We start from the raw sequence: 144,179 nt of genomic DNA on the forward strand, positions 1-144,179 counted from the left end.
TATCAAGCCGTTCGGAATGTTTCGAATCGATCGAAATACAGATTAGGGGTGTTTATTGTACTTATTAATAATTTCTACTAAATAATATCCTTAGGGCAGTAATGTGCCTGTTGATATATGAAACAAATACACAAATAAACAAATAAACAAATGATGGATTTATGATATTTTTGCGTCAATCGATTTCAGCACTCCATAACAGTTTTCTACATTGAATAAGTACCTCGTTCTGATTGATCGAAATCGAAGACACAAGCTTCCTCTTGTACTTATTGCTCAGTTATTTTCTGATAGATTTACGAGAGTTTTGCGTCAATGAATTTGGGCACTCCATAACAATTCATTACAGTGAAAATGAATAATATAGTATATTTTATGAAACTACAGATTTTCGAACCATGGTGCCTGGGAAGATCGGCATTGCAAATACATGCAAGTTGGGGGCATTTCTGTATTTCAAATAAGGTGAGTGATACGTTTAGTTCTAGTAAATGATTTGGAATTTTGATTTTATATGTGGAACTTTAATGTTGGTTGCTTCGTGAAATTTGATATCAATGACCGGTCATGCATTGTAAAACGTTAAGCACATGTATAAGAGTGTAATTGTATATGGTAGCGGTTGTGTTAAAAATGACTTGAAATATGAAACGATTTATTTCAATTTTCATAATTAAAAAAACAATGTGTTTCCCGTTCGAGAACGGATTGTCCGATTTGAGCTGTTTATTTTGTTGTGTTCATCTTCACCCAAGGAATTGTGGAGGCGATCTAGCGTAGTGGTAACAACCGTACCTCTCTCGACATTCTTCCAAAAATGTGAGTAAAAGTTACGAACCAGCCAGAAGCAGGGCCCGAAATCTTCGAAGGTGAAAAATGAGGACCGACTCTACTCTCAGTAGTTTAGCTTCGACTAGAACCGCTTCGGCAGTCGCCGCCAACAAAAAGTGACTCGACTAGAAAATGAATTGACTAACGTTGACTAGCAAGGATGACTGGTGAACTATAGTCCAGTCAGTGGTTATTTTAACTGACGCGACTAATGAACACAAATCTGCCTGACTGACTGACTTCAATATTATTTTTACGTCTATATAAAACGGAACGAAACATGATTTCTGATGCAAAAAAGAAGTTACCCCATGAATGGACGGTTTATTGTCTACCCATCGTGAGCTCAAACCAACGAGTTTAGACATTTTTCAAGTATGCTATAAAGGTCCTCGCGTTAGTATTAGTAAATAGCGTGCAAAATAGCGCACACACACTGCACGATATTTTATACGTGTGATTAATTTTCGTGTACGATACAAAAGAATCTAGCTCACCTGTAGCGTATGTCAAACCACGTTGAACTCAAACATCGATGCATGCATAATGATACATGGGAGGGAGAGAGAGAGGAACGAATTCGTTTTGAGGGATATCACTTCAAAATGCAATGAGGATAATTTGACTGGGAAGAATGAAATGATATAGTCGAGTCGGTAGAGGGAGAAAGCGAATAAACGCACGACTGACTGTTTAGTCGTTTTTGGGGAACAACTACGTGAAGAAGCCAAAATTCATTACTAACTGAATACGAATATAGTCAGTCAGATATTCAGCTGACTATCCTCAGTTGACTATGACTATGCAGAGCCCTGGCCAGAAGTACTGAAATTCATTATAATTGAGAAAAACAATCACCCAACGAAAGTTAATACAGCGAAAAAAGTCACAAGAGGGTTGTGTCCGAGACACGAACGCATAGTTGACGTAGGTTTCCGTTAGGCTATCTGTTGATTTTGGATATGTTAGAAGAATTACATCGTTAAACTCTTAAAATGATTTGGTGGCCCTGAAAAGGGCCGTTTTATTTGGTTGTTGGATATTGTTTGTTCACTCCACCAGTGTTTACCGAGTGATGATGACAGAAGGATGGTAAACAGTCGTTGGATGCTGCGAACCAGATAAAAGATACCGAAGTGGAACGAGATATAATGAAAACCACCCTCTGTGATCGTAGATGAGATGCCTTCTATATTATGTATGGATGAACTAAAGAAAAAAAACTCCCCAATGTAATATAAGATAATTACCAATACCGAACACAATTATCAATTTTTCTCATCAGTAAAAACATGTTACTGTAATATAGAGAAAACATATTTGAAATGGAAAAGGTAATTTTCTTTTATAAATTTTACTTTCTGAGTGTTTATTCAACCAAATGCGAATTTAAATTGGACCAACAAAACCTAATACTATATGTAGAGCACATGGGAAATCACTTTTTCTAATATTTCTTCACTTTTCTAATTTTTCTCGTCGTATAAACTTTCCTTGGGTGAAAATGAACATCAAAACAGACAGCTTAAACCAAACGACCCATTCTCGAGCGGGAACACACCTTGGTTTTTTTTTTTATTTCTGAAAATTGAAATAAATCGTTTCATATATCAAGTCATTTTTAACACAACTGCTACCATATACAATTTTACACTTACACTTGTGCAAAATTTTTCACAATGTGATCGGTATGAAATTGGTATGAAATTTCGCGAAGTCGATTTCCCCCAGGCAGCTTAGTTTTAATGCCTCCGTTAGGGACCCACCGCATGTGTCGTAAGTTTCGACCAATCAGAAGTGGCTATTTCCGTTAGGATAGGGGTTGAGATTTCTCAATTGTTCGATAGTTAGTGTCATGACATATATTATTTTCTTATTTTATTTTTAAAAAAATTGTAATGGAGTGCCGAAATCGATTGACGCAAAAATTCAATCAAATCATCATGAAATGACTGAGCTTTAAGCGTTTAAAATTGGATAATTTTCACGATGGGATCGATTTTGGATGTTTCAATTTGTACCCCGATATGTTCCCGAAAAACGTAATCCTACGTCAAAATTAGCAAAGTGAAGAAGTATTCGAAAAAGTGATTTGCCATATACTCTACATAATGTATTAGGTAGTGTTAGTCCAATTGAAATTCGCATTGAGGCATATAGTATCGTGTTCCGTTGGGTTTGAAGCGAAAATGGAGATGGATTGAATAAACACTCTCAGAAAGTAAAAAAAAAATATATAAAAGAAAATTAATTTTTCCATTTTTCTCTATAATAAAGTAACATGGCTTTTGTGGTGTGAAAAATTGATAATTGTGTTCGGTCGGTCTTCACCTATCTCATTCCACTTCGTCATCTATCGAGATATGCACCATCCAACGACTAATCACCATCCTTTTGTCATCATCACTCGGTTGTAAACACTGGTGAAGTGAACAAAAAATCCCCAATAACCCTACGAAACGGCCCTTTTCAGAGCAACAAAATCATTTCCAAAGAGTTTAACGATATAATTTTTCACACATATCCAAAATTAGCATGCAACAGATGGTCTAATGGAATCCTACATCTACTATGCGGTCGTATCTCGGACACAATCTTCCTGTGACTTTTTTTTTCTTAAGGCTATCATTTCTTTTTATTCATTAATTTAAGGAGTATTTTCCTTGCAACATTATTTATCTATCATTCGTTCGTTCTCCTTCCACTTGTAAAACGATCGCCGTTCGTTCTGAGCTGTAAAAAAGAACGAACGTTAGTTCCCTCATTTTTGGTGAATAAGTTCTTTTGGATAGTTCATGAACGGTATCTGCCCATATCTACTGTAGACCATCGCGATTGGAGTTCGATACAGAGTAGACCCGATGAATAACGGAATACATCGCCGGTCGGATTGGTTCTAGACCCTCCGGTGTCACGATTGTGGATTTGTATAAAGATTTGACATCTACACCAAAAATTCTTTTTTAGTACATGTTCTGGTATCCCGATTTATTACATTAACCCATTAACCATTTGTGATTCATATATATGTATTATCTTAACAATGTGTTTGAATGTAATATTTTTATATGAAAATTATATTTTATAATTCGTCTTCGTGTGGAATCTTTCGAAACAGTCACCAAGAGTAAATCATATGAAGTATAATCAACACTTAATATTATTTTTATTATCCGTATGAGACACTTTTGCCATCGATGCAATAAATGTGCAATTAATGCCAGCAATGTGTATCCTAAAAGATCAGCACTTTTCACTTTTGATGACATACAACATCTGAATTCTGCTCTCTAAAAACAACAAATTCAACATAATTTGAACCAGTGGTTACTCAAATAATGATTTCTGCGTATCCGAAAAGATCAGAACTTTTCACTTTATTTGAACAAAGATTTTGTCGCTTGAGACACTTATGCGATTATTCAGCCAATATGAGACATTTATGCAAACAGTAGTTATGCAAACTGTTGATTTGTATCCCACATTCCTATGCATTTAACCCACAGTGGAACCCCTTGTGTGGGTGACTACTTTGTTTGATACTGAGTACCGTTATCTATTACTCATAAGAGCACCGTATTGATTCGTGAACATGTTCACTAGGCATCAAGCTTCGTTTAGGAAAAGCATAAACTGGCATTTGGTTGAGTATAATATAAGATTAGCATGGTTTCTTGATGTGGTGGCTGAGAGCAGACAAACGACCAGAACGGTAAAAAAGGTATGGTGGCTGAGAGCAGACAAACGACCACAAAGAGTTAAGTGAGTCTAAAAATAACAGAATATGTGCTTCTCTCCAATACTAGTATAGCATTTGTATAATCTATATGTTATAGCAATGTAAGAGCGATATGAGCGAGCGAAATAAGAGACACATTGCAGTCAAGCACGCATTAAAGCTGTTCGCATACTTTGCACGGTCTTCACGTTCATGCTCTCCTTTTTACTCTTAGAAAACACTCAATTTCATTTTATAATAAGGTTTAATAGTATCACACATTTTTTCAACAACACCAGTGGTTATGTGGATAGCGCGATCGTGTAAAATAGCCTTGCATTCCAACCGGCCTTGCTTCGATCCCCGATGACATCGTTCGGACTTTTTTCGGGTTCAATCCCAAGCTGAGGTTTAGTCTGAGAGAAAGAAATATTTGTTCCAATTCATACAAACATGTTGAATCTTTTGAAAAAGGTGCTTTTATTTGTTCATTTCACCCTTCACGAAAAAGCATTTTTTTTCTACCGAAGATAAAATGTGTTTTGCACACGTTAGTTTGGGTGTAGCATTTTTGCAAGATCGAATGAATACTGCAAACGAATATGATGCTAAGGACAGGAGATATGTATCACGTATCACATATACGTTTCGTTGAACCATTACTTACCATTTTTACCACAATACTCTACCCATTTTGAAGTCAGCGGATGACCTACGATTGTTGCTCTATCCTCTCCATGCCATTGAATATCAACCAACTCTCCGCAAAATTTAAATACATTGCGAAACATCCAAAATCACGTATCGGCACGGATTCATCCGATATACACTATCCCCTACCCTGAATGGCGGAGGAAGGACGAGTGATTTTTTTTTGTTGCTCCCACCCATACGGATCGAGTTCCAGTGTCAATTGTGGCTCTCGCCACTTTGGAAATTAACGCGTTAATCAGACACCGGCGGTAATTATTTTCCTTGCTGTGGGATACAATTTTCTCACATTCCATCATGTGTAGGACGAACGAGTGCGGGAAAAAAAAGATTTTTAATTAAACATTTTTATTCGGCAATTTTCGGTTTGGAATGCCCCCGAGAGAAGCAATTAGTGCGAAAGTGCGATTGCGAGTGTGTGTGTGTGCGTCCGTGTGTGTGTGTCCGTGTGTGTATATGTGTGGGTTTTATTCATCTTTTTTATTTCATAAATAATGATTTCCTGCAGAAAATTAATATAGGAGTGGTTTCGCATTTCTAATAATAAAATAATTATAGCCGGATTTAATTATCGTATGATGAATGATCATTGCCGGATAACGCACGAATGCGGATGGACACTAGAATGAGCATATATATGTAGGTCAGCAACTGGTAATGGCCCATTGAAATTCGAATCCCAGCTCGGGTGAGGTTTTTCCCTTCCACGTGCAAACCGTCCCAATGGTCCAGCAGTAGATGGCGCTTTGATTGTTGCCGTCCTGCTGACATCCGTAGCTAACATCGTACTTCCTTTCCGCCGCATACAGGTACTCTTTCGATTCCTCGTTTCTAATCGTGTAATACCCGTTTCGCAGTTTGTCAATCTTCCACTGCAACGACCGCGGGTTGTAGAACATGGCCGAGGTGAACACCTGACCCCTATCCTTATCAAGCTGCAAGCTTTTCTGTGCATAGAGATACATTGGCGCGAGTTCTATTTCCGTCGAGTGAATTAGGAAAGCTTTCTCGAAGCTTTCCAAACTCCAGTTTTTGCTGCTTTTCGACAGTCGTTCCCAGTTATCGTAGTTGACATTCCGGTTGTAGAGATTGTGATAGTTACCGGGAAACAGGAATCGCCGGTAGGCAACGTTTTCGATGTAGACGCAGCCCGTTGGAGGATCCGTTCGAACCTGAACCACTGCCAAGAACAACACGATGGCTACTGCTGAATGCATGGTTGGACTGTCTCCGTGATGGTAAATGATACTGGCTGTATGAGTTGAATTCATTTTATATCAATCATTCGAGACGCAGGGGGGATTTCTTTTATCACTAATTGTGCCAGAGTGATTGTTATCTTGCGAGAGAGAGCATGTTCGACACTAATAGCTGTGCAGAAATAGTATTCTTGGGAGATATTCTGCTCTCACCGTGTTAGATGATTGTGTTATCAATTCCGATTTCGTGCCATCTCTTAGGATTCCCAGAACATACTCGGGGGTTCTTGACATGGGTGTTTAGCGAGGACTCCGTGACTTATTTTCTTGGTACCCCATATCTGATTTTTCTCGTTATTACAAGAATAGTACGGATATTATTAAAACACAGAATATTCCGTTGGATCCTCGCCAGTTCCTGCGTATCGGTAGTGTACTTTGCGAGTGTCGGAACTGGAAACAACTGTAACAAAGTTAGAAAATCTTGTTTAGAAAAGTCCAAGACTGGTTCCGTGAAATGATCATTGTCGATCCTCAGCTCGATCGGGAGTTAAGGACTTATGATTACCAATCGGTGTTCCGAGAGTCCGAGAACACACCGTACGGATTATAAAAAAATCACTTTTTGTCTGATACGATTGATTAGTTTTCTGATTTGAGACAAATTAAGATTTCAGAAAGAGATCAGATGTCGGTTTTTGGCGTTGGCGTTTGGCGTTTTGATACTTCTCGACTTGGATTGGGCGATATCTATAAAAAGATCGATCTTGACGGATCGATTTTCTAAACGACGTAGGGATCGATTCACTGATTAAATCGGTATCAAAGAATCGATCTTTGCTGAATCGATATTTGAAGAATCGTTTATGTACTGGTTTATTTACTTGTTCTATATAAGTGTTACACACTTAATTCACATTTCGAATTACGTATTAAAGGCATTTTATTTTGATTCTAAGAATGAAGGTCACAGAAAAGAAGAAAATTGTATTTTCCAGGGCATTCATCAATTTTGTCACAATTTTCAGTGTCATCCTAGTGAATGTGATGGTGTTAATATAATTTGTGATCACTTGTTTTGTAATGACACATACGATGAGTCTCGAAGTTTTGGCAGGAGTACCCCCGCTTACTCTTCGGTTCACAGAATTATCCTACAGATTTCTCATCCGTTGCAAGATCATGAATCCATTGGTGATTGATAACTTCGAAAATCTACTCCAACTGACTCCTCAGTCAAGTTTTATGTCTTTATACCATGAGTACCTTACCCACGACGTGCACCCTTCACCAGGCATCTCCAACCAAGTTTACTTCCCATACTTCTGCAATTCCTCTGTCATTTTTTATCTGTCCATGCGACAAAAAATCCATGGAATACCAGATCACCTACGCTCCAATGTTATTCCGTCGATATTTTCGGAAAAATATGGGAAAGTTGGATCTGATAAAATGTTCTTTACTGACGGTTCATACATAAACGGGTCCACTAGCTTCGGCATCTTCAATGAAAATTCCAGTGCCTCTTTCAAACTCAAAGATCCTTGTTCCGTGTATGTCGCAGAAATGGGTGCGATATACTATGCTCTAGGGATCATTGAAACACTGCCCATCGACCATTATTTTATTTTTTCAGACAGTCTCAGCTCAATAGAGGCAATCCGCTCAATGAAGGTTGATAAACGCTCATCTTATTTCCTAACAAGAATAAGACATCTATTGAGTGTTTTGGTCGAAAAATTATTCAAGATTACCTTAGCATGGGTTCCCTCTCATTGCTCGATTCCGGGGAATGAGAAAGCGGACTCGCTAGCTAAGGTGGGCGCTTCAGAAGGCACACTTTTTGAAAGGCAAATTGCCTATAATGAATTTTTTCACATTCCTCGTCAGGACACACTCGTTAGTTGGCAGCGCATGTGGAGTGAAGATGAGTTCGGTCGTTGGTTACACACGATTATCCCTAAGGTCTCGACGAGTGCATGGTTCAAGGGATTGAATGTAGGTCGTGATTTCATTCGCGTGATATCTCGGCTTATGTCCAATCACTACAACCTAAACGCGCATCTCTATCGCATTGGGCTCGCAGCAAACAATCTTTGTGATTGTGGCGATGGCTACCACGACATCGAGCATGTTGTCTGGTCGTGTATCCGGTTCCATGCTGCTCGCTCTCAGCTCTCTAGAGCACTGAGAGCAAAAGGCAGACAATCGGATATCCCCGTCCGGGATATCTTAGGTAGCCGGGATCCTGATCTTCTGCTTCATCTATACCTGTTCCTCAGAAACGCCGATGTCAACGTTTAATGATGTTTCCTTCGTTGTGTCCCCGTTTCATATCCCTCCTAGCGATCGATAAACTTTTACTTAGTCGCGGCAATACATACACACACTCTTTACAGATGCACGGGCCAAAGGTTGTGCAGTCCACTGATCATTCAACAAGAGCCAAAGGTTGTACCGCTCATGACAACTCTACACGAACTGATGATTGCGCCGGCTAGTGACCATTCTATCCTGGATTCCTCGAGTCGAGAAAGACGCACCACGCTAGATATGGGGTACAGACTAGGGAGCGTTGCTGATTAATGGTCAGCTGCATCCCAATAGGAAGTAGCCCGTGTCGGGCACACGTATAGATCATCGAAGACTGCAACATACCAATTATGAGAACACTTGTAATACTAACCTCGAGCCAACCGCGAGTAATCGGTTACATATTACTAACATAGTTGTAAGACAAAAATTGTCAAAATATTGGACTCCCGGCCCCGTCAGGCTAACGCCACATGTGCCTTAATAAAAAATATATTTTGGAAAAAAAAAAAAATTCACCCGAATTCCACTCACCCGAATGAAACAAATACCCGAATGCGACAGCTACTCGAATGTAACATCTCCCCGAATAGACACTTACCCAAATGCGACATTTACCCGAATGCGTCAATTACCCGAATTTAACAGTTACCCAAATGTAAAATTTACCCGAATGCGACACTTACCCGAATGTAACATCTACCCGAATGCGACACATACCCGAAAGAAGGATATATTTGAATAATACGCAAATTTTATTATTAGGTGGTATTTGTATATTTATTCCTGATCAGTGTTATATAGAGATTATATTTGTCTCGTACGTTCATTTCCATTCAAAAAGTATTGTTCGTGCGTAGGGCAATTTGAGAAATAGTGGCGTTGAATAAAATCCCTTTCGAAATGATGAAAAGTGAAAGAATGCAGTTTTATACCGTGTTATGAAGTTTATCCATTCGGGCTTCCGAAAGTATACAGCCCTGCGCTGACAACCGTTTGACATAGCTGTCAACCAAAGCGTCATATCGTTAGTTGAATGTTTGCCATTTTACAATATGGATCGTTTTAGCATCGCACAACGTGTTAGTTTTGTTAAATTATACTATAAAAATGATGAAAAACCCACACATGTTTTTCGAGCATTACGGACGGATTTTGGTCGTCATGGACGGCCTACAGAGCACACAATCGCTAATGTAGTGCGTAAAGTCGAACAAACAGGATCCGTAGCGGATATTGAGAAAACCTGTCATCGTAATGTGCGTTCGGCCGAAAATATTGCTGCTGTTGCTGCCAGTATGGAGGATGACCCGAATGTTTCGATTCCACGGCGTGCTCAGCAATTGGGCTTGGACTTGCACCTACATCCATATGAAGTCCAACTGGTACAAAAATTAGATCGTGGTGACCATGGAATGCGTCGGGCATACGTCGATTGGGTGAACGAGCAACAGCAGCAAAATGCTGAATTTTCGCCTCAAATTTTCTTCAGCGATGAGGCACATTTCGAGCTCGGTGGCTATGTGAACACCCCAAATTTCCGTATATGGGGCTCAGAAAATCCACACGTGATTGTTGAGAGGCCATTGCATCCGCCAAAAGTCACTGTTTGGTGCACATTATGGTCTGGTGGAGTCATCGGGCCGTATTTCTTTGAAATTGAGGACGGCGAGACGGTAACTGTGAATGGTGAGCGCTATGGCCGCATGTTAACCGATTTTTTTTTGCCACAAATTGAAGATATGGATACGGATGACATGTGGTTTCAGCAGGACGGCGCCACGTGCCACACAACACGACCGAACATGGTCATATTGCGAACGAAATTTGAGGGACGCATAATTTCGCATTTTGGTGATGCCAATTGGCCGTCCAGATCATGCGATTTGAACCTGCTAGACTTGCGAAAGACTGTGTCTATGCCAACTCTTCGCAAACTCTTGAACATTTGAAAGACAACATTCGTGAAGTTATGACCGAGATACCGCCCCATATGTACCGAAAAGTCATCGAAAATTACCTGTTCCGGATCAAGATGTGCGAGGAAGCCCTAGGTGGACATTTGAATGATGTTGTATATCACACATAATGACATAAACCAAACTTTAATTTGAAATGAAGGTTTCATCGAAATTCGAATTCTAAGTGTGTTTTATTTCAATTTACTTTCGGAATTTAAAGTTGGAAAACCCTGTATTATGGCACTGAAGTGCAATTTTGATTATGAATTTATTTTTTCGCTGAAATCAGTTCTGAGGTCACTGTAATGGGGGCGAAGTCCCCATCTAACGAGGACAAGGAACTGAGGAGGCCTCTCGCAAGCACATCGATTACCCGGTGATGAATACTATCATGCATTAATTACTAAATCTATTTTAACCTAAATATCTTAATATCTTAAAATGAACTTAAATGTATTTGAACTTATTTCCTATATTACCTAAACCTAAACATATGTTACCTAAACTTATATCTAAAACATGCTGTAAAATTTGAAACTGATCCAAAAGGATCACCCTAGAATTTCGTTATGAGAGATAAGTGTGAGGAGAGAACAATCAAGTTCGACGTTCACTCGTAGTGGTCAATGTAAATAGCTAGGATAGAAACAATTGTTAAGAAATATAGTCAGTACAAAATATATCGTTGAAGAGTGAAGTCAATCCTCTTGCTTACTTCTTGTTCAGTCGTGGTCAAGTGGTCAAAGAAAGAATTTCCATAGTGATTCGATAGCGGAGGGAATTCACCGGAAATCGTTCATGTGCAGTTGACAAGTGCAACAGAACTGCATCAGGCGCAACTTGCAGCGAACAAATGGCCGAGCAACCCATCGTTGGAGTCAACGACTCAACGGATAGTCAGCGTCGGTGTATTCCGCCATTGCAACGCTTCTTCTGGGCCGTCATTCATCGGTGGTGGAAAATCCTTCGAAAAGGAACGGGTAAGCCCCACCACCCGGTTAGTTTGAAACACAGGAGACGACCCTCTAGTAAGGGCCGACAGCATACGTTTATCTGGTGCATCACGTTTGCAACCAGGCAATCAAAATGCATGACATACATAATTAACAGGGCAAACGTAATGCACCAGGTAAACGATACAAAATTGTCGAACTATGATTACCTATATCTATAAAGATAAGATAGTTAATTTTTTTTTCATCGACATTTTTGGTCGCCCTATTTTTGATTACATGGAAATCATATGTATCATATGTATCAACTTCTTGTCTAGCCGAGGGGTCTTCGTAGCCAGTACGCGTTCGCTTACCAAGCGATCGATCGTGAGTTCAAACTCAGGGCCCTCAATTGACCATCTTTGTGTTATTATAGAATAACTACGTCCACACAACCATCATTAGCGATGGAGATCGATCCACGGTGGAACAAAGATCGATTCATCCATACAACTGCTCTGCTCTGCAAGAAACATCGGGCTGCTGTTCTATAAATAACCCAACAATGATCAATATCAACTGTCTCCGCTGTCCGGTCTGCTGAACAATGGAAGAACAGAAAGAATAACCTTACGCTTAAATGGCTACTACTGTGTAATTTACCATAATGCAATGGAACAGAAAACTTAACGCCTAAATGGCTACTACTAACTACTGTGTAATTTACAATTTATAGAAATGTAAACATTTGTACATGTACACGATTACAACCCGGCTCTGTTACAACTAAAATGCTAATGAGCCTAATAAATAAATAAATGGGATAAAAAAAAAAACTTTTTGTCTAGAGAATAACCGTCGAGCTCTAAATGCTAATTTCCACTTAAATGCATCTCCTGGACCATTGTGCACTGTCATAACGAATAATGTATTGACAACTGAGCTGAACAGCTGCTCATAAAAAACAGCTCTTTTAGAAGAGCTGAACTGATCTGAGCTGTTCACCATGATGAGCTGGTTTGCACGTTTCTATTGTTTACTGTTTTAGCCATAACTTCCACAGTTCAACTGATAGCGCTGCCACCATTCGTTTGAAAACTCATGTGTTACTTTGATTAATGGTGCAATAAATATTTCTATGGTAGTTAGACTTTCCAGCCCCCTCTCTAAGGGAGGGCTGCCATACAAATGAAACACAAATTTCTGCATTACTGGGGAATTAATCAAGCAAATGGAACCAAATTTGGCATGTGAAGGTTTTACGGCGCACGAAACGTTTCTATGGTGAATACAATCCTCCCCCCTCTCTAAGGGGGGCTACCATATAAACGAAACACAAACTTCTGCATAACTCGAGAACTAATCAAGCACGATTTGGGATGTGAGGGTTTTTGGGCATGAGAAATGTTTCTATAATGGTATGACACCCCTGAAAATTTTCGGAAAACTATGAAGGAAAAAGGGAAAATTCGGAAAACTAAATTACCATATGTTCTACAATTACATAGTGACAAGTGCTGTTAGTCCATTTGATGTTTACGCTAGCGAAATCCTATATCTTCTTCTATCTATACCAATAAAAAAGTATCGCCGAATGTGTTGATAAGAGCAGAACTCGAGGAAGGAATTGTCCGATTTAGGGCTGTCTTTATTCTATCATATTTTCTGTATAAAACATTTATTCCATGTAACGGAGAAGCATGTTATTTGCAAGTGGTTGAAAAATCTTGAACGAAATTGTGTCTGAAAATAATCTGATATTATAATGATGAGTTTTGTTAGAAATACTAGGAATTTTATAGCAAAAGGTTATAGTATAGTAAAAGGTTCAACGGGGTCGACTAGAAGATCAATCAATGAACAGTTCTGCGATTGGACCCATGAACTTGCTCATAGTAAGAAAACGTGAATGTTTGAGGTATTGATAACAAAAAAACAAATGTTGGGCTGGACGAAGTTTGCCGGGTTAGCTAGTGTATAAATAATGGAATGGAGTATAGTAAATACTAAAGGGTATACACGAAATTATTGCGACACATTCAACAGGGCATAACTTTTTTTACCATTGGGTAAAAAACAACCAAATTTTGCACACTTTCTCATTGATGTGTATTGTCTACATGCTGTCAAACTCGAAGTCGTGTTTTTCGATTCAACGAAAATGGAGGTGAACCAACGCGAGTCGAGAGAACAAATTCTTTCCAAACATCTGGAATTTCCTCACCTGTCGCACCGGCAGTTGGGACAAATGTTGAACATTCAACCGTCTCCAGAGTGTTGAAGCGGTTCCAGGTACGGTTGACGTTGGACCACGGCAAAGGAGCTGGAAGAAAACCGGGACCGGAGAACAAAAAGACGGAGGGAAAGGTGAAGCGGATGATTGAAGCAAATCCCAACGTCTCAAGCCGTGATTTGGCTAAAAAGATCGGCATGTCGCAGAGCTACGTCCAGAATGCAAAGAAGAGAGCTGGACTACATACATACAAGGTACAGAACTTCCCAAACCGCGATGAGCGGCAACAATCGACGGCTAAAACTCGGGCACGGAAGCTCTACGAGAAGATGCGTACAAAATATGGCTGCTGTGTGATGGACGTCGAAACGTATATAAAAGCCGATTTTAAGCAAATTCTGGGGTTGGAGTTTTTCACAGGCAAGAGCAAGTTCGATGTGGACGACAAATTTAAGAAGAAGAAAATGTCGAAGTTCGCCTTCAAATATCTCGTTTGGCAGGCCATCTGCTCTTGCGGACTGAGGAGTGAGCCTTTCGTGACAGAGGGCATAGTAAATGGCGAGATCTACAAATCTGAGTGCCTCGAGAACCGCCTTTTGCCGTTCTTGCAGCAGCACGACGAAGCTCCGCTATTTTGGCCAGATTTGGCATCATGCCACTATTCTAAAAGTGTCCTGGAGTGGTATGAGGCCAATTCTGTCCATTTTGTTCCAAAGGACATGAATCCGCCAAACGGTCCGGAGCTGCGCCCGGTGGAGCAGTACTGGGCAGTCAAAGACGAGAAGGACATGCTGAGAAAATGGAAAAAAAAAACAGAGAAACTGGTACCGGATGACACTGTAAAGACTTTGATGGAGGGCATCAAGCGACCAATTTTACACTCAAGGCTCCTTCGATTAACTTTTCTTTTGATTTTTGAAGTAAATATATGTATAAAACTACCCTGAAATTTTGGTTTCATTCTTAACATTATAAGAAAATTGGCATGACATTTTCGGTGTCAATAATTTCGTGTTCGCCCTTTACAAGCTAAATGAAACCAAAAGATTCACTACTCATGGTGTCCAGCAATTAGCTGTTTTGTTACGATTTTTAGCATAATGAATTTATTTAATGTTAGCTAACCCGGCGAACTTTGTTCCGTCTGAAAATGATGTTCTGGGTTTTGACAAACACAACGATATGAAGACCACTCAAATCTGACCATTCGTTTTCTTCGTTATACGCACGGAAAAAACCCTTTGTTTCACATATAAGATATATAAGGAGAGCATTATTCCATCTAAGAATCCATTACCACTTTCGAACAGAATGTGATGTCATGTACCGATTACGAGAACGTCTGATCATCGACAGGCAACCCGGATATGGTAGAAAACCAAAGTCAAACGCTCTTCCAAACGGAACTCGAAGTTTTCATCGAGAGTCGCGGCAAAAATGGAAGGAACAATACAATAAGCTTAAAATCCAGTAATTTGCAACTCTATATGAAAAACGCAAATCTTTTCTATTTCTACTCTCTTTTATATCCTCATTTTTATTAGGTAAATGTCAAACATTTAAACAACCACTGAAAACAAATTCAAGGAGAAAATACTTACTAAGCTACAGATCAAATAATTCCATGATAAAGAATCAATTATAATTCGAAAATGATTTGAGAGTCTTCCGGGGAACATTTGTATTCTATTCCGCAAAAATTCCAAGCAACCTTCCAGCAAAGAAATGGAAAGGATAGCACACATATGTGTAATCCGTCCCTCAAGCATCTACAGGCGTGGAAATCCGTCCTCTAGGGTGCTTGTTGCACCATAAACACACTCATAATCTTCACCCTCCTGCATGCAATATGCAATAACAGGACCGATGTAGGAAATATGCGTCGAACTTCAGTTTGAATTGCGACACATCTTCACTCTTTGAGTGAGGCTATTTTCTGGTCTTTAGCTTCTATCTCTCTCTGGGTAGGCGGCTTCCCACTACAGATTGGAGTGGTAGGATAGATTAAAACGATTGCACTGGATTGCCGCACAAATGCTTTCCGGTCAGAGACGAGCCGATGGAGGCTGTAGGCCAGAACGCCCCTCCCCCTTCTTCGTTCTGGGACTTGTCAAGAGCTGCTGGAAAATCTGTCGACAAGCAAAATAACTGGACGGAAGATCTCCGGCGCGAGGGCGACTGTAAAAGCGAAAAAGTCACCACCATGTCCTGTAGTTTATTATGAACCACAGACCTGACCGACTGCATTCAACTTGTGTCTCCGGCTCACCGATGCACTTTACACATATCCACAGCTGGACGAGTGAACCCTTCTCATCAACCCTGTCATGTGATGTTATGGAGGAAAAATGAAGTGCTGAGCGGAACAATTTCACATGTCTGGAAAGGTTGGCCGGGGCTTGGATGTGGATTGCGAGTGTACATTGTGCACATGTCCCAGCTTACTGTCTCATCCTTGAATCATGGCAGAAGTCAGTCTCATGAAATCAAGAGGGATGTTTGAAAAATCAAGAGACAATTAATAATTTATGAGGAGAATGCCAGAGCAACAGAATGATGTTAAGAGAGGGGGAAGATGGATTGCACTTACGACATTGTCCTTTGTCTAGAGCTGTGAACAATCTCGTTAGTTCTGAGATAAGGGAGAATAGGGTTAAATGCTTGAGGTCGTATACACGTTTAGAAAAAAGGCAAGCGTTTGATATATTCGACACACATCATCACACAAACGTAGTGTTTTGCGATATTCAGCTCTTCGCAATCTTGCACACAGCCTTCGGCCACACTACAGTCCATTGTCGACAATCTTCATATATCGGTATATCGGCCGAAGAAGTTTTCCATACCAGGTGGGGGAAGACACCATCATGACATCTTGAAGGCTTGACAAAGTTGAAGAAATAGGTCCAGCAAAGTTCAACCCGAGTTCAAGAGGGGAATCTAATTCCGATGAGTCCTGGCGATTGAAACGCGCATCCACAAGTTTCCACTCAACATAATCTTCGAATAGAAGTGCAATGTTATCCAGCAGCAGAAGTAGCAGTGGTGCGAGGAAACCCCCAAAGGAAATGGAACCGTAGTTGGTACTTCTCTCCGGGATGTTATAAATATTTTATTGAATTTATTTATGGCTTTCGAATTGGCTACTTCACCTCGTTGGCATTTTGTTTTACGACCAAAGAAATGCAGCAAATGCGCTCGTATGAGAGGGTTTTCTCCCCATGCACTCGAGGTCCAGATTGGCTGGCAATAAAGTTCAACCGGGGGGAAAACAGCATTTAATTGAACATTTGATTTTCCTATACACATGTTCTTCGATCTTATTGTTGTGTTTTACGATCAACGTCATTTATTTAAAATCTAAGGTTAGCTGTAATAAAATAAAATTGCGGAAGCGGTCTTGAGATTCAATCGCCAGTTAGTCAAAAGTGAGTTCCACATGGAAGGCAAAACACAGACAAACCCGCCAGCAAAGATAGCAATGGCTCCGAGTGGCAATGGCTGCTCACAAGAAGGGACGCGAACAAACACATCGGAGAAATTCCGTAACAGGCATCATTAAAATTTTATTTAATGTCTTTTAATAAACAAGCACATTCATGTTTCCGTTCGTCTAGTTATGTTCATTGTGTGCAGACGGAAGGCGTTTACCTCCTTCCGCTGAATTCACACACGCGGCTTCGCATGGGGTCTCCGGTACGTGAGTGGTAGCCAGAGTTGCCAACTCGTTTGTCGTGGGCATTATTACAATTATTTTAAAATTATTTTATAAGTAAGGAAAAAGGTATAACAATACATTCGGAGAACATCAATCAATTTTTTATTATCGAAATTTTAACAGTCAAAAACTACATTCAGACGTAGTATACATGAAACGCATTTCAGCGCATTTTGTTGGAAAATTGTAAACTGCGCTTCGATTGTCTACCTTCAGACGAAATGATGAAAAAAATGTTTTTATGTTTACACAACATTAGCGCTAAGCAAAATCATATTCACCTGAGGATTCTAAGGGGAGTGTGGAGCCATTGGCCTTCGCATTTTATTGGAAATGTGTTTTTGCTTCTTCCAGCAGATTCTCTGTCAACATAAATCAAAAGTCATTCGGGTTCTTCCGTCGCTATCTGATTTTACTTCGTTCGTGTTTGTTTCATTATTCATAGTCAAATGAACTTCACAGCATATTGAAGTGAGCCCCCTCATTTGTAAATTGTGGATGATTTCACGGTGGGAGCTCATTAATGATGTAACCACTTTGTTGCATCAGAAATCAAGTTTTCGCTTCACTTTATTTGGACGTTAAAAGAAAATTGTGTCCGGGTTTAACGAGATACATGTCGGGGTGGATTAGTAGTGGTGGAATAAAGTCAGGTTGTCGATACGCTTCATTGATGTAAAAAATATAGTGTTGTCTAAAAGAAACAACACCATCCATCCAAAACAACACCGAGATCCATGATGTTGTCACTGCATTGAAGTAACGAGCCATTAATGTAATAACCATAAACTATTGGCTGTTTTTTGCGGGTAAATCAGATAGTAGTGCATTTCTGAATACTGATTGTCATGTGGTCAAAGCCGCACTGATCGTCGAATCTAAGCTTGGTTTCGGCCGCTCGAAGGTGTTGTGCGACCGCAAAAGTACAGTAGAAATGATTTTTGAAACCATCGATTAACTTAAAAAATCACAAGTCAAAAACGAAAAAAACCGCCTCTCTGGTTTCGACATAAGTTATGTAAAAAATCATCAGATTTTCAGAAAAAATATAAAATAAATATAGCGCCTTTGGTCCCGAGACTATGAAAACAATAAAAAAAACACGACATGTGGTCTAGACCACGACCACGACACTACAAATGAAACCGCTGCACTACAAATGAAACACAAATTTCTACGTTACTCGAGAGTTAATCAAGCAAATGCAACCAAATTAGGCATATGGAGGTTTTAGGGTGCAAAAAATGGTTCTATGGTGGTTAGACACACCACTCCCCTCTCTAAGGGAGGGCTGCCATACAAATGAAATATAAATTTCTGCATGACTCGAGAATTAATCAAACAAATGAAACCAAAATAGGCATATGGCGGTTTTAGGGTGCAATAAATGTTTCTATGGTGGTTAGATACCCCTCCACCTTCTCTTAGCGGGGGCTTCCAAACAAATGAAAAACAAATTTCTGCATAGCTCGATAACTAATCAAGCAAATGAAGCCAAATTTGGAAGGTGAAGATTTTTGGGGACACGAAACGTTTCTATGATGAATGAACACTCCTCCCCTTTCTCTAAAAAAACAGGAAGTGGGTTATATCTATGGTATAACCGCAAGGGTGACGTAGGACTATCGTTGATTTAGAGATCATTTGTTTGAAGTTGAATCTCAATCCATTGTGAATGAATGAATAAATGAATATTTGGGGGACTTCGAAAACGAGAGCGTTACGTTGGAGGCACAAGGTTTTATGCATCCAATATAGGATACGAAAAACCTTGTTCTGAAGAATAATCTTCAGAAGCTAACCTGCTAACTGTACTTGATTGACAAATCACAAACCCAAATGTATTATATGGATATTTTATGGATAGAAAACATTAAAATAAACTCTTTCACATGAATGTATTTTTAAATTCCCAGAGGAACTGGCAGATTATTTTCAGTAACGATTAGATATTTCCACATTTTCCTCGATACTGGAAGCCCACCAGTGGTTAATGCTAATTCGATAACCATCTGTTAATAGCACTTGCTTGAAACATATTTGGTCACAGTGTTACATGGATAGAAAACATTCAAATAAACTCTTTCACATGAATGTATTTTGAAAATTCCCAAAGGAACTGGCAGATTATTTTCCAGCAATGATTAGATCTTTCCGGAACTTTCTCGATGCTGAATGGCATCCTAACGGAAAGAGTTCTGCGCGTGTATGTGTCGATCCTTCGCCGTCCACCTCCTCCAGCACGTTAGGCAACGATGTTGTCTTGTCGATGTCCTCACGAAAAATGAATGTGTCTCACCACCAGAATATCGCTTAAGTATGCTTTTTGTGTGTGATTGAATCGAGAGAAGGTGTGGTTTACGATGGCAATTTGGAAGGCAAACTAGAGGGGAATGAACTCTCTGAGCTCGGAACTTTCGGCGACTGAGCAATAATCGATTGCGGGCGCAGTTCTTGCATGAAGCAACAACTTCAACTTATACTTTTTATGTTATAGAACCTTTAAACTTGGAAGTTCATTCGCCTCTGATGTCTGCAAGATTTTACCAGGTTTCTAAGTTTAGAAGACCATGTTAAGGAAACATATTCTAGTCTGCGCAAAGGCAAGCGAGTTCGAAAGTACTCGCAGTTTGAATTTTTTTGCAATGTCGATTTTCCCAGATACCTTGGTTTAGAAGTCTGTATTAGGTAAACATATTTCAGTCGAAACAAAAACACCTCAGACCTGCATGAATTTGCAATTAGAGCCGTCGATTCATCGTTCGATTAATTCAAATAATCGAATGTCTGAAATCATAATCGAGTAATTTTGTATCGAATAATTGAAAATCAAAATATAAATACATCGAATAATTGTCACTGTAATCGCGATTAATGAAAAAAGGAAACTTTCTCAAGGTTATTACATTTCTAGGTTAAGAATTAGGCTATATATTTTTTTTTATCCAACCGTGTAACATCGACAACCGGATAGACCACGCGACCAGAAAAACAACGTGTTACGTGATTATTACGAAAAATAAATATTCGCTCGATTAATCGAATATTGAAAGACAATTATTCGAATGCATCGAATATTGAAAAATGCCCCCAACGATTAAATCGAATAAATGAAAAACTTAGACATCACTATTTACAATGCCAGATCCTCAGACACCTTGGTTCAGAAGTCTGTTTTTTGGGGAAACACATTTCAGTCGGAACAAAAATGACCCCGACTTGTATGAATTTGCAATGCCAATTTTTGAAGTCTGTGTTAGGGAAACACATTTCAGTCGGAACTAAAATACCCCCGACTTTCATGTATTTGCAATGTCGATTTCTCCAACACTGCTTGGTTTTGAAGTCTGTGTTAGGGAACACATTTCGGTGAGAACAAAAATCCCCATACTTTCATGTATTTGCATTGTCGATTACCTAATGCTGCTTGGTTAAGATGGCTGTATTGGGGAAACCGTAAATCGGGCCAATCAAAACGAGGTAGTTAGGGCGTTTAGATAACGCTTAACATTTTACAGTTATTCAATTGTTTATCTAATGAAAAATAATATTTTATTAATTGCGATAGATACGTAGAAATATTCCCTGTCAAATGATACAAACATCTTTCCGATTCAGTAAGAAATGTTCGAGTTATAATCATTCGGAATCTTTCATTTTTTCCTGCATGTTCTGTGTGTTTAGGTTTTCATTTTACCCCCCATATACTCCGGTTAGACGTAGTCCCACGTCAATAATAATAATAATTTGGATTTTTTTAAGTCTCATTGATCCGAATGTTCTTTCCGCAAGGACTCATCATTATCCAAAGGGAATCGACGTAGTTTCCTAACGTCTCGACGGAATACTCCTTTAGATGTTTTCACCGAAGCCACTCTGACAAGTCCATCAGTCCCGGGGAAGATCTCCAGTACGCGCCCCAGAGGCCACTGCTGTGGCTTTTCGTTGTCGTTAACAAGTAACACAAAATTACCTTCTGCTATGTTTGACGAGACATCGCGCCATTTGGTCAATCGTTGAAGAGATATCAAGTACTCGGTTTGCCACCGATATCCGAAATCCTGAGAAACACGTTGGATGTAGTTCCACCTGGATAATGAACCGATTTGCTGCTCTAGGCGGTTAATCTCCGGTAAAGCGTCCAATGCACGCCCGATCAAGAAATGAGCAGGAGTTAGCGGTTGTGGATCACTAGGGTCGTCTGAAATCGGAGAAATCGGACGCGAGTTCATATACGTAGCGATTTGTGCAAGTAGAGTGCTTAGTTCCTCAAACGTGTAGTTATAGTTATTTCCAATTTTTGAAAGAAACGTCTTTGCTACTTTGATGCCAGCTTCCCACAACCCACCGTGATGAGGTGAGTGAGCTGGAATGAAAAGCCATTGGACACGCCGGTCTGCAAGGAAGTCGTTGACCTCGTCGTTGTGCTCGGTAGCGTCGATTTTCTGGTAAAGTTCACGAAGTGTTTTGGCTCTTTGCCAAAAGATTCTTTGCATTGTCGGAATACATCTTACTTGGTATACCGTATCTACAGCAAAATCTGGTGAATGCTGCGAGAAAAGCTGATGCACTCGAGTCGGATACTGCCTCGAGATGCACGGCGCGCGTTCCGAAACAAATAAACAGGGCGATATAATCTTTAGATGGCACTGCACGGCGAGTTCGTCGTCCGATTATATTCACAGGGCCGGCATAGTCGACGCCAGTGATGGAGAAATGAGGGAGAGGCTTTAAACGATCCTCCGGCAACTGTCCCATTTGCTGAGTGATCCGTACTGGGCTGACTCGATTGCACACAATACAGTCGCGACACACTTTACGAGCAGCACTGCTACCGTGCAAGATCCAAAATCTTCAACTAGCAGCGGCCAATAACGACTGTGGTCCGCAGTGGAGATGCCTTTGATGTTCGTTAATGAGAATAAGCGAAATTAAAATAGAGCGAAGTGGCAATGAAATCGTATGAATGTTGTCGTAACTCAAATCCGACTTCTGCAATCTACCGCCCACCCTGACGAGATTATTTTCATCCAGAAATGGATTCAGGTTGTACACAGAACTGTTACGGTCGACAGTGAGATCATTTTGTAGTCGGCGAAGTTCTTCCTCAAAACACTGTCTGTTACGCAATCTGCGTGCGCGCTCTATTCCAAAACAACGGTTCCAGATGCTGCAAGAAAATATCGTTTTCAAGCCAGAGACACACAATAGGGATGAAGATACAAATAGGAGATAATATCATCCTTGAAAAGAAAATTGAACTGAAAGGGTAAAAGAATAATTGAATCGCTCTACGCTATACGCTTATGTAATTGACAAATTAGTTGAAGGTGAGAAGGATGCACAGATTTATGTATTTGAATAGAATTTAAATTTAAATTTATTCTTTGTAACAGGAGGTTTAATATCAGAGGTAGTAGGTGAAGATTAAACTGTGGAGGAGACTCAAAGTAAATATATTTTTTATAAAAATGATATACGAAACTAAATAAAAAATAGAATTTAATAGAAAAAGAATAGAAAAAGTAGAATTTTTTAACCATCACACTAACGGAACAGAGTTGGTTTATTTAAATTTAAAGTGTCCAACATTTAAAAAAATCTTTGACTATGTCCAATGTCGGAAAAACTAAGTCTAGTAAATCTACAGACACATCTCGTCCGAATAACGCGAAGATGCCAGATAACAAGGAAGAACAAAAACCATTGGGAAACGTTGCGTTTCAAGAAATTGTAAACTGCAATTGTCGTTCGTGCAATTCGAACGATAATAGCAGAATGGTTCAATGTGACGTGTGTGATGAATGGTACCATTATACTTGTGTCGGTGTTACACAGGATATAGAACATGAAGACTGGAGTTGTCAAGAATGCAGAAACGCGCAGACAACACAGCAAAATCTAAATCAAGATGAAATACCGTCAACAAGCAGAGAAAAATCAGAGAAAGAATCAAACCTTAAACCACCATCAAAAGCGGAGTCGATCAAGTCGTTAGGATCTAAACATCAAACGAAAGCTCTTCTAGAACTTCAACTGAAAAAATTAGAAGAGGAACATGCGTTGAAAAACAGAAGAAATTAAACTGAAACTAGAAATGCTAGACGAACGATTTCACATTCTAGAACAAATGAATGATGTCAACAATTCAGAAATAGATGAGCAGGATGCCACGTCAAAAGTAAACGAACGGTTGCATGACAAAAGCAATATGTCCCAACGTGAATGCAGACACGAATGCGCTCTTGAAGCTCAAGCAGGTGCTGGCAACTATACTGTAAATCAACAACATGGACAACCGTTTATACCAGAAGAGCGATCAACACCCAAACATCACGAACGTGATTCATCACGAGTTCTGAGATCCGCTGATTATGATAGATTGACGCAAGATCAGTTAGCAGCGCGTCTGGTAGTGCCTAAAGTCTTACCGAAATTTTCTGGCAACCCAGAAGAGTGGCCCATGTTTTTTTCCACTTACGAAAGCACTTCGAATATGTGTGGATACAGAAATGAAGAAAATATGATCATACTCCGGAACTGTTTGAAAGATGATGCTGTTCAAAGTTTTTTGATGCATCCATGTACCCTACCCAAATCAATTTCCGTTCTAAAATTAGGATTTGGTCAACCTCATACAATAATAAATACTTTGCAGAAGAAAATTTCTGCTATGCCATCTGTGAGGCCCGATGCAATGGATAAGCTAATTGATTTTGCTCTAGCGGTACAAAACCTCTGCGCAACCATCGAAGCATGTCAATGCAAAGAGTACATGAATGATGCATCATTTCTTCAAGAACTCATTGGTAAACTTCCACCAACTCTTAGATTGGAATGGGCCAGATCGAACCGAACTGTAGTACAAGGGAGTTTAGAAATGTTCAGCTCCTGGATGTATTCGATTACTGAAGATGCCTGTCTTATAGTTGAACCGAAGCATATGAACGATCGAGTTCATCAAACCGATCCCAAGAAGGGCAAAACATATATAAACACTCACTCGGAGCGCCCATCTTCGACGGATGCATCGACACAGTACACTTCGAATACTAACATAGCGACGGAACGATCGAAGATTGAAACCTGTATCGCTTGTAAAGGAAACTGCGAATCACTAGAAAAATGCACACGTTTTAACACACAAAGCTACGACGCTAAATGGGGTTTAATTCGTGAAGCTAGATTATGCCGGAAATGTCTCCGACAGCACAAAGGCGGTTGTTACTCGAAACCGTGCGGTATTAATGGCTATACATTTAAGCACCATCCGTTATTACATAAGCAATGATCACCTCGATACGATACAAATCATGTGGATAATGAAAACCAATCTGATGCTCTGAAACTGTCACACTCATCAGCTGTCAACCAATTCTACGCTACTACGTTATTTGCCTGTGGTACTCCATGGCGTCGATAAAGATTTACGTTGTTACGCCCTCCTGGATGAGGGTTCTGGTTCGACACTCCTGGATAAAAAAGCAGCGAGTTTCTTAGGACTGCACGGAGAAATCAAGCCCCTATGCCTGCAGTGGACTGGCGGAATGCAACGCTATGAGGCGAATTCACAAAAAGTCAGTTTAGACATTTCAGGTTGCCACAAGAAAAGATACAATTTGAAGGACGTGCGTACCGTCGAGGAGCTCCGGTTGCCGTTTCAGACGCTAAATGTGCCTGAGTTGAAGGATAAGCAACTTTGAGTTTGAAGTTGGGATTATCATTATGATAATGTTAACAAGGATAGGACCATTGTTTTTCTTTTAAAGGTTTTGCCTATTTATGATGTTCGATTAATAGAAATTCATGCCTGCAACAGAGTCAGTTCGCTGTTTTGTTTTATAATACTGATATCTTAATTTGGTTAAATATAAATATTATCTATTAGTTAAATCGGCCAGTTCAAACCTTTGTAGGGGTATGAGGTGGGTCATCATCATCATCATCATCATCATAGTTATTTACGTGATTTACCAGTCGAATCTTATGAGAATATTAGACCAAACATATTGATAGGATTAAAACACGCAAACGTTATGTTGGTGCGTAAAAGTCGTGAAGGAAACAATAATCAGCCTATTGCTATTAAAACTCGCCTTGGATGTCGTCGACCTGCACATGATACATTATTCTTTTCACGTTTCTCCATGCTCATGCAACACCCACGATAACTTACATCAAACGGTGAAACAATATTTTTCTCTAGAAGCCCTGGGGATTACGAAGCCAAGTCAATCATTAATGTCTAACGAAGATAAACGTGCATTGCATCTACTCGAATCTCTTACCCAGTTTAGTGGTGAGCGATACGAGACAGGGTTATTGTGGCGACATGACGAAATTAGGCTTCCGGACAGTAAAGCTTTAGCGCAGAGACGGTTATACTGTCTTGAAAAAAGAATGGAAAAAGATCCGGAACTGAAACGCATCATGCAAGGAAAAATAGCTGAATACATAGAGAAAAAATACATCCGGAAATTAACCGATGAAGAATTAAAAGAAAATCACCAGCAAATCTGGTATCTCCCTATTTTCCCAGTCACTAATCCAAACAAACCTGGAAAGGTGCGATAGTATGGGATGCGGCAGCGGCTATCCATGCAGTTTCTCTAAATTCAACCCTATTGGTAGGACCAGATAATCTTGTTCCATTAAATTCCATTCTATTACAATTCCGAGAGCATCGAGTGGCCGTCGGAGGTGATATACGGGAAATGTTTCACCAGATACGCATGCGAAGGAAGATCAACATAGTCAGCGATTCCTATGGCATGATGGAAAATATCAATCAGAAGCAAGTGTGTACGAAATGTGCGTTATGACATTCGGAGAATGCTGCTCACCCAATACCGCGCAATTCGTGAAAAACCTCAATGCAGAAAGATTTGAGCATAAGTATCCTGAAGCCGTGAAAGTAATAAAAAGGGGACATTACGTCGATGATTTACTAGTAAGCGTAGAAAATGAACATGAAGCTATTAAATTGGCGAATGCAGTGAAATTTATACATGCTCAGGGAGGATTTGAGATTAGAAATTGGATGTCCAATTCCCAGTGCGTTCTATCTACCCTTGATGAGCAACGAGCAATGGATTTCGATCTCGACATAAACTCCAATAGTGCCACCGAAAAGGTCCTCGGCCTATGGTGGAATGCACCGACGGATCGTCTCGCATTCGAGTTTTGTTGGTCTAGATTCGATGCACATCTCTTGGATGGGAAGAAACAACCTACGAAACGGGAAGTGTTGCGCATTTTAATGACTATCTTTGACCCGCTAGGGTTGATTGCGAACTACTTTTTTTTTTATTAATCCGATTATTTTTACAGGCTCAGTTACATAAGTTTAATGGAGCCAAACTCTTAACTATATTTCAACTGGAATATATCAACATGTTGTTTCCTTAATTCTATGGTTAATGAAATAGGAAACCGATTACTCGCGGTCGACTCGAGTTTAGAAGGGTGACACATTTTCATTAGGAAAAGGATGGGATGTAAGGTGTGTGTGTGTTTACATTCGCACTCACATTCACATTCACATTCACATTCTCATTCACACTGACACTTCACACTCAATTCTTAAAACTATCCTTACATTTAATATGTGTTTACAATTTAACTTATTCTAATGTTAGTAGGAAGGGAACCGATAGCTCGCGAAGGACGAAAAGGAGGGGAAAACCCATTTTCTAAGGTGGAATCCACCAGCGGCAAATATTTTAGTAAGTTCCTCTCTTATACCAGGGACAGACATACAGCTGTACTTGCGTTGTACGTGTACAGCGTTGTACAGGTACCATCGTACCATGACAGACATACTTTGGTTGTACATTGTACCGTATGTCAAACTGACAATCAGATATTTTTCCAATTTCCACCACATATTTCAATGAAAAAGGTTTTTATTTAGTGTCTAAACTATCAAACACTACAAAAAAGTTTCCAATCTGAGTTATTAACTTAAAAGAAAGTCAATGAAAAGAACGTTTATCAAGTGATTTGATTCTGCTTGTTCATGCTATCCACCACTAACCGTCTATGGCGCTGCGCACAGTACAACTGTAGCCATGTACAGCGGTAAAACAGGTCGGTACAGGTACAGCGATTGTACCGAGTTGCTTGCATGGTTCTAGCGCTGTACATGGTGACAGACATACAATTTTCGAAGTACAGCGGTAGAACAGCTGTATGTCTGTCATAAGTATTAGTGTCTTGGCTTCTTCTTCGAGAGATGCACCTGTTAAAATGTCATCGACGTATATGCCGTTCTCTGCCTTTGTTACTGTCGCTGGATACACTTCCCTATAGAATTCCAACAGCTGTTGAACACACTTTGTGGCTAAATAAGATGCACATTTTGTTCCAAACGTAACGGTATTGAGACGATATTCCTTCACAGTTTCATCCTTAGACCATCACCATAGAATTTTAAGAAGATCTCGATGAAGCTCGTTCGACCATATCATGCGATACATTTGTTTCGCGTCGCTCGCAAGAACGATTGGTGGGAAGCGGAATCGAATCAAAATGTTGATCAAAGAATCCTGAACTACAGGACCGCACATGAGTACGTCATTTAATGAGAGTCCAGTTGAGGTTTTTACCGAAGCATCGAAAACGACTCTGCATTTTGTTGTGGTACTTGTCGGTTTTACAACGCAGTGGTGTGGTAGATAAATCGAACGAATTTCTGCGCTAGGGTTTCCCACTAAAGACATGTGATTGAGTTCAATGCATTCACGGATCAACGTATGGTACTCATTTCTGAGTTGAGGGTTTCGGTCGAGCTTTCTTTCGATGTGATAGAACCTTTTTTCAGCAATATGTCTAGAATCGCCAAGTTGATTCGGGCTTGACAAAAAAGGTAGCTTTACGACGAATTTTCCCGATTAGTCTCTGGTAGTGTTCTCAGCGAAATGCTGCTCACATCGTTGCTCTTCTTCAATGAGATGCTTATCTGTTGTTGCGTACTCTACTATTTCCCAGAACTTGCGCAGTTGAAAGGAGAGGTCGTCATGAGCCGAAGTTAGCCGGCAGTTTTTCCGGGTAATTTCAAAGGATAGATTACAAATTCAAGCAATGAACAGTTCTGCGATTGGACCCATGAACGTGCGCTTAGTAAGAAAACGAGAATGTGATAACGAAAAATAAATTTTGGGCGGGAGGAAGTATGTCGGGTCAGCTAGTGATTAATACAACTGAATGAATTAAATAAAACATATATTCTAGGTTTTTTTTTCTTTCAATTGAATATTAAATACATATAAACAACGCCTAAAAATACACAATAGCAATATCACAGAGACACACACACAGTCTGTGAGTGTACGAGTTACGATTTTTCGCGCGAGTATAGAAGAGTTAATCATGCGATAACCGGTAGGTAAATCGGAGAAACTACTCAGATAACCATCGAGCATTAAAATCAGCACGTGATCAGCATTATTTGCTACTTGAAAACCGCGTTCGGCCAAATATACAGTTACTTTACTGTGAACTGCAAATTCATGCCCACCAATTGTAATTGTGTAATCATAATACTGATTACTGACAAGAAGTATATGAATAGTATTATGTACTATTTTGTATTATGTAAATAAGCAGATGTAAAGAACAAATGTGCGAAGCATAGCTATGCGTTCGTAATGTTATTTTATAGCTATAAGCAGCTGGAATGCAAATACAAGATTGGTTAACTACGTAAGTTAATACTTAAATGTGTAGTGATGTGATGAAAACATCTTCCAATGACTGCAACTTCAGCTGATCTCATCTGAGTTGAACGAAACTTTTTAAGTCTATAAGGAGTAACCCAGTGTATTAACCATGTTGAACGATGTCTGCATAATTTTGAGAATCTTGGAAGCATAACATCCCAATGTTGTATTTGAAAAAATATATCCACAAAGCTATTGAATCAAAATTTCTAACTCAGCAATTTGATCTGCTTCATCTCATTAAACGTGTTACTGTAAATAAAACTTTAAAATCCTGGAAAACTAGCAGCACCATCCTTCAGCCAAGACCATTGTAGGCCATGAAGAACTTGTTACCAAACATAATGACCAAACGAACATGAGCATGAAATTCTACATCATTTGCTATGCCACCCGAATAAGTGCACGCGCGTGTGTGAGTGTGTGTGTGTATGTTTCCCTCCCATGCAACAACAACATCGGATCCCCCAACAATTCCGACCAAGGAACCGCTCATGTCCGTCTCGGTACCCCTTTTCCATCGGAATGTTCCGCACGGTGTATTGTTAAGCATGCCGTCAAACAACGCACTCGAACTGCTTCACCCCCGGGTCAACTTGGCCGGGCGAAAGGGATATCTGGGAGCGGAAAATTGTAAAAACAGGCAAGCTGGTAATAAACATGTACATGTTTCTAGCTGCTCATTTTCCACTTCTGCTGCCTAGCGAAACATATTTACATGGAACGATGGGAACGGTAGCGAGGGGTTTGGTTCAGTTTTCAGCTCGGCATAAATTCCGCACTAAATTGGGCGTAGAACGTTTTAGTGTCCTTTTGTGTGGAATAATAAGCTCATCTCGGGCATGTCGTATAAGAAACGATTTGAATTGCTCAAGAATGGTAGGGTTCGAAGGAAGCTGAGCACTGCCGTGTTGCGTCGGAACAGATGGTAACAGTCCCATTTAGATCGTTTCTATTTTGTGTTTCAATGTCGGATGTTTGTACAATTCGGAAGCTATTGCTTCCATGATTTAATATAGAGTCTGCAATTTGTGTAAATACAAAGTCTCGGTTAAATTACAAAATATATTTCAATACCAAACTTTGGTTCAGATATATAGTTACTTTAGTTTGTTCTTCAAACTTGCCGTAACCTCAAGTCTATTATCCCAAACATAACTTTGAAGAAAAAAAAGTTTCTCTCCGTTTTACTGACTGTGGAAGAATACTGGCCATGCGATGACTTGCTAGGTTGGATCATCTAGCAACGAATGGATGTTTCAAAGGGAAACCTCACTTACCACTGGCTTGGTTTGACCAACAGTCCATAGTTGCACAGTTTTTCCCCACTGCAGCCTGCAGTCCACACCAGCCCGAATGGAAGCAGCAGCAACAAAGAAGTGAGACATTTGTTTGCTGCCAGTGAAAGTTCCCCAGCTCCTCCTGCCCAAACGACAATGTAGTATTATATTAATGGCCGCCAGCAGTCCTGCAGCGGGGATATGCACTCAAACGTCGCAGAGCAGAGCCGGAGATTGGTATTATATTGAAAACAATTTATTTAGATGGCGCCTAGCCTCGGGAGATGTCAGCAATAATCATATCGAAATTAATGAGCGGGAAAATGGAGTTCCACTGTTCGTTGGCGCTGCAACGTATGACGGACGTTTATGGCAATTAGTTGAGATTTGCTCCCGTTCGTGGGTTGGGCTATATGGGTTTGGAAAATTCCTTGACAAAAATTCGAGCCAGTCGGGTGCCGTCCCCTTTCGGAGTGCGGAAATGCTTTTACGAACGATGTTGAAATGAGCTAGAAAAACACATCTCGAATTTGGCGATGTAATGAGTTTAATTTTGGGCTCATTCTGTTTTTAATTTCATGCTTCAAACCAACTAACGATTCTTTTGCCAGTTGGTTTTATGTCTTATTGCTGATTGTGCCTGTGATCATTGACAGAGCATCTGGTATCGCAGTAAATGGTTGCATTAGGGGGAGAACTGTCGGTTCTTTGGCGTCGTGCACAAATGACGTAACGCGATAAGGGAGGAGGGGGAGAGGGGGGGTCGAGGTTGCGTTACTTTTTGTGCATTAGAGATAGGAAATTGCGTTACGTAGGGGGGAGGGGGTCCAAAATCCGGATTTTTAGCGTTACGTAATTTGTGCACGACGCCTTTCTGGAAATGCTTTGATGTTTGCCGCATTGCTACTAATTCGTAGTTCGGAAGAGACAGTACGCTGGAAGAAGTAAATGAGGAAACTTGGTTTGTAAGAAATTAGATGCGGTGCCAGGTTTTTTTCCGACAAATTTTTAAATTTCGCTCGATTCGTAGCTCCCGGATGCGGTTGTTAATCATGTGAGCTTTTTCCGTGCCTTCGGTTTCGCCCCGCAATCTTTCTTGCGATCTTCCGTGTCGTGAAGTCGCTGATCCCATGTTTCTTCGCCATTTTCCTACTGGATTCGCACTGGATTCGACCAAATTTCCTGCGATAACCCTCGGAACCCGAACTGACCTCGGACAACCTGTGGCCACCTTCGCAGACAGTCGTCCTTTCTTTTTTCGCACTAAAACGCTTTTCAAGGTCCACCGTGATGTTTTTACGGTGATTGAAATGTCTTTTTGCGTATTCGTGATTTGTCCCACGCACAAAATCGTGGGACAAATCACGAATATGCTGCCACTTCGTCATGGTGTTACTGTTAAACTAAAGAAATCGGCTTCTTATACTCGCAGCCTTTTACGATATGAATTATAGCTTACGTGCTTGGAAAAGAAAACCAAAGTATTGTATACACAGGTGAAACGGGAGCCTTATTTGTACGATGGTGTAAACATACATATGGTAGATTTAGTTTATATGGAAGTATTATGCTTAATCATATAGCGAACAATATGTTTTAACGTGAAATTTTACTTACGTTTAACGTTAGATGATAAATAAATGTGTGTGATAAACAAACTTTTTAAAAAAAATCGTATTGAGTGAAAAGCTTTAATCTAGACATTTTTTAGAATAACAATTACAAGGATACTGGATACTGCAACCCGACACGCCTTCGAGGCGTGTGAGCCTTTTCGAACCGAGGCTCTGCGCAGTCAAGCAGTTGGCTTACGCGCCACTCCCGTGAAGGAGGCCAACCGTCGTGTTTTCGGTTGGCCGGCCAGTGAGAACTGACCTCTGAGCTCTAGAGCTCGACAGTTATTCTCTAGACAAAACCTGTGAAAAACTTTGGAAATGAAGTTTTTTCCTATCTCTTGAAATAACCGGTACAGGGAAACTTCGATATAACGTACCCTCGATATAACGTCACTCGATATAACGTACATTTTACCTCGATATAACGTACACCTTTTCAAAGTGTAAAGGAAATTTTTTTCTGATAGAACAATGATTTATCTGTATTGTGATGCTAAAACAAGTTTTGTACCTTCAATCAATCTCGAAATACAGCTGGTTTTGTGATTCCAGATTCTAAATGAAACAAGCTTTAATCAACAGTACGAAGGGAAACATCATGAGAAAGGCTGGCTTCGTCTTCTGATTGAAGTTATTCATTAACTTGACTAAAACAGCAACACAATAATGTATTATAGACTACGTTTGTGAGTACTTTATCATGCTTCGATATAACGTACAATTCGATACAACGTACAATTTTGAAAGTGAAATGTACGTTGTATCGAAGTTTACCTGTATAGCGCCTTTTTTCTAAGTTGGGCTAGGGTCAACATAAAAAAAAACTGGTTTTGACGTGGGACTACGTCTAACCGGAGTATATGGGGGTAAAATGAAAACCTAAACACAGAACATGCAGGAGAAAATGAAAGATTCCGAATGCTTATAACTCGAACATTTCTTACTGGATCGGAAAGATGTTTGCATCAATTGATAGGGAATATTTCTACGTTTATATCGCAATTAATAAAGTGTTATTTTTCATTAGAGAAACAATTGAATAATTGTGAAATGTTGAGTGTTATCTAAACGCCCTAACTGCCTTGTTTTGATTGGCCCGATTTCCAGTTTCCCCAACACAACCATCAAAACCAAGCAGCCCTGGGGAAATCTGCATTGCAAATACATGAAAGTTGGGGGTATTTTTTTCCGACTGAAATCTGTTTCCCTAACACAGACTTCAAATCCATGGAGCGTGGGGAAATTTGCATTGCAAATACATGTAAGTCGGGGGCATTTTTATTCCTACTGGAATGTGTTTACCTAACAAAGTCTTCAAAACCAAGATGCCATCATACCAAACGTAAAAGGATGACAGTCCTAAATTTACTTGTAATGAAGAACATCTATTACAATGCATGAATTGACTTTACATGGCATCATAAAATCTTTTAACTCACAAAGCAAATATATTAGATTCTAATGAATTCGGAAATTGTTTCATTCAATCAAAGATTTAATCAATACAAACATATGATTGCTAAGCTAAGGGTGTCCCACGTCAACCTTGCGGTTATATCTTAGATATAACCCAGCCATTTCTTGCTTTAACTTTTATATTGCAAATTTTACATGCTAACTGTCCTCAGAAGACTTCTAGAGCGTACTAAGACAACCATTTTGCGATGCAGAACTTGTCAATATCGCAACTCTACTCAAAGTTATTGATACTTCTTTTCAAAAAATACGCTCTCTTCATTCGCTTGTCATTCTTTTTGGTGCCAACATAAAAAATGTTCATTGACGGCATCTGAAAGAGCATACTTGACTCTAAATAATGTGGAATTTCCAAAACTATGTTGAAACTATAGTCATCCTAATGAAACATAGAATAAAAAGCGCAATATCGGATATTTCAAGAGATAGAATAAAACTTTGTTCTAGAAAGCTGCTCAAAATAATTGAGGCTACAACATTGTCGTACTATGTTTATCTCTATCTAAAGGGCGAATACGAAATTATTGCGACACCGAAAATGTCATGCCAATTTTCTTATAATGTTTAGAATCAAACCAAAAATTTAGGGTAGTTTTATACATATATTTACATCAAAAATCAATAGAAAAGTTAATCGATGGAGTCTTGAGCGCATTTTCGCTTGATGCCTTCCATCAAAGTTTCTACAGTGTCATCCGGTACCAGTTTCTCAGTTTTTTCCATTTTCTTAACATGTCCTTCTCGTCTTTGACTGTCTTCTTGCTCTCCCGAAGTTTCCGCTTCATAATTGCCCAGTACTGCTCCACCGGGCGCAGCTCCGGACCGTTTGGCGGATTCATGTCCTTTGGAACAAAATGGACAGAATTGGCCTCATACCACTCCAGGACACTTTTAGAATAGTGGCATGATGCCAAATCTGGCCAAAATAGCGGAGTTTCGTCGTGCTGCTGCAAGAACGGCAAAAGGCGCTTCTCGAGGCACTCAGATTTGTAGATCTCGCCATTTACTATGCTCTTTGTCACGAAAGGCTCACTCCTCAGTCCGCAAGAGCAGATGGCCTGCCAAACGAGATATTTGAAGGCGAACTTCGACATTTTTTTCTTCTTAAATTTGTCGTCCACATCGAACTTGCTCTTGCCTGTGAAAAACTCCAACCCCGGAATTTGCTTAAAATCGGCTTTTATATACGTTTCGACGTCCATCACACAGCAGCCATATTTTGTAAGCATCTTCTCGTAGAGCTTCCGTGCCCGAGTTTTATCCGTCGATTGTTGCCGCTCATCGCGGTTTGGGAAGTTCTGTACCTTGTATGTATGTAGTCCAGCTCTCTTCTTTGCATTCTGGACGTAGCTCTGCGACATGCCGATCTTTTTAGCCAAATCACGGCTTGAGACGTTAGGATTTGCTTTAATCATCCCCTTCACCTTTTCCTCTGTCTTTTTGTTCTCCGGTCCCGGTTTTCTTTCAGCTCCTTTGCCGTGGTCCAACGTCAACCGCTCCTGGAACCGCTTCAACACTCTGGAGACGGTTGAATGGTGAATGTTCAACATTTTTCCCAACTGCCAGTGCGACAGGTCAGGAAATTCCAGGTGTTTGGAAAGAATTTGTTCTCTCGACTCGCGTTGGTTCACCTCCATTTTCGTTGAATCGAAAAACACGACTTCGAGTTTGACAGCATGTAGACAATACACATCAATGAGAAAGTGTGCAAAATTTGGTTGATTTTTACCCAATGGTAAAGAGTTATGCCCTGTTGAATGTGTCGCAATAATTTCGTGTTCGCCCTTTATAGAGTTAAGAAAGTTAGATTTTCATCGAATCGAATACTTCATCGAAAATTTTTGTCACCCTATTTTCGAAGATGAGTACCTTATCATATGTAACAACTTTGTCGAAAACAGTTTTTATCTAGAGAATGAAGATCTTCCATAAAAATGTTTTCTATCTATGTTGCGTTAGGGACACCATGAAAAAACGAGTCATTCGCTCCAACTTTTATATTTCAAATCCTACATCAAAATCGTCTTCGAACAACTTTTAGACCTTTATTATTATTATTAAATCGTTTATTTTTACAGGCTCAGTTACATAAGTTTAAAGGAGCCAAACTCCTGACTGTATTGTTACAAGTATATATAAACATTTTTCCTTAATTCTAATGTTAATGGTGTAGAAAACCGATTACTCGCGGTCTACTCGAGTCGCGGTCTACACTCAATTCTTAAGCCTCTCTTATATCTAATATGTATTTACATTTCTCCTTATTCTATTGTTAATAAGAAGGGATTTGATTTCTCGCGAAGGAAAAGGAAAAGGAGAATATAAGAATATAAGGACAATCAGACACGAAGATCGATAACTTTTAGGAAGACATATATTTGGGACATGTAATCAAGGTCTAAACCAGCCAACACATCTCTCACCGGCACATTGGGCTGCCTTCCTCTAGCCCGAAGAGAGTTTTCTAAATTCGATCTGGCAACAAGATACTCCTCGCACGACCAAACAACGTGTTCGATGTCGTGGTAACCTTGGCCACAGGCACAGATATTGCTGTCGGCAAGATCAAAACGAAAGAGTAGCGCGTTTAACGAACAGTGATTGGACATGAGTCGGGAGAAGGTGCGAATAAAGTCCCGACTCAAGTCCAGACTTTTGAACCATGGTTTAAGGCTAACCTTAGGGATAATTGAGTGGAGCCACCGGCCCAATTCATCTTCGTTCCATTTGCGTTGCCAGTTAACGATGGTATTTTTACGAACTAAAGAATAAAATTCATTGAAGGCGATTTGACGCTGATAAATTTCGCCTTAAATTGCACCTACCTTTGCTAATGAGTCAGCCCTCTCATTACCCGGAATTGAGCAATGAGAAGGGACCCACACAAAGGTAATGACATAACAGCGTCTGGATAAAGCACTCAAAAATTTTTCGTATTCTCTCAAGGAAGTACGGCGAGTGCTTTTCCGGCCTCACTGAACGGATAGCTTCGACAGAGCTAAGACTATCCGTTACAATGTAATAGTGTTCAACATGTCGTGAGGCGACGCTGTCCAGCGCCCAATGAATTGCTGCCAATTCAGCAATATATACCGAGCAAGGATTCTGAAGACTGTGTGAGGTGCTAAAAAATTCGTTGAACACTCCAAATCCTGTGGACTCGTTTATAGTGGACCCATCAGTAAAGTACATATTATCACAATTGATACCCCCATACTTTTCATCGAAGATCGTTGGAGCGATCCTCGATCGTTGGTAATCTGAATATCCATGGATATCTTGCATCATGGATAGATCAAAATGCACAGAGGAATTGATGTAGTCAGGGAAACAAACACGGTTGGGAATATACGAAGAAGGATCATCCTGCATGGAGATGAATTCATGATATGAACTCATGAATCCGGAGTGAAAATTTAGCTCGATCAGCTGCTCAAAATTTCCGATCACCAATGGGTTCATAACCTTACACCGGATGAGGAACCGAAGAGATAATAAATTGAAGCGATCTTTTAGTGGGAGTAGGCCTGCCAAAACCTCGAGACTCATGGTATGCGTTGAGGGCATACATCCCAACGCGATACGGAGACAAAGATACTGAATTCGCTCGAGTTTAATGAGGTGTGTTTTGGCAGCTGACATTTTTTACTCAGATACCTAATATGGGCCCCCCAAGTACATTTGGAGTCGAACCAGACCCCAAGATACTTGAATGACATAGCATGAGTGATCGGTTTACCAAAAGTTGAAGCTTTGGTTTTGCTGGTCTATGCTTCCTAGAAAAAACCACCATCTCTGTTTTCTCCGTGGAGAATTCGATCCCTAGCCCAATGGCCCAGGTTGAAAAATTGTTCAAAGTATCTTGTAAGGGTCCTTGCAGGTCGGATTCGTTTGATCCTACGACAGACACCACCCCATCATCTGCAAGTTGTCTTAGGTTGCAATTTTGTGTAAGGCAATTGTCGATGTCGCTTACATAGAAGTTGTACAAAAGGGGGCTTAAACATGAGCCCTGGGGGACTCCCATGTAGGAGATCCGACTTACTGTCGAATCCCCATGAGAAAAATTCAAATGTTTCTCACAAAGCAAGTTATATAACATATTATTCAATAGAGGCGGTAGACCCCGAGAGTGTAATTTGTCTGACAAAACCTCTATTGAAACAGAATCAAAGGGCCCCTTTATGTCCAAGAATACTGAAGCCATTTGTTTTTTTTCGGCGTAAGCCAATTGAATTTCTGAAGAAAGCAACGCAAGACAATCATTCGTCCCCTTGCCCCTGCGGAACCCATATTGTGTATCTGAGAGTAGGCCATTCGTTTCAACCCATCGATCAAGGCGAAACAAGATCATTTTCTCCAACAATTTCCGTATACAAGACAGCATTGCTATTGGGCGGTACGAATTGAAGTCGGACGCGGGTTTTCCGGGTTTTTGAATAGCTATAACTCTTACTTGTCTCCAATTATCTGGAACAATATTATGCTCCAGAAACCGATTGAATAAATTGAAAAAAAACAAGCGATGTTTCGCCACATTAGGGAGGTTTTTCAACAAGTTGAACTTAATTCTATCCGTTCCCGGAGCCGAATTGTTACAAGAAAGGAGAGCAAGAGAGAATTCTACCATCGAAAACTTGGAATCAAGATCGCACCTATCTTGTGGTATATCTCGAACAATTTTTTGCACAGGAGCGGAATCAGGACAAACCTTCCGTGCAAAATTGAAAATCCATCGATGTGAATATTCTTCGCTTTCATTCGTTGAAGAGCGATTTATCATGTTTCGAGCCACTTTCCATAATTTTTTCATTGACGTTTCTCGTGACAAACCTCCCACGAAATTTCGCCAATAGGCACGTTTTTTCCCTTTGATCAAGTTTTTAAATTGATTTTCAAGGTCCAAATACGATTGAAAATTTTCAATGGTTCCACGTTTCCGAAAAGCTTTGAATGCGTTCGATTTATCCTGATAAAGCTTGGAACATTGGCTATCCCACCATGGATTGAGAGGCCTTCGACGAATAGTGGAGCCTGGGATGGGTTTCGTTTGAGCGCGAACCGCGCTGTCATAGATCAAACGAGAAAGGAAGTTATACTCCTCCAATGGAGGCAAACCATCTCTGGAATTGATGGCTAGAGCAATCGCGTCCGAATATTTTTTCCAGTCAATGTGTCTTGTGAGGTCATATGCCATGTTTATAGATTCAGAAGAATTCAACCCATTGGTGATAGAAATTTTGATTGGCAAGTGATCACTACCGTTGGGGTCCTGGATTACATTCCATTTGCAATCTAACGATAGTGAATTCGAGCAAAGCGAGAGGTCAAGAGCACTTGGTTTAGCAGGAGGTTTAGGAACACGTGTTGTTTCCCCAGTATTCAAAACGGTCATATTGAAGCTGTTACAAAGGTCATAGATCAACGATGAACGATTGTCGTCGTACTGTTCCCCCCAGGCAGTTCCGTGAGAGTTGAAGTCTCCCAAGATCAATCGTGGCTCAGGAAGAAGTGAGCACATGTCAACAAGTTGCTTGCGGCTAACCGCAGCTCTCGGAGGCCAATACAAGCTGACAATACAGAGGTCTTTTCCTCTGATGTTTGCATGACAAGCAACAGCTTCAATCCCTCCAATAGGTGGAAGGTCAATTCGAAAAAATGAGTGGCACTTATTGATCCCCAATAGCACCCCTCCGTATCTGTCATCGCGGTCCAAGCGTATAATATTGAAATCATGGAAAGAGAGATCATCTCGCGAAGAAAGCCAAGTTTCGGACAGAGCAAAAACATCACAATTGAACTTATGAATTAAAAATTTGAATGTATCCAATTTAGGGATAAGACTACGACAATTCCACTGTAAAACAGCGATATCTTCGACCTCTCTATTTGAATTAGACATCAAGAGAGATAATCATTGCAAGGAGGGGCCATGTTTGCATCAATTGTTGCAAAATTGTCTTTAATACTGGAAGCATTGAGATGACAATGGTTCTGATGGAGTCGGAAACATTAAAACACTTGAAGATTTGATCCGAAAGGTCAGACAACTTTATAAATCCCGATTGGGAAGTTGAACTGGACGGAAAATAGGGACAGTTGGGGTTTTTGATGTCCCCTCGAGTGCTGGGTCGTTCGAAGGTGAACTTTTGCCACGGAAGCCAGGAGGAACCTGATTTTGCTTGTCCGCTGCACTCGATTTTTTAGGCAAGCTAACAGGGGTTGTCACCGGAGGGACTTGTCCTTGAACTTTGGGAGTGGTCACATTTTTGCGCCGGGGATTCCCTTGGAAAATGAACGGTGTGCCCCCGTTAGCTGTGTCCGCTTCCATTTCGTCAACGGGCAACGTGGCGAAGGCATTTTGTGTGTTGATTGGTTGTTGTTCTTGAGCCGGTGGAGAAGCGCCCTTCAAAATTTCCGCAAAAGTGCGCTTCGAGCGTTACTTCAAAGAGCGCTTCTGTTTATCCCAGCGACTCTTATAAGTTTCACAAGCTGAGAGCTCGTGTGGGGATCCCCCGCAATATGGACATTTATGCTCAGTCGCACTGCAGGATTTCCCCTCATGTTGCTCTCCGCAAGTGGCACAGCGCTCCTTGTTGGCGCAATAGTCTGCTGTATGACCAACTGACTTGCATTTGTTGCAAGTCATGGGCTTTGGCACGAAGAGTCGCACTGGAAGCCTTAATTTATCCACCATAACGTAGTCAGGGAGGGCGGAACCAGCAAAAGTTACTCGAAACGAGTCGGACGGCGTGAACTTTTTTTCTTCCCCATTCTGGGAAACTTTTCCTAGTTGATGGCAGTCCAAAATTTTAATTTGTTTCAAAGGGAGCTGTTTAAATCTGCCATCTCCCTTTTTTATTATTTCGCTCGTCAGACCCGTTTCCGTAATCACCCCCGAAATTTCTACGTTATGGCAGGGCACATAGGCGCGATATTCTATAACAAACCTATTGTCGACAACAATATCGTTAGCGTGCTTCCGATTAGCCACGACAACACGCAGTTTGTTCGGTCTAACCTTGGAAATTTCAACCACGGAAGAGTAATATCTTGCCAGATCTTTCGAAATTTGGATGACATTGAGGGATTTTCCCTTTGGTTTGGGCCGGAAGAAAACAATCCATGGGCCAGATCCAGGTGCATCTTCTGGATAGACTTTGACACGGGGAGAGGAAGCAACTGCGGGGGAGGACGAGGTCGATTGTTGAGCGGGAGCGGGATCAGTAGGGCTGGGAGGCAAGTTCGGGAGTTGAGCGGAAGCGGGAGATTGAGGGGGTGAAGAGGAAAGGTTTGCATTTTTTTTTTGAGGGGGGCTTGTTCAGGTGGATTAACTTTTCCTCTAAAGTGATATCTTCCGAGGGGGGAACGCGTTTAAGCGATTTTCCAGCTCCCGTAGGGGGGTAGACAGTGGATTCAATCTCCATGTCAACGGTTCCTCCTTCATCTGCCATTTAAAGTGGCAGATGTACTTTTTTACTTATCTTTTCAATTTTTTTTTTATTTTTTCTTAACCTAATAACCTTAACCTAATGAAATTAATAATACTTATTTTGCACCCAGTGCGGATCCAATGGTTTCCAACTCGAATTGCGTGTCAATCGTTCAGTACAGCTGAACCGGTGTATCGCAACACAGCACGATGATGGTGTCGATCACGAGAGGCGACAAATTCACCAGCACACAGCGCCCGCGGTGCAGGCCTTCTTCTTCCCGCTTGTTGTGATTGCTTCGATACAATCCACTCGCAATATAGGGAATCCCGTTAGGATGCGATGATCACTTCACCAGCCACGAGAATAACGGTATCACTTCCTTGCTCGATAACGATATATTTATATGCGTCCGGCGGCTTCGAACTTAGGAAGACGAATGACTTTTAGACCTTATCAAGATAAATAATTTGCGATGCAGAGCTTGTCAATATCTTAATCCTACCTAATGTTATTGATGCTTTTTCACCCAAAAACTCATGATATCAATTTTAATTTACTCAAATACAAAAAATAACATAATCCCGCATTATGTAGAGTAAAGTATGTTCTTTCAAATTCCGTCAACAAACACTTTTTATGTTTGCCCCAAAAAGAATGACAGGCGAATGAAGAGAGCGTATTTTTTAGAAAATAAATATCAATAATTTTGAGTATGATTGAGATATTGACAAATTCTGCATGGCAAAATATTTGTCTTAGTAAGCTCTAAAAGTGTTCTGAAGATAGTTTGCATTTCAAATTTAAAATATTTTTTTTAACTTCTATCTATAAAGACAAGAAAGTTGGAATTTGTATTTCATCGTAAATGATGGTCACCCTAGTTTTGACAACATCAAAATAAGCGCTCTATCATATGCAACAACTTAGTTGAAGACAATTTTTTGTCTAGAGAATAACTGTCGAGCTCTAGATGCTAATTTCCACTTAAATGCACCTCCTGGAGCAATGGTGTGTGTTTTCTATCATTTCCATCGGCTTCGTTCATCAGAAAACTTTGAACCTAAAATACCATTTCTACGCAAGACAGCGCAGTAGTAGTAGTGATCGCTTCGTACATATATAGCTGACTGTGTTTACTTTGTCGCAAGAAAAGTGTTTGAATGACGGCTAGTTCGGATCGATAGTTATTACCAGAGCCCGAAATCTTCGAAGATGAAGAATGAAAATCGACTCTCATCTCAGCTTCGCTTCGACTACGATTACTTAGGCATTTGCCGTCAACATAATCGGAATCGACTAGAAAATGAATTGACGACCGTTGAGAGCTAGGATCCTAATTGTAATTGTCATGACTAATGAATACAAATCTGCCTCTTCATTCAACTGACTTTAATCCACTCTGCTATTTCCCTCTGACACTAATCTCTTATCCGCGTACATAATCTTATTTTACGTCCATATAAGGTGAATCGAAAACTTGATTTCTGATGAAAAAAACAAAATAGTTACACCATTAATGGACTGTTCATTGTCTGCCCACCGTAAACTCAAACCAACGAACTTAGACAATTATCTGGTATACTATAAAGGTCCTCATGTTAGTATTAGTAAATAGCGTGCAAAATAGCGTGAAGTTTGGGAGGAATTATAAACAAAACTTTAGTTTACTTTATCTCCGAATTCAATTTTGTGAAAAAAAACATACAGAAGAACGGGTTCACACACAAATTCAATTTTTTTTTGAGTTTCTGAACACAAGACTGCACACTATTTTACGTGTGTGAGTAATTTTAGTATACGATACGATACGATACTACAATTTAGCTCACCTGTAGTATATGTCAAACCACGTCGAACTCAAACATCGATACATGCATACGGGATACATGAGAGAGAGAGAAATTAATTCATTTTGGAGGGAGTCACTTCAATATGCATTGAAGTCCATTTGACGGTGAAGAATGAAATGAGATAGTCGAGTCGTAGAGTGAGGTAGAAACTAAACGTCCGTTCACTGTTAAGTCATGCTGACGGAGAAACTGCTGGAAGAATCCAAAACTCATTTCCGATTGTGTACGAAGGCGAATTTCTTCATTGTCCGCTGACTACCCTCAGTTGAATATGACTTTGCCGAGCCCTGTTTTTTACCCTACATGCGCGTATTTACTAAGAGAAAATTAAACGAGTACTAACTACCATGGATTTACGTGACGACGGAATGAGCGATGAACTTCCGCTGAATTCGCCGAGAGCGCGAAAATTGCTGGGGCCCTTGTATTGACGCAGAGGGTCAATTCCAGCGAAGCCCAGGGGTCAGAAGCGATGCTACCTCCTAGAAACGACACATATGTTGTGTGCGCTACACACAAGCCATTTAAAATGTAGCCATGTTTCGTATTAAAATTCCAATGCTTATTTCCAAATAATTTATATGCTATGAACTGGAGGGATAGTTGAAATTGAGCTAACTGTGCTCACTATATGAATAAAAAGAACAAACAAATGGGTACCACTAGCTATGGCGTAGTGAAGTACCAACTGCCTCTTTTGAAACAATCACAGGAGGGTTGTGTCCGAGACACGACCGCTTAGTTGACGTAGGATTCTCTTAAGCTATCTGTTGATTCTGGATATGTTTGAAGAATTACATCGTTAAACTCTTTGATAATGATTTGGTGGCCATTTTGTTTGGTTGTTGGGTATTGTTTGTTCACTCCACCAGTGTTTACCAAGCGATGATGACAGAAGGATGGTAAACAGTCGTTGGATGGTGCGTATCAGATAAGAGATACCGAAGTGGAACGAGATATCATGAAAACCGCCCTCTGTGATTCTAGACGAGAAGCCTTCTGTGTTATGTATGGATGGAATAAAGAAAAAAACACTCACCAATGTAATGTAAGATAACTACTAATACCGAAAACAATTTTCAATTTTTCTCATCAGTAAAAACATGTACTTTAATATAGAGAAAACATATTTTAAATGGAAAAGGTAATTTTGTTTTATAATTTTTACTTTCTGAGTTTATTGAACCCAATGTGAATTTTAATTGGACTAACCACACCTAATACTATATATAGAGCAATCACTTTTTCTAATATTTTTTCACCTTTACAATTTTTCTCGCCGTATAAACTTTCCTTCGGTGAATATAATATAAAAAATAGTTATGAAGTACCGAAATCGATTGAGCAATAAGCATTTGAAATTGGACAATTTTCAAGATCTGCTCGATTTTCGATTTTCAATTTGTACCCCAATATGTTCCCGAAAGACGTATTCCTACGTCAAAAAAAAAACTTCGCGATTAAAAAGACAGAACTACACACTCCTGCCTCTTCCACGGTGTAGGTTGAAATGGACGATTATTTTTTTGAGTCCTCAGATCAGTGCAATGATCAGAAGGACCGGAACTACGTGATTATTAACGATGTTTATAATACGTAGTCATACCCTGAGCTCCCTTGCCTAAATTTGCCCTCTTTTCAAACATTTTCGGGCGATTATCTATCACTAGTCACTCGCCGGTTTCAGAATTCAAATACAAAGAAAACCCACCGTAGCTCTCCCGGTTAAGGAAACGTGAATTTCTAAGAAAAACTCACACGAGTGTCTAAGCCATATATGAGGCGCGTTTTAACTAATTTGAGCCTCCAAGCTACATCTGGCCAGTTCATCCGAAACATATGGATGCTTCAATTGCCAAATCGATTGCATAAAACAAGATGTTGAGAAAAATGATAAATATGTTTTATTATTATTTATTACTCAATAGCTAAAAAGATTTTATCATTTAGTGGTGTTAGTAGGGGAAGCGAGGGTAAGCCCGCCACTGAGGATAAGACCGGCACCCCCTGAGTTATACTAGAAAACTCTAATTAACTACGTTTTTGAATACTATACATGTTAGTATTTATTATTTTAGACGTTTTCAATCACATCGAACCCAACATGATCCGTCAATTGTAAAAATATAAATCAAAACAAACTCGAATGCCGATGATATGTAGCCGGATGTAATTTTCCGTCAGTGAAGTTTAAGCTTTTATTGTTGAACGCGGTTTCAAATTCTTTTCCGTTGCTCTACAGTTTGTCCCCTGGATTGTTAGCAATCACTGGGATTCGAGTTGAGGTAAGTTAAAGCAATTAGTTAATAGAAATAGTCTTCTTGAAAAAATGTGTGCTGTCGGGGTAAGTCCGTCACCCTTTGGGTGGGGGATCCCGGCATGGTTTGCGGTTTCTAAGACATATTTTCCATCAATTTCAGATGCCTCGCAGCTACCAAAGGAAAACGAATCGAGGGAGTTGGTCCCAGGAGAACCTCACCCTTGCAAAAGAGGCTATTGCTAGTGGAGTTTCTATCAAACGTGCTTTCACGACTTTTGGAATACCCAGGTCTACATTACATGATCACGTTTTTCAGAAGGTGGTAAGCGCGAAATTAGGACCAAGAAAGACCCTATTTACGGTGGAGCAGGAAGCGGAGATCATGCACCTACTTGACCTAGAAAACCGATTTTATGGCATCACGAAGATTGACGTACGGAAGCTAGCTTTCGAGCTTGCTGAAACAAATGGAATCGCTTGTTCGTAAGTTGTTTGTTATGACTGATGCTGATGTATGATGATGCTGATACTGATGTAAATTTAATGTTGGATTTAAGCTGTTCGATAAAATTAAATGAACTTCATCATTGAACGAAAAATAATGGCTATATGGTCATAACGAAAATAATAAACTAATTACAAATAAACATAATTTAATTAGTTTTATTGCCATCATAATCACAAAAACCTGAAATAATTTACCTACAGCCATGAGCTCATACTTCTCTGTGATTTCAAGTCGAATCCTAATGTGATTAAAAGCGTCGTATGACGGATATTGATTCAAGCAAGAAGAAAAACTGACCACCGGTAAGTGTTCAATGTGGTCCTAGATGTGATTAAACTTGTAATTGAATTGTGGTGTGGTTTGGTGATTTCTTCTCCATATTCCATGTTCATCGGAACTTGTTCCAACCATATCTCCGGAATCGGTTGAACGATCCGAATCATACTCGACAGCGACATTTAGAATTAGAATACCTTCTATTTGCCGACTGTCACATTCAAACTGGTTCATCTGTTGCCATGTATATATATTGAGAAATTGAGATGACGGTCTTACCCCGTAGGGTACCGGTGTTACCCCCATGGGGTGCCGGTTTCACCCGCACTGGTTGATGAGCTTCATTTTTATGGCAGTTTTTTAAATTGACTATTACTAGAAAAAATTACCCTTTAAATGTACTGATATTTCTTATATCTCATGGCAAGCGAACTAGACAATGATTCTGTGGAGGAAACATATCAATATATGCCCGCAGATCTCAGAAAACCATACTTTTCCTTAGGGGGTCGGGCATACCCCCCATTCCCCTACTTATTATTAAAGAAATTTGTTTTGAATATATACAATTAGGGGCTAATCAAGTGCTTTGTTACCAAAATTTAATAATTTTCAAAAATGGAGTTAATAGATTTGGCAAGTGCAGCATCCATATATGTGCATATAAAAAGGAAACTCAGATTCCACCATGTGAGTCGTGTGGGAATCTGAAGTTTATGACCCATTCCATGAGGTTATGTACCAGAGAACCATATTTCAAATCTAGTTTTAGGAGAAAATTGAAAACGTTATTTGAATAAGCACTAGTTGCATCATAAATTCTTTAAAACGAATTTGATTTTTATGCACCAACCTTTGAGAGACTACATAATTATACACATAATTATATTTAAAATATTTTAGGTTTTCACTATTTTTATGTTTCTTGAGATAACTCTGCACTTGCTTAACCAAACTTCAATGTCTATATACAACTGAAAGGATGATTAAATACTCGTTTGAAGAGCCGTAAGTAGACCTAGGTTTCATTTTGTAATTTATGAGAAACAAGCATTTGAAACACAGGTATTTTGAAGCGTGTCACGTCACAAAAAAATAGTTTATCAGATGAACCTAAGTTCAAACATTTTTATGCTTGGGTTTCTCTGAGCAAACAATGAGGGTCAACAACCCACAAAATTTGTATAAGATCGGTCCGCAAATAGAGGAGTCTCAAGAAGTTGTTGTCACGTCACCAAAAGTATACGATCCATTCCAGCGTGACGTGACAACATTTTGACTCATTACAAACACTTTTGTTACGTTTTCACACAAAATTAAACGATGTTGTAGTAAAATTTAGAGAATTTTCTACAAGAATCATCAGTTGAAGAATGTTTTATAGTTTGAATGGCTTGTTGTCAGTCAAATACTTTTGTGAAGTGACAACACCTGATTTTTTTTTTGCTGTTTCGGACTGTTGAACATTAATGATTGATTTAATTAATTTCAGTTCGTTTCAAAACATACAAATGAACTTTCTTCTATGTTTTGTCAACAATACGTAGATTCCAGAATATAGAATATAATCTTGTTTCGACTTCTGATGTGCAGATAAAAGTATTGAATAACAAAAAATATGGAGAACCCATACGATATGGATATTGGGTACAGTTGCCTTAATAGCAAAAGTCGAATGTCGTATTCTGATGCCATTTTGGAATCGAGGATGGTGACTTCCGGTTCGGTAAAATCGGATCTAAAAGACCGGAAATAGCATGAAATCCCACAATAGATCGGAAGAATTTCCGAAAAATGAAAAAAGAGAATAAAGTTTTATAGTGAGCAGATAGGATTTAAGGGGGAACCCTTGTCGGAAAAGAATGAATTTTCGTGATTTTTTTAGGATGTTACGAATGAAGTGAAGTATTCGGGTATTTTGGTTATTGTTTAAGGTATATTTGAAAACGTATTTCCCATTTTTTGAGTGCACGATTATTACGCTGTTGACAGCTGGATGCGTAGATGCGGTCTGATAATTAGTACCTTGCTGGTGGTATCGGTTCTGAAGAAAGGGGGTGGCGTAGAACAAATTCCAGTGAATATTTTGAAACTTTAGGACAATACCTAAAGAGTTACAAAGGGGTTTTTGAAAATTCGAAAAACTTGCTAAATGACGACTATTTTTGTTAAAAATGAGTTATTTTTCATGAAAAATCGCTGCTCAGAAGCTCATAAAAAACCGAAAAAATAATATATCAAAAAACGTCTATGTGACGCTTTAGATCAGTGGTGGCTAGGTGTAGACATGGTGCGGGCCGCATTAGAATTTTCATTATAGCCGCGGCCGCAATGATTTTTTTCTCGCCACTTTACATAACGTAATGAAAAATATAGGTATTTAATTGGTACTTTTTTGATTCGCTAATTTGAATAATTCGACCATCTCTTCTACACGAAAAGCCGAAAATGCTAAGGACAATGGTCAATTTCAATTGGTAATTCCAATGAGAACATCCACAAGCACGCTCTTCCAACTTGACCCAAAGTGAATAATCCGATGGACTGGCAAATGGCCAATCATTTGCGGAGATGAAGTCTGCTAGGTTTGTTGCTAGTCTCGTGTTTGAACCAATCTAGAAGTTTTTTGCATCGTTCCGAACATATTCACTTTAATCAGGGCATCAATAAATGACTCACACATCGTACACTCCAATTAATTTATTCATTTCATTTCGACGAACGCTTCTGTTTCCGAAGAGGATAACGTTGAACGCGTTCATGAACAACATAGATAACATTGTGCAGCCGTAGCGACCTCGGACGTCCCTTCGTACTGTTGTAGTGTACAGCACACGAAACGTTCATTGATAGAAAACAGTTTGAGCAGCTCGTAGATCTGTTTTACCGTTTTCCCGCACTCAAACAACGTGACAGTTGCAACAAGCTTCTAGTACAGAACGAACTTTATCGTTGATAGGAAACCGAACATGTATTGGACGTTCTTTCAATCATTAAAAAATTTCTACAATATTTTTTGTTTGTTTTAATATAGAAAATCCTCAAATACAAACATACTCCAACACCGTTTCAATTTTACTCGATCTACTTTTCTTGAGCCATTTTATCTAAATCAACTTGAATGTGAGGAATAGTGATGCGAAACGTGTCTTCCAAATGACTGTCAGTGATTTTGTTCCTTGGTTTTGATTTCACTTCTTTCATAACTGAAACAATTGCTCACAAATATTTGTTGATTCAAACAAAGTGGTAATAAAATGGGCATGTTTTATTAGTCCTGGAAATCGCGCTTCTGGAACAAATCTGGAGTAGATATCCAAGACATCGTGTTTCTCAAATTTGTCACGCAGCTCTGAACCACACTGCGTTTCAATGAGTTCCATCTGCTTGTCTTCAGCGGCATACACATCATTGAAATTGAATGCGCTAGAGAAAATTGATAATTGTTTGATGTGGTTCGAAATACTAAAATTTGCGAAAAAAAACAGTATTAATAGACAGGACTGCACCAACATTTTTCTTAGTGTCCTAGTGTCGACACTTGAGAATTTCTCAATGTCCGAAAATGGTTGAAATGAAAATTCCCCATTTGTTGTTTGGACTTGAGTTTGTTTTCGAGTGAAAAAAAGAAGAAAAGAATCTTGGAACTCACGATGACCCAATGCGTGCGAGTTGATTGATGATTTGGACGATATCCTTCAAGACATCCTCGAATCCTACATTCATAGGAGAAAGGCAAACCAATTCCTCGGTAACTTCGAAATCCTTCTCTCATCTATCACCACTGAATCAAAAAGACACATAGTTGGCAGCTCGTTCTTTCAAACTTTCAAACCATTTTCGCCCCTAACTAACACCCGTTTACCCCATACCTACGAATAAAATGTCCAGTTTCATGGTATGGGTACGTTCGTAATTCTTCCGATCGTTTGACGTTTACTCGCAACCGAGTAACTGACAACGTATAAACACGGTTTTACTGCCGTAACTTGCACGAATTTATGCGAGTGTGACCAGAACAGAACCAAAAACGTGAAAAAGTCCTTTGAGTACTAACGAGAACGATTGTCAGAAGGTTAAATTAGCACGGAAAATGGAAAAGAAAACAAAAAATGATAAGCTTGGATACACACGATTAACAAGAATTATTCACAAAGTTATTTTTATTCAATTGTATGGTATAATATTCAACTATATTCCTAATCTCGCTCATATGTTTCTTTTTAAATCAGGCTGCGGGCCGCATGAACAACGCTGGAGGGCCGCAGGTTGGCCACCCTGCTTTAGATAATCCTGAGATATCGATACCACCGGTTTAAAAAACATGGTTTCGAGAAAAACGCGTTTCAAAATTCGTACAGCAATACTACATCCCTTGAGGTGACTTCATACTTTTGGCTGTAACTTTCCAACGAGACCAAATATCGAAATATCTTTATAGGACAACATTTCTGAGGGCATAAGCTTCCCGAAAATGCAAAAAAAAAACAAAAATTCGATTTTTTCGATTTTACAGAATGGGGTTCCCGCTTATGATGATGATGATATTGAATTAAAGAGACTTTAAACTTTTCAGTTCATTCGCCTTTAAGCCCACTTAAGCGAAAGGAAGATAATTTTAGAGTGGGAAGAACTTAGCGTTAGAGCGACGCGTAAGGAGTCAGACAAAAAAAGTACACATACAAATGCACACGCAAACGTTAAGAGTCAACGGTCAAAGTCAACGTTAACGTCATCATCAACACGCAAATATAAAGACCCTTGCACAGGTACACGCGCATACAAACGGATGCATACATGAAGTTAACCAAATATTTCTGATAGCAAAATTGAATGCGTTCCCCCGGTGGAGGGCGCCGCTCGATGAGCCAGACTTGTAGAGCCATTGATGGCAAGTATTAGAGTGAATGTGTTAAATAATCACGATGTGAAAACTGGGGGTCGGTGTAGTACCACCCCGACTTTTTCCAAATGACGGCATGCCGTGTACTGCAGGTAACAAGTAGATTCAATTTATTTAGCTTATTTTGATGAACATACCATAAACAATTGAAATTGCCTTGTTTCGTAATGTTTCGCAATCTAAAAGAACATTGATCTCATTTTCCATGCAGGTCGAAATATTTTTACTGTTTTGAAGCAACGGAAACGCAAAATGGCACTCCCTATTATCAAATTGTCAGTGTTGTGCCACCTTTCATTTGACACTAAACAAATGATACAAAGGGGGGTACTTTCAGGACCACCTTCCCCTTTATGATGGACTTTTGGAAGGAGAAGAGGAGATTTCAGAGAAATCTATAGCTATAAAAATGGATTTCTGTCTGTCTGTCTGATTCTTATGGATTCGGACATTGCTGAACGATCGACATAAAAACTGTTATGTAGGGGTTTTTGAGGTCGGGGAAGGTTCTTATGATAGTTCGAGACCCCTTCCCCCTCTCTAAGAAAAGTAGCCATACAAATGAAATACAAATTTCTGCATTACTCGAGAATTAATCAAACAAATGAGACGAAATTTGGCATGTGGAGGTTTTAGGGTGAATTGAATGTTTTTACGGTGGTTAGACACTCCACCCCCTCTGCCATACAAATAAAAGGGAGCTGCCATACAAATAAAAGACAAATTTCTGCATAACTCGAAAACTAATCAAGCAAATGGAGCCAAACTTAGCATGCGAAGGTTTTGAGGGACACGAAACGTTTCTATGGTGAATAGACACTCCACCTCTCTCTCAGAGGGGGGAGGGTTGGTTGGACCGAGATACAAATGAAATACAAATTTCTGCATTACTCTAGAATTGATCAAGCAAATGAAAGCAATTAGGCATGAGGAGTTTTGATGGATATTATAATGTCTAGTTTTGGTGGAAGTATTGAAATTTTATAGCAAAAAATTATTTGAAAGGGTAGATTAGAAGATCAATAAATGCACAGTTCTACGATAGGACCCATGAACGTGCGCTTAGTAAGAAAACGTGGATGTGATAACGAAAAATAAATTTTGGGCGGGACGAAAATGACCGGGTCAGCTAGTAGAAAACATAAAAACTAGTATATAGCTAAAATACGGTGGAATTCTATTACGTTGCAACGCTTTGTGGAGACTGTATTTTTGCACAGAGCGCGTCACAAAATGCATGCCGATTTTTGAAAAGTTCATACGAGTTTTTTCGAAAAACTGAATATACAGGAATTTCCGTCCTTCTTTTGTTGACAAATCATAGAACAAACTTTATTTGTATGTTTCGAAACGGAACTGAAAATACAACGTTGATGGTCAAAATTCGAAAACCGCAAAAAGACAGGTGTTGCCACGTCACAAAAGTATTTGGCAGGCAACAAGCGAATTCAACTGTATAATATTCTCCAACTGAAGATTCTTGTAGGAAATTTTCTAAATTTTACTTTGACATCGTTTACTATTTGGAAATCGTGTAATTTATACACGAAAACGAGAGAAAAAAATTGTTTTAGTTAGTCAAAACGTTGTCACGTCACGCTGGATTGGGTCAGCTGCATATGTACTTCAGTCGAATCAATTGTCTTTCTCGAATCATTTTTTATCTACCTTGCAATGTAGACTGAGGTCAATCATGCATGCAATAATTTAAAATCGATACGTGCAGTTTTATAAAGTTGACATCTTCTCGACGTTTTTCCCAACCAAAATTGATCGATAACATAATCGAATTGATTGTAAATATCATGACAAACAATACCAATAATAGTCTTCAATTCCGGCAAACTTTTCTAAGAAATTGCGAGAACAACAGCGATGATTGACGGCATTTCATCAGATCAAATTCATCACCCGGTGTCATAAATGGATAAACTTACGTTAAACCATCCTGTCTCTCCAGACTCTTTTTTCCTCACCACCATCCCATACACTAAACTTCCGTCCATCCATGGTTAAAGTGATCACCATTAGGCCTCCATCTTGTCCGTGGCATGTTCTCCCAGCGCGAAGAACAGCGGCTACCGTGAACCGCGTTCCACAATATTTGGTGGGTGTTTGTTCTTGGGGGGACTATTAGTTCAAAAGTTTGCACGAAAGAAAATGGCCCATTTTAGACATCTGCTCTTTGTCAGTGAACAGCAATTTTGGGCGAAACTTTTTCGATTTCTCATCAGGCAGCGGCCCCCGCATCGATGGCTGCTGTGTTCTCGAGTGGATGCGAGATTGTGGGATTATAAACATTATGGTTTGTGCTGTTGGGTGTTGGTTTTTCTTTCCGCTCCGCTCTTTACACATCTGTAGGCAACGGTTGAGGAATTCGATTTTTTTCCTCCCTTCCGCTGCCGTGTTTTGCAGCATTCTTGTAAGACGCAGGGTGAAAAATCTAAGAAGGATCAAAGAGGGTAGCGAAAGTTTGGCGGGGGTCGGGGAGAAGACACTAAAGGATCCTCATCTGCATATTTTTCAAATCTAAACGGAGCGAGAAAAAAAAAACTCCGAGCATGAATGCGGAATGCGGGCGAAAACATGGTTTTCGAGAGGCAAGGGGTGCAAACGATGCCATTCCGACAAAGGAAATGATTGTTAGAAACATATGGCGGCTCGGGTTTTCATGCTTTTCTAGACGCTTGATTAGATCTTTATTAGGTTTCTGTTTGATGAGACATGAATAAATAATTCCGTCGGACGGGAAAACAAGGATTTCCGCGAAGTGGAGAACCGATTTGGTGATGGAAGATGAAAATAAGCATCCATTCCGCCGTGCGCCATTTGGCACCAAAATTGCCTGATTGATAAATAATTATTCACGCTAATTCTGAATATATTTAGCATTTTCAATCCTTTTGGTATTAAAATATATAATATTATTCTACAAATTTCAACTGTCTGGTTGAGTTTATTTTGTTCTGTCAAATCACATAATTGAAACCAGAAGCTCGGGCCAAACTTTCCAGCTTCATCACCATCCAGTTTGAGTTTAAGTTTCACCGGCAGGTTTCGCAGTCGAAACGGGGAATCCACTAGCTGCTTCTGTTGGTACCGGGCGACTTTTACCGGCTTTCATGTGTAATTAATTAGCGGTGCTGCCAAAAGCTTATGCAAACACAGAACAACAGGAGAATTCGCGGCTTTTCCTCCACCCCAAAGTCATCAGGAAGGAACGCAGCATGTATGTGGCAATGATGTATGTAAGCCGTTTGCAGCTCGTTGATTAAGTATCGTCGAAAATTTTACCCGGGAAGATGTAGGAAGGTAATTCTCTTTGGCAGATATCCACAATGAAGACGACGACGAAACATTGCGCACGAAGAGTAGGGGCGCTTACCTTCACTGTGGCGGTTTTGTCAGCGTGGAAACGCTGCGAAGAGGCCCTGTGGGAGTGAAGATCAAGTGCGAAAGTGCCGCGGGTAAATTTTATTTGCTCTTCTTATTAAAATTGTTAAGTTGCAGGAAGACAATGAAGCCCTAGTCGGCATCATACGCACACAGACGGCTCGATCCAAGGAGGAAGAGTGATAATAAATGAAGGAAATAGGATTCACCGGGATTATGGGTTCGTGGGGACTTCGGGTCGCATCGTTGCGAGAAAATGTAAAACAAACGAATAAGTTCTTGTTGTTTAAATAGGCATCTGCTTGAACGTTTGCTTCTGATGTTGAAATATTGAATCGAATGCGACGGAGGGGTTTCATTCTGCTCGTTTGCCACTTTGAGCACAAAAATAATTCTTTCTGAATTAAAAAGGGGGGGCGTTTTTGTTTTGACTGTTCGTTAAGCTGAACACTAATAGGGTAAATGATTAATTGTGAATGGAAATTCATCTGAAATCCAAAATGGTTTGTTACTAATTTAAACATGTGTTGTGAGAATTACTTTATTTTTACTAGGTCGTCTTATCCTGACTGTTATTCATGATTAGCGAAATAATTGTTGTTATTTTCAATATATATTATTAATTTATTCGTGGGAACAAAAACGTGGGCGGCTGCTGCGTGTAAGTGATTTGCAGCTCCAATCACACAATCAGACTATCAGCACCATTCACCAGGGCTCTGCATAGTCATAGTCAACTGAGGATAGACTATCTGACTGACTATATCCGTATTCAGTAAGTAATGACTTTTCGCTTCTTCACGCAGTTTCTCCACCAGAACGACTAAACAGTCTGTCGGGCGTTTAGTCGCTATCTCCCTCTACCGACTCGACTATATTATTTCATTCTTCCCAGTCAAATTGTCCTCATTGCATTTTTTTCCTTTTTTCCGAATTCGTTCCTCTCTTTCTCTCTCCCATGTACGTGTTTAACGTGGTTTGACATACGCTACAGGTGAACTAGATTCTTTTGTATCGTACACGAAAATTACTCATAAAGGGCGAACAAGAAATTATTGCGACACATTCAACAGGGCATAACTTTTTTACCATTGGGTAAAAATCAACCAAATTTTGCACACTTTCTCATTGATGTGTATTGTCTACATGCTGTCAAACTCGAAGTCGTGTTTTTCGATTCAACGAAAATGGAGGTGAACCAACGCGAGTCAAGAGAACAAATTCTTTCCAAACACCTGGAATTTCCTGACCTGTCGCACCGGCAGTTGGGAAAAATGTTGAACATTCAACGTCTCCAGAGTGTTGAAGCGGTTCCAGGAGCGGTTGACGTTAGACCACGGCAAAGGAGCTGGAAGAAAACCGGGACCGGAGAACAAAAAGACGGAGGGAAAGGTGAAGCGGATGATTAAAGCAAATCCCAACGTCTCAAGCCGTGATTTGGCTAAAAAGATCGGCATGTCGCAGAGCTACGTCCAGAATACAAAGAAGAGAGCTGGACTACATACATACAAGGTACAGAACTTCCCTCTGCTCTTCCTTCTGCTCTGAGGACTGAGGAGTGAGCCTTTCGCGACAAAGGGCACAGTAAATGGCGAGATCTACAAATCTGAGTGCCTCGAGAAGCGCCTTTTGCCGTTCTTGCAGCAGCACGACGAAGCTCCGCTATTTTGGCCAGATTTGGCATCATGCCACTATTCTAAAAGTGTCCTGGAGTGGTATGAGGCCAATTCTGTCCATTTTGTTCCAAGGAACATGAACCCGCCAAACTGTCCGGAGCTGCGCCCGGTGGAGAAGTACTGTACAAGGCTCCATCGATTAACTTTTCTTTTGATTTTTGAAGTAAATATATGTATAAAACTACCCTAAAATTTTGGTTTGATTCTAAACATTATAAGAAAATTGGCATGACATTTTCGGTGTCGCAATAATTTCGTGTTCGCCCTTTACGTATAAAGTGTGTGTGCGCTATTTTGCACGCCTAATACTAACTAATACTAACGCGAGGACCTTTATAGTATACTTGATAAATGTCTAAGTTCGTTGGTTTTAGTTCAAGATGGGTAGACAATAAACCGTCCATTGATGGGGTAACTTCTTCTTTGCATCAGAAATCATGTTTTCGTTCCTCTATATATGGACGTAAAAATTAGATTGCGTACGCGGGTAGAAAAATTAGTGTCAGGGGGAAATGGAAGTGTGGTTTGAAGTCAGTTGGTTGAAGAGGCAGATTTGTATTCATTAGTCGACCCAGTTAAAATAACCACTGACTGGACTAGTTCAGCAGTCATCCTCGCTAGTCAACGCTAGTCAATTCATTTTCTAGTCAAGTCACTTTTTGTTGGCGGCGACTGCCGAAGCAATTTTAGTCGAAGCGAAGCTACGGAGAGTAGGGTCGGTCTTCATTTTTCACCTTCGAAGATTTCGAGCCCTGCTATTCACACATTGGCTTTACCCAAAATGCATCAGATATGACGAAGCATCCGAATCGGCACGAAAATGAAACAGAAGTGAAATGATTATCTCCTCGCATGAAGAACATAATCATTTATTATTCCCATTGTATTAACATTAGAAATTTGCAGCATTCAATTAGAAACATACAATAACATTCAATAAGAAACATAACATACAGGGAAACTTCGATATAACGTACATTTCTCAATTGTACGTTGTATCGGATTGTACGTTATATCGAAGCATAATAAAGATCCCAAGAACATACCTTATTTTACTTTATGGTGCTTCTGTTCGGGTAAGGTTAGTAAATAATGATGGAAAAGTTCAACTAGAAGATGAAGAAAGCCTTTCTCATGATGTTTCCCTTCATGCTGTTGATTAAAGCTCGATTCATTTAGAATCTGGAATCACAAAACCAGTTGTATCTCGAGATCGGTTAAAGGTACAAACAATATTTTTATAACAAAATACAGATTTTATAACAAAATTATTGTTCTCCCAGAAAAGAATATTCCTCTACAGTTTTGATGTATTTGCTTTTCTTCGGATATCTCCATCGAAGTTTGAACTCTCTGTTGGTCAACCTCAGCGGCCATATTATTCCACGATCTCTTCATGTCCGCTTGGCAATTGGCCAATATTTTTCGATTGGATGGAATTGGGGGCAATTCGGAGGATTGAGGTTTTTTTTCAATTGATTCCATTGTCACTGAAGCACCTCTCAGCGATTTCGCTATTTTAGTATCTGACCACGTCTAGTTTTCAATGTGGGTGTCCAAAATCAAATTTCTTCTCTCTGCATCCATCCTGTACTTTTTTGACGTAGGACTACGTCTTTCATTTCTATACCGGGGTGTAAAACCAAAGTTTCGAGAACGAAAGCGTTACGCTGGAGACCGAGATTTTGAGCGTTAATAGCTCTTAAACAACTGAACGAAATGGTATGATAAACACTTCATTTGAAAGATAAAATGTCTACGCGTCATATACTTGTTACTTTTTCATCCAAAAACTTGTTTCAATAGTCTTAAAATTGCTTTCAAAACAGGCTATTGAAATCAAAAATCGGTATATAAGCGAGCGGCGCTCGTTAACCCACTCAGTTATGATTGAACAGCGATTGGAGCATGTTGTCGCTGTTGTTGTGAAGCTAATTTCGTTTATCATGAATGCGCTGATGAACGGTGTCACCAAGAGCCTGTTTGTGCACCTAAGGCCAAAAGGGAATCCATCAGGAGGAGAGTGCTGCCACGGTTCCGCTTGAAACATCGGAGCAGCCGCCACACATACACACACACACATACACGCGTGGAATTCTCGTTGCTATCATCGTTGCTGAAAAATAATCTGCCAGTTCCCCTGGGAATTGAAAAATACATTCATGCGAAATAGTTTATTTTAATGTTTTCTATCCATATAACACTGCAACCAAATACATTTGGTTTTGTTATTTTTCAATCAATCGCAATTAACAGGAAAGCTTCTGAATATTTTTTTCCCCATCAGTGGAAATTTTCGTATCCAATATTGGATGCATAACATGAAAAACGGAAAATGTTTCACATCGCGAAAATCAAGTCATTTTCGAGCGATTATTTGCTTTCTACTCATATAATGCTTCGACCAAATACATTTCGTTTTGGATTTTTTCAATCAAGTGCGATCAACGTAAGACCACGTCTTTCGGCAATTTATTAGAGGTGCAATGAATCTTTAGGAATTCCCGCTCTACGCGCACTAGCAAACAATGTTTACTCAACAATTTCTCAAACTAGAAATGGGTGTTGTGAGAGAGGATTAGCGAACGCGAAAACGACAAACGGGAGAAAGATACGTTTGGAGGTTGAAGGAAATTGGCAGAAACTTCTTCATTCTATCATTCAAATAATGTGATTCATACCACATCGTTTTGCCAGAAAGAGATTATTAATGCTCAAAGGATGAATCGAGTCCTCCGAGGAAATTACCCAGCGCAAATTAGAGTCGACTATCGATTGCGGCATTCGTACACAAATAATTTTATAATGCAGTTTCACCAAAGTGATTTCTTCGGATATATTCACTACATCATGTCATGTATTTCATATTCTTCATAAGGAAATCCATATCCATGGCACCTATCGGTAACGAATTATTATCGAAACCACGATTTTCGCTAAATGCTCCTTTCAGTTCGGCCTGTAAAAAACTTTTCTGTACTCTAATCCATCAAATTTGGAGCCCTGAAAAGGGCCGTTGATTATATGCTAAGCTAATATAGCACGCTCTCCTCGGATACGATGGGCCAGCTGGATGTCCTTGGGCATGATGTGACGCGTTTTGCATGGATAGCACACAAATTGGTATCTTCGAATAAGCCTCCTGCAGCGTCATAACCGCGGAACTTTGGAAGCGCAAGTCGGTTTTGAAGTCCTGAGCAATTCCACGAACCAAATGCTGCAAAGGTAGCTTACGGATCAGCAATTCGGTCGACTTCCGATAGCGATGAATTTCACGCAAAGTTCCCGGTCGATAGCGATGTGGCTTCTCCACCTATCCTGCTACTGGTGCGCTTATCCGAGCTGACTTCGTGTGTCTTACCACCGAATGACTAACGAGCTGTCTGCGAAAGACTAACGAGCTCGAGTCCTCACGGTGCGAGAGTAGAGTAAGAAATGAACGAAAGCAAAGGAAGTGTCATTTTATAAACCATAAAAGTATAGAATCTAAATCCCACCCTTATTATATTCGTGAGTATACAGTAAGCTTATACAATAAAGAGGGTGGGGTTTACATTCGATTCTTTTATGTTTTATAAAATGACACTTCCCTTGCTTTCGTTCAATTCTTACTCTACTCTCGCACCGTGAGGACTCGTTTCATCGGGACTAAGCAGACAGCTCGTTAATCTTTCGGTGGTAAGGCACCACGAAAGCAGCTCGGATAAGCGCATCAGCCGCAGGAAGCGTGAAGAAGCCACATCGCTATCGACCGGGAACTTCGCATGAAATTCGTCGCTATCAGAAGTCGACCGAATTGCTGATCCGCAAGCTACCTTTGCAGCATTTGGTTCGTGGAATTGCTCAGGACTTCAAAACCGACTTGCGCTTCCAAAGTTCCGCGGTTATGACGCTGCAGGAGGCTTATTAGAAGATACCAATGTGTGTGCTATCCATGCAAAACGCGTCACATCATGCCCAAGGACATCCAGCTGGCCCATCGTATCCGAGGAGAGCGTGCTATATTAGCTTAGCATATAATCAACGGCCCTTTTCAGGGCTCCAAATTTGATGGATTAGAGTTCAGAAAAGTTTTTTACAGGCCGAACTGAAAGGAGCATTTAGCGAAAATCGTGGTGTCGATGATAATTCGATACCGATAGGTGCCATGGATATGGATTTCATAATGAAAAATATGAAATATATGACATGATGTAGTGAATATATCCCCATATCGAAGAAATCACTTTGATGAAACTGTTTATCGTTTGTCGTTTTTAATTGTTGGGAAAGGGCATTATTTCTGCTGACTAAATTCCAAGAAAAAATCCATTCCTTCTTTAAGCGTGATTCATTCTGCTTCGGATCAACGGAACAGTATGATAATCATTTCATACAAAAGATAAAATGTCCAAGAGTTATATGATTGCTATTTATTGAGTCGAAAAATTGTTTCAATAGCTTAATGATAGCTTCGAAAACAGGTTATTGAAATCATTCGTATCCGTATGTAGCGCGCCCACTTGGAAACCCATTAATCTTATTGGAATGTGAGATGGGGAAGCTCATACTTACGTCTATGCATTATGCTGTACACTACAGACTTTTTTCTCCGTACTGATTAAGAAGCCGACCGAACTATCGGTCGACAAGTCAGTCTGCAGTCGGCGGGGGCTCTTAATTTCGTTTTTGCAGGTCGAACCGAAAAAATTTCAGTCGAGTTAACTCTTTTTTACAGTAATGCTTTTGAATCCGGACACTTTGCATTACATTCAATATCATACCACAGCCATAACATTTTTGACGTAGGACTACGTCTTTCATTTCTATACCGGGGTGTAAAACCAAAGTTTCGAGAACGAAAGCGTTACGCTGGAGACCGAGATTTTGAGCGTTAATAGCTCTTAAACAACTGAACGAAATGGTATGATAAACACTTCATTTGAAAGATAAAATGTCTACGCGTCATATACTTGTTACTTTTGACGTAGGACTACGTCTTTCATTTCTATACCGGGGTGTAAAATCAAAGTTTCGAAAACGAAAGCGTTACGCCGGAGACCGAGATTTTGAGCGTTAATAGCTCCTAAACAACTGAACGAAATGGTATGATAAACACTTCTTTCGAAAGATAAAATGTCTACGCGTTATATACTTGTTACATTTTGATCCAAAAACTTGTTTCAATAGTCCTAAAATTGCTTTCAAAACAGGCTATTGAAATCACCAATCGGTATATAAGCGAGCGGCGCTCGGAAATCCACTCAGTTCTAATTGAACAGCGATTGGAGCATGTTGTCGCTGTTGCGGTGAAGCTCTTTATTTATCATGAAAGCGCGGATGAAGGGTTTCACCAAGAGCCTGTTTGTGCACCCTAGGCCAGAAGGGAATCTATCAGGAGGAGAGTGATGCCACAAACGGTTCCCTGGGAAGACATCGCTACACACACATACACGCGCGGCTATTAACAGGTGGTTATCGAGTTGGCATTAACCACTGGTGGGCTTCCAGTATCGAGGAAAATGTGGAAATATCTAATCGTTACTGAAAATAATCTGCCAGTTCCTTTGGGAATTTTCAAAATATATTCATGTGAAAGAGTTTAATTGAATGTTTTCTATCCATGTAACACTGTGACCAAATATGTTTCAATCAAGTGCTATTACCAGGTGGTTATCGAGTTGGCATTTACCACTGGTGGGCTTCCAGTATCGAGGAAAATGTGGAAATATCTAATCGTTACTGAAAATAATCTGCCAGTTCCTTTGGGAATTTTCAAAATATATTCATGTGAAAGAGTTTAATTGAATGTTTTCTATCCATGTAACACTGTGATCAAATACATTAGGTTTTGTGATTTTTCAATCAATCGCAATCAACAGGATATCTTCTGAAGATTATTCTTCCCCATCAGTAGGATATTTCCGTATCCAATATTGGATGCATAAAACCTTGTGCCTCCAACGTAACGCTCTCGTTTTCGAAGTTCTCCAAATATTCATTCATTCAGAATGAATTCAGATTCAACTTCATACAAATGATCTCTAAATCAACGATAGTCCTACGTCACCCTTGCGGTTATACCATAGATATAACCCACTTCCTGTTTTTTTCAAAACAAAACGGATCAACTGAAATTTTCACCCTCGAAAGATACAGGTTTTTTTCCCAAACAATTTAATGTCAAAAGATTTGAAATACACAGTTATTTATGAAAAATGCAAATCCAATATGGCGGCCACTACAAAATGGCGGATTACATATTTTCTCAGAACCCCATCAATATGGGTATCAAATGAACGGTATTAATTAGTGGAACACAGTTGTTTATGAAAAAAGCAAATCCAAAATGACCACCACCGCCATCTTGTGCCATATATATTTTTTTTCACAACCCTATCAATATGGGTATCAAATGAAAGGGCTTGACTAGCAGAATACAGTTATCTATGAAAAAAGCCAATCTAAGATGGCGGATTACATATTTTCTCAGAACCCCATCAATATGGGTATCAAATGAAAAGGCTTGACTTGTAGAACACAGGTATTTATGAAAACTGCAAATTCAAAATGGCCACCACAACAAAATGGCGCCATATTTTTATCAAAGCCCCATCAATATGGGTATCAAATGAAAGTGCTCGACTGGTAGAATACAGTAGATCATGAAAAATACAAATCCACGATGATCGCAGTTCCCAAATAAAAATTATTTTTAATGGTTCCATTCCATTCTTGCCCTGTGTGTGTATGTTTGAGTGTTTGTAGGGTTGTCCCAGATTGATAGAAAATTGACCCCGACTGATTGATCTGAAATTTGGAACATACCTTTAATTCTACTGTCATTATAAAATTGCGTATTCCACGATCTTGAAAAATTCAATTTGGCCGCCGCTAAAAAATGTTTGAATTACTTGACTTGGAGAATACACTACACTATGAGCAACATAAATTCGAAAAGGTCTCCGACACAAAATGGTCGACTATGTTTATTTTGCAATCCCCTCAATATTGATATCAAATAAAATGATTTGACTAATAGAATACAGTACATCATCGAAATATTCCGAAGAAAGTTAGGTAAGAAATAACAATTAAAAATAATAATTTTTTGAATGGTTTTAATGTAGAGAAGTACACTAATGATACAGATAATTTACTAAAAACTAAAAAATTAAAATAAGTAAAAAGAAACTTTTTAAGTTAAATGGTTTAATGTACTAAAAGCCAGAAAATAATTAGACAAGTAGCAGTTGGTAGTCATCACATCCGTTCCTTCATTAATCTAGGGCAATGATGAGACCAAAATAAAATCGTGGGGTATATGATGAAACAACTAACTGTGGATAATGGAAATCCAACGTTTATTTATTACTCAATTTTCTTCTGAATATTTTGATGATGTACTGTTTTCTATTAGTCAAATAATTTCATTTGATACCGATATTGAGGATTTTGCAAAAAATACATAGTCGACCATTTAGTGGCGGCGACCTTTTTGAATTTATGTTGTTTATTATGTTTCGTGTTCTCCAAGTCAAGTCATTCAGCCATTTTTTTGCGACGCCAAATTGAATTCTCAAGATCATGGAACACTCAGTTTTATAATGACAGTAGAATTAAAGGTGTCTTCCAAATTTCAGATCAATCAGTCAACAGTAACGGGGTCAATTTTCTATTAATGTGGGACAACCCTACAAACATCCAAACATACATACAAACAGGTCAAGCTGATTGAAACCATTTAAAAAGAAATTAGTTGTTTGAGGGCTGCGGCCATCTTGGAATTGGATTTTTCATTATCTGATATGTTCTACTAGTCGAGAACCTTCTATTGATACCCATATTGATGAGGTTTTGAAAAAAAAATATATGGCGCATTTTTGTGGCGGCGGCTATTTTGGGTTTTCATTTTTCATAAATAACTGTATTGTACTAGTCAATCCCTTTCATTCGCTATACATATTGATGGGGTGCTGAGAAAATGTGTAATCCGCCATTTGGAAGAGGCCGCCATCTTGGATTTTCAAGATCATGGAATACACAGTTTATAATGACACCAGAGATAAAGATGTGTTCCAAATTTCAGATCAATCGGTCAACAGGAAGGAGGTTGAATTTCTACAAATGTGGTAGCACTACAGACAAAGTTACAAAGTTACAAAGTCTCAAACATACAAACGGGTGAACCTAGATGAAACCGTTTAATAAATAAGTGCAAATCATAATTATATTACGTTTATCGAGAGAAAGTTCGTGTTTTTAATGACTCGATTATCCGGAGGATTCGATTATCCGGGGTGAAAAATAAATCAACACCCCGGATAATCGAGTCCGACCTGTACTTTCAAACAATCACGTTTTCTTACCAAGCGCACGTTCATGGGTCCAATCGCAAAACTCGTCATTATAATATCAGATTATTTTCAGACACAATTCTCGTTCATGATGTTTTAATCTTTTGCGTTTCTATTAAATTTTATGTAGGTGTCGTACTGGTCGGAATTAATTTCTCTTGAAAAAGGATATATCACTGCATGTATTACGCAAGGTTATGAAAGCTAAACAAGATCTGTTTATCTTTCTTATATAACAAATATATTTTATAACTCTCAAATATATTGTATATGTCACACGAGAATAAACTCAAGTCTTACGAACCAGCATACGACTGAAAGTCTCTCGAATAAAGGCAATGTACCTACAAGACATTCCACAAACTGTCGTACACATTTTAGTATTCCTCCCCTATTTATATCGTAGCTTGAAATAAAATTTGGATTATTAACGTAGACGGTGCCGTCTCGTTTCATTTTTTTTACTATAACTGTTGTATTCGATTACTAGTAAGTAAAACTTGGTCCTCTTATGTTTCCTCGCTAATTATACTGAGTACCGTTATCCATTATTCTTAGAAGCATAGAAGCATATTAATTCGTGAACAGGTTAACCATATTATAATATATATATTCACGAAGAAAAAGTTTAAATTGATACATGGCTGAATAAAGTATAAGATCAGTATGATTCCTTGCTGTGGTGGCTGAGAGCAGACAAACAACCGCAAATAGTTAAATCACTTGCAAATAACATGTTTCTCCGTTACATGGAATAAATGTTTGATTGAGTAAATATGATAGAATAGAGACAGCTCTAAATCGAACAATTCCTTCCTTGAGTTTCGCTCTTATCTACATATTCGGCGATCCATTTTTATTTATATAGATAGAAGAAGAAATAGTAGTGCGTTTTATCACATTAGAATCCATTTCCACTTTCAAACAATGAACAATTTCGTTAACGCAAACATCAAATGAACTAACAACGCTTGTCAATATGTAAATGTAGAACATATGGGAATTTAATTTTCCGAATTTCCCCATTTTCCTTCAGATTTTTCCGGAAATTTTCAATTGTCATGTTTGGTTGAAATGTGTGTAATATTTCTATGGGACCCTCCCTCTCCATTCCAGAGGATGGAGGGGTGTCATACCATCATTCCTCGTACCCAAATACCCTTATATCCCAAATTTGTCTCCATTTACTTGATGAGCTCTCGAGTTGTGCAACCCCCTTCCTCCTGTAGAAAATGGGAGGAGGAGGAATGTCAAATCACCATAGAATCATTTGTTACCCCCTCAAACCTCCATATACCAAATTTGGTTCCATTTGCTTGATTAGTTGTTGAGTTATGCAGAAACTTGTGTTTCATTTGTATGGTAGCCCCCCTTTAGAGAGGGCGGATGAGTGTCTATTCACCATAGGAACGTTCACCCTAAAACATTCATATGCCTAATTTGGCTCCATTTGCTTGTTTAGTTTCCGAGTTATGCAGACATTTGTGTTTCATTTATATGACAGACTCACACCCCCCCCCCTTTCCCCCCTTCGAAGGGGAGGGTGGGGTCTCGAACTATTATAAGAACCTTCCCCGGCCCGAATACCCCTACATACAAATTTTCATACATACAAAGAATCAGAAAGACAGACAAACAGAAATTCATTTTCATATACAGCCATTCCATGTCAATCCGATATAGTGATTCTCAGCAGTGCCGAAAATATTCACGTTCACAACATTCAAATACGGCGAATTTCAGCCTGCTTTGTTTTGATAACCTACTGCTCAAGCGAGAGTCGATAAATATGGAACAACAATATCAATGAACACCAGTGGAATGAACAGCAACATTAGCTTGCCATGAAGTTCATTTTTCATTTGCATGTTCATTTTTGTCATAATATTCGTAACGTGGAAATTGAAGATCATTGCGTGTTAGTGAAAATCAAAGCATAAAATACAACGTCAACCAATTGAGAGTGAAATCGATATCACAAAATTCTTGTTTTCTGCGACTTTGGCAATGGAATGTCTAGTATAACTGTTGCTATGTTTTATGAATCTACTCCCGATTGGTCGGGAATGTCATACACCCCCAATTAGATGGGCAATGGGTGACAATAACAGACGAGTGGAAAACGAATATAATCTTGTTTTTATTTCCGGTTTAATGATATTGGCTCTAAATGATCAGCAATGATATAAAACCCCTACGATATGGGTATTGGATGAAAAGGCTTCAACAGCAGAAGTCGAATATCGTATTCCGATGCCATTTTGGAAAAGAAGATGATGGCTTCCGGTTCATTGAAAAAAAAAATAAGGGAAATGGGTGTAGTAAAAGAACATAGAAAGCGGAAACGGTAACGGACCGTACCTCTCACGATAAAGGCAACGAGTTAAATTCTCACTCTCGACATTCTTCCAAAAATAGAAGTAAAGTGATGAACCAGCCAAAAGTGTTGAAAGTCATTATAATACAGTATAAAAAAGGAACGGAACGCTCAACGCCATTCAACGCTAAACCTCACTCAGCCGATCAAAACACCTCACAACGGTAAACACTCAACGAAAAAATGTTGCCGGATTCGTGGTTCTTTCTTTTTTTTTTCTAAATATGAAAATCAAACACGATTTCAATAAAGATTCACTGCAAGCGATGAAGATCAACTTAACGTTCGTGATAATCACCTGAAATTATTGACAATAATGAAATTGCTTGAATGCAGGCTTTGCGAAATTCGTTCATGCTGTTTTCGTACAATATACCAGACAAAGTTCACGCGTCTCGACTCTTGTGTTATACTCATTATAACAGATATGGTGTTGAGCGTCAACAGAAAAGAATTCATCCGACATTGGGAAAAAGCTAATTCCTTCATTCGTGAATAAATTTTGATAATTTGTGGCACTGATTCTCAGATTTTCGTGACAAATGGTAGTTTCGTTCCTTATCGCAAAATATTAGACTCATTTTTTTTATTAGGATACCCATTTTCGTTTTAGGGTGGTCCGAAAAATCATTTTATCCCCCTTTTTTTTCCAAAAATCACTTTTTTCAAAAATTCATAATTTTTGAACTACCAGACCGATTTAGGCGATCAACATTTTAAAATGACTAGTCTTCTTTAAAAAATACCACATCTTCTAAAAATATGGATTTTGTTTCCATAATTATTGATTGCATTTGATTTTTGTAGACTACAATGGTCTAGGTACCAAGGAACCAATTTAGAAAAATTATGACTCAAGAACAAAAAAAAAATAACGCTTCTTTGAATTTAGGTTATGTTATGTAAAAAATCCTCAGCTTTCAAGAAAAAATATAAAAAATATAGCGCCCTTGGACCATGGTCTTGGTCTCCGGACCATGAAAAATTATAAATAAACAAATACAATCAATAATCACGAAAACAAAACCATTTTTTTTTTGGAAATGTGATATTTTTCAAAGAAATACTAGCTTCATTCAAATAACTTTACTTTGATTTTTTATTCGATAAATTTGATAAGCTTTAATTTGATACGTCAATCATCTTAATCGGTTCAGTGGCTTAGAAGTTATGAATTTTAAAAAAAGTCATAAAATATTTTGCCATAAGGAACAATCCTACCGATTTTCACGAAAATCTGAGATGGTCAGCTGCATCCATATAGAAACATCCCACATCGACTACACACAGCATAATCTACAAATTGATTGTAACAATACCCTCGAGTCAGCCGCGAGTAATAGGTTATGTACTATTAATATATTTTATAAGCTCAAATGTGAAAATATTGAATTCTCGGCCCCCCAGACTCACACCAAAAAACCCTAAATAATTATGCATACAGCAAAAAAAAAATTTCAACTTAAATCCAAAATATTTTGTTTTTATTTTATTTTTAATACAGCCATTCCATGCCAAAACGATATAGTGGTTCTCAGATTTTAGTCAAAAGTGGTAGTTTTGTTCTTTATCGCAAATTATTAGACCCGTGTTTTTTTATTTTTTTGTTAGGGTGACCATTTCCATTTTAGGGTGGTTCGAAAAATCAATTTTTTCGAATTTTTGCCAAAAAAAACTTTTTTCAAAAATTCATAACCTTTCGCACCACTGGACCAATTCAGATGTTCGACATATTAAATTAAAGCCAATTAGCTGATCTTTTTGGAAAAATTCTATAGTTGCAGAAAATTGGAATTATGTTTTCGTTATTATTGATTGTATTTGTTTCTTAAAGTTTTCATGGTCTCGGGAACAAAAGGGCTATATTTTTTTTCTGGAAAGCTGAGGATTTTTCACATAACATATCTCGAAACCAGGGAGGCGTTTTTTTCGTTTTTGAGTTATGGTTTTTCAAAATTAAGCGATGGTCCGAAAAATCCTTTTCTTCCATTTTTTCCACTACAAAAAATCATAACTTTTGATCTACTGGACCGATTCAGATGATCGACATATCAAATTTAAGCCAATAAGCTAGTTCTATTTGAAAAAATATTACACTCTGAACAAAAATGGATTTTGTTCCCGTAATTATTGATTTTATTTGTTTTCATAGCTCACATCGTTTCGGGACCAAGGGCACCATTCTTTTTTATATTTTTTCCTGAAAGCTGCATGTATCACGCAAGATTATGACGGTTTTTTCACATAATATATCCGAATACCGGAAAGGTGTAATTTTTTTCGTTTTTACGTTATGATTTTTCAAAGTTAACATGTTTTCGGTTTTCGTTCAATATTTCTATGTGACTAGACTGGAAGTATGTGATTATAATCCAATTAATTGGCAAGTGTGTTATTTTTTTGAAAAAGGCTAGTTAGCAGACTTTAATTTGATTTGTCGATCATCTGAATCGGTTCAGTAGTTCAAAAGCAGTAAATTTTTGAAAGAAGTCATTGTTGGGAAAAAAAAGAGAAAAATGATTCTTCGGACCATCGGGTAACTTTGAAAAATCATAACTCAAAAACGCAAAAAAACGCCTTTTCCAGAATGACTAGCTAATTAGCTTTAATTTGATATGTCGACCGTGTAAATCGGTTCGGTATTTCACAAGTTATGATTTTTTTAAAAATGTCATTTTTGTGAAAAAGGGGAAAAAGCCGATATTTCGGATCACCCCAAAAAGAAAATGGGCACCCTAACAAAAAAATAAAAAAATATGAGTCTAATAGTTTGCGATAAAGAACGAAACTACCACTTTTTATGAAAATCTGGGAACTACTATATCGGTTTGACATGGAATGGCTGAATAGATAGTTTTATCCTAATCGTCATTTGACATTTGGCCTGAATTAAAACTCATCCTAATTGGCAAGAAAAAGGTATCGAAGCGAAATTATTATTTTCGCGCATGAATTCATAGTCATTCTTTTTTTCCCGTGTATCCCCATCAGAAATTTGCACCATCGAATTAGAAACATAGGTTATGCTGTTTTCGCAATCGTTAATCTTGTGGAAACAGTAAAGAGACATTCGCTACAACTCTTTCCGCCTTACACGACCTGCAAAACGATGACACTCATCGCATTTTAATTAAGCCAAACAGAGCTAAGCACTGCTTCCAGGCTCAGATCCTCGGCCCGGGTTCTGCTCTCGACTGCTACAACAACTTCGTAGGAGAGCCTGAATGATTAATATATATCGTGCGTAAACAACGTCGTCAGATACGGGTTGGACGCGCTGACAAATGATGGTGGCCAATGCGTGCGTGGGTTTATGTAGCAATTATGAAATTTATGGTCTCGAATTTCCGACTGAATGCACTGCACTGATTTGCGGGCTCCACACGTACCAACGAATGTACTTTCATGCATTATTAGAGAGCAAACATTCTCCGGTCCGCGACGCGCCTATTTGTCCAGTAATATTTGTGCAGGATTTAGCCTAATTGTCAATTAGCTATTCTATTCTCTCTGGATGCAACCGCAGCAGCAACGCAGCAATGGTCATCCGTTTTGACGACTATATCGCTGAATAGGGAAGATAAATGATGCATTAGCGGTAAACGCTTAAACCATTAAGGTTTGCGAAGCTGTCGGGAGAACACTAAACGGACCCAAACGTGCAGTAGTATATCGTGTTAGATCTGTGTTCTCGCATGGTAACGATTATGGAAATGACACGCATGATTACGCGTAACAGTCCCACTCAAACTCGGCAGATTGCAGTTATTAATTCTTGGTATCAACTTCCCCGAAATGCCAGCGCTGTCCGGTGATGTTGAGCCACTCCTGCTGCCAGAATATTATACCACGTGCCGGTGGGACTAATTTCAAAGTTTGACTGTGTCTCTAGCATAGCTAAAAATCCGTTACCCGTAAAATCACCTCGTTAAGCGATGATAAACTTTCACGGCAGTCATGGATAACATTCATTCCATGCACTATCCACCGCCAGCGGAGTGAGCTTTTACGGCTTTATGCTGCAGCATCCACGATGCTCGATTGCCAAAATCATAAGTCCTCCCCTGCGGGGAGCTGAGCTCCCAGCGCTATGTGAGTGGGAATTTGAGAAATGAGCGAAATTTTTAATTAAAACGTGTTTGGGGATTTCGAGACCAACTTTTTACCGCTCATTTTTTTCCTCGCGAGCATCCGGAAGCGAGCGGAAGTATGACCGGCAGCGAGTGATATTGTTCGAGTTGTTCACCCGTCCTCCCAAACGTGGAGTCCCGTGACCAATAGTTAAAGAACGGGGCTGGTTAGTCACACGGGCGAAACTGCAACTCGAATTCAGAGTATTTGCTGAGATAGGGTAAAAGTTTTAAAATACGTGCTCAGATTTGTTGGAGTGGAACATTGGGCATGGATAGTTATCATACAGAATTGTTCAGTTAGTAGATAAATCATTAATTATTGATATTGTGAATGTTAGCCTTCCTTACACGATCTACATGTTGAACAAAGAATTGAACCGTCTAAATAGTTTAATCAACGAGAATCAACAACAAGCAAAATTGAATCACACTTACACGATTCTAATTTAGTTCATAATTTTGTGCGGGTCATAGTACCAAAACGACTGTGTTTACAATTTATTACGATGTTGGTGATGTTATCGACGGTGGCAAAGTGATCATGTTGTTTTGACGTAGAACTACGTCTTTCAGGAAGGTTGCCAAATCAGGAAACTGGTCACGTTTTTATGAAATAAAGTTAACGTTAATGACTATTTTCACTGTGAACGAATTCTCATGATTTGCATACCAATCGAAATTCTCTAAGATTTGTTTGATATGCTATACATTACAATTCGCTAATCTCTAAATGGTTTAAATTCATGAAAACTGGAAGAACTTACTTTTTCCCATACATTCTTTCTGCCGATTTGTGTGCTAACCCTACCCGTGTTTCGAATGCTTATAACTCGAACATTTCTTAACAGATTGGAAATATGTTTGCATCAATTGATTAGATGAACAATTGAATAACTGTAAAATGTCAAGCGTTATCTAAACCTAAGTGGTGCGGACTCAATCCACTTCATTTTCAAACAAATTCATGCATGTTTTCAAGCGATTTCTTGCAATAAATTTTCAGACCACCAGGGATGCCAGATTTACAAACATGTTTGTAAATTTACAGACATATCTGTAAAACACTAATTTTTGTTGTAGACTTTTTGGATATAACAATATTTCACAGGTTTTTGAAAAAAAGGGGCTCTATTCATCACATCAAAGATATTTGACTCACTATATGACATTTTTCCATAGTTTAGTTTGAAACTCATACACATAAGTACTTTTGCCCTGACATCATTGCAGACGAAAGAGAGTATACGGTTATTCACAATTAATGAAAAATTGCATTCTCTGCAGGTAAGGAAAAATCTTGGACGTAAATTGTCTCTGATAATTATTTTCTGTTCTAGATAAGATTGTTTTGCTGAAATGCAAGGAGATTTATTGAAAAATAGTTAAGTTAGGGACATAGTCCCGAGTCTTCTGAGTATTTAAACAACATCGAATAAAAATTTTCATTCTATTTTCAACAACTTACATTCGCTTTCGGGTCTGCTTATGACGAAATATGGGATACTGTTCGATATTGTAACCACAGACATGGTACATGGCCGTGTGGTGATCTAAAACTTGTATAGCCTTGCATGGCGGATGGAAAATATACACTGCATTTTCTTATAAATTTCATCAACGATAAGACCGCAAGCCTTGGTGGATGTCCAATATATCAACGAAGAAATACTGATTTTTATAAAAATTAACAGCGCGTATGTATGTATGTGTAGATCGTTGAAACATTTAAACACACTTACAACACATAAGTTATTAAGTTGTCCGAAAAATCATTTTTTTTCACATTTTCCCAAAAATGACAAATGAAAATTAATAACTTTTGAATCACTGAACCGATTTGTTTTGGCAGGCGTACTCCCACTAAAAGATCGCTTCAATTTATTATCTCTTCGGTTCTTCATTCGGTGTAAGGTTATGAACCCATTGGTGATCGGAAATTTTGAGCAGCTGATCGAGCTAAATTTTCATTCTGGATTCATGAGCTCATATCATGAATTCGTCTCCATGCAGGTTGATCCTTCTTCGTATATTCCCAACCGTGTTTGTTTTCCTGACTACATCAATTCCTCTGTGCATTTTGATCTGTCCATGATGCAGGATATCCATGGAATTCCAGATTATCATCGATCGGGGATCGTTCCTACGATTTTCGAAGCAAAGTATGGGCGTGTCAATTGTGATAATATGTACTTTACTGATGGGTCCTCTATGAATGAGTCCACAGGATTTGGAGTGTTCAACAAATTTTTTAGCACCTCACACAGTCTTCAGTATCCTTGCTCAGTGTATATTGCTGAATTGGCAGCAATACACTGGGCACTGGACAGCGTCGCCTCACGACCTGTTGAACACTATCACATTGTAACGGATAGTCTTAGCTCTGTCGAAGCTATCCGTTCAGTGAGGCCGGAAAAGCACTCGCCGTACTTCCTTGAGAGAATACGAGAAATTTTGAGTGCTTTATCCAGACGCTGTTATGTCATTACCTTTGTCTGGGTCCCTTCACATTGCTCAATTCCGGGTAATGAGAGGGCTGACTCATTAGCAAAGGTAGGTGCAATTGAAGGCGAAATTTATCAGCGTCAAATCGCCTTCAATGAATTTTATTCTTTAGTTCGTAAAAATACCATCGTTAACTGGCAACGCAAATGGAACGAAGATGAATTGGGCCGGTGGCTCCACTCAATTATCCCTAAGGTTAGCCTCAATCCGTGGTTCAAAAGTCTGGAATTGAGTCGGGACTTTATTCGCACCTTCTCCCGACTCATGTCCAATCACTGTTCGTTAGACGCGCTGCTTTTTCGTTTTAATCTTGCCGACAGCAATCTCTGCGGTTGTGGCCATGGTTACCACGATATCGAACACGTTGTTTGGTCGTGCGAGTTGTATCTTGTCGCCAGATCGAATTTAGAAAACTCCCTTCGGGCTGGAGGAGAGCAGTCCAATGTGCCGGTGAGAGATGTGTTGGCTCGGTTAGACCTTGATTACATGTCCCAAATATATGTTTTCCTTAAAGCTATCGATCTTCGAGTGTGATTGTTCATACATCCTTTTTCCCCTCCTTTTCGTCCTTCGCGAGCTATCGGTTCCCTTCCTACTAACATTAGAATAAGTTAAATTGTAAATACATATTAGATGTAAGGATAGTTTTAAGAATTGAGTGTGAAGTGTCAGTGTGAATGAGAATGTGAATGTGAATGTGAGTGCGAGTGTAAACACACATCTCCTTACATCCCATCCTTTTCCTAATGAAAATGTGTCACCCTTCTAAACTCGAGTCGACCGCGAGTAATCGGTTTCCTATTTCATTAACCATAGAATTAAGGAAACAACATGTTGATATATGCTAGTTGAAATATAGTTAAGAGTTTGGCTCCATTAAACTTATGTAACTGAGCCTGTAAAAATAAACGGATTAATAAAAAAAAAACTGAACCGATTTAGATGATCGACATATAAAATTGAAACTAATGACAAAGCCTTTTATTGGAAAATATTTAACTTGCGAAAAAATAATTATATTTTAGTAATTATTGATTGTAGTCGTTTTTTATTTTTTTATGACTCTGGACTAGAGGGCACTTTATTTTTTTATATTTTTTCTTGAAAGGTGAGGATTTTTTACATAACATATCTCGATATATAAAAAGAAAAAATAGCATCTCTATGCTATTTTTTCGTTTTTTAGATATGATTTTTCAAAGTTAACCGGTGGTTCGAAAAATCATTTTTCCCCCTTTGTCCAAAAATAACTTTCCGCAAAACATCATAACATCTGAACTACTGAACCGATTTAGATGGTCAATATATTAAATTGAAGCCAATAAGCAAAATTTGGAAAATATCACACTTGCGGGAAGATTGGATTCTAGTTCCATAGGTCTACTTTAGTCACATATGAATATTGATCGAAGACTTAAAACATGTTAAATTTACAAAATTATAACATAAAAACGATAATTGTAGCATCTCTGATATCGAGTTATGTTTGGTAAATAATCCTCAGCTTTCCATAAAAAATATAAAAAAATATAGCGCTCCTATCTTTAACCGAGAAAACTATGAAAAACTAACTCAATCAATAATTACAAAAACAAAAATTCAATTTTTCTCAAAAGTAATATTTTTTCAAAGAAAAATAACTCGTAAGCATCAATTTGATATGTCGATGATATGAATCGGTCCAATAGTTCATAAGTAATGATTTTTTGTAGTGGGAAAAATGGGGAAAATTGTTTTTCGAACCATCGATTAGTTCTGAAAAATTATATTTCAAAAACGAAAAAAATAGCATCACTGATATCGAGATATTTTATGTAAAAAACTCTCAGCTTTCAAGAAAACATATTAAAAAATATAGCGCCCCAAGTCCAAAGCCATGAAAACATTAAAAAACGACTACAATCAATAATTACGAAAATAGGATCCATATTATCTGCAAGTTCAATATTTCTCAATTAAAGCTCATATTTAGGCTTCAATTTGAAATGTCGATCATCTAAATCGGTTAAGTGGTTTGAAAGTTACAAATTTTTGAAAAAAGTCATTTTGGGAAAAGTGGAAAAAATAATTTTTTGGATCTCCCTAAACAAAGCGATGTACAAAGTATTAATGAATATGTGAAAATTTACGTTAAAAGACATTTCTATAGATCTGCACACTTTTACAGACTTTTCCACATTTTTAACAGACATTCACATATTTTTACAGACTTTTTTTAAAAATCATCTGGCATCTCTTCCTTCCACTTGTTTTTATTTCGTTCGGAAAAACGTTATGTCAAAGAGAGGGGACATTAAAAATGCGTTGCTCCGTGAAAGAGTGAGATGCTCTTTCAGAGATACAATGGTTAATTAAACAATTGACGGAAAAATGTAGTTCGTTCATTAATAAATAATTTTAATTATTTTTGCCCTTGACAACAATACCTCTTTTATAGTGTTGATTATCATAAGAAAAATAACACTCCTGATCGTTGGATCTCTTTTAACATTTCAATTGGGTCTTTTTTGACAGCCGTTTCGATTCAGTCCGCACTACCTAGATCTAAACGCCCTAACTGCCAAGTTTTGATTGGCCCGATTTACGATTTCCCCAACACAGACTTCAAAATTGATGTACCTGTCGAAATCCGCTTTTTAAATATACATGCAAGTCGGGGGTATTTTTGTTCCCACCGAGCTGTGTTTCCCTAACACGGACTTCAATATTAATGTGCCTGGGGGAATCCGCTTCGCAAATACTTACAAGTCGGAGGTATTTTTTAGTGTTGAGTACTTTTGTGTTTGCTTGTCGTTGTGCAGACCGGAATATGTTTCCCTAAAATTTCAGATACTAGAGGTGGATGAACTTTCACAGTTCGAGAACTACGTAAACATGAGATGTGCAATAATTTCAGAGGGAAATGTAAAATACAATGATTGTTTGATAATTCTTCCGTTCACATATTTTGCTAGTCCTAGGTATCATATCAAACATAAAAGGACGTTCATCAAATTTATTTGTAACGAACAACATAATCTATTTCAAAAGCTTCGATGCATTCTAAAATAATATTCGAAGTGATAAACAAGTGGATTGCATAATATTGTTTCGTAGTTCTACGTCGAAAATATGCGGTCGTGTCCTAGATACAAATCCTTACAATTTTTTTAGGTTTCTCTAAGGCATTTGATACGATTTCTTATAATCAGCAGTGCAATAAGTTTAAATTGTTTTTTTTTTAATTTCCGTTGCGTCCAATGCAATATGGGTGAAGCCAACAAGCCGAGGTCAGCAACACTTTGACGTCATACCCACGCAACCCAACAAGTGGCATAATTATCAGTACTATTTCAAAAAAAAAACATTCTCATCCCAAACTCTGTACAATAAAGATCGAATAAATTGAATTTAGCCCACCAACCAAAACCTTGCTCAAGGCTCAGAGTAACAGTAAAGTTACCTCCGTTTTCCACCGTAGTGGACATCTTATGGTCCTACGAACCGGATATCGCTCATCGGCAGTAGAGAGACTCGCATAGCAATTGTGTAGTGAATAAACGAAAAAAAGAACCTTATGTTGAGCTTGAGGTTGGGAAGACTGTACAGTTCGTAGTTGCCCTCCGCGATTGACCTGGACTAGCAAAATTGCACAAATAACACACTGAATGACGCTTGGAAGTAGCCAATCATTCTCATTGTGCAAGTTTTGGTGCTTCAAACTTTGAATAGTCAATAACGACGCAGGTAATGTCCTTACAGTCAACAGGGGAAGGAGGGAATGTTAGTATGATAATTGGTGATGAGATTTTGAAAACGAGAACACTCGACTATTCGGCAAGACAAAATCCAGAAATGATATGCATTCTAATCTGATTGGTCATACATTTCGTTATTCATCGTGCGTACTAGGTATGTATTTTTCCTGATATGAGAAAGTCACCGAAAAAACTTCTTTGAAAACTAGAACTATATTTTTTATTTTTACTGGTGGCGACCGAAATTATATTTGGCATCTGAGAAGGTCGCTGAGGAACTCCTTTAGCATTCCTCGATTCGACGATATATTTTTTGACCTGAGAAGGTTACCGAGAAAACTAGCTCGAACCGAAGATGTATTTGAATATTCATCAGTCATATTATATTTTGAAATATATTTCAATAGCAAGAATGGGAAGGTCTCCGAGACACTCGTTCAACATTCTTGAAACCGACGATGAATTTTCAACCTGACTAATTTTCACCAATCACTCTCTTCACAACCCTAAATGAACAATTCTCACTACGGCAGTCCCTGTCGCTGTTGTATATACAGTATGTCGCAAAATTGAGTGTACAAATGCTACTTGACGATACTTTCCGTTTATTTGGTATAAAATATTTTGAACACATTGATTCGTTGAATGTATATTTATTACTCACACCTTTGACTAGCTGTACATGCAATAAAATTCAGAGAAAAGCTTTCTGCTAATTGTTTATTCCTAAAAATTGAAAATAATCTCTATTCTAGGCATCGCAAAATTGAGTGTACATCTAAAATTTCTCCGAACAAACTAGTCTTGTAAGTAAGTTTTTTTTTTGCGAATTATCGTTCTTTTTTCATCAGTGATTGGTGTCAATACTTAACCATTGCTTGGGCAGAGTTGGTTTTTGTTTTTTATTGATGTTTGATATTTTTTATCAAAATGACAAGTTAGACGGAGGAAATAGGTATTGTTACAGTACAATGATAGTAAGTATGAATTTTCGTGGAAAGACATTGCAGGAAATAACAGCTGCTGTCGGAGGAACACACTTTACAGTAAAGAAAATCATAAACAAGTGGAAATACGAAGGAACCATGGAAAATCTCCCGGTAGAGAATGCAAACGGATCCTATCTTCTGATGATGAACGGGTAATTGTTCGAACATTGCGAGAGAATCCTAAAACAAACATTCCTAAATTGACTTCCGAAGTGACCGGCATAATTGGGAGACCTGTCTGCGCAGACACTGTTCGGAAAGCAGCATCCAGGAACAATCTGAGAGGTCTTGTTGGCCTAAGGAAATCTTGAACAAGGTCTTTTATACGGATGAGCCAAAAGCCAATCTCTTTGAATCGGATGGAAGACAGATGGTGTAAAGGAAACCAATATCGGTGCTCCAGGTTCAGTATTTGGTTCCCACAGTAAAACACGGCTGCGGGAGTCAGATGATGTGTGGTACATTGGCGGCTTCTGGAACTGGAACCATGATGTTTATCGATTCGGCGATGTACAAGATGGCTTAATTGATCTTCCTGAAACATAACCTGCAGTCTCCCGTTCAGAAATTTGGCCCCCTCAAGATTACTACTTGGTGCTCCCGTGGCCGAGTGGTTAGCGTCAAAACCTAACATGCCGGGGGTTCGGGTTCGATTCCCGTTCTGGTCGGGGGAATTTTTCGTAAAAGAACTTTCCTCCGACTTGCACTGTGGTCACGCGTATTCTAGAGCTTGCCACTCAGAATGCATTCAAGGCGTGTTATTTGGCATAGAAATCTCAACTAAGTACTAGTAAAAATGACGCAAGTAATATCACGTTGAGACGGCGAAGTTCCTCTAGGAACGTTGGTGCCATTTAAGAAGAAGAAGAAGATTACTACTTTCAAAAGAATAATGACCCGAAGCAAACTGACTTCGAAGTGCTGGAATGACTGCTCTATTATGTCCCAAGCAACTCAAAACACCTCCGGAATTACCGAACTTGAACACTATTGAGTATATATGGTGGGAAATCAAGAACCATCCATCCATCAACATCCAGGGAACGAAGCGAAACTTTAAACGCGATTATTGAGATCTGGGAAGTACTTCCGTCTACAGTGACCAAAAATCTCGCTGGGTGCTTGCAGGAAGTGCTGGACGCTAAAAGGGGGCCATACCGAATACTAGAGGAATTCATTTTTGTTATCTGTTTACATTTCTGAACTGATTTCAATTTTCTTTTCATGAAAAACTTGAACTGTACACTCAATTTTGTGACGTCTTAATTGGAGATTTTTTGTTTGTATTTCAAATATGAAGTAGAAATGTGACCATTTTATTTTTTTTTCTTATCACTACATGAGAGTAAAATGGATCGATTTTATGATGAATATAAGTCGCATTTAATTATTTATTTTTTAACCCCGAAAAACTCAACGATAGCAAACCAGCACGAGTTGTATACTCAATTTTGCGATAGACTGTAAATAACTCTTCCAACACACCACGAATCTCATTTTACTTTATTTTCTCTCCTATTTTTATCGCTCTACTCTTATGAGAAAATTTAACATAATGTCGATTTTTTCACTTTAGAGGATATGAATCAACCGAGAGTAACAATTCATTATTAAGTTAAACATCGCGGTTACGCAAATTCCGATAGTTTTGCAAATTTCAGCGACGGCCAGCGGGACCGAAAGACTATCGCAATCTTCGGAACGACACAAACAACACGGAACGATACAAACAAAAAATGAGTGGGTTATATCTATGATATAACCGCATGGTTGACGTGGAAATACCTTAGCTTAGCAATCATTCGTTTGTATTGATTAAATTCTTGAACGAATGAAACAGTTTTCAAATTCAATTTGCTCTGTGAGTGAAAAAAATGAACGAATGCCGTGTAAAGTCAATTCATTTATTGCGATTGATTGTTCTTCGTTACAAGTAAATTTAATGACGGACCTTTTACGTTTGGTATGATGACTAGAACAAAATATACGTACGGAAGAATTATCAAACGTTTGATGAACCAGCCTAAGGCTGAAGATCTTTCCAATAAAGACAAAAAAAATTATCAAACGATTATTTTATTTTACATTTCCCTCTGAAGTTTACATCCCAAAAGTGTACATACTTCTCGAATCTCGAATTTGCTTGAAACTGGGAAGTTCATTCGCTTCTAGTGTCTGCACGATTTTCGCAGGTTCCTAAGTTTAGAAGATCATGTTAGGACAGACATATTACACTCTGCACAAAGGCAAGCGAGGACAAAAGTACTCGCAGTTTGCATTTTTTTGCAGAGCCGATTTCCCCAGAAACCTCGGTTTTGAAGTCTGTGTTAGGGAAACACATTTCAATTGGAACAAAAATACCCCCGATTTGTATGAATTCGCAATGCAGATTTCCCCACGCTCCATGGATTAGAAGTCTGTGTTAGGGAAACACATTCCAGTCGGAACAAAAATACCCCCGACTTGCATGAATTTGAAATACCGATTTCTCCAGGTACCTTGGTTTAGAAATCTCTATTAGGGAACACATTTCGGTGGGAAGAAAAGCTCCACCTACTTTCGTGTGTTCTTCTTCTTTTTGGCTTTAAGAGGGTTTAAAGTTTTCAGTTCACTCGCCTCTAGGCTCTTTCGTGTGTTTGCAATGCCGATTTCGCTGCTTGGTTTTAAAGTCTGTGTTAGGGAACATTTTTCGATGAGAACAAAAGTCCCCCTACTTTCATGTATTTGCAATGCCGATTTCCCCAAGGCTGCTTAGTTTTGATGGCTGTGTTAGGGAAACCGTAAATCGGACCAATCAAAACGATGCAGTTAGGGCGTTTAGATAACGCCTAATATTTTACAGTTATTCAATTGTTTATCTAATGAAAAACAACATTTTGTTAGTTGCGATAGATGCGTAGAAATATTCCCTATCAAGTGATGCAAACATCTCTCCTATCCAGTACGAAATGTTCGAGCTATAAGCATTCGAAATCTTTCATTTTTTCCTGCATGTTCTGTGTTTAGGTTTTTATTTTACCCCCCATATATTCCGGTTAGACGTAGTCCCACGTCGAAAAGGAAAAAGTGGTGCACAAAGTGGTGTTCAAAAAGAACAAATAAGAATTTTTTTTGAATTCGTTGAGAGCAACAGTGAGAAATTGAACAGATTGCGAATTTAACGAATTTCGGAGTGAATTATTTCTTTGAAAAAGGCATACAGCGTCTCTGAGGGTACAACATGTCTCAACTAAGAGAAATTTTGAAATTTTTAAGTGTTACTGAGACATTAATCTTAATACGTTAAGCCCCGCGACGGTCCCTGAGGGCCTACGTTGAGATTTTTGGTAGAAAAGTGCTGACTGACTGGAACTGGCGATTACAAAATATGAAAATGAAAATATATATGGTTTGTTCCCGAATGTTTTACAAAACGTGACAACTTTCTAGTCGAATTTCTGACTATTTTCTATCTATACAATAAGTATCTTTGGGAACTGGGACCGACACTTATATTAGGCTGTCAAAAAAGTCCTGCGGTATTTCCGCGAGATGTCGTTGTAAGCGCGTAGTTCTAGTTGTATTCATTGTATCGAGTCATACTATAGCTTGTTGGAAAGGTATTTTTGCGCGCTATAATATAGTATAGTGTTTTGTTTGGTTAAGTCGTTCGTGAGTTATAGTGTCGCAAATATGGAGCAAAATAAAGAGAAAATCCGACATATTTTACAGTACTACTATGACAAAGGCAAAAATGCATCTCAAGCTGCCAATAAAATTTGTGCAGTTTGTGGACCCAATACAGTTTTCATTTCCACCGCACAACGATGGTTTCAACGTTATCGTTCTGGTGTAGAGGTCGTCGAAGATGCGCCACGCTCCGGAAGGCCTGTAGTCGAAAATTGCGACAAAATCGCTGAATTAGCCGAGAAAGAACGGCATAGTAGCAGCCGTAGCATCGGCCAAGAGCTGGGGATAAGTCATCAAACCGTTATTAATCATTTGAAGAAGCTTGGATTCACAAAGAATCTCGATGTATGGGTGCCACACACGTTGACGCAAAAAAAACATCTTTGACCGTATCGACGCATGTGAATCGCTGCTGAATCGCAACAAAATCGACCCGTTTCTGAAGCGGATGGTGACTGGCGATGAAAATTGGGTCACTTACGACAACGTGAAGCGCAAACGGTCGTGGTCAAAGCCCGCTGAAGCGGCTCAAACGGTGGCCAAGCCCTCATTAACGGCCAGGAAGGTTCTGCTGTGTGTTTGGTGGGATTGTCCAGGAATAATCTATTATGAGCTGCTTCCCTAAGGCCAAACGCTCAATTCGGACCTGTACTGCCAACAACTGGACCGCTTGAAGGTAGCACTCATGAAGAAGAGGCCATCTTTGATAAACAGAGGCCGCATTGTCTTCCATCAGGACAACGCCAGGCCACACACTTCTTTGGTGACGCGCCAGAAGCTCCGGGTGCTCGGATGGGAGGTTCTTTTGCATCCGCCGTATAGTCCGGACCTTGCACCAAGTGACTACCACCTGTTTTTGTCCATGGCGAACGAGCTATGTAGTCAGAAGTTAGCCACAAAAGAGGCCTGTGAAAATTGGCTATCCGAGTTTTTTTGCCAATAAGGAAGCGAACTTCTATAACAGGGGTATTATGAAGTTGGCATCTCGTTGGGAACAAGTCATCGAACAAAACGGCGCCTATTTGACTTAAAACAGATGATTGTAACTAATCTTATGAACAAATGGAAATTCAAAAAAAAACCGCAGGACTTTTTTGACAGCCTTATATTATGCAAACGCTCTCGATGCGGGATGAATGGAAAGCACTGCAAGAAAGATTCGGGGCTTAACGTGTTAATGATTGAAAAGTTTAGCAACTGGTATGATGAACTGATCGTGACCAAATCGAATCCCGTCTAATGAAACTTGACCAATCTCAGTAGAGGTATTACTGGATGACGAAAGTCTAAATTGATTACACCAAAGAACGAGAAAAGATGGAAGAGAAATACGACAAATTGCGTGTTTTTTGTTGTCACATCGAATAGATGATCATATAGTTGTCTCATTTGAATCTACACATACCTTCAAATACTTCAAATATTGTTCGATTACCGAAGATCGATTTGTCAACGTTCGATGTAGTTGTTAATAATTGGATCCCATTCCGTGATGCATACGATAGTCTTATCCATGATAATAAAAACCTGAAACCAAACTATACATTACACTTTTTTCTAGTTGCGCTCAGAGATCATCTTGTGCACCCGTGGCCGAGTGGTTAACGTTTCACATTATCATGCCGGGTGTTCGGGTTCGATTCCCGTTCAGGCCGGGGGTTTTTTCGCCAAAGATATTTCCTTCGACTTGCACTGTTGTCACGCGTATTCTAGAGCTTGCCCCTCGGAATACATTCAAGGTGTGTTATTTGGCTTGAGAAATCACAACTGAGAATTAATAAATGACGCTAGTTAATACATACGTTGAGACGGAAAAAGTTCCACAGGGAACGTTAATGCCATTCAAGAAGAAGAAGCTTAGAGATCATGTAAGGGAATGATTGGATACGATCAATATTAATGATGATAACTATACCATCGCTTGGGAGCTGTTAATAAGTCGATTCGATAATAAAAGATAAGGAAGGAGACATCTAACGCAATATTAAAAATAGTCATGTAAAAATTCTCACAACTTAAGGAGAACCAACTGAATCGTGGATTTCTCTTTTGATACACATGATATGTAGTTGCCTGGATAAGAACACTTGAGAAGAATGGGAAAGGTTTAAAAGCAAAGAGAAAGGTAAGATTCCCTCCTAACACTGAGTTATAAATTTTCTACAAGAACAAGCTCGAATATTATAATCATTAAATAATGAAATCACTAGCTCCAATTCGAGAAAAAAAAACAGTACGATTATCACTCGCCCACTCCGCATATTTATCACTGTATTATTGCACACAATACAATTATTCTTTATAATAGTCGTGGAATATGTTAAACCACGACTATTATAAAGAATAATTGTATTGTGTGCAATAATACAGCCATTCCATGTGTAACCGATTTAGCGGTTCTTAGACTTTCGTGAAAAGCGGTCATTTTTTTCCTTTTCGCAAAATATTAGACCAGTATTTTTTATATTTTTATGGGGGTGCTTATTTCCATTTTAGGGTGGTCCGAATACACCACAATTGCATAAAATTTGGATACTGTTTTCATAATCATTGATTGTATTTGTTTTTTTTTTGTAGTTCACTCTATTAAAAATAGAGAGCGCTTTATTTTAACATTTTTTCTTAAAAGCTGAGTTTTTTTACATAACATATCCAAAAATCAGAGAGGCGTTTTTCGTTTTTGAGTTATTATTGACGTAGGACTACGTTTTTGATTTCTATTTAGGGGGGTCACTCTATGAAATTGAAAATAAGGCATGTAACGATTCATTGAGGATTTTCAAACGCATATTACGCAATATCGTTATTGCGATATACGTTATGTTGTTTACTGCATGAGCTGGAAAGTCCCGGGAATTTCAATGAAAACAATCTTTGATTGGGAAAAACTTTATTTTATTCCTCAACATAGTTTCCTTCGAGGGCAATATACTTGGTATAGCGAGTTTCCAGCATTTCGATTCCCTTTCTATAGTACGAAACGTCTAAGTCTTCGAAATATGCCTCAATGGCACTCTACAGACTGCCGATTGGACTGTGGAGTGTGGTAATGGATCCACGTTTCATCCATTGTCCCAAATCGTCGAAAGAAGTCCACTCGATTGCTCTTCAACAATGCCAAACCGGTTGTTGACTCATAAACGCGCCGCTGTTTTTGGTCGACGGTCAGAAAACGAGTCACCCATCGCGCGGATAGCTTTTTCGTGTCCAAAATTTCGTACAAAATGTATCCTGTAAATGTATCTGGTTCTTTTGAAATGTCTACGGCCTCAGATAACTTGCGTAGCTTCACTTTACGATCGTTCAAAACGAGTCGATGCACTTATTTTACGATTTCTTGATTCGTAGCCTTTGTAGCTAACCAGATCGAGGTACATCTGCGGTGCTTGTGCGGCCCATTTCTAATTCACTAGACCACCGATAAACTGTTGTTCTCGAAGGAGCAGAAGTGGAATAACATTTCGTCAAACACTGCATTGATTGTTCAGGAGTTTTTTCCATCAGAAAACAACGTTTGATCAAAATACGATATGATATACGAATGCTCAGGTAGTGACACTTAAACAACACAACTGTGAAATAATAAAACAAGTAAACAAATCGACAATTAAAATGTGTATGTTTTATCGATTTTACTATCCATCCGTTTTCCCCCACAACGCAACGAGTAATCTTTTTGCCTACAATTCGGGCGTTAGCTCACAATGTGAGTCGATGCATATTATGAATTATTCTCCATTTGCCGATAGTAGACATTTATCAGTTGAAAGACTCAATGAAGTAATGATCTCAAAGATGATCTTGGATGGTTATACTCTATTCTCCCCAAAGATTTGATGAGAGCCTGGCTCAAAAATTTAAACGTTGATAGATATTTCATCAGATTGTTGTTTAATCAATTCGTGCTCAATTCACGTCTTGCTACTAACAATTTTTGTAATTGTGGTCCAGGATATCATGATATCGAGCATGTTGTTTGATAATATACGAAAATGCAATTAAAGAATTTAACTGTCTGCTGATTCAGAGGGTATACTCACATATGTCAGATCGTGATAGCTTAAGTAGCTGCGATCTTAATATTATGTTATTATGTTATATGTCTTCCTTAGAAGTTATTATTGCTATTACGGCTATTACGGCTATTATTTTGCCCGCTTCATTTCCCTGAATTCACTTGTGCGTTCTCCATTCCCTTCCCTATAAATAAACAGAACTGTGAGATCAATTTACTACAGCAGCTACACGAATAAACATTACCTAACTATAAAGTTAATACAACCCTCTACAAACAATGTTCCGGCCAACGTGGAAACGTAGGAGAAAATGCTTTTTTATCCATAATATATTTCTGTAGTTATTTTATTAGACTTTAGACTTTAGAAATATTTAAATATATGCAGATTATTCGAAAAGCTTCTATTCTCGACGTTGCCAATGTCTACAATTCATCTGACCTTCTCGTGTACTATCAAAACCTTGGCGGAGTCAACACCTCGTTAGCGATGTACGCGATTGCATGCAGTGACGGTTGCTATGACATCTACTCGTTGACGGAAACTTGGCTCAACGATAACACTGTGTTAAGTCAGCTCTTCAGTAATTACGCCGTTTTCCGTCAAGATCGGGCACCTACTAATAGCAACAAGAGCTCTGGCGGTGGAGTTCTGCTGGCGATTCGTTCTAACTATAAATGAAGACTACTGTACCCTCCCGAAAGTCAGTCGGTTGAGCAATTGTGGGTGTCGGTTGATGCGGGCGACTCAACGCTCTTCATCTGTGAGGAGTATATTGCCTCGAATCGTGTAAACGACAATACCCTTATCGATAAGCACTTGCAATCACTTGACTGGATTATTTCTAGAATGGGCGCAAATGACAATATGACGATCCTGGGAGATTTCAATTTACGTGACGTCATATGGGAGCAGAATACCCATGGTTTTTATTTCCCCGCATCTGACTCATTGGCTGAACCCGTATCCCGCAATCTGTTGGACGCTTATCGCATTTCTAGACTAGGACAAAACAACGGAGTAATCAATCGTAACAACCGTACGCTTGACCTCTGATTTATAAGTGAGGAAATGTGTTCTGCTCCTGCTCCGCTCGTGAAAAATTGCGTGCATCACTGGTCAGCATTAATTTTTGTGTACACAGTAATTACATTGCAAGTAATTACAAGAGCACGTACTACGACTTTGGCAAAGCGAACTTCGACAAGATGAATAATTTCCTCTCAAATATTAATTGGAATGAAGAACTACTCAATCGGGACGCAAACGTCGCTGCGTTGGCGGTATCGTGCATAATATTGTACGCCATCGATCAATTTGTACCTAAGCGTAGCAACCGTGAGCCTATTAAACCTGCCTGATCTAACTCGGAACTTAGGCGTTTGAAAAAGATAAAACGGGCCGCTCTTCGAGAACATGCCAAGCTTCGTAGCGACTCTACGAAAGTGCGTTTTTCCAGGGCTAATTCGGATTATAAACGACTGAACGATCAACTGTTTCAAGCGCACCAAACACAGTTGCAACGCCATCTGAAATCCAGAGGTTTTGGCAATACGTATTTAAACAAACAAGGGAAGGAAACAGGGCTCCCTTCAAGCATGACCAACGGTGATGTGGAAGCTGCCACCCTCGCTGATATTGCAGACTTGTTTCGCACACATTTCAGAAGCGTTTTCAGTAATGAACGAATCCGCAGTCAAGACGTAGTAGCTGCATCTTGCAACATATCTTCCTCGGCCATCTCAAGTCACCCGTTTTGGATCAACAGAGAAATGATTATCTCAGCTGGGAATCAACTGAAGAGCTCAAAGGGGTCCGGTCCAGATGGCATTCCGTCCTTGGTCCTCAAACGCTGCTTGCCTGCGCTGGCAACACCTCTAGTCAGCGGTTTCGATCGCTCTCTGATATCTGGTGAATTCCCTGCCTGCTGGAAGGAATCTTTCATTTTCCCGATTCACAAAAAGGGTAGCAAAACAAATGTATCTAACTATCGTGGAATAGCTTCATTAAGTGCTACCTCCAAGCTATTCGAGCTGATTATTCTCGAAAAACTGGCTCAAAACTTCGCTCACTGCATTTCAGAGGATCAACATGGCTTCATGTCCAAGCGTTCGACGAATACTAATTTAGTAAAGTTTACTTCGTTTGTCATCTTCGAAGTTGAGCTAGGCCATCAAGTAGATGCACGATGTGGCCCTGGCTAAATACGATCGATTAGGTGTTCGCAACCATTTGCTTGCCTGGCTATCATCTTATCTGACTGGTCGAAGCATGTCTGTAAGAATTGGAGACTATGTTTCTTCTCCCTTCTCTGTGACATCCGGAGTTTCTCAAGGCAGCCATCCAGAACCATTTCTGTTTCTACTATATATAAACGATGTCAACAGTGTTCTAAAATGTCTTAAGTTGTCTTACGCTGATGACCTTTAACTGTATTCAGTGATACGGAAACCAAGTGATGCTGGATTCCTGCAAGATCAATTGGAAGCTTTCGCCGAGTGGTGCCAACTGAACCGCATGGTACTCTATGTTTCGAAATGTTCCATAATATCATTCGGCAGACAACGTACATTTATTCATTATAAATATGGCCTATCGGGTACTACTTTGAAACGGGAATTAACTGTCAAGGATCTGGGAATACTCATTGATTCTAAGCTCACGTTCAAGGATCATGTCGCTTACGTGGTGTCAAAAGCTTCCTCTCGACTCGATTTCATATTTCGTTTCGCCAAATCATTCAAAAATGTGTATTGCTTGAAAGCCTTGTATTGCTCATTAGTGCGGCCTATTCTGGAATACTCGGCTGTAGTGTGGTGTCCATACTATCAAAACGAGACGAATCGCATCGAAGGTATTCAACGGAAGTTTGTTCGATTCGCTCTGAGGCATCTTCCGTGGAATGACACCGTTAATTTACCTGGTAACGAAAGCCGTTGTACGCTCATACATCTGGAACTATTGGAGGCGAGACGCAACATTGCGATGGCAAACTTCATTGGTGATCTGATCCAGGGAAACATTGACTGCACTTCGCTGTTAAGCTGTCTACATATAAACACCCACCGCCGGAATTTACGCTCACATACTTTCTTGCATAACCGTCCCTCACGAACCAACTATGGATTCAACGAACCTATGCAGTGGATGTGCCGAATCTTCAACAGATGCTACGATGTGTTCGACTTCAACGTTTCTCGTTATAAAAACAAATGTAGTTTCCGTAGTGTCTTAAATTAAGTTGTATGGAGCGAGTAGAATTCGTTGTCATTGGGGTGAATATTTCACCTGTTGACTATAAATAAATAAATAAATCACAGTCCTACGTCAAACTGTCGTCCGTTCCATTTACTTTTTTTTTTCAATGTTAACATGCTCTCAGTCTTCATTCACTATTTCTATGCGACTAGACTAGGTCTATGTGACAAGAATTCAAGTTTCGCGCAAGTTTAATATTTCTTTTAAAAAAGATCAGCTCATTGGCTTCAACTTAATATGTCGATAAGCTGAATCCAGTAGTTCAAAAGTTATGATTTTTTGAAAAAAGTCATTTTTGGTTAAAAATGGAAAACATTATTTTTCAGACCATCGGGTAACTTTGAAAAATCATGACTCAAAAACGAAGAAAAACGCCTCTTTGATTTTTGGATATGTTAAGCTAAATGATTTTGATTTGTCCAGTCGAAAATATGATCATGGTTTGTCCACTTTTTTGAATGCTCTAATTCAGCAAACCTTTGTCAAATCAGGTATTCGAATGTTTCAAAACATATAAATAAAAATGTCTTTTTCATTATAAGTAGTTTTATAGTATATTTTAACAGAATCACATGTTTTAAAGGATTATAAATACACCATCTATTGGTATCAATACACCCCTCATTCGAGTTAACTTTTAATCGATCACCTCTTCTGGATTATAATACTTACAAATATTGTAAACATCATGCTTGCACACAATTTACAGATTTACATAGCTAAACCATTAAATTAACGCATTTTGATGAACTCAATTCTGATCATGAGTTGTCCAATTCAACAATGTTGTTTTGTCCGCATGATTTCTATGGCAACCGCTTGGCGCGCTGCAGTTTGTTTATGGTGTGCTTCACGCATAACAGAAATAAAGTTTCTCTATGTTGAGTGTGTTGAGATGAACACTTTTAAAATGCTCAAGAAAAGGCAATATTCTGGAGAAAGCCTAAAATATGAATGGATCAATATGATGACAGTAAACTCAAGCAATGATAAAAGCAACATCTACTTGAGAATTCGAATGTTTTCATTCAAAAATGGTGATTTAAAAACCGGACAAACCATGATCATTTTTTGGACGAACCATGATCGGTGGTGGACAAATCATGGTCATAATTTCTTTTTGAGGAAAATCGTTAAAAGACATAAAAATGTGAATAATTCAACGCCTTATGGTAGTATTAGCAACTAGAGATTTGGTACTTTTCAACAAACCCAAACTCGTATCGATTATATGTGATTTTCATGAAGAAAAATCAACTTGCAATTACTAATTGCGTAAAAACACCCCAAATCGGGCAAACAAAGATCATTCACCATATGTAAAAAACACTTTAGCTTTTAAGAAAAAATATTTAAAAAATATAACGCACTCTATCTTCGACCGAGAAAACAACAAAAAACAAAAAAAAAATAATAAGATTAGCTCATTGCCTTCAATTTGATGTGTTTCCAAAACATAGCTGATGTTGAAAAATGTTTAATAAATATTCCGTGACCATTAATTTTATGAAAGATGCTTTTCAGCTTGCAATCATACGATTTCGGAAAATTCTCTTACAAGTTAAATAGTTCGATTAATCGAAAACACCCCAAAAGCTATGCTATTTCAACAAAGCATCGTTCGTATAAATTCGAGTGAATTACACGCTAACTACATGCTTCCCAAATAAACCTTCTCAGAAATTCAGAACTCAAATAAACGTCCAAACAGATCATAGTATTTTGATATATAACACCAATCCGATTTCGACTTAATCCCTTCTCCGGGGGACATTAATTAGCGTAACAAGTGTTTCGTGCGTATCCCGTATTCAGTCCACCGACAGAAGACGGGTCCGTCTGTTGACCTTCCACCTTTCGCAAACAATCCCAGCTGAGAAGATGCAAACTTTCGCAAAGCTGGGTCCGCCCACCCAATGGAAATGTTCCGAAAGAGTGTCCCTTGGAAAAACTTTGCATCGTGGCTGCGTCCAAACATGCTCTTTCTCCTTTTACACCACGTGTTCCGGCCCTATTCTGCTGGTGATCGGCGAAAGGAAAATGTGGAAACTACAGCAAGGTACAAGATTCTAGTCACGCTCTAATGAAATTAAAATTAATGTGAAAATTATTCAAATACGCTTTATTTTAATAGGCGAATGGTGGCACCCTCTTCCTCTTCGGAATGAGAGGTTGGGGGAGGGATGGTACAGTCAAACACACACACACTCACAGTGGGTTAGGGTGGCATCGTTTGTTGGTGGCCACTCTGCACAACAATGATAGTAATTAAAACATGGCCGGGTGAGTAGGTGGCAGGGAAATTCAACGTACAAACGAGAGCGGTGGGAAACGCCAAAAAGCCAGTTGACTGAAATTATGACTGGGTTTGTTGGTACATGTGTACAAATAATGGGTTAGAGGTAAGCTTAATTTATGACTGGAGTTTCGAATTAGGAGGGGTAAGGGGTTGAAACGTGACTGACAATTACTGCTTCCAGCGGGCTTTTCAGGGTGATGGGGACTAGTTTTTCAGCACCTCGTTGGACGATGAAAAATTACTGGGAGCACCGCTTTGCAGCGAGTGCGATGCTCAAACAAGATGTGTGATGTGTTTATTTTTATTGTTGTTGTCTAGTATAATTTAAAATTGTGCGAGACTGAGGAAAATGTTTCATCGCACTTAATATTTTTGAAGCAGCAAGTGTGTTTAGCACAGCATTCCAACCTTATCTCGTAACTCGTAAAATATTTTGTATTCTCTACCTTCTTGCAGACAATTTTTGTTATCTTAAAATAGAATTGCTCACACACCTGCTACCCTCGGCCCATTAGACACATTTCGGTTCTAGAACGCATCCTTGCTATTCCTTAATTATCCTTCCAACTGCTCCTGGTGTTGCCGCCGTTACTGTTGTTTCCCTTTTTGCGTGCGGTGTAAAAGTAAATAAGCCATATTGTAAACGATGTAAATTTAAATCGCTCCAGCACCGCTTCATGCTGAAGCACCAGAGGGATTTTCTTAATATCACACTCTGAAATTTAAAATACAAGCACCAATCTAGCTGTGTCGGGGCCCACCGCCAACGCTCAGCGCTCAAAACGCTATGTGAGGCGTTAAGCTTTTCCAATCATAAAAACTCTTCATCGTTAATTCCCCCAACGGCTCCCCGCTGCTGATAGCTGCAATGCTGCTCCTGGGGCTGAGGCGATACCATCGAAACCATAAACTGTTTTGCCTAGACGCCAGAATCCGCTCGCTCCCTGTCAAAAATAATTATACATTATCAGCTATGCTTCCACTGGCTGACGGTTCGCGTCGTCTGGAGTTTATGTAAGACACATTGCATGATCAGATAAAGTGCGTACATGCGTTGGCTTCTTCCGCTCCTTGGAGGATATTGTATTGGATTAAGGTTGCCTCTGGTGTAGAATAACCCAGCGGCTCGGCAAAGACGCTTAGGTTGCTGCGGGATGTATCCTCCGTCGGATCCGTCGAGCGGAGAACTGTCTTCGATGTTTTGTTCGGTTTTATTACCGCGTTCAAAGAAGGGCGGCTGTCGGGATGCTGTTCGTCGTGTCGGCTTTGCTGATATTTATGCAGAAAATTATGTGCCTACGAATGAACTGAGACTGAGCAGTTCATCTACTTTCCGAATTGTTTCTCCGATTCTGAATTTCACAATTTTGAAATGTATTTTTTTCCTAATTTGTCCTCTGTACTTTTTTTTGGCACCGCATGAAGACAGACATCTTTACTTAGACCATATCTAATAGAATTACTATAAACACTCATTTTTTGCTTCTATTTTCTCCTCACAATAGGATCAGCTGGAATGTAAGGCTAATCGTTTCTTATGTCAAGTACTATTAAAACAATATTGACAAATTTCACACCAACTCGACTGGCCGTTGGCAGCAACAACTCAGATTGTGGTGGAACGTTGTGGGTGTAAAGACATTGATCATTAGAGCAACTTTGCAGACTTGAAATATTCAAATAAGAATTAGACTAATTTTTGAAAAGGGCCAAAATTTGTTTCTTAATTTTTTACAAAAATTTATAACTCAAAAACTATAATACCTGCAAAATTATTGTCAAAAGAAGAAATGTAGGAAGGTATTTACTCTATTACATTGCACAATGGTCCAGGAGATGCATTTAAGTGGAAATTAGCATTTAGAGCTCGACAGTTAGTCTCTAGACAAAAACTGTCTTCGACAAAGTTGTATATAGCGCTCATTTTCATGTTGCCAAAAATAGGGCATTTTCGATGAAATAAAAATTATAACTTTCTTATCTCTATAGATAGAGGTAAACATAGTTCGACAATGTTGTAGTCCCAGTTATTTGAGATATCTTGTAGAACAAAGTTTTATTTCTATCTCTTGAAATAACCGATATAGCGCCTTTCTTCTATGTTGTGTTAGGGTCACCACTAAAAAAAACTGTTTTTATGCTCTTACTTTTATATTTCTAATTCTACATACAAACCGTCTTCGAAAGACTTTTAGAACATACTGATACAAACATTTTTCGATGCAGAACTCACACATTATGTAGAGTGAACTCTGCTCTTTCAAATGCCGCCAATAAACTTTGTCTATGTTCGCCCCAGAAAGAATGACAAACAATTGCAGAGAGCGTAGTTTTTGGGAAGAAATATCAGAACATTGAGTGAAGTTGAGATATTGACAAGTTCTGCGTAGAAAAATGTTTGTATTTATCCAGACGCTGTTATGTCATTACCTTTGTCTGGATCCCTTCACATTGCTCAATTCCGGGTAATGAGAGGGCAGACTCATTAGCAAAGGCAGGTACAATTGAAGGGGATATTTATCAGCGTCAAATCGCCTTCAAATCTAGAGATGAACCAGCCTTTGGCTGAAAATCTTTTTAATAAAGAAAGAAAAAAAAATCGCCTTCAATGAATGTTATTCTTTATTTCGTGAAAATACCATCGCTAAGTTGGCCCGGCTCATGAGTTGTTGAGTCTGATAGGTAGGAACAGGTGAAGTCGTCTCCCTGATGTCGGTGATTGGCACTAAAGTGGCGGGAATAGGTCGACGAAAAATAAGCGAAGATAAAAAAAAACTGGCAACGCAAGTGGAACGGAGATGATTTTTTTTTATTTATTTATTTATTTATTGTCCAGTAGTATAAAGAATACCTTTTTAAATCACTATGTTAGACGCGCTGTTATTTCGTATAAATCTTGTCAGCAACAATCTCTGCGTTTGTGGTGAAGGTTAGCACGACATCGAGCATGTTGTTTGGTCGTGCGAGATGTATCTTGTAGCCAGAACGAATTGAGAAAACTCTCTTCGGACCCGAGGGAAACAACCAAATGTGCCGGTGCGGGATGTGTTGACTCGGTTAGACCTTGATTACATGTCCAAAGTCTATTTTTCCTCAAAACTATCGATCTCCATGTTTAATCAGTATTGTCCAAACCTCCTTATGTCCCTTCCTCTCCATGATAAAAAAATGTCACCCTACTAACCTCGAGTCATCCGCGAGTAATCAGTTCCCCACCCTATTAATCGTAGAATAAGCAAAATTGTAAATGTGCCTTAGAACTATAATTAAATATAGAATTTGGCTCCTTTATGCCTATGTAACTGAATCTGTATAAATAAACGATTCATAAAAAAAACTATAATATTTTTGTTTTTTAAATGGCACTGAAGAAAATTACTTGAAAAAATGAAGTTCATTTTTCTCAAGCACGTATTTTTTAATTCTAAAAAAATATATATCAAGAGCCCTTGCAATTTTCAACAAGTCACCCATACATTGGAAGATGTGCACTTTTAAAGGGAATTTTTTGTCTAACAACAACTTTTTCATGTTTTCTTTGAAAAAATTACAACTGAACCTAAATTTGTTGTAAGTCGATAGCGTTCAGCAAATTTTTGCATCTTGTTAAAATTATATCCACGTCATCTCCTTCTCATGTTCCCACCGATCCCACTCAATCCACGTCATCTCCTTCTCATCTTATCACCTCTCCACGTGTCAAGGTCTATCCGGAAGATGCACTTGGAACTGGTCCATGGGTTGTTTTCCTCAGACCTAAGCCAAACGGAAAAGCGCTTAATGTTATTCAGATCATGAAAGATCTGACAAGATACTCCTCCGTGAAAGAAATTTCAAAAGTTAGACCGACCAAACTGCGTGTTGTCGTGAATAATCGGAAAGAAGCAAACGATATTGTCGTCGACCAGAGATTTACCCTAGAGTATCGTGTCTACGTGCCTTCCCATAACGTAGAAATTTCGGGAGTGATAACCGAAACGGGTCTGACGAGCGAATCAATTATAAAAGGAGATGGTAGATTTAAAAAACTACCTTTGATGAAAATCAAAATCTTAGAATGCCGAGAATCCCTGACTACGTTATGGTGGACAAATTGAGGCTGCCATTGCGACTCTTCGTGCCAAAGCCCATGACTTGTCAAAAATGCAAGTCAGTTGGTCACACTTCAGCTTATTGTGCCAACAAGGAGCGCTGTGCCACTTGCGAAGAGCAACATGTGGGTAAATCTTGCAGTGCGACTGAGCAAAAGTGTCCATATTGCAGAGGAATTCCGCATGTGCTCTCGACTTGTGAAACTTACAAGAGTCACTGGGAGAAATAGAAACGCTCTTTAAAGGAACGCTCGAAGCGTAATTCTGCGGAAATTTTAAAGGGCGCTTCTCCACCGACCGAACAACAACGAGAACAACCAATCTCCACACACAATGTCTTCTCCACGTTGACGAAGTAGAAGCGGACACAGCTGACGAGGGCACACCGTTCATTTTCCAAGGAAATCCCCGGCGCAACAATGTGTCCACTCCCAAACTTCAACGACAAGTTCCATCGGTGATACCCCCTGTTAGCATGCCTAAAATATCGAGTGCAGCGAACAAGCAAAATCATGTTCCTCCTGGCTTCCGTGGGAATAGTTCACCTTCGAACGACCCAGCACTCGAGGGGACATCAAAAACCCCAACTGTCCCTGTTTCGCCGTCAAGCTCAACTTCCCAATCGGGATTTATAAAGTTGTCTGACCTTTTGGATCAAATCTTCACGTGTTTTAATGTTTCCGACTCCATCAGAACCCTTGTCATCTCAATGCTTCCAGTATTAAAGACAATTTTACAGCAATTAATGCAAACATGGCCCCTCCTTGCAATGATTATCTCTCTTGATGTCTTATTTAAATAGAGAGGTCGGAGATATCACTGTTTTACAGTGGAATTGTCGTAGTCTTATCCCTAAATTGGATACATTCAAATTTTTAATTCATAACTTCAATTGTGATGTTTTTGCTCTGTCCGAAACTTGGCTTTCTTCGCGAGATGATCTCTCTTTCCACGATTTTAATATTATACGCTTGGACCGTGATGACAGATACGGAGGGGTGCTATTGGGGATCAATAAGTGCCACTCATTTTTTCGAATTGACCTTCCACCTATTGGAGGGATCGAAGCTGTTGCTTGTCATGCAAACATTAAAGGCAAAGACCTTGTATTGGCCTCCGAGAGTTGCGGTTAGCCGCAAACAACTTGATGACATGTGCTCACTCCTTCCTGAGCCACGATTGATCTTGGGAGACTTCAACTCTCACGGAACTGCCTGGGGGAACAGTACGACGACAATCGTTCATTGTTGATATATGACCTTTGTAACAGCTTCAATATGACACTTTTGAACACTGGGGAAACAACACGTGTACCTAAACCTCCTGCTAACCCAAGTGATCTTGACCTCTCGCTTTGCTCGAATTCACTATCGTTAGATTGCAAGTGGAATGTAATCCAGAACCCCAACGGTAGTGATCACTTGCCAATCAAAATCTCCATCACCATTGGGTCGAATTCTTCTGAATCTATAAACATGACATATGACCTCACAAGACACATTGGCTGGAAAAAATATGCGGACGCGATTGCTCTAGCCATCAATTCCAGAGATGGTTTACCTACATTGGAGGAGTATAACTTCCTTTCTCGTTTGATCTATGACAGCGCGTTTCGCGCTCAAACGAAACCCATCCCAGGTTCCACTATTCGTCGAAGGCCTCCCAATCCATGGTGGGATAGCCAATGTTCCAAGCTTTATCAGGATGAATCAAATGCATTTAAAGCTTTTCGGAAACGTGGAACCCCTGAAAAAATTCAAATGTATTTAGCCCTTGAGAACCAGTTCAAAAATTTGATCAAAGGGAAAAAACGTGCTTATTGGCGAAATTTCGTGGGAGGTTTGTCACGAGAAACGTCAATGAAAAAATTATGGAAAGTGGCTCGAAACATGAGAAATCGCTCTTCAACGAATGAAAGCGAGGAATATTCACATCGATGGATTTTGAATTTTGCACGGAAGGTTTGTCCCAATTCCGTTCCCGTACAAAAAATTGTTCGAGATATACCACAAGATAGGTGCGATCTTGATTCCGAGTTTTCGATGGTAGAATTCTCTCTTGCTCTCCTTTCATGTAACAATTCTGCTCCGGGATCGGATAGAATTAAGTTCAACTTGCTGAAAAACCTCCCTGATGTGGCGAAACATCGCTTGTTGAACTTATTCAATCGGTTTCTGGAGCATAATATTGTTCCAGATGATTGGAGACAAGTACGAGTTATAGCTATTCAAAAACCCGGAAAACCCGCGTCCGACTTCAATTCGTACCGCCCAATAGCAATGCTGTCTTGTATACGGACATTGTTGGAGAAAATGATCTTGTTTCGCCTTGATCGATGGGTTGAAACGAATGGCCTACTCTCAGATACACAATATGGGTTCCGCAGGGGCAAGGGGACGAATGATTGTCTTGCGTTGCTTTCTTCAGAAATTCAAATGGCTTACGCCGAAAAAAAACAAATGGCTTCCGTATTCTTGGACATAAAGGGGGCCTTTGATTCTGTTTCAATAGAGGTTTTGTCAGACAAATTACACTCTCGGGGTCTGCCGCCTCTATTGAATAATATGTTATATAACTTGCTTTGTGAGAAACATTTGAACTTTTCTCACGGAGATTCGGCAGTAAGTCGGTTCTCTTACATGAGCCTCCCCCAGGGCTCATGTTTAAGCCCCCTTTTGTACAACTTCTATGTAAGGGACATCGACAATTGCCTTACACAAAATTGCAGCCTAAGACAACTTGCAGATGATGGAGTGGTGTCTGTCGTAGGATCCATCGAATCTGACCTGCAAGGACCCTTACAAGATACTTTGAACAATTTTTCAACCTGGGCCATTGGGCTTGGGATCGAATTCTCCACGGAGAAAACAGAGATGGTAGTTTTTTCTAGGAAGCATAGACCAGCAAAACCAAAGCTTCAACTTTTGGGTAAACCGATCACTCATGCTATGTCATTCAAGTATCTTGGGGTCTGGTTCGACTCCAAATGTACTTGGGGGGCCCATATTAGGTATCTGAGTAAAAAATGCCAACAAAGAATAAACTTTCTCCGTACAATTACCGGCACCTGGTGGGGAGCCCATCCCGGAGATCTTATAATGTTGTATCGAACAACTATTCTCTCAGTGATGGAGTATGGCAGTTTCTGTTTTCAATCAGCTGCCAAAACACACCTCATCAAACTCGAGCGAATTCAGTATCTTTGTCTCCGTATCGCGTTGGGATGTATGCCCTCAACGCATACCATGAGTCTCGAGGTTTTGGCAGGCCTACTCCCACTAAAAGATCGCTTCAATTTATTATCTCTTCGGTTCTTCATCCGGTGTATGGTTATGAACCCATTGGTGATCGGAAATTTTGAGCAGCTGATCGAGCTAAATTTTCACTCCGGATTCATGAGTTCATATCATGAATTCATCTCCATGCAGGTTGATCCTTCTTCGTATGTTCCCAACCGTGTTTGTTTCCCTGACTACATCAATTCCTCTGTGCATTTTGATCTGTCCATGAAGCAAGATTTCCATGGATATTCAGATTTCCAACGATCGAGGATCGCTCCAACGATCTTCGATGAAAAGTATGGGGGCATCAATTGTGATAATATGTACTTTACTGATGGGTCCACTATAAACGAGTCCACATGATTTGGAGTGTTCAACGAATTTTTTAGCACCTCACACAGTCTTCAGAATCCTTGCTCAGTGTATATTGCTGAATTGGCAGCAATTCATTGGGCGCTGGACAGCGTTACCTTTGTCTGGGTCCCTTCACATTGCTCAATTCCGGGTAATGAGAGGGCTGACTCATTAGCAAAGGTAGGTGCGATTGAGGGCGACATTTATCAGCGTCAAATCGCCTTCAATGAATTTTATTCTTTAGTTCGTAAAAATACCATCGCTAATTGGCAACGCAAATGGAATGAAGATGAATTGGGCCGGTGGTTTCACTCAATTTCCCCTAAGGTTAGCCTCAAACCGTGGTTCAAAAGTCTGGACTTGAGTCTTTATTCGCACCTTCTCCCGACTCATGTCCAATCACTGTTCGTTAGATACGCTACTCTTTCGTTTCAATCGTGCCAGTAGCAATCTCTGTGTTTGTGGCCAAGGTTACCACGACATCGAGCACGTTGTTTGGTCGTGCGAGGTGTATCTTGTTGCCAGATCGAATTTAGAAAACTCCCTTCAGACCCGAGGTAGACAGCCCAATGTACCGGTGAGAGATGTGTTGGCTCGGTTAGACCTCGATTACATGTCCCTAATATATGTTTTCCTTAAAACTATCGATCTTCGTGTGTGATTGTCCGTACATCCTTATCCTCTCCTTTTTTTTCCTTCGCGAGCGACTGTTTCCCTTCTGACTAACTATAGAATAAGCTGAAATGTATATACATAATAGATATAATAATAGATTTAAGAATTGAGTATGATGAGCGTGAGTGTGAATGCGAGTGTGAACATTGTACAATATCCTTATATCCCCTCCTTTTCCAAAAGAAACTATGTCACCCTTCTAATCTCGAGTCGACCGCGAGTAATCGGTTTCCTACTTTATTAACCCTAGATTTAAGGAAACATGTTGATATGTACTAATAAAAGTATAGCTAAGAGTTCGGCTCCTTTAAACCTATGTAACTGAGCCTGTAAAAATAAATTACTTAAATAAAAAAAAAATTTGCACTTCCGTCAAAGACGTCAACTTACTATCTTTTATAGTTTCTGGAATATATGGCATTTTTGGGAGGCAATCTGGCGTAGTGGTAACATCCATGCCACTCGCGCTAAAGGTCACGAGTGCAATTCTCACTCCCGACATTCTTCCATAAATGGAAATAAAAAGTGACGAACCAGCCAAATGAGTTGAAAGTCACTATAATACAGATAAAAAAAATATGGCATTTTTGTATTGAGACTCCTGAAAAAAATAATGTTTTTCTCGTAACATTTTTGGGTGTAAATTCTCACGTTTGACATGTTCTTGACATGTTCATGAATAGAAAAAAGTTTTCAGAACATGTAAATCACGATAATTTATACTTAAAAATGTTACTAGTTAAACATTAATAGTAATTTTTCAAAATAAAACATGTACCCATATTGCTATGTGGGTGACTTATTGAAAATTGTACGGTCTATTCATATAATTTTTTTCTGAATTTGAAAAAAAATATTTTTAAGACAAATGAATTACAGTTTTCGTAATATTTTTTCCAAATAATTTGTTTGTTATTTTTTAATGATAATCTAACCAACACTTTGTGTTTTAGACAGAAACTAACTAGAAATTTAGTTCGTATTGCAAAGATCGCCTGAACTCAGAGTTCATTTACATTTTGCTAGTCTGTTAAAATAATCCATGTTTTTTTTTCTCCGTGAAAAAAAAAACATTCTCGAATAGATAGAAACATTCTGTGAAACAACAGCACAGCGGGGCGACGTCATACAAATGCTGGCCAAATAAATAAATTAGTACCCAAAAACTAGTTTTAGATGCATGTTTTCTGCAAAGCTTACACATATTCTTGATATTTTTATGAAAGTTTAATTAGAGCGGTCCAAGTTAGGGAATTCAAAACATCAATTGCGAAAAATGCATATTGTAGGGGAATGCGTTTAATGCAGAATTTTCTTGAAATTTTCTGCATTAAACGCATAAAATCAGCTGAGTTGAAACTAATTGTCACCTGCAACATTTTCATGGAAAAATGTCTAGCATATTCATGATTAGCTTTTCCGATGACGATTTGTGAAAAAATAAAATCAACCCTCCTTTACTCAATGGTCTGTACTTTCTGTATTTTGATACTCTCCCTAATTCACTCGACAAAAAAATTAGAGGAACAGACTGCGAAGTGGAAAATATTAAGCTATTTTTGACATGCTGTAACTTCGTAAAAAAATCAACGCATATCGATGGGATGCGCATCATTTAGAAGCTACAACTTTCAGGTATTAGAACATTTTACATAAATATTTTTATCTTGGTGTGTATAGGTGTAGTGGGTAACAATATCTGGAAGAAATGAAAAACCGATTTTTCTTTTTTATTCGAGATTTTCTGGATTAACACAATTTTATACTAACCAACTCAACAGCAAATAAAATTAACCCTATCAACCAGCTTTCATTTGGTTTCAAGAACGTTCCTGTAGGATCTTCCCACACTGAGATATTTCAGTTTGAATGAAAAATTTCCCCTTCGTCTTTGATGATGAATAATTCAATAAACAACCATCGAAACCAAATCGAAAGGCAGTTTTGAAAACTTCAATAAATTCTGCACAAGGATAATCCGCAGAGTCCTCAATCGGACAAACTCTTTTCGTGTGACATTTGAGGGTTCCGCCCTTCCTAACTACGTTGCAATAGGTGCACTTCGTTTACCTGTTCGGTTGTTTGTACCCCGGGTAATGAAATGCAACAAATGTATGCAACTCGGTCACACGGCCGCCTATTGTTGCAACAAAAAACATTGCGCACATTGTGGAGAGAGCCATGATGAGAATCCTTGCCCGAAAGAGCGCAAGTGTCTTCATTGCGGCGGGACTCCTCATGATCTTACTCAATGCCCGGTGTACATACAACTCAAGGGAAAGGGAAGGGAAAAAATCAAGCGTTCCTGAAAAGAACGTTCCAAGCGGACTTATGCAGAAATGCTTAAGAGTCCCGTTCCAACGACTCAGGACAATCCCTACTCCATTCTGCAGAACGACGAGCCTGTTGCTGACGCTCCCAATGCAGGAAGTTCCGGTACATCGCAGGGTGCCATCAGGAAAAGAAAAATTACTTCTTTTCCATCACTCCCCAGAAAGAAAACCGAAACTTCCCAAGTTGGAATGAAAACTCGAATCGAACGTGCTGAGAATAGACCGAAGCAAGTACCTCCTGGTTTAACCCTTTCACGACCACGGGGACGCCGATGTCCCAAGCAAAAATCATGGATTAATTAAATATTCACGTAACCATTGTAAATTATTTTTTTATTTTAATATTTCGGAATGTACCTTTTTATTATTTTTACTGGCAATACATAATAGCGACCATAGGGACATATTTGTGCCATAAATTTAACAAAAAAAAAGGTAAAAGTTTTTTGAATTTTTAGTATAAATTATGTTTTTAGGGTGCCTATTGATTCATAACATATAGCTAAATTGATTTAATAAGGTACCGTAACCTTATGGTCCTGAAAGGGTTAAGCGGTTCTTCTACGCACCAGGGGTCCTCAGCACTTCCCGGAGCAGCACCCAACACGTCTGCTCCTTTTTCGCGGTCGAGGCAACAGCCACAATCTGGCTTGCTTGCGCTTTCTGACCTGGTGGACAACATTTTAAATGCTTTAAATATAAACGACCCTCTTAAAAGCATAGTATTATGTTTGCTTCCGAAAGAAAGAAAAATGTGGTTTTTTGGCAGCGTTCATTTTCCTCGATGCCTGATTCAGTGCAAGAGGTCAAGGATTTGACCACTGTAATACAGTGGAATTGCAGAAGCATTATTCCTAAACTAGATCAGTTTAAATTTTTAGTTCACAGCTCTAACTGTGATGTATTTTCTCTCTGTGAAACATGGCTTTCTTCAGCCGATGAGCTGAATTTCCACGATTTCAACATTATTCGCCTCGATCGAAATGACTCGTTTGGTGGCGTACTATTGGGGATTAAAAAATGTCACTCCTTCTATAGAGTCACTCTCCCGATGACAGGCATTGAAGTTGTTGCTTGCCAGACACAAATCAATGGCAAAGACCTCTGCATTGCTTCGATATATATCCCTCCCAGAACTACGGTAGGCCGCCATCAGTTCTTTGATACTATCGAGGCAATGCCGGAGCCGCGGGTAATCTTAGGTGATTTTAACTCCCATGGAACAGCATGGGGATCACTCTACGATGACAACCGTGCCACTTTGATTTATGATCTGTGCGACAACTTCAAATTGACAGTTTTGAATACTGGGGAAGCAACCAGAATAGCCAACCCTCCTGCACGGGCAAGCATGCTAGACATATCTCTATGCTCTTCTTCGTTATCCCTGGATTGCATGTGGAAGGTAATCCAAGATCCCCACGGTAGTGATCACCTACCAATAATTTTATCGATCGCTAATGAATCAAGCTCTCGTGAGTCAGTCAATATTTCGTATGACCTCACGAAGAATATTTACTGGAGAACATTTGCGGAAATAATATCTGAAGCAATTGTTTCAATGCATGAACTTCCTCCACTCGAAGAGTATAACTTTATATCGAGTTTGATTTACGAAAGCGCACTTCAAGCTCAAAAGAAACGTGTACCGGCTACCACTTTCCGACGTCGTCCTCCATCACTTTGGTGGGACAAGGAGTGTTCAAAGGTCTACCTTGAAAAATCATCCGCTTTCAAAAAATTCAGGAAAACTGGATTAGTGGAATGGTTTCTAAAGTACCAAGCTCTAGAAGCCAAACTAAAAGGTTTGATTTGAGAAGCCAAACTAAAAGGCAAAAAGCGTGGATATTGGCGGAAGTTCGTCAATGGTTTGTCAAGGGAGACCGCTATGAGCACTCTTTGGAATACGGCTAGGAAAATGCGTGGCTGGAACCATACAAACGAAAGTGAGGAATACTCTGACCGTTGGATTTTTAACTTTGCAAGGAAGGTTTGCCCCGACACCGTTCCTGCACAAAACGTCGTACGCGACATTCCACTTCAAAGCGATTATGAGAATTTTTCGATGGTGGAATTCTCAATTGCCCTTCTCTCATGTAACAATTCAGCTCCGGGGTCGGACAAGATTAAATTCAACTTGTTGAAGAATCTTCCCGACTTGGCAAAACAGCGTTTGCTGAACTTGTTCAACAAGTTTCTGGAGCTGAATATTGTCCCGCATGACTGGAGACAAGTGAGAGTGATAGCCATACGGAAACCCAACAAGCCGGCTTGCGATCACAACTCGTATAGGCCGATTGCAATGTTATCCTGTATTCGTAAATTGTTAGAGAAAATGATTCTACTTCGTTTGGACAAGTGGGTCGAAACGAACAATTTGCTGTCAAATACGCAGTTTGGCTTCCGCCGAGGTAGAGGGACAAATGATTGTCTCGCGCTGCTATCTTCTGAAATCCAAATCGCATTTGCTCGCAAAGAACAAATGGCTTCCGTTTTTCTTCATATCAAAGGGGCATTTGATTCAGTTTCCATGGAAATTCTCTCAGAGAAGCTTCATAATCGTGGACTTTCACCAATTCTTAACAATTTCCTGTACAATTTACTGTCAGAAAAGCACATGATTTCCTCTCATGGCAGCTCGAAATCTTCTCGTTACAGTTTTATGGGCCTACCACAAGGCTCCTGCCTAAGCCCCCCTTGTACAGTTTTTACGTCAATGATATAGATGATTGTCTAACTAGAGACTGCACGCTGAGACAACTTGCAGACGATGGAGTTATTTCCATCACAGGTACTAATCCCGTCGTTCTGCAAAAGTCGTTGCAAGATACCATGAACAATCTGTTCACGTGGGCCCTCAAGCTGGGTATCGAATTCTCTACGGAGAAAACTGAAATGGTCGTTTTTTCTAGGAAGCACGAACCCGCCCAATTCCAGCTTCACCTATCCGGCAAAACGATCCAACACTCTATGTTTTTCAAATACCTGGGTGTATATTTTGATTCTAAGTGTACCTGGGGGAGACACATTGCGTATTTGAAACAGAAATGCCAGCAAAGAATCAATTTTCTCCAAACAATTACCGGAACATGGTGGGGTGCCCATCCAGGAGACCTCATTAAGTTGTACAAAACAACGATATTATCAGTGTTAGAATATGGCAGTTTTTGCTTCCGATCAGCTGCCAGGATTCATATTCTCAAGCTGGAGAGAATACAATATCGTTGCTTGCGTATAGCAATGGGGTGTTTGCATTCGACACATACGATGAGTCTCGAAGTTTTGGCAGGAGTACCCCCGCTTACTCTTCGGTTCACAGAATTATCCTACAGATTTCTCATCCGTTGCAAGATCATGAATCCATTGGTGATTGATAACTTCGAAAATCTACTCCAACTGACTCCTCAGTCAAGTTTTATGTCTTTATACCATGAGTACCTTACCCACGACGTGCACCCTTCACCAGGCATCTCCAACCAAGTTTGCTTCCCATACTTTTGCAATACCTCTGTCATTTTTGATCTATCCATGCGACAAAAAATCCATGGAATCCCAGATCACCTACGCTCCGATTCTATTCCGCCGATATTTTCGGCAGAATATGGGAAAGTTGGATCTGATAAAATGTTCTTTACTGACGGTTCATTCATAAACGGGTCCACTGGCTTCGGCATCTTCAATGAAAATTCCAGTGCCTCTTTCAAACTCAAAGATCCTTGTTCCGTGTATGTCGCTGAACTGGGTGCGATATATTACGCATTAGGGATCATTGAAACATTGCCCATCGACCACTATTTTATTTTTTCAGACAGTCTCAGCTCAATAGAGGCAATCCGCTCAATGAAAGTTGATAAATGCTCATCTTATTTCCTAACAAGAATAAGACAACTATTGAGTGTTTTGGTCGAAAAATTATTCAAGATTACCTTAGTATGGGTTCCCTCTCATTGCTCGATTCCGGGGAATGAGAAAGCGGACTCGCTAGCTAAGGTGGGCGCTTTAGAAGGCAAAGGCAAATTGCTTATAATGAATTTTTCCACATTCCTCGTCAGTATACGCTCGTAAGTTGGCAACGCATGTGGAGTGGTGATGAGTTCGGTCGTTGGTTACACACGATTATCCCTAAGGTCTCGACGAGTGCATGGTTCAAGGGATTGAATGTAGGTCGTGATTTCATTCGCGTGATATCTCGGCTTATGTCCAATCACTACAACCTAAACGCGCATCTCTATCGCATTGGGCTCGCAGCAAACAATCTTTGTGATTGTGGCGATGGCTACCACGACATCGAGCATGTTGTCTGGTCGTGTATCCGGTTCCATGCTGCTCGCTCTCAGCTCTCTAGAGCACTGAGAGCACAAGGCAGACAATCGGATATCCCCGTCCGGGATATCTTAGGTAGCCGTGATCTTGATCTTCTGCTTCATCTATACCTGTTCCTCAGAAACGCTAATGTCAACGTTTAATGATGTTTCCTTCGTTGTGTCCCTGTTTCATATCCCTCCTATCCGATCTATAAACTTTTACTTAGTCGCGGCAATACATACACACACTCTTTACAGATACACGGGCCAAAGGTTGTGCAGTCCACTGATCATCCAACAAGAGTCAAAGGTTGTACCGCTCATGACAACTCTACACGAGCTTATGATTGCGCCGGCTAGTGACCATTCTATCCTGGATTCCTCGAGTCGAGAAAAACGCACCACGCTAGATATGGGGTACAGACTAGGGGGGCGTTGCTGATTAATGGTCAGCTGCATCCCAATAGGAAGTAACCCGTGTCGGGCACACGTACAGAGCATTGAAGACAGCAACATCCCAATTACGAAAACACTTGTAATACTAACCTCGAGCCAACCGCGAGTAATCGGTTACATATTACTAACATAGTCTAAGCAAACATTGTCAAAATATTGAACTCCCGGCCCCGTTAGGCTGACGCCATATGAGCCTTAATAAAATATATATTTTGGATAAAAAAAAAGGATAATCCGTTGCTTTGACGAAAAAAGAATGATTTAAATTTTTTGCATCGATTTCAAAAAAGTACCAAAAACAGGATTTCTATAGTGCTTTACAAAATTCATTGTAATTCTGCAAATATCGCAGTAAGGACCAAGACCTTTATGATAGGGACACTATGAAGCTACCTTTAGAATGGCAACAAATTTTACAACAAAACGGTGCATATTTGACCCAAATCGGACAAACCGAAGCACATTAAAAATAGTTTTGAATTTCACCCAAAAATATTGAAAAACTTTTTCCCCAACCTAATATTTTCTGAACCAAATATGTGTTTTATATAGCTTGTTTTAATTTGCATCGTTTATAATTCATTTTCAAGCGGAATGACTCTTCTGGGGATGCATTTTTTCCTAAAATGGTTTGGAATTGTTTGCTTTGAATGAATGCGGGATGAAAAAAGGGATGGAAATAGACAGGAGGTTGAACAGAGATATATTGTATTTCTTGGAAAGAATAGACAAAGATGAATAAAAATAGAAAACAGATGCTCGGAATGGAAAAAAAAACTTTTTTGGCCGATGAGAATGAAAATGCGAGTTTTGTGATAAAAAGGATGAGGGATAAGTGGTTTTCGAGAGTTGCATTTTTTATAAAGTGGACGCTGTATGGAAACTGCATTTGTTTTGCATTACGTAATACCGTGATGCTTCAAAACCTGTACAGTTTACTACGGCTACTTGAAAACCTAATAAACATGAGACACAATTCCATACGATAGCAACAGGTTATGGTAAATTTTGCGTAGCATCACAGCAATATATAATTAATTTCAAAATATGTCTGGAACAACGGACATTGTGTCTGCATGTTTAAGTATTACGGTATTTCAGGAAACGGGCATTTCATTTTTTCAACTTCTAAAAACCGTTTTTCAGAAGACGCGTTATTAGAACAAAATGTTTGAAATTCAATATAGACAGCATAAAAAGTATGTGATTTCTGCGATTTTTGTCAACGAGAAAAAAAATTACTATGATTAATCTGATTTTACAGTTTTATTAGATATATAGAGGAACTGGTACAAATACGGTACCCCATTTTGTTTTTTTTTGGACTTAGCTCTTGGCCAATGCTCGATTTTTTTTACATATAACGTCAGCTTATGAAGAGATCTATTGCGGACATTTCCCCGCAAACCGATTTCAAAAATCTTGATTTGGTTCGGAGCTTTGAGTATAGAATTGAAACAACTCAAATTCGAGTACCCGAGATGAATGGGTATAAATTTGGCACTCCATTTTTTTTATTTTTTCAAATTAAAAGTCCTGAAATCACTGAAAAATGTATTTTTTTTTGTCATTTTCATACAAAATAGAAGTGAAGTACACTATCTTAGGTAAATTAACTCAACTTTGACGAAAAAGTATGCAATTTTACAAAACGAAGAGGAACAAAAAAACGATTTTTTTCAAGAAAAAGTGAACAAATTTCATCTCGATTTATTTCTAACTAAAAAAGTAAAACGAATCAAAAGCCTTTACAAAAGTCGCAAGTGTAGTAATCAGTCTCGCATTGGCATGCAATACTTAGCATAGTGTATCATCAACACTATGTTTACATTGGGGTGCCAAATTACCCGCATACCGAATTTTCACTTTGGAATGAAATCTATGAAATTTGTGATTAAAATCTCGATACACTTACTCGAATTCGTTGAAGAACATCAATTTCTTGATCCAAATCAACTTTTAAATTTCAAATCGGCTCACCATTCGATTTTTAATGATTTTTCAAAAGACGCACATGAAAAATTTTCGAAATTTCAAAAACAACAAAACTTGATTTTTTTTTTTAAACACAGATATTTTGGGTTTTCGGCATATGACGTTTGTTATTACACTACTAGAACACTAGTAGATTTTTTTATTCACCATCAGAGTGCGCTCATTACCGCCGGAGATCCGGGTGGGTACCAAATTACTCACGGCGTACCGAATTTGTACCAGTTCCTCTATTACATAACAATCAAAAAATATAAGTGTCAATTGGTCTGTACCATGAATAGCCCCAACCGATTTGTTAAACCATTGCAGCCAAAACTATGGATTTTTTCGAAATTTTGATTTTTGTCAAAATTGCGACATTCTTTGTGGAAATATTGCGTCGCCTCAAAAATCGAGACAAAAATAGTCACCAACATTTTATTTTTCGAAATATCAAAAATCCTTCGTACTATGACATGAAATTTAGTGGAGAATCTGGGAAAAAACATTTCAACAAAATCGGATGGACAGTTCCGGAGGTAGAACTCCCACCAGTTATTTCGTTTATTTCACATCGTATCTTCAGTGATTGCATACTGAAGAACAAAAACTGACCTTCAACGCTTAAAATGTGTTCTTTCTGTCGCTTTTCTGTTGCCAAATTGGACTTGCGGGCTTCTCTAGCTGCTTCTAAAATCCGCATCATTGCTCGTTTGATTCGTTCCGTGTCAGAATTTCCGCAGAAATTGTTGCACTCCGGTGCACTAATTGGCTACAGTAAAGTAGACATCCCAGAGAACATTTTAAGTCAGAAATATTTTTTTAACATTTTTTTTCATGTTTCCATAGTGTACTGCCCCCATTAATAGTTACAATCAATTATCTTAGGATAAGCATATATTTAAATTGTTTTAAATGTGACAGGAATTAAGCAATATGTTACATTGCTTTTCACTCCAATTACTGATAAAGTGCAATAACATGTGTGCACTTTTCCAACGTTCTTTGTAATACATAATTAGTAAATACATCCTGCCCAGCAAATGTTATTATCAATATTTTTGCAATTTTGACCGAATATCTAACAGCGGAATTATTCGCCCACATTTGCACGTTTTGAAATCCACTAATCTTCACCGATCAGATCACCGATTCAGTAAAATTTGACGTTTATTTCACAGAGTGTGCTGTAAAGCACTGTTGAATAATTCTGTCACTCGGTTGAAATTTTTGGTTACCAAAAATTGGGAATGAGATTTTGTTTCTTCTAGCAGTTTCTCCATCAACATGACTCAACAGTCATTCGGGCGTTTGATTGCTATATCCCTCTCCCCCCAGACTGAATTCGTTTTCCTCTCATGTATCACGTATGCATGTATCGATGTTTGAGTTCACGGTGTGAAAACGATGGAGCCGTCCTTCAATAGTGTAACTCTTTTTTTGCATCATAAATCAAGCTTTCGTTTCATTTTATATGGACGTTAAAATAAGATTGTATACGTGGGCAACGAGGTTCATATCAGGGGGAGTAGTAGTGGTGGATTGAAGTCAGGTTGAATGAAGAGGCAGATTTTCATTCATTCGTCACGTTAATTAGAATAACCATTTGCTAGAATAGTTCATCCTCGCTTTTAATGCTCGTCAATTCATTTCCATTCAATTCAAATCATGTTGATGACCAATGCCGAAGTAGTTCTAGTCGGAACGAAGCTACTGAGAGGAGAGTCGATTCTCATTTTCCATCTTCGAAAATGTTGGACCCTGCTACGAATACACACATGCCATGTGTTCAAACACAGGTACAAAAAAGTCATGTTCGTGTGCAAACACTAAACTGTGAAAACAGCGTGAGCATGTTCATCTCGTACGTGGTGTTCTATGTGCAACACGGAAGACTGATACTGTGTCATCCGCAAACAATCTGGATGTTCCTCTCAAAAACAGTTGCCCTATGTCATTGACGTTCATTAGGAACAGTAGAGGTCCAATGTCACTATCTTGAGGTTTGCCAATATTTATTATTATGGTAGGGTAGCCCTGACCCGACACCCGGTAACGGCTTCATAATCGCCCAATATTTCTCTATTGGGCGAAGCTACGGCGCGTTGGGCGGGTTCATTTCCTTTGGCACGAAGGTGACCCCGTTGGCTTCGTACCACTACAACACGTCCTTTGAATAGTGGCACGAAGCGAGATCCGGCCAGAAGATGGTCGGGCCCTCGTGCTGCTTCAATAGTGGTAGTAAGCGCTTCTGTAGGCACTCCTTAAGGTAAACCTGCCCGTTTACCGTGCCGGTCATCACGAAGGGGGCGCTCCGCTTTCCGCAAGAGCAGATCGCTTGCCATACCATGTACTTTTTGGCAAACTTGGATAGTTTCTGCTTGCGAATCTCCTCCGGAACGCTGAATTTGTCCTCTGCGGAGAAGAACAACAGGCCCGGCAGCTGACGAAAGTCCGCTTTGACGTAGGTTTCGTCGTCCATTACCAGGCAATGCGGCTTCGTCAGCATTTCGGTATACAGCTTCCGGGCTCGCGTCTTCCCCACCATGTTTTGCCTTTCGTCGCGGTTAGGAGCCTTCTGAACCTTGTATGTACGCAGGCCCTCCCGCTGCTTGGTCCGCTGGACGAATGAACTTGACAAATTCAGCTTATTGGCGACATCCCGGACCGAACTTCTCGGATCACGTCTAAACTGCTTAACTACGCGCTTGTGATCTTTTTCACTGACGGAGCATCCATTTTTGCCGTTCTTCACCTTCCGGTCGATGGTTGGGTTCTCGAAGTATCGTTTTAGTACTCTGCTGACCGTGGATTGGACGATTCCCAGCATCTTACCGATGTCCCGATGTGACAACTCCGGATTCTCGAAATGAGTGCGCAGGATTAATTCACGACGTTCTTTTTCGTTCGACGACATTTTTCCAAATTTACGAAAAATTGACAGTGAAGCATGGCCAACGTGATCTATACACTCTTATCTGATTATAAGCGAAAGCTGAAGATATAATTCCTAAAAATTAAATTTCTACAGCGTTTTTTCCGTGATGCAATTTGATGTGATACACCCTTTAGTTACCGACGCGGGGCTCAACATGTTAACAAAATTGCTAACGCTTATACATGCGTATTTTCGAATTCGCCACTCGGAATACAGTTACGGTGTGTTATTTGGCATAGAAATTTCAACTAAGCACTTAAAAATATAACTCCAGCAATATTACCTTGAGAGGGCGAAGTTCTTAGAATTTTAGCCCACCTAAGAACAAGAAGAACATTTTTCTCAGAAGACCTTTCGTGACACAGAATGCGAATGCCATCCACAATATGATAACTCCATGAAGAGTACTTGTGAACATGCAGCATATCGTTGAGAAAATAATTGCCACATCACCTCACCAGCCAGCCATTGGTCCTCAATTGCATTACGCTGTTTAGTCAGCCAACATGCCATCCTTTCAATTCCGCGCACGGAACCACTAGAAGCGCCACAGCCAGACTTTCAGCTCCAGCGACAGAGATGTCAGCTAATTTTCAGCACGTTCAATAAGTAACATCTTCCGCCGCAGGCTGCCTTCGCCAGCAGAGCCAGCACCGGTAGACGATGGAAACATGTTGCTGTCATTAAGATTTCTCTAGGAGTTGGAAAACTTGCTGCTCCTGGTATGGCGACTGCGGGGATGTGAATGAAGGATACTTCGCTAACATTTTTCGCGTGAGCGAAAGCTGGCAGAAGTTTCAAATTGTTAATTTCATAACTGCTCGTGATTGTATAGAATATTAAATTTTCGTGTATTATTAAACCGTTTTAATTAAATTACTTGGCGCAGGGGGCGTGTGTCGTAAAAATGGTCGGATGTGTCAAGTAAGAACATACGGGTGTGTGTTTGAATGGAGGTAATTGCTGAAACTTTCCAGACGCAAAGGGGTTTTATTTTATGAGATGGGATCATTTCGGAGCATCACACACATATTTTGCCTTTTCAGGTGTTCAACCGAATTCACTTTTCCAGCTATTTCCAAATTTCGACCGAACATTTGTTTCCAGAAACTTAAGAGAGCACCATTTAACAATCCGCTGCTTCAACTACATCTACAGAACCTAGAAAGTGTACGAACATCTGCTATAAGGCATGAATTGCGTGTAACCAGATAGGCCAAACCTACCACATCAACACTTCGCCTATTGTTCCGCAGTCGGTGCGTCTGGAGAGTAATAGCACTTTTCACCAACGACCATTAGAGGAGAACACAGCGGCTCACAACGGAGGGCAGCATCCAAAGCGGTAAGTGCTTTTCAAGGCTTCACGGCTCCTTTCCGTTACTTAACGGAGAGGATCTTTACAGGGATGTACAGTCGTATTTACACCTCCAACCGGACTAGAAGTTATCGTTACTAGGCTACACCGTTAATCGAAATAATGTATTTTCTGTGTTTATTAAAATTACTATCAACTAACTTTTTTTCCAAAATACAGGACAATTTTAAATTTGTTTTATGAAGCCATCCTGGAACTAAAGAAAGTCAAATAACATGAGTTAGACGTGTAAATTGCGATACACCAACGCATGGTTGCTAGTTAATGGCGGAATGGAATCTGCAGGCAGCATCCTTCGGCGAGCGAATGGGAAGAGTGAATACAATGGATGCTCTAATTAAAGCTGACTTTGTTTATTATTTGAATTACATACACACACACACACTTCGTCCCTTTGTATCTATCGACCGTTCCTCCCCCGCTTCGAACTGAGCGCATTTTGTGGTTTTGCGAGTGTGAGAGTGAACAACGGGCAGAGGATATTTGATTCACGAATCAAGTCTCGTTACGATCATCGACTGCAGGAGGGATGGCAATTGATTAATGGTTTTATATTGTAGTCAATATGTTCTTTCCCGCTTTCGCCCGTCATGGGTTTATTGGCATTGGAAAAACCACACATTGTCACGCGAATACATTCATTTAGTGCTGTTGGATATCCTCGCTCAATGAGGTTTATATTTGATGGGGGATACATGTGCCATCATTTGTGATGTCTGATTTGTGATTTTGTAGGTGACGATGCACGCGTTTAGGATGTGTTCACAGGCTCTGAGTATTAGAGTGTTATGGCGGGTTTACATTAGGGAGATCTATAGCTATAGATGGATTTATTCACGTGAAAATAAATGTAAACGGGTGAGAATAAATATGATGCACTTATTCGAGGTATATATAACTTGAATAAATTCAGCATATGTAAACGCTTGTGAATTTCTCACTGGTGAGAAATCACTAAAGTTGGCTGCAGTTCTACTTCAGGTGAATAAATTCACCGAAGATATGAATATATTCATTATAGAAGTTCACGCTAGTGTAAAGGGTTGATGCGATTTCTATAAATCTCATCATATTTCTTCACATGAATATATCCCTAGTCTAAACCCACCCTTAGGTAGTAGCATTTCAAAGAGATAAAACTATCCATTTGAGGATGAGATTTCTTTTCAAGTTGACTAGAAACCCATATTTATGCTTCCTGATGTTATCAGATTCATTAGTATTTTCTGCGTGATACAAAACAGTTATGTTGTGTCCATGACACGACCTCATTGTCGGCGTAGGACTGCGAAATAAGTAATCAATAAACTTATTGAATAGTAGTTTTTCAGCATCTCTCAGAAAAATTACACTTCCAACGCTCCTAAAAACTGTAAGTTTTGGCTAGCTCAGTGGTACTGAATTGTTTTTTTTAACATCAGGGTCGGCTCTTACCTATGATACTATGAAAAGATGAATCTTTAATTTTATTGAATATTTTATCGTAACAAGAACAGAATGTTAAGTTTTTTTTCTGTTTTATTAGCTTTTTCTCTTCTTTTGTAGGTTAGAGGATCGTTGCGGCTGAAGCCTGGCCACAAACTGGCCACTTGACCATTCCACATCTCTTATTCTGGAATGCAGATGAACAGTGATTGGATGGAACCTAGGACTTATTCTGACATTCTATACAGAGTGATCGAACTTTCTCGTTCAGTATGGGTGGTCCCAGTGTTCGTAATTGTTCAATCATGTTCTATACTGATGGGTCCAAAATGAGTAACAGTGCTATTGAAAAATTGCCTGGGAATGCATTTGCCTTTTATTATTGGACACTGTTCGAATAATACCATCTCAAAACATATGTGTAGTACAATATTATATTTGTCGCTTTTGTAATGCCTAAAGCGAAACTTCGGAATATTTGCTCTGCAATAGCGGAGCTCTAACAAGACGCAGACGCAGAACACCTTGATAAGGCTATTCTGGAAGCCAAGCAAGTTTTGGTTGTGTCGCCGATCAGGATTATAAATTTCATCAGATAGACTGTTGCTGATTGGCGCCAATCCCACTGTAAAGTGCAGTTTACATCTTCATCAATAAGCAATACACTCTGTCCTACTTCTATAAGACCACCCTGATTCAATTTTGTTGCAACACAAACCGTTAAAATTTCAACAAGATACATTCATACATTATTGAATGCTTATAATAAAGTATATTTAACTTCAATTTCGTTCAAAAGAGTTGTTTGTTTATTTATTGTGCTTACATATGATGATTTCAGCTGTCCAGTTTCTATAAAACCATTTCAATATTCATAAGTATTATCAATGAAAAAATCATAACGATCGGCTGATCTACATGTCAATAATTGTCAACCTTGCTATTTCAGCTAATACGCTGGAAAATTCGTGTTGGAATACTATTTACCAAATTATGTTGAACGGATTTCTCGATATTTATCCATGTTTACGAAATTGCGACCTTGAGCTCTTCAATGGTAGTGTGCCGTTTTTCCTCAGTGCAGATTCTGCGTACAAGGATCCCCCTAAGATTTTCAACATGATTCAAAACAGGAGGGCGAGCCGGTCAGTCCAAAAAATTACGTTTTTGGTCCATAATCCATTGTTTAGTTTCCTTGCTGGTATAAATAGTAGCATTGTTTTGCTGGAATATGAATTTTTTGTGACGATATCCACGCAACAACGGTAGGAGAGAGGATTTCAGAACATGTATGTAATCCTTGGATGATGTGAAAGCTATCTTGAGCTTTCCGGTTGCACAGAATCCCGCCCAAACCATGCACGAGCCTCCACCAAAATTCCTGGTTGAAAAATACTGTTCCCTTCTTCCGTAAATCACATCAGTACCCGTTGAAACCATCAGGACCATCCTAATTGAACTTCTTTTCGTCAGTGAAGATAACCTATACATTGAAGAGCTTTTCATTATGGTATATAGCAAAATATATTCTTTTGGAAATATTGTCTGTCATCACATACCATGTCCCACTGTCGGTTCATGTGAGTTTTGGCAAAACTCAGATGAGGAGCTTTAACCTTTTAAGCCCTCTTTATGTGAGGGTATTGTGGCCCGAGTAACACTTAAATTGAAATATTGCTTTATTTGTATAAGAGATTTTGAGGTACAGCAATTTCACTTTCAACGTTAATTTTCGAATCCAATACATAATCGAATCACAAAAAAGCTATTTTTCTATCAATGATTGACATTCATACATTAATGAAACAAATGTTTTCTTGAGATTCGATTATGTATAGGATTTGAAAATAATTGTTGAAAAAAAAATGGTCGACTATAAATAATCGAGTCCGACCTGTATTTGGAGGCGATCTGGTATAGTGGTAACATCTATACCTCTCACGCAAATATCACGAGTTCAATTCTCACTCCCGACATTCTTCTAAAAATGGAAGTAAAAGTGACGAATCAGCCGAAATGTGTTGAGAATCACTATAATAGAAAAACAAATCGAGGTATTCGAAGCAGAAGCTATTACCCGCTTATCCCGGTCAGATAGCTTCGATTTACGTGGAGCCCTTTCCTTCTTACCGTATCCTTGAGGATTCGCCGAATAATTGAGCACTACTTAATGGGATCGTCCAATCCGACGAGAAATTTCTCTGACACCAACATTTTTTTGGTGAAATTCAACGATTTGTTTTTCTTTTTTCACCGTGAGCACTTTTCTCTTCGAAATTTTCCAGATTTATTCGTCAAAACAAATAAAACAACGAAAAATGTAACTGGTCTTATAGAAACTTGATACTTGAAAAATACAAAAACATTCGTTTACGCTCAGCACTTGCACACACACGTATGAAAATCATACAATGGATGGTAGTCAGCAATTTCTACACACTAGAATATAATTGGAAGCATTTTTGGTTTATTTGATGACGAAATTGATCTTTGTTCGAAAGTGGAATTAGATTTTCAGGTAAAAAACGTACTCCTATATCTTTTCTCTCTCTCTCCCTCTCTTTCTCTCTCTCTCTTTCTCTCTCTCTCTCTCTCTCTCGGATGGCACTAACGTTCCCAGTGGAACTTTTGCCTTCTCAACGTCATTTTTATTACTTGCGTCATTTTTGTTAGTAGTACTTAGTTAAGCTTTCTATGTCGAAGTGGCAAGCTCTACAGTACGCGTGATTTCAGTGCAAGTCGGGAGAAATTTCGTTGTCGAAAAATCTCCCGGCCAGAATGGGAATCGAACCCGAACGCCCGGCATGATAACGTGGAACGCTGACTATCTTCTATATATATACAAATAAAAATGGATCGCCAAATGTGTTGGCAAGCGCAAAACTCGAAAAGAGAATAGTTCGATTTAAGATTACTCCATATTATCATATTTTCTGAATCAAACATATATTTCATGTGACGGAGAAACATGTTATTTGTAAGTAATTGAGGAATCTTGAGCGAGAATTGTGTCTGAAAATAAATTTGTATTGACGAGTTTTGGCAGAAGTACTAGGAAATTTATAGTAAAAGAAAATTGTAAAGGGTCTATTAGAAGATCAATCAATGAATAGTTCTGCGATAGAATCCACGAACGTTCGCTAAGGAAACGTTAATGTTCGAAAGCATGCATGTTCATTTTGGACGGGACGAAGTTTGCCTGAAAGAGGGATGTTTTGAGACATAAAAGTTTTTATTATTAAATCTAATTCTTGAGTGAGATTTTTGAACGGTGTATTCAAATCCTAAATAGTTTATTGATTTACGAACAACTTAAATAATGCATCTAGATTCCGAGTTACATTTAAAAAAAAAGACAACGATTTGAATACGTTGTTATAAAAAATCAGTCGTATTATTTCATATCATATCATATGATAGAGTACAAAGTGTCTGCCATTCTTCGGCATAAGCTTCGAGTAACCGGTCATGTGCTGTGAGCGTCTCCGTTAAAGCATTGTTTTCGGTTACCGTTGGCTGTTATTTTTTTTTTTTTTATCGCCCGGGTGTGCTTTTTTCGCGCGTTTTCGAACTGTTCGAGATATCGTAAAACGCAGTGTGAACTCGGAATTAGTGAGAAAAGCAGAATCATCAAAGCCTGGCAAGGCCAGCCGGCTTTCAGTTTTCGCCGATTTGTCGCCATCGCAATCGAAGTCGGACATCGGTGCTCAGTTGCACGCACACAATACCAGCGCGATTAGCTGTTCACTTACAGCAGTGTGAAGGAGAGCATCACTTCTTAGTGGTGTGTGATAGTGCCGAGCGCTCAAGCGCTCCGATTGAGAAGCAAGCAGCGGTTGCCAGTTCATCAGCACTGGGTGCATTGTGAATGGCAGAAGGAGGGGGAGGATCTCCAGATATGGAGATCTCTGATGATGACTCCCCTCTGGTTGAAAAAACAAATAAAGGAACAGCGAAGACACTTAAACGCGTTCCTACATCAGAGGATGTTTCGTCCGGGGACGAGTCTGCTAACTCTAGCAAGCCCCCCTCTAAAAAACCTGCAAATATCTCCTCTCCAACCCCCCTCGCTCCTACCCCAGCTCAGATTTCGCCTCCCCATCCTGTTGTCCCCGATCCCCTTCAATCCTCGTCATCTCCTTCTCCTCCTGTTGTCTTCTCTCCACGTGTCAAGGTCTATCCTGAAGATGCACCTGGAACTGGTCCGTGGGTTGTTTTCTTCAGGCCTAAGCCAAACGGAAAAGCACTTAATGTTATTCAGATCATGAAAGATCTGGCAAGATACTCCTCCGTGACAGAAATTACGAAGGTTAGACCGACCAAACTGCGTGTTGTCGTGGCTGATCGGAAAGACGCAAACGGTATTGTCGTCGACCAGAGGTTTACCCTGGAATATCGTGTCTACGTGCCTTCCCATGACGTAGAAATCTCGGGGGTGATAACCGAAACGGGTCTGACGTGCAAATCAATTATGGAAGGAGATGGCAGATTTAAAAAGCTGCCTTTGATTAAGGTTAAAATCTTAGAATGCCGACAACTCGGCAAAGTCTCCCAGGAAGGGAAAGAATCGAAATTTACGCCGTCCGACTCGTTTAGAGTCACTTTTGCTGGCTCCGCCCTCCCTGACTACGTTATGGTGGACAAATTGAGGCTACCGCTGCGACTCTTCGTGCCAAAGCCCATGACTTGCCTGAAATGCAAGTCAGTTGGTCACACAGCAGCTTACTGCGCCAACAAGGAGCGCTGTGCCACTTGCGGAGAGCAACATGTGGACAAATCCTGCAGTGCGATTGAGCAAAAGTGTCCATATTGCGGAGGAAATCCGCACGTGCTCTCGGCTTGTGAAACTTACAAGAGTCGCTGGGAGAAGCAGAAGCGCTCTTTAAAGGAACGCTCGAAGCGCACTTTTGCGGAAATTTTGAAGGGCGCTTCTCCATTGGCCCAACAGCAACAACCTTTAACCGCAAACAATGTCTTCGCTTCGCTGCCAGTTGACGAAATGGAAGCGGATACAGCTAACGAGGGCACACCGTACATCTTCCAAGGGAATCCCCGGCGCAAAAATGTGACCACTCCCAAAGTTCAAGGACAAGCCCCTCCGGTTATACCCTCTGTTAGCATGCCTAAAAAATCGAGTGCAGCGGACAAGCAAAATCAGGTTCCTCCTGGCTTCCGTGGGAATAATTCACCTTCGAACGACCCAGCACTCGAAGGGACATCAAAAACCCCAACTGTCCCTATTTTACCGACCAGTTCAACTTCCCAATCGGGATTTATAAAGTTGACTGACCTTGTGGCTCAAATCTTCACATGCTTTAATGTTTCCGACTCCATCAGAACCATTGTCATATCAATGCTTCCAGTATTAAAGACAATTTTGCAACAATTGATGCAAACATGGCCCCTCCTTGCAATGATTATCTCTCTTGATGTCTAATTCAAATAGAGAGGTCGGAGATATCACTGTTTTACAGTGGAATTGTCGTAGTCTTATCCCTAAATTGGATACATTCAAATTTTTAATTCATAACTTCAATTGTGATGTTTTTGCTCTGTCCGAAACTTGGCTTTCTTCGCGAGATGATCTCTCTTTCCACGATTTTAATATTATACGCTTGGACCGTGATGACAGATACGGAGGGGTGCTATTGGGGATCAATAAGTGCCACTCATTTTTTCGAATTGACCTTCCACCTATTGGAGGGATTGAAGCTGTTGCTTGTCATGCAAACATCAGAGGAAAAGACCTCTGTATTGTCAGCTTGTATTGGCCTCCGAGAGCTGCGGTTAGCCGCAAGCAACTTGTTGACATGTGCTCACTCCTTCCTGAGCCACGATTGATCTTGGGAGACTTCAATTCTCACGGAACTGCCTGGGGGGAACAGTACGACGACAATCGTTCACTGTTGATATATGATCTTTGTAACAGCTTCAATATGACACTTTTGAACACTGGGGAAACAACACGTGTACCTAAACCTCCTGCTAACCCAAGTGCTCTTGACCTCTCGCTTTGCTCGAATTCACTATCGTTAGATTGCAAGTGGAATGTAATCCAGGACCCCAACGGTAGTGATCACTTGCCAATCAAAATTTCCATCACCATTGGGTCGAATTTTTCTGAATCTATAAACATGGCATATGACCTCACAAGACACATTGACTGGAAAAAATATGCGGACGCGATTGCTCTAGCCATCAATTCCAGAGATGGTTTACCTCCATTGGAGGAGTATAACTTCCTTTCTCGTTTGATCTATGACAGCGCGGTTCGCGCTCAAACGAAACCCATCCCAGGTTCCACTATTCGTCGAAGGCCTCCCAATCCATGGTGGGATAGCCAATGTTCCAAGCTTTATCAGGATAAATCGAACGCATTCAAAGCTTTTCGGAAACGTGGAACCCCTGAAAATTTTCAGACGTATTTGGACCTTGAAAATCAATTTAAAAACTTGATCAAAGGGAAAAAACGTGCTTATTGGCGAAATTTCGTGGGAGGTTTGTCACGAGTAACGTCAATGAAAAAATTATGGAAAGTGGCTCGAAACATGAGAAATCGCTCTTCATCCAATGAAAGCGAGGAATATTCACATCGATGGATTTTGAATTTTGCACGGAAGGTTTGTCCTGATTCCGCTCCTGTGCAAAAAAATGTTCGAGATATACCACAAGATAGGTGCGATCTTGATTCCGAGTTTTCGATGGTAGAATTCTCTCTTGCTCTGCTTTCATGTAACAATTCTGCTCCGGGATCGGATAGAATTAAGTTCAACTTGCTGAAAAATCTCCCTGATGTGGCGAAACATCGCTTGTTGAATTTATTCAATCGGTTTCTGGAGAATAATATTGTTCCAGATGATTGGAGACAAGTACGAGTTATAGCTATTCAAAAACCCGGAAAACCCGCGTCCGACTTCAATTCGTACCGCCCAATAGCAATGCTGTCTTGTATACGGAAATTGTTGGAGAAAATGATCTTGTTTCGCCTTGATCGATGGGTTGAAACGAATGGCCTACTCTCAGATACACAATATGGGTTCCGCAGGGGCAAGGGGACGAATGATTGTCTTGCGTTGCTTTCTTCAGAAATTCAAATGGCTTACGCCGGAAAAAAACAAATGGCTTCAGTATTCTTGGACATAAAGGGGGCCTTTGATTCTGTTTCAATAGAGGTTTTGACAGACAAATTACACTCTCGGGGTCTGCCGCCTCTATTGAATAATATGTTATATAACTTGCTTTGTGAGAAGCATTTGAACTTTTCTCACGGAGATTCGGCAGTAAGTCGGGTCTCTTACATGGGCCTCCCCCAGGGCTCATGTTTAAGCCCCCTTTTGTACAACTTCTATGTAAGCGACATCGACAATTGCCTTACACAAAATTGCAGCCTAAGACAACTTGCAGATGATGGAGTGGTCTCTGTCGTAGGATCAACAGAATCCGACCTACAAGAACCCTTACAAGATACTTTGAACAATTTTTCAACCTGGGCCATTGGGCTAGGGATCGAATTCTCCACGGAGAAAACAGAGATGGTGGTTTTTTCTAGGAAGCATAGACCAGCAAAACCAAAGCTTCAACTTTTGGGTAAACCGATCACTCATGCTATGTCATTCAAGTATCTTGGGGTCTGGTTCGACTCCAAATGTACTTGGGGGGCCCATATTAGGTATCTGAGTAAAAAATGCCAACAAAGAATAAATTTTCTCCGTACAATTACCGGCACCTGGTGGGGAGCCCATCCCGAAGATCTTATAATGTTGTATAGAACAACTATTCTCTCAGTGATGGAGTATGGCAGTTTCTGTTTTCAATCAGCTGCCAAAACACACTTAATTAAACTCGAGCGAATTCAGTATCTTTGTCTCCGTATTGCGTTGGGATGTATGCCCTCAACGCATACCATGAGTCTCGAGGTTTTGGCAGGCCTACTCCCACTAAAAGATCGCTTCAATTTATTATCTCTTCGGTTCTTCATCCGGTGTAAGGTCATGAACCTATTGGTGATCGGAAATTTTGAGCGGCTGATCGAGCTAAATTTTCACTCCGGATTCATGAGTTCATATCATGAATTCATCTCCATGCAGGTTGATTCTTCTTCGTATATTCCCAACCGTGTTTGTTTCCCTGACTACATCAATTCCTCTGTGCATTTTGATCTGTCCATGAAGCAAGATATCCATGGATATTCAGATTACCAACGATCGAGGATCGCTCCAACGATCTTCGATGAAAAATATAGGGGTATCAATTGTGATAATATGTACTTTACTGATGGGTCCACTATAAATGAGTCCACAGGATTTGGAGTGTTCAACGAATTTTTTAGCACCTCACACAGTCTTCAGAATCCTTGCTCAGTGTATATTGCTGAATTGGCAGCAATTCATTGGGCGCTGGACAGCGTCGCCTCACGACCTGTTGAACACTATTACATTGTAACGGATAGTCTTAGCTCTGTCGAAGCTATCCGTTCAGTGAGGCCGGAAAAGCACTCGCCGTACTTCCTTGAGAGAATACGAAAAATTTTGAGTGCTTTATCCAGACGCTGTTATGTCATTACCTTTGTGTGGGTCCCTTCTCATTGCTCAATTCCGGGTAATGAGAGGGCTGACTCATTAGCAAAGGTAGGTGCAATTGAAGGCGATATTTATCAGCGTCAAATCGCCTTCAATGAATTTTATTTTTTAGTCCGCAAAAATACCATAGTTAACTGGCAACGCAAATGGAACGAAGATGAATTGGGCCGGTGGCTCCACTCGATTATCCCTAAGGTTAGCCTCAAACCATGGTTCAAAAGTCTGGACTTGAGTCGGGACTTTATTCGCACCTTCTCCCGACTCATGTCCAATCACTGTTCGTTAGACGCGCTACTCTTTCGTTTCAATCTGGCCGGCAGCAATATCTGCGTTTGTGGCCGAGGTTACCACGACATCGAACACGTTGTTTGGTCGTGTGAGGTGTATCTTGTTGCCAGATCGAATTTAGAGAACTCCCTTCGGGCTAGAGGAAGGCAGCCCAATGTGCCGGTGAGAGATGTGTTGGCTCGGTTAGACCTTGATTACATGTCCCAAATATATGTTTTCCTTAAATCTATCGATGTTCGTGTGTGATTATCCTTATATCCTTATACCCTCCATTTCTTCCTTTGTGAGTAATTGGTCCGCTTGCTATAAACAGAAGAATGAAATGTAAATTCACAACTGATGTACGAATAGATTTAAGAATTGAGTGTGTGTGATTATCAACATTGTAATAATTTCCTTATACCCCATCCTTTTCCTGAGAAAATGTCACCCTTTTAATCTCGAGTCCACCACGAGTAATCGGTTTCCCACATTACTAACCATAGATTTAAGAAAATTGTTCATATATATAGTTTTAAAAATATATTTAAGATTTCGGCTCCTTTAAACTTATGTAACTGAGCCTGTAAAAATAAACGAATTTAAAAAAAAAAAAAAAAAAGTGTCTGCCGAGACTTGCCGCCTTCACTAAGAGTAATAACGCGGAGGAGGATGTGTTTTTTTTTGCCTGACCTGGACCATTATCCCAAAAGATCACAAGAGGAATTGATCGCCTGGAGATAAACATCGTATTGAAATCCGCCAACCCTAACGTCCCCCAGCAGCAATCGATAAAAAATGATAGGCGAACCTCAAACGGAGGATCCAATCTAAAGGCGCGTCCATATTATACCTAATGATGCCGATCGGCCTGTACCAGGCGCCATATTCGGTTCGTTATGTAATGTGGACGCCACATCGGGTGCACGAAGCCGTCACGAACACACGAAGCCCAATGTCGTCAACGCTAATTTACTCCGTTTTGTTTTGGTTCGACTTTCTCGAACCGGACCCACTTGTTTCGGGATGGATTCGGTTTGTTTCGAGTCGGTTTTCGGCACGTCGGCAAGCCCGGGCGGTACGTCCACATCTATTCGGCTTTACCGGGCAGCCAAGGCCGCTCGACGTAATGTGGACGCGTCTTAATAGTTCCGTGGTCAAAACGAAGAAGCAATTGATCGCCAAGGCTATGGACGACTGAAGGACATGCTATCATCAATCTTTTCATCAGTTATGGCAAGTTATGGTAAGTTTCCGGCCAACTGCCTTAAGGCCATCCGGCAGGGCGCTCAAGCATTTTTATTGAAACCTCAATAAACGTTCAATTTAAGGAAAATGTGTTCCGTTGAATTGTCTTTTGTAGTTTTTTCTCATCGCCATCCGAAATAAGTTGATTATTGATGCAGACGTTATATGTATAGTGCAATTCCAAATGAAATCGTCCTAAAAATGCAGATTTTAAAAACATTAAAAATACATTCGAATGAAAGCTTGTATTCCGTTTGGGTTGGAGGAAATATGAGTTTTCCACAGCAATTGAGAATTTTTTGGGCGTAACGATTTTAGTAAGATAAATCTTTGATAATTTATACCTCAAAAACTATGAGTCGTATCGAAATAGTGTCTTAGAAAGAGATAACTTTCTCAATAACTGACATCTAGAAAAAAAATGTTGGCCGAAAATCGACCTTTTGGGACCTAGCCTGAGTGGCCAAAAACTCAAAACTGTGAGTGCTTTGAGGCACCCCTATATCATGTCCGATTGAGCTGAAACTTTGAAAGGATCTTTATTTTTCTGAGCCAATAAACAAAATGCACATGGTCGGTTCTTTCAATTCGACAATCATTTTTTCCCATACCTTCATTGCTTATCAGGCTTTCCCAAAAGGTCGATTTTCGGCCAAAAATATTTTTTCGAGATAACACCAGATCTCGACTTTTCATGCATTTTTTAGTCATTTGGCATCGAATAAAAAATTCGATTTACCAAAAAATTAAAACTTTGAGGGCTTTGATGCACCCCTAAAACATGTCCGATTGAGCTGAAACAGTTCATTTTTTGGGCCAATAAACAAAATGTACATGGTCGGGTTTTGAAATTTGACATGATCTTTTTCGCTGCCACCCTAATATACAGCCATTCCATGCCAAACCGTTATAGTGGTTCTCAGACTTTTATGAAAAGTGGTATAATTATTCTCAATCAACCTCGAGGTAATTGAAACCAGTGAAATTCCTACTATTTTTTTAACATTGCTGCAGGTGCCGGACGTTATTTGTCGGTGATTGCTGTAGGAATGAATGATGATAAATTCAATAAATAAGGATCATTCATATTTCGTTCCTCAATATGTTTTACATAATTTATGAATACAAGACGTGATACAAGTCAAATTCGTTAATTTTGCAACCAGGGGTCGTTCAAATATTTCATAATGCAATTTGTTTAGTATTTTAGACTCCCTCTTCCCCACATAACATGTAACAAATGGTCATTTTATGAAAATGTTTTGACTTATTTGGATTTATTTCTAAACAAGTTTCCGCAAGGCATCTCTCCCTTCCTTCTTGAGTGTTTTACGTTATATAGAAATATTTAAATGATCCCATAAACCTCATTAGTGGCCGTTTTGGCCCTACTCTGACATGAAAGCGTCTTAAATAGTATTCTTGATGTTTTTGTTTCGTATATTATCTCCAAGTATGTTGTGTCCTTATTGCGTGTATTAGACTACTCTCACACATATTACGTGTACCAAAACCCCTTTTTCCAAATGTTTATATGTAATTCCTTCAATTTAGTATTTAATAGAACAGTTGTAGATAGTTAGAGAAGTAAAACCACACATTGAATTCATGTTAGTTTCGCGTTTCAACTTACCTCGCTTTACGGGACAACGGGAAACAATGCATATGAAAACTAAACATTTCAAAAATTGACATTTTTCGAAACATCCAGTGTAAATTTATATTTTTTATTGAAAGTCATCTGTCAAACAAATTGCAATTTAGTGATTTTTTTAAGATAACTTTCGAGTTGAACTTCGAAAAAATCATTTCAACTTTCCTTTCTTTATATATATAATGATGATGATGGTCCCACCTCATTCCCCTACAAAGGTTTGGGCGGAACGGGTTATCTAATTGATAATAATTATATTACGGTATTTACATTATTCATCAACAAACCAGTAAGCAAATAAAATTTAAATGAAAACGGACTGGTTATTTCGCAGACATAGATTACTAATCGACAGAACAATATAAGCCATTATCTGATCGTATTTATTCCATGGCATGTCGAGAGAATTTCCAACCCGGGAAGACCCTAGACCGATCGGGAATTGAACCCAATACCTATGTCAGTATTAGCCAAGAATTTACAAGAGAATTCCCGCTTTATCTGATACCCGACAACGGTCTGTTAATCATTTTCGAGACCAGACAGTTGAGCAAACCTAAGCCTAATTCCAGCCGATACTTCAGGCCCTACATCCAACCTAGAGTATAAACGTATCAATTTGAAATCTGCAATGAAATCCGCCATAACACAGAAAAATCTCGTTATAATTATCTGTTGAAAAGATAAATTTACGAGTATTCCGGTTGAGCTATCCCTAGCTTCATTCCGTTTTCCACATTGAACTCCTTGGAATACTTTTATTTTATTCGCGAAAAACTACTTTTGCTTGTGCTCGATCTCAAGTCTTTCTATGTGTGTCAACGCGCGCGGGCTCAAACTATTGCAGACTTCACAATTATTTTTTTAAATTTAATTGAAGAATTGAATTGAAATAGAAATAAAACCAATCAATACCATCATCATCATAGTCTTAAGATAAAATGAGTAAAAATTAAAAAAAAGCACACACTCACACACAAAAGACAATACATTATTCATTATATGAAATCATGATGATGGTCCCCTTACAAAAGTTTGAGCTGAACGAGCTCTTGTTGATAATGATATTTATATTGAAATTTACTGTACTATACAACTAACCAGTTAGCATATCATAAAAAAAACACGGACTGGTTATAACACAGACATAGATTCCTAATCGAAAGAACTACTCGACGCATTTATTCCATGGCATGTCGAGAGAATTCCCAACCCGGGAAGACCATAGACCGATCGGGGATTGGACCCGATACCTATGTCCATATTAGCCAAGAATTTGCAGGGGAATTCCCGCTTTTTCAGATCCCCGGCCGGCTATCGTTTCCGAGTTCAAGCAGCTGAGCAAACCCAAGCCTAATTCTAGCCGATACTACAGGCCCATTACTTCTCCCAAGGCATGTCAAGAAAGTTTCCAACCCGAAAAAATCCTTGATCGATCAGGAATTGAACCCAATACCTATGTCAGTATTAGCTTTGAATTAACAAAAGAATTCCCGCTTCATTGGATACCCGACAACGGTCTGTTAACCGTTTTCGAGACCAGACAGCTGAGCAAACTTAAGCCTAATTCCAGCCGATACTTCAGGTCCTACATTCAATCTGGAGTATAAACGTATCAACCTGAATCTCCAATGAGATCTGCCACAACACAGAAAAATCTCGTTATAACTATCTGTTGAAAAGATGAAATTACGAGTATTCCTGTTGAGCTATCCCTAGCTTCACTCCGGTTTCCACATTGAACCCCTTGGAACGCTTTTATTTGATTCGAGAGAAATTTGATTATGTTCAGTCTTATGCTTCTCTGTGTGTGTGAACGCGCGCGGACTCAAACTATTGTTTAAAGTTAAATTTGTATGTACGACTGTAGAGAAAAAAAAGTACGACTAAAGTTCCCCAAACGAATAACATACCATCATCATCATAGTCATAAGATAAGAAACACAAATATCCGTTAGAACTTCGTCATCTTACATGCAACATTGATTAACATTGATTCTATACTGGGTTAAAAATCCAAATCATATCTCAAAAACTCTTTACAGATACTACGGAACATTCGAAGACTTGTTGCTGTCTTTGCTTCATTTGGTAATGTATTGTAAAGCCGATATCCTTTGTAAAAAAGTTAATTTTGGGTACAGGACATTCGGAAGTTCATGGTTCTGAGGTCAGTTGCTTGTCTTGTGTTATATCGGTGAATATCTCTCCCATACGTTATCGTGTTTTGTAGATAGTTCGGTGTCATACCGTTAAGGCTGATTTAGACGATGCCAGTCAGCGCTCTAGTTGAAGTATCCAGTGAATAGAGAACAGACACTCTGTTCAAGTTAGAGACCAATTACTTGTTCGATACTGGTACAAGTAACTTGGACAGAGTGTCTGTTTTCTGTTCACTGGATACCTCAACTAGAGCGCTCACTGGCATCGTCTAAATCAGCCTTTAGTCATCTTATATATGAACGTAAGCGTGCAGTACTTAATACGCTGACTCACTGACATCCATTGCAGGCATTCGAGCATAATTCTTCGTGGAGTTAGTCGATCACAACTCAATATCAGGCACATCGCCTTGTTTTGCACAATTTGCATTCTTTGCATTTGCCTCTTATTTGCAAGAAATAGCACAGATGCACAATAATCAAAATGTGGAGCAATAAGTGCTTTATAGGTCGTGATTTTACTTTCAAAGGTCAAGAATCGATCAATTCTACAAAGCACTCCATATTTTTGAGCTGCTTTCTTTATAGTAAATTATCTAGTATTCAAACCAGACTTCATGAGTGACCGTTTTCAACTGATTTTATTGTTCAATTTATTTCTTCGCGCACCCATGGTTAGCGATCGTTGCTTTTCTTAGTAAGCTAAACAAAAGATAGCATGCTAACGCGGATTCCGCATTTGTTATTGTTACAGATCGTATTTCGATCTCGGTCTGACCGTTCTATTGCGGATGTTTGTAATGCTTTTATGTTAGCTACCGTAGGGTGGCGTTATATTGATATTCGGTACATTATAATTTGTAAATACAAATCTAAAGATGTATGTGTGTGATATACAGTGTAGGGATTCATATGTATGTGTAATCTATAGGTGTGTGTGTGTGTGTTCTAACTCCTCCCCATTTAGATTGGCGAATCCTCCTGGCATTCGTCTATTCCTCTTATTCGTCTAATTTTTGTATTTAGATCTTTCAGTTTTATAGTAGTCTCTATTTTTGTGCGTCCAAATTTTATTTTAATTATAATAATTGTGACGATTAGACACACTATTATGGTTGTCAAACTAAATGATACGATGTGAAATTTAAAATGAAGGCTCTCTGTTTTAAGTTTAATATAATTTAGTTTCTCTCTTTCAATTTCTTTTGTGTTTTGGTTGCGTTTTTGTTCGATTGTATTATTTTAAATTGATATTGTGCCTCGTGTACGATAAATGTCTTGTTTTCAATACACATTTCTTCTGTTATTTTCAGTATTTTAGGTGGAAAAATTGTAATTTGACCTTGAATGGTTGTAATGTTTGTAGGTTTTCTTATAATAATCAATGTGTCAGTATAAATATTTTCATTGATTTCTTCGTCCTCAGTACATTTAGGGGCTAGTAAATATTGGTTACATTCATATTTTTCCTGTGGTGTACAACTATTCCATAGTGTACCATTTTTGTCGATCAATCTGTACTCTCTTTTCATATTTTCGATAGGTAAAATTCTATAAAGTTGAATATTATTTATTTCCCTTGGAACTTTGTATATAAAGAGTATATTTCTGTTGTTAGAAGTAATTTTGACTGTTCCAAAGTGAATTATCTCTGAGATTGATAAATTACTCTTATTTTCTATTTTCAATAATTCATTTTTTGTAAATATGTCTGGATATATTATTTCTTGTTTTGCGAATGAAATTGCTTGTGTTATATAAACTAATTCCTGTATCAAATATTCCAGATTGTGGCTCAGCTTGAGATAAAAATATATCATGTTTTTTTCTTGTATAACTTCATCTATTTGTGTCTGTAAGCCATTTATTCTTATCGTCAATTGATCGTTGATTATAACTTGTTTATTTTCTTCTGTTATTATGTTGTTCATTGTATTATTGATGATTCTTAGGTCATTGGCATCAGGTGAACCTGATAGCCATTTCCAAACTTGTCCTAAAATTTCCCATCTTTTGAATCTTGGGGTGTATATTTTGAAAAATAAATCTTTTAATTTTGAAAGTTTATCCTGTAGTTCATAACTAAATGTTGAATTAATACCTCGTGTCATTGTTACGTATTCGTATTCCCCGATTACATGTTTTATTTGTGTAATGTTGATTTGATGGATTAGAATAACTTCACCATTTGAGACGATACATTCCTTTTCTTCATAAAGTAGATACGCCTTATCCTTGACGTCGATTTTTTCTATTCCTAGGATGGCGGTTATTAGGAATATCCACGTGAGTTTCACTGAAAAGATTTTGAATTTATTAGTCGTTTATGGATTTTACGGTTATTCGTATCAACTATATATGAGGGGTGATTTTCCTTTATATAATTAATCCTGTATCTGGGTTTATTTTTGTCTATATCGTTTGTTTTTTCCCATATTTCTTGTCCTTGATCTAAATTTGGATATTCTTCTAATACTTTCTTGTACTGCTCTTGTAGTTTTTCTAAGTCTTCTTTTGTCATGTTATTGAACCATAACTCGATCGGTTTATGTCCGGTGACTTTATGAATCGTGTGATTGTATTTTCGATAAGCTTGTGCAATTTCCATTTTACTTGGTTTATTTTCTTTCTTTGTACAGCGTAGAATCTCCCTTACTGTAGAGTGGACTCTCTCTATTTGGCCGTTGGTTTCACTTCTATGCACTGGTGTTGTTGTATGATTAATTCCAAGCTCTCTGAATAGAAGTTGAACTTTTTGTGTTAAGAATGATGATTCGTTGTCTGTCATGATATGTTCAGCTTGAGGAAACTCATTTAACATTTCTATGAAAGCTACTACAACATCCTGTGTGTTACGTGTGTTTAGAAATCTGAATGTAACATATTTTGTCAATTTATCAATTACATTCATTATAATGTTGTTGTCAATGAAGACTAAATCAGCATGTAAATGTGTTCCTTTCATTGGTACTGGTGTATTTGTAAGTTTCTCCTGTATTGGATTATGATCATATTTTTGTAGTACACATATTTTACATGTTTTGACATATTTTTCAAATAGTGTCCTCATTTTTGGGAAGTAATAGTGCTCGAGTGCCTGTTGAACATTTTCTCTTGCATTGCGATGAGCGTAATCGTGGATTTCTTTAATTTTTTTCAATTGGTCTTCTTCATCAAATATTTCTTTTACTTCCATTGGTGCGTAGTATATTTTTGTTTTGCTATTAGAGAGATGTTCCTTGTAAGTTTCTTGTAATAATCCAATAATTCTCGTAGGTGCTTTGATTCTAGTTTTTATTCTGTCTTGTATGATCATTAAAAATTCTTCCTGTATTTGTTTATCTGTTTTTCCTTCAAAATTCACATAGATGCGTGTTATGCCATCTTGTGTTGTATACGTAGCTTTTTCACCCTCAATATACACGATTTGTAATTTGTAGACATTAATAGGAGCAGTAGAACTTTGAAAAAAATATTCGTCTGAGTCTTCTGCGCTATGAGCAGTCATTGTATTAACAGAAACTCTACTCAATGCATCTGCGACTTTGTTAGTATTGCCTGGTTTGTATTTTATTTCTATCTTATATGTTTCAATTGTCGATTTCCATCTTCTTAACTTACTGTTATCATTATTTTGTGATATTGTATAAGTTAATGGTTGATGGTCAGTGAAAACAATTATTTTTTGACCATAAATATAATTTCTTAAATTTTTCAAACTCCATTTTATTGCTAATAACTCCTTCTCTATTGTGGAATAATTTTGTTCACTAGAGCTCAATGTTCTACTGATAAATGTTATGGGCTTTTCGCCTTGCTCTGTTTTTTGTGAAAGTACAGCGCCTATAGCAATGTTGCTCGCGTCTGTCGTTAATAAGAATTCTTTCGTATAGTCTGGATATTCTAATGTAGCGTCGTTAGAGATAGCGTTTTTAATTGTTTCGATAGCTTGTCTAGATTCATGGGTGAGATCTATTCTTGTGTTATTATCTCTTCTGTTGTCAATACCAATAGTGGTTTGCAAATATGTGCATATCTGTGGATGAATTTTCTGTAATATCCACTAAATCCTAAAAATGCTCTGAGTTCCTTAATTGTCTTTGGTTCGGGATACTCATTTAATGCTTCTAGTTTCTTTGGGTCCGGTCTAATTCCGTCAGTAGAAATAATGTGTCCTAGGAAATTTACTTCTTTCTGTAAAAATTGAGATTTGTCAATTTGAATAGTAACTTTGTGCTCAACCAAAGTTTGGAATATTCTATTCAGATGTTCGCCCAATATTTGGTTGATTGCGTGTTGAAAGATCGCCGGCGCATTCTTCAAGCCGAACGGCAATCTTAAAAATTCGTATTTCTCAGTTCCTGTGCTAAATGCTGTTTTTTCAATATCTCTTGTATCTAGTTTAATTTGATGAAACCCATTTTTTAGATCAATAACTGTAAAATATTTTTGTCCTTTCAACTGAGACAATATACTATTTATATCTGGCATTGGAAATTTATATTCGATTGTATTATCGTTTAACTTTCGATAGTCGATGACCATTCTATATTTTTGAATCTGACTGGTATCGATCTTCTTAGGAACGATCCATAACGGGGAATTATATGGTGATTGAGATTTTCTAATGATTCCTTTGTCTAATAGTTCTTGAATTTGTTCTTTAGCTTCGTTTTTTATATTGTGTGGTGTGGATTATAAGGTCTCGTATAGATAGGAAAATCGTCCTTAGTTCGAATTTTTGCTGGAATGGTTTTCATAGGTTCATTATTATCTTGAAATAATTTGAATTTTTCGCTAATTACTTCTTGCAATTTATACTTCTCTTCCTCATTTAAATGGGAAGTTTGGATCATATGTATTGCATCAGAGTCATTTTCGTCGTATTTGAGGAATAATTTTGTTTTGGGGAGTATAATAGTGTTATTAACGGTGTTAATAATTGCACCAATTCTTTGTAAGGTTTGAATTCCTATAATCCTGTGGAAAGTGGAAGTATATAATATTTTTGATTCTCGTTAACAGAAGGTATAATATTTAAATTTGCAAATTCATTTATAACATTTACACCATTTATGGATTCAACATGAAATCTATTTCGTAGTAGAAATGTTTTATCAACAATTAGAAATAATTAATATCAATTAGAAATTTTCTTGTTTTTATTTTTCCTTGAATTTCCAAATATGGAAGGCCTTTTTTATTTAGGGTAAATAGTTGACATGAACTTGCCTCATTTCCGTGTTCCTCGCATTCTTCTATATTATTTATTAGCTGGTTTCTGTTTTCATAATTCACATGTCGTGATCGTGTTGAACGATCGATTTCCATCGGCTCCCCTCTCGGATTATTTCTTAGCTCTCGATCACGCTGAAGTTGTTGCTGGAACTGTTGGTTCTCATGTTGCTGTTGTTGGAATGGTTGGACTTCTCGTTGTTGTTGTAATTGTTGTAAATCTCGCAGTTGATGTGGTTGAAATTCTCGTTGTTCAAAACCTCGTTGTCTTTGAAATGGTTGAAATTCTCGTTGCTCAAAACTTCGTTGTTGTCTTTGAAATGGTTGAAATTCTCGTAGCTCAAAACTGTGTTGTTGTCTTTGAAACGGTTGGAAATCTCGTTGGTGTTGTCGTTGTTGGTATAAAGTACCTTGTTGTTGATACTGAAATCTTTGATCTTGTCTTTGTTGTTGAAAATTGTTATTCGGTTGGTTGGATGATCTTCTTTGATAATTCTGGTACTTGTGGAACGTTCGTAATTTCGTTCTTCAATCTTGTGTTAGCTTCCATTGTAATTACATGATGATATGCTTCTTCAAGTGTCTTTGGGTCATACCCAGTAATAATTAATCCATTTATGCCATTTAATCCACGAAGATATGCCGATACAACTTGCATTTTGTATTGTTCAATTAATGGCTTTGCATTTTGATTGCCGTATTTCAGAATTGTAGAAGATATAAGTTGGTTTAGTCGAGTCGTAATGTATTCATAAAATTAGTGATTACTTTTTCCATGTTGCTCCGCTGTAATAATCTCATATAATAAATGCTCAATTTTCTTTTTTTCACCGAACGCCTCAATAAGTAACTTCTCCATTAGTGAGAAATTTGCTTCGTAATTATTTTTTGCAAGCACTTCCTGTGCAGGTCCAATAATTTTGGATTCTAGTCCAAGCAGAAATGTGTAATAATGACCCTGTTTTTGTTGAGTATCCGAATCCGTTGCAAAAAAAATTTGGTTGATCCTCCTCGCTTTATTCAGCCAATGGTTAAGGAGATTCGGGTTTCCATCGTAGTCGTTTATAGTTTTTAGAAGAGCCAACGGATCCTCGTGCGACACCTGAGCAATGTGCCCCGTCGTGGGGTTTCTAATTTCGAATGGCGCGAAATTAGCTTCCGGCGTTGGGTTAACTTGGTTATTTAGTTGTGTCACTTGTTGTGCTAGGACACTGATTGCTGCGTTCAAACTTTCAAGTGATGGTGGTGTCGACATTTTTTTTCTTTTTGAACTTACTTGTTCCTCTCAGAGTGATGTCGTTGTCGCTTTCGCTGGCTTGCTACTAACGAGACCTTCACCCGGCTTCCGATTGGGATTAGAACAATGCAGTATTTTTTTAATTTCACTGTATCTGGATTGCAGTACCTCCAGATTGCACTTAAATTTTCACACTTTCACTTTCGGGCGCCAATTATCTAGTATTCAAACCAGACTTCATGAGTGACCGTTTTCAACTGATTTTATTGTTCAATTTATTTCTTCGCGCACCCATGGTTAGCGATCGTTGCTTATCTTAGTAAGCTAAACCAAAGATAGCATGCTAACGCGGATTCCGCATTTGTTATTGTTACAGATCGTATTTCGATCTCGGTCTGACCGTTCTATTGCGGATGTTTGTAATGCTTTTATGTTAGCTACCGTAGGGTGGCGTTATATTGATATTCGGTACATTATAATTTGTAAATACAAATCTAAAGATGTATGTGTGTGATATACAGTGTAGGGATTTATATGTATGTGTAATCTATAGGTGTGTGTGTGTGTTCTAACTAGTATAGTTTATATGCTCGTTGAAGTGCAGCGTTTCGTCAAGAATAACGCCAAGATATTTGATCGATGATGCTCTTTCCACCGTTTGCCCATCAATAGTTATATTAAGACCTTCGCTGTCAAGATTCCGTGTGGATTCTACCATGTACTTCGTTTTGTTTATGTTTAACTTAAGTTTCTTCCATTTCAACCATTCATCTAAGTTTAGCAGTTCATGGTTCATCTTTATGTAGCAATCTTGCAATGTGTCAGCTACAACGAATATAACAGTGTCGTCAGCAAACAAGTTTACGTCACTGCCATTTAACACCTGTTTAATGTCATTGATATAAAGCAAGAAGAGCAGCGGCCCCAGAACACTTCCTTGAGGCACACCCAGATTCACTGGTACCGCCGATGATTTACTGTCCCTATAAATAGTGATTTGTGTTCGCCCTTCCAGGTAACTTCCAAACCAGTTCAATACAGGTCCAGTTACATTATAATTGGAAAGCAAGTTAGTAACTTATGTCGATCTATTGTTTCAAAAGCTCGTTTCAAATCAATGAAAACACCCAGTACTACTTTCTTCGCCTCTATAGCCTGTTTCCACTTCAAGAGCAACAAGTTGAGAGCCGTTTCACAAGAGTGATTTTTTCTAAACCCTGACTGTTCATCTACCAGTATCCCATTTTCCGTTATATGTTCCAATAATTGATCTTTGACAACAATTTCTAGACAATTTCTATACACATAAATACTTTCCTCGGTGTACAATACAATCAAAAATAACGAAAACCAAATCCAATTTCTTCACGAGTGTTATATTAGAAGAGTAGCTAATTATCTTCAAATTGATACGTCGATTTTCTGAATCGGTGCAGTAGTTCAAAAGTTATGAATTTTTAAAAAAAGTCAGTTTTGGAAAAAAGGGAAACAACTGATTTTTTGGACCACCCTAAAATGGAAATAGACACCCCAATAAAAAACGGGTCCAATATTTTGCGATACGAAACAAAACTGCCACTTTACGCGAGAATCTGAGAACCACTACAGTAAAACCTGTTTTGTGCGAATTTTTTTGGTGAGATTTTTTTTTGTGCGATTTTCTGTTCTTGTGCGGTTTTTTTTGTGCGATTTTTTTTTGTGCGATGTATGAAAAAGAAGCATATTTGACGAAGTTATCGTCCATTTAGTTTTTTTCGTTGGTTTATATGCATTTCATTGCGAAAAAAGCATATTTGCGTCTCAATTATCCACTTCTGAAATCATTCCCCTCCTCTCATCAAATACTCTAAGTTTTTCTAAGTTTTTGGATGACATGATTTCTAACAGCAACACGTTTCGACATGCAACTAAAAGCACAAAACAGCCACGCGCAACCGAAAAGGCAAAATGTCCTAACGCAAAGCAGGTAAACAAAAGGAAATTGAATGGCGGAGGGCGTGGATTTGAGTCATTTTCTTGGGGGAAACTTTTTTTTATGCGGTCCCTATCTACCGCACAAAAAAAGTTTTTTTCAAATTTTTTTCAAAACACGATTTTTTAAAGCTGCTGGTGAAGTTTTGCACGATTTTTTTATGCGACTTTTTTGTGCGGTCCCTATCCCCCGCACAAAAAAAAGGTTTGCCTGTATATCGATTTGGCATGGAATGGTTGTATATGTAAACAGTAATAATAATTGAAATCAAAAGTTGTACTGTTGCGTACTTTAATTATTGTTTTTTCTTAATTTAACAAAACTCAGTTATACTGCTCATAACTGAATGATAGAAGTATAAAGAGTTATTTCAATGACAAAGTTTCAATGTGGAATCAGAGCTCTATGAAAAAAGAAGTTCTCATTATCAACAATAAAACAACGGCAACACGAGCAATCACAATCAACCCACTACGGAAACCAGATCCCAATCGTGAGAAAACAGAAAATGAAAATTTCTCCGAAAATTTTTAACCTTAAAATGTTTATGTGTGTGTGTGTGTGACTGAGAGGATGAGCCAAAGTTTTTCGTTTGTTTAATTTGAGCTTCCATCCTCAAACGATATGAGGCAATATTTTCAAGTCGCACCCAGGGAAACCAAAACGGGGGAGGCAGCGTCGAACAGCCGGAAGAGGTTTTGTTTATTTTGCGGGGGATATTTAATCTTCTCTGGGTTTTGTTTTTTTTTTCTCTGCGGTTGGTGTACAGCCAGAGTGAAGTTCACTTTTTTGGGGCTTGCTTTTAATTTGGAAATTTCACCGGAATAAATTTATTGTGGCTTTTGGTGTTTGCCCCCTTCGTCACCCTACCTCAAGGGGGGAGGGCGCCAGGTCACCTCTGCTGCTCGTCAAGACAATGGGACGCCGGGGATTTAATTCCGGAGAAACATCTTCCAAATTAACTTTTCTCATTTGGTGAAAAGGGATAAACAGGATTGTTGTTCGCACAAATATAACGAATGGTGGATTGGTTGGGGGGAGACACTGGAAGTGGGACTAATCCCTCTATTCTCTATCAAACGAATACGAGTAATCATGTCACGTTCAGTTGCGGAAGTATACCGAACCTCTCGGAGCGTTTCCACGCTGTCTGCTGAACCACTCGCCGTATCCCAGCTGGGGACGGTCCACTTGACCACTCCACGCCAAATCCATTCTCCCGTTCGGTTATCATGTGCAAGTTCTTACAATTTTATCTGTTTATATTGCAGTAAAACTATTATCTTTTATCTCACCCGTGTCCTGCCGTGCTGAGCTTGGAGACAATCTTAAGCGAGAAACGACGAGACGATGCTGTTCTTTTAGCACGAGATGACGAGATTGATTGCGCTGGAAAAGAAGATGTGCTGTTTGTGCACAGCTCTAAATCCTACTGTAAATCTTTCGCTGCAAATGCGACAGCGGGAGAGCCGGTCAATGTCTGTTAATAAACGAGCAATGACGGAAAGATATCCATTGGGTCGTTTGTCACTGTTGATTACTCCCTGGGATCAGCGAGAAAACGGGCGATTACTGGCTTCACTGGTGGGAAACTGATGCTTGGGTAAGAGGAAAACGACAAGGTGTAACCGTGAAGGGAAGAAGAATAAATCCAACAAAGAATTGATAGGCTTCGATAAGAATTGTTTCAAATAGACGTTGGCAGCCTGACATTATTTTTTGAGATCGTATAGATTAGAGTTTTAATACTCTGAATACATATAGTTGCACAAATTAAATTATCTTTGTAATATTTGATGTGATCCCGTCTGCTGCCTAGGCTCTAATTTAAATTTTGTAATCGGGCATTAATAATGCGCTGAATACTAATACTAGCTTAAGGATGAGCTCATCTGAGAGTATATAGAATAAACTCCTTCACTTGGATTACGGCCGGTTAAACGACAAGACATTTCAACCGTCATTGAAGTTAGCTTTGGAAATACGTACTCGAGAATTAATCACCTTCGTTAATTTTGGTGAAATGAGATAAGTGATATGACAAGAGGAAAGCTTCAATTCACGGATTCGCCGATCTCGGGACGCTTTGAGGTCGAAGAATTGCACCAACGCTGCCTCCAGCGAGATATAATTGATTCTGCTGAACAGCATTGGTGAGGGGAGACATGCCACAAAGTAAGTTGAGTGGGAAAACGCAACGGATAGAAGCGTTAAAAATAAAAATATAAATATAGCTGAATGTTCACTTAGTGTTGCACTTGCTGACAACCATGTGGCAAATTCAGTTGTTGTAACAGAATATGATTAATTCTCCACATCAGGGTTGCCACATTTAATTCTGTAAAATTTTATGAAAAAAATCTGTATATCTGTGTTTTTAACAAAAAAATCTGTATCGAAAAATTGAAGGAAAAAATTAAAATAAAGGTTCATTTTCATTTTGATTTGTTTTGTTAAAGTGGTATCAATACAACGAAATTAATTATAAAAAAAAGTTTCAGAGGATTATCTGAATCTGATGATGTTTATACACGGTTTTGTCGAATTTTGCCTTCAAATTTTTCGTCAATTTCATTCTTGAAGCTCCTCCTTGAGCCGATACGTAGTTCTTCGCTTTCAAAACAGAGTCTCTAATTGTGGGTGCCAACCGGTTGCCGGACTTTTTTGTTGGCATTGTTAAGCGAAAATATTCGTCAACACACGCTGATGGATGTTAACAAAAAGTGTCTTACAAACAACCTTTACAATGGATACAAAAATTTCTCGTCCCTTTTTCCTTTTGACATCCAACAGCTGGGACCAAGTTATATCTGAGTCACTCAAATTTTGCCCCATAAGATACGTCCTGAGTAGCCTGAATCCGTTATCCAACCTTGTCTAATATCTATTTCAATGGATTGAGGAAATTGGCGCATCAAATTATTAAGGTTTGATAGCTTGACGAAAGTGGAGGCGATCTGGCGTAGTGGTAACATCCATACCTCTCACGCTAAAGGTCACGAGTTCAATTCTCACTCCCGACATTCTTCCAAAAATGGAAGTAAAAAGTGACGAACCAGCCAAATGAGTTGAAAATCACTATAATACAGATAAAAAAAAAAAAAAAAAACTTGACGAAATTTTGAGGATCGCTGAAATCAAATCGCTTTGGAATCTGTTTCACGAGTTCAATATAGAAGTCACGACAAATCGATTTGAAGGTCAGTTTCTTAGCTGCATCCAATCCTTTTACAGCTTCTTCTGTATCGATACCATCATCCTTAGGCTTTTTTAGAAAGTCTCCAAAAATTTTCACATCAAGATCAGCATCAGCGAATCGTTGCCAGTAGCTCTCCAAACACAAGTTACCCAACATGATCAACAATAACACTCTTGTCTCATTATAAAGTTCGCAAAATAATGATAGGCGGTAGAACAAAATTTAGGAACAACATAATCGGTTTAGTCATATGTTCGTTTTAATGAGTCAACATACGATCGGATCTATTCGATATTGGATTTATTATGATCATACTCTTCGAATCGCTCAAGATTTGTTTTATAAACTGCCTCCAACAAAAGCCATCTCTTTGCGTTGTGTTCATCATTTTTATAAATCATGGTATCTATATATGCGCTCAAATAAATTCAATTTTGAAAATTGAATTTGAAAAAATTGTAAAATTCTGTATATTTGCTGAAAATCTGTAAAATACATAATATTCTGTATATGTGGCAACCCTGCTCCACACGTAGTCCGTATGGTTCTATGTGAGTGAGAGGTTAGAAGAATATAAACTTTCTGCACCGAAACCGATCATGACGGTTTTTGTTCGCATGCTCGTGTATCATGAAGTGCGAACCGAAACAAAGCTGTTTCGTCTCCTTTGTGTCTTTTTGTGTCATGGACCGTAAATCGTGCATGACACATCAAAACAATGCCACTGGGGGAAATTACTATTGCAAGACCATATTTGGACAAACGAAAGCGAGTTATTAAGTGGAATGGTCAATCGGAAAACACTGCTCTGGCGTGAGGTTATCAAGATCGACAATACAGATGTGTCCTTCAAGCTCGACACAGGTGCGGACGTCAATGTGCTTCCGGGACAAATTCTTTCGGAGATTGGAGTGACTGTCCTCAAAGATGTTTCTATTGTTCTGCAAGGATTCGGGACTTTGTCGAAAATTCAGCCACTTGGTAAGAAAACACTGCAAGTGTTGTCCCCTGGCGTTATGCATAATTCCAAATCAATTGTGATTGTCGATCTCGATGTAAACCCAATACTGGGGCTGAAAAGTTGTGTTGGTCTGGGATAAGTGAATCGTGTTTCCAAAACAATTCGTTGAAAAGCATTGAGATGGATTCCTGTGATTTGAATAAGGTTCTTCTGACAGAAACTTATTTGATTCCATCAATCGATGACTTGAGGCTCAAATTAGCTAACATGCAAACGTTTTTGGTGCTAGATCATGAAGATTTTGTCGGATAAAATTGGAAATCGAACTTTCTTTGTTCTTTTAACACCCCTTACGGAATGCATCGGTACAATGGATTACCAGTCGGTTTATCGGTTTCTCCTGCAAATTTTCCAAAAATTCTATGAGGAAAATTTCGCGGATATTAATGGTGTTTTTGTCTACACTCGACAAAAAACAAAAAAAAATAAAGGAAAAGAGTGCACAATTTTAACTGGTTTTTGGCATGCAAAAGTTACAAATCGTTCATTCTGAGAATCGCGTAGCATTGTGTTAGTCCACAAACTGAATAGAAAAAAATTGATTTTTTTTTATATTTCATTCAGATCTTGTTGCCCATTACACTTACACTTACAGAAAAAAAAAATTGTCGAGTGTATATTAACTATCTCTTTATTTTTGCTGAAAATATTGAACAATATAACTACCTTTATACGCACCTTCTCCCGTCTCATGTCCAATCACTGTTCGTTAGACGCGCTGCTTTTTCGTTTTAATCTTGCCGACAGCAATCTCTGCGGTTGTGGCCATGGTTACCACGACATCGAACACGTTGTTTGGTCGTGCGAGTTGTATCTTGTCGCCAGATCGAATTTAGAAAACTCCCTTCGGGCTGGAGGAAAGAAGTCCAATGTGCCGGTGAGAGATGTGTTGGCTCGGTTAGACCTTGATTACATGTCCCAAATATATGTTTTCCTTAAAGCTATCGATCTTCGAGTGTGATTGTTCATACATCCTTTTCCCCTCCTTTTCGTCGAGCTATCGGTTCCCTTCCTACTAACATTAGAATAAGTTAAATTGTAAATACATATTAGATGTAAGGGTAATTTTAAGAATTGAGTGTGAAGTGTCAGTGTGAATGAGAATGTGAATGTGAATGTGAGTGCGAGTGTAAACACACATCTCCTTACATCCCATCCTTTTCCTAATGAAAATATGTCACCCTTCTAAACTCGAGTCGACCGCGAGTAATCGGTTTCCTATTTCATTAACCATAGAATTAAGGAAACAACATGTTGATATATGCTAGTTGAAATATAGTTAAGAGTTTGGCTCCTTTAAACTTATGTAACTGAGCCTGTAAAAATAAACGGATTAATAAAAAAAAACTACGTTTATGGCAGAAAATTTTCAGTGGAAAGTGATTATACACCTCTATTTGCTCTAATGGATAAACCGGCTATCGCTGCTACTAGACTGCAACTTCTTCAGATTGAGCTAATTTCTTACGATCAAAAATTAAATAATTTACCAGGAAATTATATGTACATTGCGGATGTACTTTCTCGTTTCTTTAGGGACAACAAAATATCCAGATGGGATCGAAGAGGATTTCACTGGGTACGTTTACATGTTGACCATCAGTGACAAAAGGAGACAACAGTTTTCTTTTGCTACACAAAATTATCCCACAGTTGGGAAATCCTTAGAAATTTACCAGAAGAGCTGGCCCAATAATAGAAAAGCACTCCATCAGAAGCTTAGATACCTTTGGAAGTACAAAAACTAGAATTGAGTTATATCTGTGATATAGCAAGGACTACCGTTGGATTTGCAATTGGTAATTTCATCTTTCAAATGAAGTGATCTGTGTTGAAAAAATCGTCTTCGCTAATCTCAAATGCACAAATTTTCGGGCTAGGTTGCATCGAAAACCAATATATCAAAATGGCAGATCCAGACAACCAGTGAACATGAGCAAATGAACTTTTGTTCTTCAATATGTTTTGAAGTTTATTTTCCCACCCAGTGTCATTTTCATCTTGATTATTCAAGATGACATAATTGAATTTCATTTTAGCCAAATGAATATCAGCTGTTGTTTACTTTTAACCTGAGGCAGCCGTGTGCGGTTGGTTTTTATTTATGCCGCTGTTACCGTCTCGACAAAAACAAATCCGTTTCATCGAACTCTGGCGTTTTTGTTCTCTAAATGGTCCAGCCTGACTATTTTTTTTTATTTTAGAATTTTGACTCAAAATCAATGCCAGAATGAATATCGTTTCGAATGTGATTGATTGAATGTGATCAATTGCTTTTGATATTCCAAATATAAATAACAGCGAAGTTATGAACCCCACTCAATGCCGCATTCATTCATTATACGAGGGTCACTATTTATATTTCGGGAATTGGCAACACTGATGTCATCTGAGTCCATCTGACGGTTCCATCGTAAAGTTTGACATTTTTGACGATATACGTACTCAGAACATTTTGTCATACGGACGCTATTTGTTTATTTTATATTTAGTTGAAAGTTTGGTCTTGGCAAAAAAATGGAACTGAATCGTGAACATTTTCGTGCGATGATTTTTTACGACTTTCGACGTGGATTATCACAACAAGAGTGCGTCAATCAACTTAATTTAACTTTTGACGATGAAGCTCCATCAAAAACCACTGTGTATCGCTGGTATAGTGAATTCAATCGTGGTCGTAGTTCGCTGTCCGACGAGTTTCATGAAGGTCGTCCAAAATCGACAGTAGTGCCAGAAAACATCGATGCTGTGCACGAAATGATTAAGCAAGATCGTCATGTAACCTATTGTGAGATTGAGGCATCCCTAAGCATTAGTTCCACCAGTATATATGCGATTTTACATGAACACTTAGTTGTGCGAAAATTATGTTCACGTTGGATCCCACATAATTTGACAATCGCTCAAAAAAAAGGCTAGTGTCGATTGGAATAAATGCTTTGAAAATTGGTTTAAGCGCATGCACACAAAAGTGTATCTATCATCGTGGCGAGTACTTTGAAAAACAATAAAAATATATTCGCAGCTTAACTATTTGTTTTTGTTCCTATTCCAGAAATATAAATAG

At 38.9% G+C, this 144,179-nt stretch overlaps 2 protein-coding genes across 2 annotated transcripts; both read right to left on the bottom strand.

Moving 5' to 3' along the window:
* Nucleotides 1-5,698: 5,698 nt before the first annotated feature.
* Nucleotides 5,699-86,431, bottom strand: LOC129780145 (uncharacterized). Its single transcript, XM_055788129.1, has 3 exons — nucleotides 86,017-86,431; nucleotides 85,797-85,956; nucleotides 5,699-6,922 (listed from the first exon to the last, which is right to left on the bottom strand). Exon 3 carries the CDS (start codon nucleotides 6,529-6,531, stop codon nucleotides 5,905-5,907), a length of 627 nt encoding a protein of 208 aa, XP_055644104.1. The 5' UTR covers nucleotides 6,532-6,922; nucleotides 85,797-85,956; nucleotides 86,017-86,431; the 3' UTR covers nucleotides 5,699-5,904.
* Nucleotides 21,384-22,115, bottom strand: LOC129773450 (uncharacterized). Its single transcript, XM_055777056.1, has one exon. The coding sequence runs from the start codon at nucleotides 22,113-22,115 to the stop codon at nucleotides 21,384-21,386; it is 732 nt and encodes a 243-aa protein (XP_055633031.1).
* Nucleotides 86,432-144,179: the final 57,748 nt, after the last annotated feature.

This window comes from Toxorhynchites rutilus, chromosome 3, assembly GCF_029784135.1.
Source record: "Toxorhynchites rutilus septentrionalis strain SRP chromosome 3, ASM2978413v1, whole genome shotgun sequence".
In the NCBI taxonomy this organism is placed as follows: domain Eukaryota; kingdom Metazoa; phylum Arthropoda; class Insecta; order Diptera; family Culicidae; genus Toxorhynchites; species Toxorhynchites rutilus.

Coding starts and splice junctions, on each gene's coding strand:
- LOC129773450 (XM_055777056.1), bottom strand. CDS start 22,115: ATGCAAAGAATCTTTTGGCAAAGAGCCAAAACACTTCGTGAACTTTAC.
- LOC129780145 (XM_055788129.1), bottom strand. CDS start 6,531: ATGAATTCAACTCATACAGCCAGTATCATTTACCATCACGGAGACAGT.